This window comes from Martes martes (assembly GCF_963455335.1).
Source record: "Martes martes genome assembly, chromosome: 6".
Classification (NCBI taxonomy): domain Eukaryota; kingdom Metazoa; phylum Chordata; class Mammalia; order Carnivora; family Mustelidae; genus Martes; species Martes martes.
In genome coordinates this window covers 16,808,494-16,952,672 of record NC_137893.1, presented here as the reverse complement: position 1 = coordinate 16,952,672, position 144,179 = coordinate 16,808,494, and the positions used below count along the sequence as shown (strand labels likewise).

The following is a 144,179-nucleotide window of genomic DNA, read 5'->3' as shown; positions in this document are numbered from 1 at the left end:
CACATCCTTACTTAAAATCCCTCAGTGGTGGATTATCTCTTCACAAAAAGACCAAAATCTTTTACCACACTCTAGGCTCGCTCTCTTTCTCCTCGCTGGCCATGGTTACGGCTTCCACATTCACATTTAGGCCAAGCTCCTTCCTGTCTTTCCTCCTTCACAGGCAGATTGCTTTGCCTGGTATTCTCTCCGTCTCCATCCTTCCTGCCCCTGTCACCCTTTTTACCTGGCTACTTATCCTTTTCATCTCAACTCAAAAGTCACTTCCTCCAGGAGCCCTTCTTTGAGCCTCTACATCAGATTTGGCCCCTTCTCTCCCAACTGCCCTTGTACACTCTCATGCACTCTGCATCCCCATTTGTAGCACTTACTGCACTTACTGCAATTGTAGTTAATTATTCATTTAACACCTGTTTTCCCTTGCTAGATTGTAAACTCAATAATGACATCAAATATGTCTGAATTGCTATACTTCAAGTACCTAGCATAGCATTTGGCACACTGTAGATTTTCAATATATAATTCTTGAATGAATGAATAAATAAACGATTGGCCAACAAATGATCAACTCAAAGCTTGAATGGCTGATTGGTCTGATTCCTTTTTGCACACTTCCCCACCCCCCAAGGTTTAGGGCAGGCAGCAGGAGACAGATGCAGGTAATGAGTTCCATAGGGCACAACATAGGGGGGGTGAGGGAGGACGGGTAGGGGAGAGGAGGTTGATAAGCTCTTTTCTTAGAGTCAGTTATGGTTCAGGAGGTTCAGAGATCAAATAGCAAAACCACATTCTGCACAAGAGTGAGGGGTTTGGAGCCAGTGGTGCGCAAGCCCTGTAATGGATGCTGAGGAGCAGAATAAAGCAGAGAGCCAAAGATGCTGAAATGGACGGTGAGTCAGAACAGGCTAAACGAAGACCCTCTCTGTAGTTCCAGGTATAAGATGGATGCCAAAGCCCAGGGAGACTTCCGTGATTTCCACTCACATTTTCATGAGTGAAATGTTCATTTAAAGGTGCCAGTCTAGGTTGCAAAGGTAATATTTACCCAACTTTTCAAATATACTTCCATATTTCCTTACCTGAAATCTCTACACTCCCATGAATTTGATTTTAGAAAGGAGATAGTTAGGGTGCATATTAAGTACTACCCCCAGTGAGTTCTAAAACAACACTTTTTTTTTTTTTAAGATTTTATTTATTTATTTGACAGAGAGAGAAACAGTGAGAGCAGGAACACAAGCAGGGGGAGTGGGAGAGGGAATGCAGGCTTCCTACTGGGCAGGAAGCCCAGTGGGGCTTGATCCCAGGACCCTGGGACTATGACCTGAGGCGAAGGCAGACGCCTAACAACTTAGCCACCCAGGCACCCCTAAAACAACACTTTTAAGGAAACACATTAATAGTTATACAGAGAAATGTACGAATATGAACAGTAAGTAGGATAAAGAAACACTGCCAAGAGCTTCAGATCTATTCAGGTCAGGTTTTGCTGTCAGATGAGATACAGAAATACTTTTCAGAGATTTTGGGGGTCTGGAAATTCTAGATGGGTGATTGTGGACTTGGTACAAAGCGTTGTGTGCTTCTGACACCCTCTTAATTCCTGTTTGACCGATTCTCAGCAGCAGGGGAGAAGTTGTCCTGGCCTGCTGACTCAGATTCCTCAATTCCTTTTTTTTTTTTTTTTTAATATTTTTCAGTAATCGCCATACCCCAGTATAAGGCTCAAACTCACAGACTCCAGAGATGAAGAGTTGCATGCTCTACTGACTGAACCAGCCAGGGGTTCCTCTATTCTACACGGAAATCCCCCACGTCTTCCTATCCTTCCTTTGCCTGGAAGGAAACTTGACCATCATTTGCCTTTTCCTTAGGCTATTAAGAGATGGATATCAGGGGCGCCTGGGTGTCTCAGTGGGTTAAGCCTCTGTCTTCAGCTCAGGTCATGATCTCAGGGTCTTGGGATCGAGCCCCGCATCAGGTTCTCTGCTCAGCGGGGAGCCTGTCCCCCCCCCCACCCCCTCCTGCCTCTCTGCCTACTTGTGATTTCTCTCTCTGTCAAATAAAAACCTTAAAAAAAAAAAAGAGAGAGAGAGAGATGGTTGTCAGTCTACAATCCTTATTAAGTATCTGCTGTGTTCAGCGTTCAGTTGGGAAATAGAAACAAGCAGAAGATGGGTTGCTAGGTTTATCTTCTTCAGGTAATCCTTCTCTGTTTTAGATGTTTCACCTGAACTCTGTATCTTGTTTCTAACATTACATGCCTGCTCAGCATTCAAAAACAAACTGGTTCTCCTCCTTCAACCTAAAATCAAACAAAAATCAGTATCTATTTATCTTATAATCTTTATCACCATCCATTAAATGTCCCAAGCTAGAATCAAGTTTTCATTTCCTTTATGTCTCACACACAAAATGCATGGAATGCTGTTGAATCTCCCACATGGGTGCCCTTCTCTCTCCCATCCTATGAGGATGTCGTCATCTCAGCTGGTTCAGTCTGGTCTTCTCCCATCTCCTTATTTTATGCTCTTTCTTATCCATTAATTTCTTTCTTGCTGACCTTAGTCATTTTTCAATAACAGCGTACTTTTTAGCATACCATTTGCTGTAAAAATTTTCTGTATTTTAAAAATCTCCATGTTATGAAAATAAAGGCTGAGGAACTTTATATACACACTGAATTATTAAAGGGTAAAGGCATTAATGCATGAACCTATTCTCAACTAGTTCAGAAAAAAATAGTGTGTACATATGAGTATGTATATGTGTATATATATGTCTATGTGTGTGTAAATACACATGCACATCCATATCCATATGTCTGTTTGCATATGTCTATTTAAAAAATATATATGCTATATATAGAGAGAGAACATTAAGCAAATGTGCCAAAATAGTAACAATGCATAAATCTGGATAAAGAATATATAGGAGTTCTTTGTACTATTCTTGCAACATTTATGTAAGTTTGAAATTGTTTCAAAATAAAAGCTTTTAAAAATTCAGTCTTTATTTTTATTTGTTTTAAAGATTTTATTTATTTATTTATTTGAGAGAGAGAGTACACACACAAGCAGTGGAGAGGGGCAGAGGGAAAAGGAGAAGCAGGCCCCCCGCTGAGCAGGGAGCCCCACACTGGGCTCATTTCCAGGACCCTGAGATCATGACCTGAGCCGAAGCAGACACTTAACCAACTGAGCCAGCCAGGTGCACCCCCCCAATTCAATTTTTAAATATTAACTTGCATTATTATTATCCAAACAACAAACTTTATTATAACACACACACACACACACAGGTACACTCACATAATAATTTCATCAGCTTCCCACTGCCCATATAAAGAAATTTTAAGCTCCTCAGCATCAGATGCAGGGACCTTCTATAATCTAGTCCCAATTTAGTTTTTCTGCCTTATTCCTTCCTTTCCCTGAAATGATCACCATTTGTTCCTTCTCCTGAGTTTTGTTTCTGCTGTCCTCTCTACGCTGTGTACCCTTCCTACTCCTCTGCCGGTCACCTCCTATGATTGCTTTGAGACCAAGCTCGAGAGTCACTTCCTCTGCAATAGCCTCCTCTACAAAGCTGGGCGGAGTTAACACTTCCCTCCTGGTATGGACTAAATATCTGTGTTCCATAAAATTCATATATTAAATCCCTAGCTCCCAATGTAATACTATTTGGAGATGGGGCCTTTGGGAGGTAAGTAGAGTAAGATGAGTTCATAAGGGTGGGACCCTCATGATGTGATTAGTGCCCTTATAAGAAGAGACACCAGACAGCTTGCTCTCTCTGCCATGTGAGGACATAACAAGAAGGTAACCATTGGCAAGACAGGAATCCAATCTACCAACACCTTTATCTTGGACTTCACAGCCTCCAGAACTGTGAGATTGTATATTTCTGTCTCTTAAGCCATGCAGACCATGGGATTTTGTCATGGCAGCGTGAACAGACTAACGCATGTCCTCTGTGTATCCGTAGCACTTTGCACAGAGGCAAAACATAGCAGTTAGGACTCCCGTATATTGGATTGCTGGTGGGTCTCTCTCACCCACAGGGAAGTGAACCCTGAGGGCAGCATCTGTGTGCTTATCTTCCTGTCTTTATCACAATGCCTGAGACCCACTGGATTCCAGTCTTGTTGAGTGAGTGAAACAGAATCTGAACCTGACCACTTAAGTCATTCGGGGACCTTACTGTTTCGGTGTGGATTCGTTGCTACTTTACTTGAATTTGTGATAAGCTAATTTTAGTATTTAACAGAAAGAGCCACAGTTGCTAATCTAGCAGAGGCATTGCGAATAGCCCTGCCTGCCTGTTCCTGTATTATCAGTGATGGATTTCAGTGGCCTCAAAAGAGTATCTTACTGAAGAATGTTGAAAGCATTTAATTGAAAACTGTTGGAAAAAATAAACTTTCCTTCATATACTAGATGAACATGAACTAGATGATAACGCATACTTACACTAATGGAGAATTTTTTAAATGAAATATTGTTTTTTTTTAAAAGATTTTAATTTTTTTTTATGAGAGAGAGAGTTGGGGAAGGAGCAGAGGGAGAGGGATAAGCAGACTCTGTGCTGAGTGCAGAGCCCAACTTGGGGCTCTATCCCAGAACCCTGAGATCATGACCTGAGCTGAAACCAAGAGTTGGACACTTAACTGAGTGAGCCAGCCAGGCACTCCGAAGTATTGTTATTAATAAATCATGAATAATTCTTTTTCTTTAGGTAGTACAAACCTAAACAGCAGTAGTAATCTTGTCCTCCATTTGTTACCTTTCCTCCAGTTTATCTTTTATTAATAATATTTTTTCTTTGGGTGTCTGACTGGCTCAATCAGTAGAGCATGTAACTCTTGATGTCAGGGTTGTGAGTTCAAGCTCCATGTTGGGTATGGAGCCTCCTTTAAAAAATACTTTTTTTTTCTGTACAGGCCCCTTGTTTCGTTTTGTTCTGAGCTTGGATTAAATCTTTTTTAACATGGGGCTCAAACTTATGACCCTGAGATCAAGAGTCACATGCTGTACCACTGAGCCAGCCAGATGCCCGATGGCTTAAATCTTCTAAATGATTTATAAATCTTGTAAATATGTAAAGTAACAGAGAATTTGATATGTCCTTCCTTGCCCTCATATATTTTGAAAGGAGCTTTTTAGACAGAAAATATTTATGAATATAAATAAAAACATATGGAATGTTGAACATAAAGACTAAATGTCAAAATGTTATGATGATGGCATGGTATAATGGATGGAATAAGAGCTTTTTAATCAGAAAAATCAGAGTCTGCATTTTTGTTTTGTGACTTAACTAAGTATATTTTTGAAGCAATTCACAGAAACTCATTCAGCCTCAAGTATATCTTCTATAAACTGGTGATAATAATACATATCTTGCTATGAGGTTGTGTTGAAATTGAAAAAAATGTATGTAAATTAAGAGTTCTAGTACTTTGCACATAGTAGATAATAAATAGTAGCTCTTATGATTAATACTTTTTGTATCAGGAGAACAAAATAAGAAACTGATAAGTAATTCAACTCTTTATTATTGCTTTTACTAAAATGTTTAATTTTCTTTAGAACATCCATTAGTAATTTGAGCATAATCATATTATTTCATTTTGTTTTTATTAAGACTAAGGAAAGTTAGAATCATCTATTGTATCATATGACTATATATAAGTACTCAATAAATATTTACTTTATTCCTACCTCCACAACCTCCACACATAACTCTTTTTTAAGGAATGACCTAAAAAATAACTTTTTCTATTAGTCATTATCTCTGTCATTTGGAGTACACATACACACACACACTAAAATAAGGGCTAGTCACCTATTGAGCATATCTGTCATCTTATATGAATCCTACTATTGCCATTCTGTGTGGCTTCAGATAACAGATAAAAATGAACACGTTTTGTGGGGTTATGGACATTGGGGAGGGTATGTGATATGGTGAGTGCTGTGAAGTGTGTAAACCTGGCAATTCACAAATCTGTACCCCTGGGGCTAATAATACATTATATGTTTATGAAAAATTAAAAAATTTAAAAAATAAATAAAAAATTAAAAAACACATTCCATTTGCTGATCTTAACTCAAATATGAAAATAGTTCAATAATCATGCCTATAAGGGACATTCTAAATTTTCTCAACTATTAGATTTTTATTTTTAGTCTTTTAAAGATTTTATTTATTTATTTATTTGTCAGAGAAGAGAGAGAGGGGGGAGAGAGAGCACACACAAGCAGGCAGAGTGGCAGGCAGAGGTGGAGAGAGAAGCAGGCTCCCTGCCGAGCAAGGAGCCCGATGTGGGTCCCCATCCCAGGAGCCTGGGATCATGACCTGAGCCAGAGGCAGCAGCTTAACCGACTGAGCCACCCAGGCGTCCCTCAACTATTAGATTTTTAATTAAATATCTTAGTTATTGCTTTCTTATAAAGTACAGATTTTAACTCTTTTAGCTTTTAGGGTCAAGAACATGACTGTCCTCTGTCATTTACTATGTTTATTATCTTGACTGTAATAAGAGATTTAGAACTCACTATCCCAATAATCTTGCTAACTCATATCGTAAATCAGGGAGAACATTCAGAGAGAAATTAATTATACAGAAACTTAAACCCTCCTTTGCACAGAACAATTTTCTCTGCTGTTTACATCCGTTTTCACTGCACTTATCTTTGCTTTCAGGCTTTCAACCACTGCCTTAATGATTTCCTTTTCCATTTTTTTCTGTCAATTTAATCTCTTCTACTAAACCAAGGTTTACTGTTTTATCTTTCTCTTTTCTGGTCCATATACTTTCACAATACAGATAAAAGAAGTTTTTGCTGTGTTATCACAAGGCAAGATTCTAAGAGAGCAAATTACATTTTTCAAGTAGGTTCTAGTATGGATTGCAACATATTTAAAATGATTACTCTTCCTTCCTTTACTCAACCTCAAATTTAATTTTTTAATTGAATGTGAATTCAGTTTTTTCCTTTTCTTTTTTCTTTCTTTCTTTTTTTTAAGCCACAAGGGTCATGGGAACAAGTTTGAGCTTAGTCACTCATATGGGTTTTAATCTTCATAGTTATCTTGTAACCCAAATATTAGTCATTCTAAGAAAGGGTTAGAATTGTTTGGATATTTCATAGGACTTTGGCTCAGATAAGTTATTCCAATAATACATTTTCCCCAAAGAATGGCTTTAATTAGGGTCACCTGAGTGGCTCAGCTCTTGATTTTGGCTGAGATCCTGATCTCTGGATCGTGAGATTGAGCCTTGCATTAGAGCCCTGCATCAGTGCTGCATCAGCGCTGCATCAGCCCTTCATCGGGCTCCATGCTTAGCATGGAGTCTGCTTGAAATACTCTCTCTCACCCTCCCTTTGCACCTCCTCTCACTTGCTCTCTCTAAAATAAATAAATAGGGGCACCTAGGTGGCTCAGTTAGGCATCTGCCTTTGGTGCGGGTCATGATCCCAGGGTCCTGGAACTGAACCCCACATCAGGCTCCCTGCTGAGCAGGGAGCCTGCTTCTCACTCTGCCTCTTCCTCTGCTCTTGCTCTCTTTCTCTCCAAATAAATAAATAAAATCTTTTAAACGTTTTTTTTTAATAAAATAAAAATCTTTAAAAAAAAAAGAATGGCTTTAATTATTGTTTTCCTGACTTACGTCCTATAAGTTATCTAAGTTCTATCAGACTCCAGAAATGCTTTAAAATAATGCTTAGGGCTAACATATTTGGGGAAGTTATCATATTTTCTTTCATTATAAGATAAATTTTCATTATTTCTTTATTTGGAATTTTTTAGGCACTTTATTCTTCTTAAGATTTTATTTATTTGTCAGAGAGAGAGAGAGCACACAAGCAGGGAGAGCAGCAGGCAGAGGGCAAAGAGGATGTGGGACTTGATGCCAGGACTCTGGGGTTATTACCCAAGCTGAAGGCAGATGCCTAGCCAACTGAGCCACCCAGGCATCCAATAAAATAAATTTTTAATAATTATTATCATAACATATAAGAATGAGTTTTATAGTTTCATTTTACCTTTTTCCTTAGCCATTGTTTACCTATTCACAATGTATATGGAGACCAGTAGGTATCTCTTATATGACTGTTACACCATAAAGATGCTTAAGGAGTTGGTTGGAGTTACAGACAAGATGTGTTCCTTTAGACGTCTCTCTTATCCATGTCTTCAGGGGTGCCAAGTAAAAGTTGCATGTAGCAATATTTGCTTCCGATGTGTGGCACCAGCAAGAGCCACATTCAGGAACAAGAATCTATATCAAAAGGTAGGCTCCAGGCCTATTGTTTTAGCAACTATCTTCAAGCCCCAGACTGAAATTCACCTAGGAGTGAGTTGAGATGGGTGAAGTACCTGATATGCTTCCTTTCTTAGTTACTTGGGCAGATTCTTCTACCTTTCTGGATTATCAGTTTCCTCATTGGTGAAACAAGGGAATGGCAGATAATACTTTTAAATATAATGTGCCAGGTTCTGTTCTAAGCACCTTACTTATAATGTACCATCACAAGAACCCTGTGAGGGTAAAAGATCCAACACACAATCGCTCTCAGTCCTCCCACCCTGCTTTTCCCCCTGTTGTATTATAGTCTTCATATATATAGAAATATTCAGTATCATTGATTAATTATTAATAACTAATTATATAATATATTGATATATTAATAATATAATATTAGTATAATATGTTGTTTTATCAACATATTATCAACATATTATGTCTTTGTTCTGGAAGGTAAATGTCCCCAGTGCAGGAATTTCCACTTGCTTTATTCACTGATATGCCTCTAGAACAGGGCCTGGCACTCAACAAATAGACATAAAATGTCGAATAAATAAGGTACAGAGAGATTAAGTAATTTACTGATTCTCGTGAATCAAGTAAAGGGGCAGTCTTAGGAATTGATCCAGGCAGCCATGCTCCAAAGCACTGTGTTATACTGCATAAAATTAGGCAACTGAGAGTTTCCAAAGCTATGGGTCATAATGCAGGTTTCACATCAGAATTATATCTGGTGCTTTAAAAAAAATACCACTATCCCCTATTAAATACTTTGATTTCCCCTTAATGGTTCTGAAGTCACTACATTTTGTCCCAAAATTTCCAAATGAGCTAAATTATCTAAAATGGAGATTCAATGCTTAAAGTTTCTCTCAAAAAATTCCTTAATTTTATAAATCTTGGAGATTTACTGTGAAAGGAGTCCAAACTGAGGCTGAAAAACAGAAGGACACATGGAAGGCAATAGAACCAAAGCCTGCTTCTGAGTTAGGTTCATGAAGTGGCTCATGGTTGGGTTCATGGATCTTTCTATAAAGACTTTCTGACTAGGGACAACTGGGTGGCTCAGTGCATTAAGTGTCTGCCTTCAGCTCAGGTCATGATCCTAAAGCCATGTCTGCTGTTGGCCTTCCCAACTAATTCCACCATCATTTCGATGTGACTTTATTTATGTCTTACTTAATCATCTTGCCAGTGGTAAATGGGCAGATTTTCCTTAGTTTTTGGCCTGATTCCAAGATACAACAGTAGGCACAATCAGGGAAATAAAGATATTTTGCCTATTTTCCCTAGACTGCTTCAATAGCTCAGAATAAGTAACGTACTAGGAGTTGGTGGTTTGGATTTGTGGCAAGAAAGTGAGTTTGGGAGTCAAACTCAGGTTGTAATCCTAACACGCCCCTCATAGCTATCTGACTTGATTCTGTGAGTCTCCAAATTTCATCAGCAGGGGCTCCTGGGTGGCTCAGTCGGTTAAGCATCTATCTTTGGCTCAGGTCATGATCCCGGGGTTCCTGCATCAGGCTCTCTGCTTATCGGGGAGTCTGCTTCTCCCTCTCACTTTTACTCTTCATTCTATCTCTTTCTCTCAAATTAAAAAATAAATAAAAATTAAAAAAAGATTTCACCAGCCAAAATCATGTCAGACATGGAAGAACAGGGTGGTTGCAGGGTCTGTAGCTTTGGAACTTTCATGAGATTGTGAGGATTGAGGATTGCATGCAGTGACATAAATGTATGTAAAGCACAAAAAGAATCTGGCTTTGTTGGACACCTGCCAATTTGTAGCTCAATCATCCTGAGCTCAAGGAAATAATAAATTGATAATTCAACTATGTACATAACGTAGAGGTTCCCTATTAGCGGGTAGTGGATAATAGGGACCAGTGCCATCCTTCTGAGGGGGCATGCAGTCCTGGTCTGCCTCACCTAAACTGTGGGTAGTGAAGGCTCAGGCAAATGTGTGTGCTCTCCTACTTGTATGCTTTTAAATTTTCTCAGAATTCATACTCATCATATTTTCACCATGAAGCAATAATAATGAATGCCCATGACCTCTTTGCATGTCAGTTGGAGACCAAGTAGGGACACATATCACCTACTCCAGTGTTGTGTGGTTTTGGAAGCTGCAGGGTTTAACTGGCCCACCTAGGTTGGGAAACAGCCCTCTTTGGGGGGCCAGTCACCTGACAGTCTGGGGCCATGTGTTGCTAGCTCAGGATCATGTCTGGTGGCATCAGAGGAGTCCTTCAGACACCAAAGCTCCCAAACTCACTAGTCACTGGAAAGAGGTGAATTTTCTGCAAAAAGAAAACCCAGAAGACTGGACACTAGTTGCCTGACTTTTGCTAAGTCCCAAGGCCTCACTCTTAGACATTATTTTACCAGGTCTGGAGTAAGGCCAGGCATGTTTTTGAAAATGTCGCTCACGAGTTGTGATGTGTATCCCTAGATAAGGACTGATGAAATAAACCCTCTCCAAAGTTCCAGTAGCTTTTTAGTTCAAGAGGCAGGCTGAATTGTCAACATATGCGTTTTCTCTCTTCTTTTATTGGGTAAATTGTATACAATAATTTGTATATTTCATCTTGCCTTTATCCCCAGAGGTCTGGTACCTTTTGTCCGTTTCATAGAACCTAGTACCCTGTGTAGCTACAGGGGTAGGTAGATGGTCTCCTGCAAAGTTAGGATGTTTACGCAACTTTTGTTTGTCACATTGTAATGTTCTGATGTATGTTGTGTAATTTTCTTTTGCTTTCTGCGTAAAGACCACTATTCTCTGGTTTATAATTCGGCCTTTCTACATGAATAGCCCATTTTAATTTACTGACTAATTTTGCAGCATGCATCCAGATATTTTCCTGACCCATCACTATAGTAACCGGGAAAGAGGCCTCCTCCTGGAGATGAAGGCTGAAGCCGGAGGAATATGGGGGGAAAAAGGAAAATCTGAGGTAAGGGCTCCCTTCAGCTTTTTCTTTGAAAGAAAGACCTTTATGTTTGAAATATCGTAGGGACAGCTTGTGCCAAGAGTGATGAAATCTTTTGGCAGTTACTGTGATCTTCATGCCAGGTCACCTATTTAGATCTTGCTGATAATACGTAAATGATGCCAACATAACCCCGTCTGACCACCGTTCCTCTTCATTGCCATGTACTTTCATCCAGGGCTGTGGCACTCGCTGTCTTCTAGCTGATGCGGAGGGGGCCAAATCCTGACTCATGACAGTCATACTGCATGTCTCTTTTGCTTGGCCAAGAAAACTGTTACATTCTCTTTTCATTTGTCAAATGTAAAGATATTGGGTCCTCCCTAAAACTTACTGCTGAGCCACAGAGCATGAATTAGGATGAACACTTCATGGAAAGGAAAGTAAAATATATCGAAATCTAGATGATGAACATAATGTATAAGAGCAAAATGAAGCAGAAAAATCTCTAAAGAGATGAGAAAGTAAATATAATTTCTTAAATTCATTCCATTGGAATAGTCTACAAAGAGGGAAAGCCCAAATTATTACTGTAAGTAAACTTTGCAAAATGATTACAGTCAAGTAGTTAGGTTTTCATGACATTTCACATTTACTAAACTGCAGCCTTGAGATTGATGTTGGCATTCATTTGCATGATCTTCAAATATGCAGGCCTTCTGCATAGGCCTCATAACTCCCAGAAAAATGGATAGATTTCCCCAAAAGGGAAATTAGTGGATTCTAAAGGGGTTTACAGTGTGGATTGTAAGGAAAGGAAAGAACAGGGAAGTCTCTTTAGCCCATACAGGGCTATCCTTCTCCAGAACAGACTCCATTTTTCTCAGTACTTAGCTACCCAGCACATCACAAAGGGTAATCTGTTGGCCCTTGGGTACAAAAAGGGGTGAGTCAGAGACTTTATAGGATTATTTCCTAGTAGAAAATTTTAATAAATGTTTCATGGATTTCTCCCTCTCTTGCATCATAAAGTGAACAAATACATAAGGGATGAGGAGGGTTGGGTTAAGGGACAAGGTTGAAATGAGCTTTTGAGCTTTTAGATGTGACCTAAGGAGGTCATAACCGACTCTGAACTGCATCTTATCATCCTGGGATTCCAGAAAAGGTAGAGTTAAGGAGGATGGATTTTCTTGTCAAGATCTCAGGCAAATGATTTGCTAGAACCAAAGCTGGCATCCAAGGGATAGAAATCATTGGGACTGTAGGGTATTTAAAGTTCAAAACTTTAAAGCATTGTAGTAATAGTCAACTCCAAAATGTTCCCTGGAAATACTCTTTTTGTTATCAGTGGGCCCAGTATTGCTGTATGTTTCCTCTTCATTGGCTGTTTTACATATCTTTTAGAAAATGACTTATTGTATATTTTATCTGCCTAATTTTGAAAGCAGTCGAAGCTATTATGTGTGTTACTACAGAAATTATGTTCTTACCCAAGTAAACTTACAGATGCAACTGCTAAACGTCAGGCTCTTAATTGGCATTTTCGCTGCTTTTAATACAAGTTCAGCTCAGCTCCTCTGCACAGTGCCCAGAGCAGGACATCAAAGCCAGAAGTACACAAAGTCATCAGAGTTCAGATTTTTTCCTGCTTCCCTGTGGAGGGGCCAAGAATACAAACATCCTCAATTGCTACAGCAGGAGGGAACATTAGTCCATCAACAGAACCAAACAGGAAACACCAAGTGGGTATTTCTTCTTTTTATTTTGCGCCTGTTAGGAAGGATGAAGTTTATGTCTTCCAACCATATTTGTCAAAAAAGCACAGAAAACATATAAGATGTCGTCATTTTAGTTAGTTTAAACTCTGATTTCAAGAAGATGTAATGCTGGTATTTTACTTACTACCATTTATGCAATACTACATTCTTAGGATGTTGGAATTTTACCATATCTGGGGTCATTTTTTTCTTTTTTAAACTGTGAACCAGAAACTTAACATTTGCTGCAACCTATTGAGATTCACATTATGATTCACTTAGACCTTAATTAAATTTCTCAGATACTTTCTTTCCAGAACCAGGAGGATGCACGTTTATTGAACAGAATAACTCTGCCTCCCTTCAGTTTGTGATAAGGTGCTAAATGTGTCAGATAAGGCCAGGAAATACCTCAAATGGTACTTCAGAGGTTTGTTTGCCTTACCAAAATTTTTAACTTTGGTATCTCAGTTGGTTATCCACTCCATTACTTGAGAGCAAGTTCTGTTACTTCACTGCCGGTGACAGCAGATAAGCAAAAATAGAGCATGTTGTCATGATTTGAACACGCCTAGTGAAGGAGCAAAAGAGAATGTAATTTGTATTTTAAAATGAATATTTCCAGAAATAAATCAACAAACCACTTCATTATTCTCATAATACTCAGAATCTCTTGATTCCAGAAGACTTTTTGGCCTGCTGGTTAAAGGGAAATGGGTGTTTCTTTTTAGCTGTCCTCATTACTTTTCTCATCCAGCCAGTGGTGTACCAAGGATGGGATGGTGGGAGTGGTCTACCCCTAGTATAGGCAGCAAGGGAGTGCTTTCTGTATAGAAAATGTAAAAGGAATAAAATAAAATAATAGTAAAAGTCAGTCTGCTTTTTTTTTAAAGATTTTATTTATTTATTTGACAGAGATTTTATTTATTTATTTGACACAGAGTTCACAAGTAGGCAGAGAGGCAGGCAGAGGGTGGAGGGGGAAGCAGGCTCCCTGCTGAGCAGAGAGCCCAATGTGGGGCTCCATCCCAGGACCCTGGGATCGTGACCCCAGCAGAAGGGAGAGGCTTACCCCACTGAGCCACCCAGGACCCTGGGATCATGACCTGAGCTGAAGGCAGAGGCTTAACCCGCTGAACCACCCAGGCGCCCCAGTCTGCTTTTTATTATCACTGTGCACCGACAGTTCTAAGCAATGCCAATGACTCTACTGCTCTCTGAACAAAAAAACAATCTTTTGTCGGGCTAAGTTCTGAACAACCGCAGCAGTTACTGAAATGGGATAATATGCATGTAAGCTGAAAATCACCATGTTTTCCTATCACTTACGCTTTAATAAACATTATACTCCCCATGGAAGTGATTCCGACTGCCCTACAGGTGGACTCAGCTACACATATTTATTTCAAGAATAAGCAACCGACTTCTGTTTTTTCGTTTTCATAATCACTCTGGTATAATTATTTATTTTCAATCTGGGTTTAAACACAGGATTACGTAGTACCTCAGGGGCTAAAGATATGAACTGAGCCTGAAGCAAGCTCAAATAATTTGCAACCATTATCAGCTTTGGAGAATTTTACCAAATAAAATAGAAATTTACGAGGAATTTTCTGGTGAAGGTATTCAACTGCAGAAATATCTGAAACCTGCTACAATGAATCCCAGAGAACAAAGAAATGGACAGTATTGCAATTTCTCGAATTTGCTATGAAATGGGATTTTTATGAATCTCTGATAAATATCCTTATTTTAAAGCTTTCTATTTGTATATCTGTTTCTTAATGTGAGAGAAACATTTGAAGTTAAAAGTGTTCTTTAGTCAACTATGAGTGAGGACAGATTGACAAGTCTGATATATACCATATATTGATTCTGTTGACCATGAATGTATGAATATCAGTTTGACAAAGCCATTGACAGATTTGTAGAAGCGAAGTTTCAAAGCCAGAAACTACAGTGGAATTATTCATCACCGTGGCAGACCAATATGTAGGCATAAATACTTTTCTCCTTTAAAAAAAAAAAATTAATGTACTCTAAAAAGAATTAGAACTTTATTTCTTGTATTTTATTATTTTTTTAAAGATTTTCTTTATTTGAGAATGAGAGAGAGAGCATGAGCAGGGGAGGGACAGAGGGAGAAGCAGGCTCCCTGCTGAGCAAGGAACCTGACTTGGAACTCTATCCCAAGACCCTAGGATCATGACCTGAGTCAAACAGATGCTTAACCAACTGAGCCACCCAGGTGCCCCACATTTTACTAATATTTTACTAACACTATTTGCACTATATGCAATATTTATTAAAGGAAAATTGTCACTGTCTGAATTGCTTTTCTGGACAAAATAATTCTTATTTGTTGCACGTCATGACTGTTGCTGAAAATACTTTTGTCTGCAAGAGAAAGAGGTTCAAATGGTCCCTTTCAGGTGTCAAGTCACTAGGTATGCCCCTGTATCCATCTTTTCAGTTTAACTCAAAACAAATAAAACACATTCTGTCTTTTTAGTTCAACTGCATTTTTAAAAAGTATGCCAAATAGCAACTCATTTTAATAAGGCAGGTTCTTAATAATCAAGAAGTAGAAGAACTATCCTTAAATACAGCTCTCATCTACCATAGACCTAGTGATTATAATTATTAATTTTTAATTAATAATTATTGTTAATTACATATTATATATGCTATATATTACCAAAGTATATGCCAATAATAAATATATGCTTTATGTCTTAACTGGTTTGAATAAGCTTAGTAGGATAAAAAAAAAAAAATACAGCCTGATGAAATTTAGACATGAACAAAGACATTATGAAGATCTCATAATAGCTAAAAAGATGAATCTCTAATTTTAAACCTTCCACTATATGTGATAGTTTCACTATTTAACTCTAGAAAATGTTTAAGGAATAAATATCTTTATTGACTTCAAAAAACAGAAAAAGAGGGAAGGCTCTCCAACTTAATTTACGAGGCCAGCATTACTTTGATATCAAAATAAGAATAGGAAATTATGAGGAAAAAATTAAGGGGCAACCTCAATCATGAACACAAATAACAAAATTCTTAATTTCAGCTGACTAAAGAATATGTACAAATGATAATAAGTCACACATAAGTTGAGTTTGTTGTAATGGTGAAATATTAATATTAGAAAACCAAATCAGAATTTACCACATAAACAGAATAAAGAGAAGAAGTTTTGTCAGAATCTTTCTGGAAAAGCGGTTGATTCCAGTCAGCATTTATTCATGATTAAAATACATCTTTTGGCAAACTAAGAACAGAAAATAATTTCCGTCATAGAGGATATCTATAAAATACCCATGGCAGTTACCATATACTTACTGAAAGCTTTCCTTCTGAGATTAGGAATAAGACACATATGAGAATTATCACCATTTCTGGTCAGCCTTATACTGGAGGTCCTAGTCAATGTGGTAAGGAAGAAAAAGAATTTTAAAAAACCACATAAAACTGATATTATTTAATGTGGCTCGTCTATGTAGAAAATCCCAAAGATCCTACAGATAGATATTACAATTAGATGAGTTGAGGGGCACCTGGGTGGCTCAGTCGATTAAGAATTGGATGAGTTTGGGCACCTGGGTGGCTCAGTTGGTTGAACGGCTGCCTTCGGCTCAGGTCATGATCCTGGACTCCTGGGATTGTGTCCTGTATCGGGTTCCCTGCTCGGCAGGGAGTCGTCTTCTCCCTCTGACACTCCCCCTTCTCATGCTGTCTGTCTCTCTCTCTCTTTCTCTCAAATAAATAAATAAAAGTCTTTTAAAAAAAAGAATTGGATGAGTTTAACAACTATGTGTTTTTTAAATTGCATTTCTATCATATTCTATGATAGGTAACAACAGAAAATAAAACTGAAAAAAAATTTACATAGTTTAAAATAAAAAATATTTAAAACCAAGCAATCAAAATCTAAAAATTATAAAAACATAAAAACATTTCTGAGAGACGTTAAGAAACCTAAATTAATGCAGTCCAATACCACATTCCTAGACATTGGAAGACTTAGCATTTAAAAATGTTCATTTTTTTGAAAACGAGCTTTAGATTCAATAAAATTACAGTCAAAATTCTACCAGGTTTGTATGTGTGCTTAAATGTGTGTGTATATTTGTAAGTATATGTGTATGAGAGAGAAAGGACCTTGAAAGAAGCCTGACATGAACAAACAGAAACTATGAAATATATATAATACACAAACACACATAATATTTTCAAATTCATTTCTTTGCTATGTTGCTCTCCATCCCAGCTGGTTGATTTTAGTTTGTTTTACTTTAGTGAACACCGGTGTACAAATCTGTTTACACATTTGTCTCTCATTATTAGATTCCAATGTTTTTGAGGGCAAGATCTTATATTTGTGTCTATATTATTCCCAGTGTATCACACACGTCCGTTGAGTGAATGAATGAGCCTTTCTACTCAACACCTTGACTCAGTGGCTAAGTTCCCATTTTAACCTTTCTAAAGAAAGCTCGAAATCACTCTGATACCTGCAGCAGAATTACAGCCAAATCGCGTTCTTTTTTTTTTTTTTTTTTTTAAGATTTTATCTGTTTAGTTGAGAGAGAGAGAGAGAGAGCACAAGCCAGGAGAGGTGGGCAGCAGAGAGAGAGGAAGAAGCAGACTTCCCACTGAGCAGGGAGCCCAATGTTAGGCTCCATCCCTGGACCCTGAAATCATGACCTGAGCTGAAGGCAGACGCTTGACCAACTGAGTCACCAAGGTGCCCTGCCAAATCACATTCTGAAAAATAAAGGATTCTACTTTATTTTTCCATTTGAAGTAATTCACAATTTCACTTCATGTGGCTCTCTTAATGTGCACACTGCCCAAGTTTCACAAACTATATCCAGAGAACAAGGCTCTCTTTGCTGATGGTATTGTTTTCTTATTGTTTTCTCGGTGTACACTTAATCATAAACATCTCTCTCAGAATTATGTTCAGGATATGAACATCCCTGCTGTGTATTTGTATTTAGAAACCAACTTCTTTGGAGTCCAAGGGTAATTTATTTTTTTTTAAGATTTTATTTATGTATTTGACAGACAGAGATCACAAGTAGGCAGAGAGGCAGGCAGAGAGAGAGAGGAGGAAGCAGGCTCCCCACTGAGCAGAGAGTCTGATGCGGGGTTCGATCCCAGGACCCCGGGATCAGGACCCGACCCGAAGGCAGAGGCTTTAACCCACTGAGCCATCCAGGTGCCCCATCCAAGGGTAATTTTATTTAATAATAAATCTGTTTTATAGAAGGAAAGTCTAAAAGTACATATCTTGCAATAATTAAGAGAAAATGCACCCTGTTGAAAGGATCATGATGACCTAGACAGAATCTAAAAAGTTGTATGAAAGAATGATATACAAGTCTGCAACATGCTAAATAATGTTTTGGAGTTAATTTTAGCTACAGACTTGCTCATCTGAATATTAGTTATAATTTCTAAAACCCCTTTTAAAAAATACACATTATTTTAAAACTAATACAGAATGTCACCTACCTGAATGACATGTGGTCTGTTGTATTTGTTTCCATGTTTTGAAGAAAAACAAGAACATTAAATTACATTAATACAATTATATTGTGCCCAAAATATCTGACTATAGGTGTTAGGCTAAGTTCATAGTCTCTGTTGCAAATATTAATGACTGATACATATGTATTAATATTTATAACTACAAGGAGAATAGCTAATAATAGTGATATACTGATAATGCCCATGTTTACATTTTATCTTTTTAAAAACAATACCCTTGTAAGTTATAAATACTATCATTACCCCTGTTTTACAGATAAGAAAACTGAGACCCAGGGAATACATATTTGCTCAATGTGACACAGCTGGTAAGTAGTAGAGCTAGTGCATAAATCCAAATGATCTGGCTTCAGAACCCTTACTCCTCACTGCCATGCCATGGTACCTTGTACATATGAGGAAAACACATTAAAAAAAAAGTTGCTTTGTGCAAGATTTCCTTTAGCTTAATTCTGCAATGGTATTCATCATCAATTCACCATCATTCATCGTTCATCATTAGAAAATCTCTAACTGCAGAATTACTCTGCCTTAGTATTGAAAAGCATTAGTATGGCTGATGATTACAGAGGGTCCTGAGGTAAAATAAAGACCAGAGATTTAGAAAAATTATGTTCTGATGAAGTGTGAGATTTCAGATATATGTAGATTAAAATGGTTTGACATACTTCTTAATGACTATTAGCAAAAATGACCTGTGTTATTTGGTTTTTAGAAATGACTTTGAGAACACTGAGTAGAAATTAGGTCTGCTCTGGTTTATATGGACTTTTTACTCCCGCATTCAATAACTAACTTTTGACAGTTTTGTAGGACATTATGAAATTTGGTATAACTATGAAGTTTACACCTTCAGAAACTCCAGCAGAAATTTTGCAATTACCTTGACTCTGTCAGGTAAGAGAAACAACAAAAACCACAAAGAATAAACTTCATCAGTTCTTTCCCATAACAAGAGCTTTGTTATTCTTCACAATTCCATTTGGTATCCTGATTAACCTTACTTTTTTGGATCTACTTATCTTTTCTTTAAAGATAGATAGATTTATTTATTTATTTATTTATTTATTTATTTGACAGACAGATCACAAGTAGGCAGAGAGAAAGGCAGAGAGAGAGGGGGAAGCTCCCCGCTGAGCAGAGAGCCCGATGCGGGGCTCCATCCCAGGATCCTGAGACCATGACCTGAACGGAAGGCTGAGGCTTAACCCACTGAAACCACCTTGGCTCTCCTTATCTTTAATTAATATGTGAAATTTCATAGAGAAATGTTTTAAATTTGGATCATATGAATTTAGAAGTCATTATAATTCATAGACTGAACCAAAGATTACCTTTGGCATAAGTTCAGAGAGAGTGGAAAGCTTAGCTAAACAATTCAACCCACACCCAAGCAGCATCTGCAGAGTTTTTGTTACCTAATTTGCAAAATCTGTGTTGCTTATTCCACACACAAAGCTGTAGAATGATAGAAAGCTTTTTCCATTTTCCAGCAAAATACTGCACAGGCCGCAACATGTTTATGAAAACAAAGCAGCTTCATGCCAGTTCAAGATTCTCCAGCTTCCCATTTTCAAGGGTCTCTGGACTTCTGAGGGCTTGCCCAGACATCCTTGCTCAGGTCCATCTGGAACTACAAGTTCATCTGTGGTTCCAAATAACAAAACAGTATTTCAGAAATGTTTGCTACAATCTTTGTTTTATTTTTCTCATGTACCCTGTGCTAGATTCTCTATTCATCTGTATCCATTTACTAGTAACATGTTTTTTTTCAGTAGATAAAGTAGTTCGTCTTCTTGTCTTTAACTGGCTGAAAAAGTCCAGGGTGGGATCTCCTCCACCCCAGTCCTGTCCATCTGCTTACCATATTCCGTGGCCACGTGTCCTGAATTTTTCATCTCCCATAGCTGATGTGGCCACTCTACACTTCCAAGAACTTGCATAATGTTAAATCCTAGAACATTTACAAGTTGTCAGGGAACATGTACCCGCCCACAAGTAATTATCTCCCCCCCCCCCATTTTTTTCCCTTTTCTTTCTTCTTTTTGAAACTTATTTCAGTTGAAAGTCTCCAAATTTTTTTCATGACTGGCATTTTAGGTTGGCAAAGGGAAGTGCTAAATGCAGTTTAAAAAGCAATGTTCTGCTAACAAACCCAGATTTTATTTTTTGAGGCATGGGAAACTATAATTTTGTTATTGTTTTAACAGGGACACTAATGATCAGAGCTAAGCTTTAAGAATATTAATCTGAATACTGTGCTTTGGATGGATTAAAGAGAGAAGAGGACAAGGTCATGAAAACAAGTTATTGCTGTAAGATCTCTCTGGGCGAGAAAGTAATGAAATCCTGGACTAGGAAAGTAGTAGTGGAAATGAATAGTAAGAAGAAAATTGTCAGTAGAATTGGCAGGACTCAGCAACCAAATAAAGTTGGAGTAGAAGGAAAGTCAAAGGCAACTGAGGTTTCAGGTTGCCTATTTCCCTGTTTCCTACTCTTAGTGCTAATGCTATTACAGAAATATGGAAAAGAAGAATTACTCTTCTGCAGTTAGTGGACTAGTGAAATATCCAAGAGGAGGTATTTAACCAGACAACCTAGTTATAAGACTTGAATGTCTTTTTACTGATAGTCTATGAAAATGGATGGAATTTTTATGTGAGAGTATGTGATATAGAAAAATAAGAGTTGCATGGGACTTTAAAACAAACTCACCGGAGGGGGGAAAATACTCACTGGGAAAAAAGGGATTGAGAAAGGAAAGTATACAAGGAAGGACCAGCCAGGGAAGTGTGAGGGGACACATGAGAGTACACAATCACAGAAAGCCAGGAAAGAGAGTTTCATGCACGTTTATCTATGTGGGATTCATTGAATCTCTTGGATAAGCCGATTAATGTTTTTAATCAAATTGGGCATGTTTTCAGTCACTATTTTTTCATATATTTTTTCTGCCTCCTCATTCTTTTTTTGGGTAACTCCCATTAAATTGATATTGGTACATTCGATGTTGTTTTACTGGTCTCTTTTCTTCAGCTTGAATCATTTCTATTGATTTGTCAAGTTCACTGATTTTTAATTCTGTCATTTTGAACCTGATTTTGAGCCCTTCTAGTGAATTTTTCATTTCAAATCCAGAATATGTATTTGTTTCCTTTTTCTAATTTCTACCACCTTACTGAGAATTTCTGTTTCTGGTTTTTTTTTTTTTAAGATTTTATTTATTTATTTGACAGACAGAGATCACAAGTAGGGAGAGAGGCAGGCAGAGAGAAAGGAGGAAGCAGGCTCCCTGCTAAGGGGAGAGCCTGATGTGGGGCTCGATCCCAGGACCCTGGGATCATGACCTGAGCCGAAGGCAAAGGCTTTAACCCACTGAGCCACCCAGGTGCCCCGAGAATTTCTGTTTCTTGATTCATTGCTATAATACTTTCCTTTAATTCTTAAAACATGGTTTACTTTTGGGACACCTGGGTGGCTCAGTGGATTGAGCATCTGCCTTCTGCTTGGGCTGTGATCCTGGGGTCCTGGGATGGAGTCCTGCATCAGGTTCCTTGCTCAGCAGGGAGCCTGCTTCTCCCTCTGCCTGGTGCTCCCCCTGCTTGTGCTCAATCTCTCTCTCTCTCTGACAAATAAATAAATAAAATATTTAAAAAAGAAAACGTGGTTTACTTTAGTTCTTTGAACTAAATAGCCAATTTTTAAAATAAGTGGTTTGTATTTTTTTGTCTACAAAATCCAACTTTTGGGTTTTAGGGACAACCAGAGACTTTTTTTAAAAAATCAGAGACTATTTATATTGACAGCTTTATTTTCTGAATATGGGTCACACATTCTTGTTTCTTTGCCTACCTGATAATTATTAAGTTGAAAACTGATTAGACATACTAAATAACATATTGTAATGAGTCTAGATTTATTTATTCATTCATTCATTCATTCAATCATTTATTTTTACTTTTGAAGGTTATTGTTGCTGTTGATTCTTGTTTGCTACTTTGGTAACTGCCTGAACTATAATTGTGAAATTTTTCTCCCCTGCCACTTGCATATGCAGATGTCTCCAGATATACATGTAGATCTATATGTATCTATATATTATATATGTCATATATATGTTTATCTCTAGTTTTTAACTAAGCAGACTTTTATTTATATACATATATACATGTATATCTGTATATATATACACGTACATGTATATCTATTATATCTACACACAACACACACACACACACACACACAGACACACACACACACACACAGGGTTATTTTTATTTTGTTTCCCTGTGTCTGCATGACTTAGTGATTTGACAGGTTGTGCTCAACACGTTGAGCCAGTAAAGTCTCTGTCCTCTGCCGGTGAATCTCTGTGTGAACAGGGGAGCTCATTGAAAGTTCAGGCTATTTTTAAGTGTGCTTCATCGTCACCTTTATTTATTTATTTATTTATTTATTTATTTATTATTTATTTTTTCATCTTCACCTTTTACTTTCCAGTGGGCCTTTTCTATTTCCTCTATGCATGCACATAGCTCCAGGGTTGGCCTGGAATGGGTAACTAGCTTTGACTCCCTGTCATCTCCACATATGCACAGATAAGAATATGCCTCAACCATGACCACAGCCTCGGACTGGTAGAGCTGTTGGCTTTCTCTGTTCACCCACCGAAGAACTCATACTTCAACTAAAAATGTTGGGAGTGGTTATCTCCCCCCACTCTAAACTGAGTGAGCTCACACTTACCATGCAGAGAAGCTGCCAGTTTTTCTAGCCTACCCTACCTCTACCAAATCTCTGTCCTTACTAAAGAGGCAACAGGGAGTGGAGAGCAGCTGCAGGCCAGAATGCCACAGTCTCTTTATTCTTACTCAAAATTCAACAGTTTTTCAAGCCTAAACACTTCTCAGATTGTTGTATGACTTTGGTCGATTTTTAGAGTGTTAAAATGATTGGTTTTGTCAATTTTATCTAACTTTATACATTTTAGAAAGAGGTTTTATACTTTACTTTCAAATTTTATACTTTTTCCCCTCTATTTCAGAGTGATTTGTTTGTCATAAAGGAATAGGATAATAAGAAAATTGAAAGTGATCAGGCCATTTCAAACACCTTAATAAAAACTGTTCAGGGGGTACGGTTGAGGAATGATATAGAAGGTCAATGTACTATCATTCTACATTATTCTACTTACTTCCTCACAAAATAGAAATCTTTGACCAACTCCTGTGGCAATAAACTTTATTTAAAGTCACATACTCACATTAGAACTCATTCTTCAGGAACGTCTGGGAGGCTCAGTTGTTTGGGCATCTGCCTTTGACTTGGGTTGTGGTTTCAGGGTCCTGGGATCAAGCCCTGAGTTGGGCTCCCTGCTCAGTGGGGAGGCTGCTTCTCCCTCTCCCTCTGCCCCTCTGCCTGCTTGTGTTCTCTCTCTCTTTCTCTCTCTCAAATAAATAAAATCCTTAAAAAAAAAAAAAAGCCAAACCTCATTCTTCAGAGAAAGATACTTACATCTCTCCTTTTCATATCAAAAAAATTATGCCAGTGGGATGCCTGGGTGGCTCAGTGGGCTAAAGCCTCTGCCTTCAGCTCGGGTCATGATCTCTTAGGGTCCTGGGATCGAGCCCCGCATTGGGCTCTCTGCTCAGCCGGAAGCCTGTTTCTCCCTCACTCTCTGCCTGCCTCTCTGCCTACTTGTGATCTCTGTCTGTCAAATAAATAAATAAATAAAATCTTTAAAACAAAAAAATTATGCCAGAGAACCTGGATAAGCCAATCTGAAAATCACATGTTGAACTTCCGTTTAAATTTTCTCAGGGACAAACCCCTGACACCATTGTTTATTCTTTGAGAGTGCAAAAAATCCAGTGAGATATTGTGTTCTACTCAGTTGGTCATTATGATATTTAAAACTATTCCTTAAAGAAAAAAAATATATTTTTCTCTAAATATCAGGCAGGTCCTCACTGCTTTGCTGGTTTTCTCAAAGAGGAGTTATGTGCTGAAGATGTATTTTCACTAAACCTGTACGTTGCATGTATACCTATAATTGGCTTCGAAGGTTGGAAAAAAGCTAGAGGAATTTTGGGGTGTTTTTTATGCAGTTTTTTATGCATGATGAAGATAGATTTTCATTGTGTTTGGAATGGCTGTTCTTAAAGGCAAAAGACTTAACATCCGGGATTCCTGGGTGGCTCAGTCAGTTAAGCATCTGCCTTCAGCTCAGGTCATGATCCCAGGGTCCTGAGATCGAGTTCTGCATTGGGCTTTTTGCTCAGCGGGGAGCCTGCTTATCCCTCTGCCTGCTGCTCCCCTACTTGTACTCTATCTGTCTCTCTGACAAATAAATAAATAAAATCTTTTAAAAATATATTTAAAAAAAAAAGACTTAACATCCATAGGGTTAGTATTCGGTGGAGCAGAGGTCCGTAGCTCTTGAACTGGTTAGTAAACACCAAAGAATTGAGAAATAGAAAGCAGGAACTTTGGGATGCTTTGAGGAGCACACGTCAAACCACCACAGCCTCAGATGTTGTGCTAAAGAAGTAAGAGGGCCAAGAAGAAAACATTAGTCAGGTCTGGAACTCCACTCATTCCAATAATATGCCTGGCAAAGAAATTAGTACCTGTTTTGCAACATAGCCTTAGGGCAAGTCTGGGCAAGCTTTGGGTGGGCAAAAAATTGGCTTCCCAAAACTGACCTGGTTTGCCAAGCCAACCCACATGCATGCCTCACACATGGAATCTTCCTTTTCCCCTCCTTTCTTTCCTTTTTTCCTTCCCACTTCCTTCCTCGCTATCCTGCCTCTCTTCCTCTTCCCTCCAACCTCCTCCTTCTACTTCTCCCCTCTACCCCTGTCCTATCGGTCTACCCTTCTTTTTCTTTCTTTTTCAGAATGATTTGTGGAAATGTGGAATGTGTTTGTCAGACAACTGCATCAGGAACAGTTAAGTGGAAGCCAGAAGCATGAGTCTTGTGGTCATCGTAAGTTCTCGGGCTTCCCTACCTCCTCATTTGTTTATGTTAGCTAAGTACTAAAATCAGGGTCTTTACTAATTTATAGTTCAAATACACATATGAGTAAATGTGTTTGTGTGTATGTGTGTAGGTGGAAATATATATGTATGTGAGTCTGAGTTTGTATAAACACTGATGGATATTTTTCCAAATGAACTGATGATGACCTCTAATTTGTGGTTTGACAGAAGGAACTTTATGTCCTACTTTTTTCCTCTGGAGAAATTAAAAGATTACTAAGGGTGGTGGTGGGGCAACACTGTGCATATTTGTGTGTGAGTATGTGAGTGTTAGGTAATATTGGGTGGAAAATTTAGGGATATTTTCCTTTGTAGTATTCCAAATAAATCTGTTTATATCGTGGATGGTTACTGGGAATAAATATCTTTCTTCATGAAGGACTTCTTAATTTCCAGAAAATCTTATAATTGTTTATCATTAAGGTCTTTAAATAGACTTTGTTCCATTAGCAGTAATAGCTTCCTTTGAGCATTTACTCTGTCTGGCATTACCCAACACTTTACATTCTGATGTTTAATTCTATAGGTGGGCATTAATATCCCCAGGAAAGATGAGATTTGGGGAGGCTAAGCAATTCGCCTAATACAGTAGAGCAAATATGTGTACAGCTATTACGTGACTATAGATCTATCTGTAGCCAAAGGACACCTGCCATTGTGACATAAAAGGACTTAGATAGATATGGGCTTATTTTAGAATTTCCTTCTACTAATTTGGGCTTAGTTTAAAGTTTTCTTGCTTATTTAAGATCTTTCTTTTTTCTTAATGCAGGTTAAAACTACTTTTGCAGTATCTTGCAGGTTTTGATATGTTGTATTTTCATTTTTGTTTGTTTCAAGACTTTTTTTTTCTCTTTTGATACCTTCTTTGTCCCATTGGTTGTTCAGGAGTATGTTATTGAATTTCCATAAATTTTTGAATTTTCCAACTTTTCTCCTGTTTTTCATTTCAAAACCATTGTGGTTGGAAGATACTTGGCATGATTTCAGATTTCTGAAATTTACTAAGACTTTTTGTGACCTTTCATATAATCTATCCTGGAGAAACTCATGTGTGCACTTCAGAAGAATGTGTGTTCTGATGCTATTGGATAGAACGTTCTGTATATGTCTATTAGGTCCATTTGCTCAGAAATATGGTTCTGGTCTAATGTTTCCTTGTTGACTTTCCATCTCTAATTTATTGTTGAAAGTGGGGTATTGAAGTCCCCTACTATTATTGAATTATTGTATACTTCTCCTTTCAGATATGTTGGTATTTGCTTAATATATTTAAGTGCTTCAATGTTGGGTGCATATATATTTATGATTGTTGTATCTACTTGATGAATTAACCCCTTTTTCATTATATAATGATCTTCTTTGTCTCTTGTTACTGTTTTTGGCTTAAAGTCTTTTCTGTCTTGCATAAGTATAGCTGAGCTACCCCTGCTTTGTTTTTGTTTCCATTTGCATGAAATATCTCTATCCCTTCACTTTGAACCAACATATTCTTAAAGCTGAAGTAAATCTGTTGTAGGCAGCAAATAATTGGATCTTGTTTTGTTTTGTTTTACCCGCCCAGACTCTGTATGTCTTTTTAAATTTTTTAATGTTTTATCTATTTATTTTATTTATTTTCTTTTTTTAAAGTAAGCTCCATCGCCAGCATGGAGACCAATGCAGGGCTGGAGCTCACGACCCTGAGATCAAGACCGGAGCTGAGACAAGAGTTGGACATTTAACTGAGAGCCATCCAGGCACCCCTGGACAGTTTTATTATAATTGTCTTGGGGAAGATTATTTTGGATTTAAGTTTTTGGGGTGACCTATTAGCTTCATGAACTTGGATGTGCGAATCTTTCCCCAGGTTTGGGATGTTCCTGGCCATTATGTCTTTAAATAAGCTTTCTACTCCTTGCTTCCTCTCTTCTTCTGGGACTCCAGTGACCCAAACATCGTTTTTGGAATTGTGCTCTATAAGGCCCATAGGTATTCTTCATTCCTTTTTTTCTTTTTTCTTTTTATTCTCTGATTAAATCATTTGACCTGTTTTCTAGATCATTTTTTAAAAGATTTTATTTATTTATTTGACAGAGATCACAAGTAGGCAGAGAGGCAGGCAGAGAGAGAGGAAGGGAAACAAGCTCTCTGCTGAGCAGAGAGCCCGATGCGGGGCTCGATCCCAGGACCGTGGGATCATGACCTGAGCCGAAGGCAGAGGCTTTAACCCACTGAGCCACCCAGGCACCCCTGTTTTCTAGATCATTGATTCTTCCCGGTTAACTCCACTATTGAAGCTCTCTATTTAGTTCTTTAGCTCAGTCATATATTCTTCAACTCCAAAGTTTGGGTTTTTTATTTTTTATTTATTTCTTTGACAGACAGAGATCACAAGCAGGCAGAGAGGCAGGCAGAGAGAGAGGAAAAAGCAGGCTCTCCATGGAGCAGAGAGCCCGATGCGGGGCTCGATCCCAGGACCCTGGGATCATGACCTGAGCCAAAGGCAGAGGCTTTAACCCACTGAACCACCCAGGTGCCCCCAAAGTTTGGGTTTTTTAAAAAAAATATCACCTGGGTGGCTCAGTTGTTGGGTGTCTGCCTTCAGCTTGGGTCATGGTCCCAGCATCCTGGGATCGAGCCCCGTGTCGTCGGGCTCCCTGCTTGGCAGGGAGCCTTCCTGCTTCTCCCTCTCCTACTCCCCATTTGTGTTCTCTCTCTTGCTGTCTCTGTCAATAAATAAATAAAATCTTTTTAAAAAAATGATGTTTTCTATATCTTTTTTTGAACTCATTTGTTCTTGTATTGTTTCCTGATATTGTTACATTTTCTATTGGTGTTCTCTTGTAGCTCTCTGAGCATCCTTAGGACAATGATTTTAAATTCTTTGTTGGGAAATTCTTTAGGACCAGTTACCAAGGGTTTTACTGTATTCCTTTGGTAGAGTCACATTTCTCTAATTCTTTGTGATCTCTGTGGCCTTGTGTAGGTATCTGTGTATTTGGAAAAAAAATCACCTCTTCCAGATTTTATGGACTGACTTGATTAAGGAAAGACTTTCACCTATGGGTGGGGCACACTAGAGCATACTGTGCCCCTAGGTCTGGTGGCACTGGGCACCGACTTTGAAGGCATGTGGCAGCACCAGGTTGGGGATGAAAAGGACCTAATATCTTTTTTTGCTCAGGCTACTGGGGTGAATAGCATTGACAACTGTGTGGTACTTGGTGCACACAGTGGGGGTCCATAGTAGCTGCAAGGGCTGTTGAGGTTCTCGGTGGTCTTCAGGTCCAGTGGCTAGGGAGCAGGGCAGGCAACAGTGGTGGTTGGAGCTGGTGATGTGCACATGCTCTTCTACTGGGGCCAGCTGCAGGTGCCTGTGTAATGGCAGGAGTTTGTTGTACTACACATAGTTGTGGGGGGTGGTGAGGGGAGATAGGTAACATTGGTTGGGACATCTGCAGGGGCCCTGGGTGTTGGCATGTTCTTCCATGGCTGCACAGTTGCCCCAAGGCTTGTGCCTGCAGGGGCATACTGGTGTATAGTTGTAGGGACTGACGGCAAGTGGTGCAGGCTAGGACAAAAGGCAGGGCCTGATCTGGGCCCACAAGCAGGTGGGAAGACCCTGCCCCTGTGGCTCCACAGTCTCTCCCTGGGTATGCACATGGCAGCTGAGTTTAAGGACAGTTGGCAGGCCATTGGGTGCACGTGTACAGAGTGGCTGAGTGTGCACACAGCAGTGGGGGTCAACTGTGGGTGTTTGTGCTGGTGTCTTGCACTCTTGTAGCTGCAGAGGCCTGGGCTGATTGCTGGTGTAGTTCCAGTCTCTGATGGGGGGCTGAAGTGGGGGGGTGGGGCGGTGGGTAGCAGACGGACTCAGGTGGCATCTCCAAATGAGAACACCTGCGGGATGAAATCTGGTGAAATCCGCAGGGTTTCTGTTGCATCTGTGCTGACCATTAGTTTCTTCAGTAGCAAACTGCTGGATTAGTCTGCAAATCAGGCCCCTGTGAACTGTGATTGCTCCTGCTGCATGACTACTATTGGTAGCGCCTGCATTCCTAGCAGTCTCTGTCTGTCTCTGCTGTGCTGGTCTGCAGAGGGTGAAACCAAAGGAGGACCTATGAGTGGAGCCCCCAAAGGCTGGGTAAGCTGATTGCTCACCCCACTATGCTTTTTGTGACAAAGGGAACTTTTTCTACCTGGGAAGTGCCCTCTTAGCTAGCACAGTGCTGGCTGGAGGTGGGATGATGCAGGAAAATGAAGCTGTCTTCATTCCCTTCTTGTGAGATTTCAGGTATTTTGTTCCACTGTGTAGTTAAAGTTTCTTAAGTGGATGCCAGAGCTGTCCTAGAGCTCCTTGTGTTTGCGACTAGCTGTCTGATTGTTGATCTGTGTTGTAGGGGGCAGGAGGCCGCGTTCTCTTATGTCACCATTTTGGGCTCATCTGTTGTTTTGTGGCTGATACTTTTCAGCCTTCTACTCCAGTGAAGCCACAAATACCCTCATCTACATTTAAGACTCCTTTCTTTTCCCTTTGGGAGAACATTGGCTAGAGCTCAGTCAACCTAATTTCAACATATCTGTTTTTTTAAAATTCCCTAGTAGCCTCCTTTGTCCATGCTTAAATGATTATGGAAGTCTAGAAGGGAGACTTCTAATACATTAACCCATTTTTGTCATGTCAGTGAAATGAAAGTATTATGGGAGTCTTCACTTTGAAAAGTTTTCTCAACTGCTCTGTTACCACTCAACTAAGGACGTCTGAAGGTGAGAATCCTTCCTAGACTGAGGGCAGCTAGAGTACACAGAAATGTTAAACAGGTCAGAAATAGATGCAGCTCCTTCAAGCCACCAGCTGAATGTGTCCTGGCAGAGTGGAATCTGGTCTTCTTTGTTTTGGAACATTGGCTCATTGTTCTTTAATACCTTTTAACCTGGAAAAGTTAAATAGTCTTCAATAACTGAAAGCACCCTATGCTATCAGGATTAGTGTTGAAATCTTCCAGCCCACTGAGTAGACAGCAGCTAGTCCTTTGATAACTATCTGCAGAGTCTCTGGCGGGGAGACTAACCGCATGACCACTGCTTCCTTTATTTCACCCAGCTCTGAGCAGCATGAAGGCTTAATTCGGTCAGTAAAGAGATTTTCAAACACGTGCCTGCAGTTTGGTCTGAACTAGCTGCACATCAGATTTATCTGGTGAGATTTTTCTAAGATATGACCCATCCCTGAGGAATGGGGAGAGTTCAGAAATATAAATAATATAAATATAAATATAAATATAAATATAAATATAAATACAAATACAAATACAAATATAGTTCCTCCAGTAATTTTGGTGAATAGCCAGACTTTGGAACCATGGCCCAGAGCATCAAAGAGAAATGTAGCTCCTTCTCTTAACTTACGAACTTTGCACTACTGTCTGGAGCAATGTTGTCCAGTTTGGTAGGTGGTAGCCACTAGTCGTGTATGGCCACTGAGCATTTCAAGTGTGAGTAGCTACTTGAGATTTCAAAGACATGTTAACATACAATATTTGAAACATATTGGGTCATGCAGAAATTTTATAAAACCTGATTTCACCTGTTTCCTTGTACATATTTATTTATTGTATATAGACAACATCATGAAAGTGTTGTTTTTTTTTTTTTTTTTAAGATTTTATTTTAAGTAATCTCCACCCAGGGTGGGGCTCAAACTTACAACCCTGAGATCAAGAGTCACATGCTCAGGGCGCCTGGATGGTTCAGTTGTTAGGCGTCTGCCTTCAGCTCGGGTCATGATCCCAGGGTCCGGGCTGTGTCTCTGTTAAACAAATAAATAAATTCTTAAAAAAAAAAAAAAAAGTCAGTTGCTCTACTGACTGAGCCAGCCAGGTGCCCCCCTTTTACATATTTTAATGTAGCTACCAAACATTTAAAATTACGTAGCTTGCATTGTATTTCTGCTGGACAGTTCTGATCTGGAAGGTATTTGTCCCATGAGTCAGGGAACTTTTGAGTCATAAAATTCTAAAGTTCAAAGAATATTGTAGATGATACAACCCTTTCATTTCATAAATGAGGATACTGGCACCCAGGTGGGTGAAGTGACTTATTTAGGTCACCAGAATTGATGGCAGAGCCAGGATGTCCCTGAATCACATATACTTGGATCCCCATCCTGTGCTAGTGTCTCTCACCCATGCTGCCTGTGTTTAGCTGCAGTAGCTCTACTGAGTGTTTCAGAGGTCCTGCAAGTCTGGGGCATACCAAGTTTCACCACCTACAGCCCCTACTTCAGTTTCTGCTCACAGGCTCCTGTCTGCATAGCCGGTGCTTCCAAAATTCATTACTAAAAAGCCATCTTTGAGCCTAAGCTGCTGTCTCCCCTTTTCACCATCTCACATTAATTACTAGCTTTGACTCTGTAAAGAGCTGTGGTTTTTGTGAGGTCTTGGTATTTTTCCAAAGCATGGCTCAAAAAACTAACAAACAAACAAAAACTGTCTAGCTAATTAAGAAGTGTGAACCTTAGAAATTCCTTAATCATGTTCCCCCCACCCCAAATGTCTACACATCCTGATTTTCTCTGGCATCTACCAAACAGTGTTCTTTCTCTTCCCTTTTCAAGTACTAGCTCACTCTTCAGAAGGATCAAGTGCTGATGGGTAGAGAGCCACTCCCTGGTTCCTGCCCTTTAACCATAAAAACAAGTTTTTTTTTGTTTTTTTGTTTTTTTGTTTTTTTACATGGCATCAGCAGAGACTTGTTTAGATAAAACTTTTTTAAACCAAAACCAAAAATATTTTCCTTCTCTCTTATCCTTTAATAAACTATTTGAGAATTTTAAAGATTTTACTTATTTATTTATTTAGTGTGTGTGATCAGGGGGAGGGGCAGAGGGAGAGGAAGCAAGAGAGAATCCCAAGCAGACTCAGCACTGAGCTTGAGCCAATGCAAAGCTCAGTCTCAGGACCTTGAGATCATGGCCTGAGCGGAAATCAAGAGTTGGACCCTCAACAGCCTGAGCCACCCAGGTGCCCCAAACCATTTGAGAATTAAAAAAAAAATAATGTTATTGGTAGCATCCAAAATATTTCTAGAATCCTCTCCCCACCTCCATAGGAATATTTGCTGCTCTAAATGGTGCATTCCAGGAACCTACTTCCCTGGATGATTCCAAGTCTGTTGAGATCCATGTATGTGCATGTCCAAAATGTATGAAAATCCATTTATGTGTGTCAAAGTCAGTGAAGACACAGAGAAATACCTGACTAATGTCTTTGCATTTTCATGTATACCCTTCTGGATTCCTTAGATTTACTCTGTCTTTTTAAATGAAAGACAGACGGGGCACCTGGGTGGCTCAGTGGGTTAAGCCTCTGCCTTCAGCTCAGGTCATGATCTCCGGTTCCTGGGATCGAGCCCTGCATCAGGCTCTCTGCTCAGCGGGGAACCTGCTTCCCCCTCTCTCTCTCTGCCTGCCTCTCTGCCTACTTGTCATCTCTGTCAAATAAATAAATAAAATCTTTAAATGAAAGACAGACTAAAATGGAAAATGTAATATCAGTTTCTGAAAGTGTCTTATATGTATCTCTTTCTCTATCTTTCTCATCTACTGATTATCTCTTGTCTGTCAGCTATATACCCATATTAGTTTTTAGCTTTAAAAAAGTTTGAAGAACATCTGCCTCAGGGTAACAGTCAGAAACCGATTATTAGACTTCGTAACTATTCTTATGATTTCTTGGTAGACTGAATAGGGAATACTTCCTCTAAGTTTGCAGATGTGACAGCATCCTTCTTTCACAACTTCTTCCCACAACTCCCATGTTAGTTTTTTGCCTTTTAAAACTGTGGGGAGAGACATAAAAAATGGGGAGGGGGCTGATACTAAGTCTTATGGATATCTTGATAGATTATCAGAGGCCTTGGCTTGGATGGCTCCAAGTTCTCTGGACCAGACCTGGCTGACATTCCTCCTCACTGAAGCCATTCAGCAGAAGAGGCAGACGGAATGCCTGCTCCTCAAAGGGCTTGCCTTGATGGGCCCAGACTATCAGTGGTGCATGAAATGAAAGAGGGTGTAGAAAAGTTTGGGCACCATGTTCCGACATGGTCTTTCACGTGTCATGCCTCAAGCATGTACTTGAAGGTCCGTAGCCACTGAGACTTGTTTGTACTTCTGAGCAGTAGGGCTACCAAACCAGTAATGGAAATTTAAAGTGAAAACTTTATAATGGTATATAAAAGCAGAATGTAATTCTGCTTCAGTCACCCATTTAAGTCTTCAGTCTGAAGTGGACGCTTCACTCAGGATATAGAATGTGGCACTTTTTAAATTGTTGATCCAGAATAATTGAGCCACCATTTGCTATCTCAATGTCAAAGCAACAGAAGTCACATACAAAGATTGAGGCCAAAAATATTTTACATTTTCTGATTTATCCTTCATTACACCAATTCTGCTTATCGGGGAAAGAAAGACATGGACATATTCTGCTTCAGTTTCTGGTAAAGCTGGCAAATAGGACTTGCTTATGTATTTCTGAACTGAGAAAATACAGATAGTTCTAGTTCCAACTGACAATGCTTCTTGCGACAAAAAGAAAATTTTATGTTTAGAATGGTGTTTCAGCAACTTCCTAACTGAAAGTGAATAGTATGTTTTGTCCAGCTTCTTAGTAGTAAAATATTATTTTAAAATAACCACTGTTATCATTATTAATGAATTACAGTAGTCCTTGTCAACCATAATGATCAAATTTAAATTAAATATATCTTTCTTCCTATTTATAATTTTAGGTCCGCTATTGTAGTCATATGTTTTGTTTCCTATATGTAGTCAATACTGTTTTCATATTGGAAGAGTTCAGAAGCTTTTTAGCTTTCAAAGAATGACATCTGATTGGTGAGGGGCATGCAAATTCAGTACTATTCTTTCACTCTCAAAATAGAAACTGTAATACAGATCTTTCATTTCAATACAGTATATATAACAGGTGATGTGGTTAAGTGGCAACAGCTGGGAGTTTTGCAGTATTATTACAAATCAGAATTCTATAATATTTCTTTTCCCTTCAAGCATTTGTTAATCTTCACTCATCTGTGTTTCTAAGTGTTGGTATGGCTTGCTTTCCTCATAAAATGATATCATTGACTTGTGAAGCAAAATATTTTAGATTAATTGCTAGACCATGGTCATTCTTAGTGGATCCAATAAAAGTAAAATTCATATGGCAACATCATTTTCAAACAATTCCCCACCAAATTATGTTTTACTTATAAACTTGCTTACAGAGAAAGAATAGTATCCTATATCGGCATATGGAAAAGAAGTCACATCTTTTTTTTTTTAAAAGTTTTTTTTTTTGTCAGAGAGAGAGAAAGAGAGAGAGAGCATGGGCAGGGGGGAGGGGCAAAAGGAAGGCAGAAGCAGGCTCCCTACTGAGCAAGGAGCCTCATGCAGGCCTCCATCTCAGGACCCTGTGGTATTGACCTGAGCAGAAGGCAGACGCTTAACCAACTGAGCTACCCAGACATCCTGAAAGTCACACCTTGACATGTACTCTAGCATTTCATTTATAATTTCCCTGGTAAGGTTTATTTATTGAAAGATGCAAAAAATCTTTGAAAGCTAGTTTTCAAAGGACTTGTAAATGAAGGTGACACAATTAGCCCCCTTCCAACAGAGTATGGTTTTGTTTTTTTTTAAGATTTTATTTATTTGTCAGAGAGAGAGTCAAACAGGGGGGCAGTGGGCAGAGCAGGCAGAAGGAGAAATAGGCTCCCCACTGAGCAGGGAGCCCTATGTGGGACCCCATCCTAGGACCCTGAGATCACAACCTGAGCCAAAGGCACTTAACCAATGGAGCCACCCAGGCATCCCAGAGTATGGATTTTTTTTTTTTTTAAGATTTTATTTATTTATTTGACAGACAGAGATCACAAGTAGGCAGAGAAGCAGGCAGAGAGAGGGGAGGAAGCAGGATCCCCGCCGAGCAGAGATCCCAATTCGGGGTTCGATCCCAGGACCCTGGGATCATGACCGGAGCCGAAGGCAGAGGCTTTAACCTACTGAGCCACCCAGGCACCCCCAGAGTATGGATTTTTGAGTAGATGTACCAATCCGATGTTAATTCTCTTGTTGCTTTGTGACCACTAGTATGGATATTTAGCATGTTCATATGTTTGAAAATGGTGCCACCTTGGCCTCATTAGAACAAAATTCTAATTAAGCCATCTGCTCAAATACTATTCTTAATAACTCTCCTATTAAACCCCAGGACTATTAAGGTGATTGTTAGTTTTGATTTGTGAGTTACTTGTTCCTGTCTGATGAGTTCAAAGTTTTAAATTGGTGCGTTTTTAACTGTTTCATATGCCTGGGAGAGAAAAGAAAAAATATCAAAATGTTGTGTTTTCTACTCTTATGTGCTAACTTTTGTGCTGACAGTATTACAATTAAATTCACTGTTCAGACCTCTGGTAATTTAAGATGTTTTAAAATTTCATTTTTATATAACATATATTTGGGCAAAGTGACATCTACAGTTTTTATCCTAGAATGATTTATATCCTAGTATTGAAGGAGATTTTGAAATTACATAACTCAGAATGTAAGTTTTAATACTAAGAAATATTCATAGTTCTTTTATTTATATGGTTGAATGACCTTATTGAGATTTACAAAATAACCATATAATGTTTGTCTCTTAGAATTACCCCTGGACTCTAAATTTGTTAGTCTCTTTTCTTTTTATTAAAGATTTTATTTATTTATTTGAGACACAGAGAGCACAAGCAAGGCGAGGTGCAGAAAGAAAGGGACAAGCAGACTCCACACTGAGCACAGAGATTTTATGTGGGGGTTGATCTCCAGACCCAGAGATTATGACCTCAACTGACTAAGCCACCCAGGCGCCCCTGTAAGATTCTTTTAAAATATCTCATAAGCGTCTGGCTACTATCCAAACCCTCATTTAGTCTTATACAGTGGAAAGACACTGATCATCAAATAAATCTTTAATTTTTATGAAGGAAAAAGAACCATGTATCTAGCAAATGTACTTTCAAAATAGCAATTCTTAAAATAAAATGCTATTTAATACACTACATCACCTGATTAATGAAAAGGGATTAACAAATGTGTTTGTATCTGCAACTATAAAATAGAGCTATCCTATTACTTTCCTTTTGATGTACAGTATCTAGATTATATTATATTGCATGTATATGTCATTATATTAAAATCCATACTGTTTTAGGACTGAAAGACCCCTAGTGATCTTCTACACCAGTGCTTCTCAGATTGGATTTACCTGCAGTGCTTTAAAACTTGCTTAGCATAAGCGTCCTGTAACAAGTGGAAATCTCTGAAATTGGACCCCAGGCATCAAAGGTTTAAAAATTCCCCAGGTGATTCAATGGGAGGCCTCACGTAATAGTAAGTGGCCTGGGCCAGTGATCCTCAAATCTGTGCATAAGAACCACCTATAGAATTTGTTACAACGTGGATTCTTGGTCCTTACTCCCAGAGTATCTAATTCAATACATCTGGACTTGGGTCTGAAGCGCTTCAAAATCCCAGGCGGTGTGGACTGAACTGAACCCCACCCCCATTCATATGTTAAAGATAGGGCTTTTAGGAGGTAAAGCTACTTGAAGTCATATAAGTGGTGTCATCCTGTAGGATTGGTGGCCTTATGAGAAGAAGAAAAGAGAAAGATCCTTCTCTTTCTACACATGTATGCCCCAGGAGAGGCCATGTGAGGACACAGTGAGAAAACAGGAAGAGAGCCCCCCTCTTCCCCCCAAATCGAATTGATCTTGGACTTTCTAGCCTCCACTACTGTGAGAAATAAATTTCTGTTGTGTAAGACACCCAGTGTATGGTATTTTGTTGTGGCAGCCCAAGCTGACTAACAGGCCAAGCGGTGCTGATGCTGGTGGTCCATAGACCGCATTCTGAGTACACTAGCTGAAGCCACATTCCCCAGGAATTCTGTTTCAATTTGTCTGAGGGTAACTGCAGGGCATCATTATTTTTTAATGTTTCCCGGGTGATGTTGATGTATAACCAGGACTGAGAACCTCTGATCAAGGCCAATTGCTTCAACTTAAAGCTAATGATACTGAGACTCAAGGAGGTTAAGTGGTTTGCCCTAGTTATCATGTGTGCTATTGCTAAATTTTCCGGATTTATAGAGGGAGAAAAAATTTCTCCTGAGGCCACACACAAGTATGTGAAAGATTTAGCCCTAGACCCCAACATTCTCCATTTCTAGGACTGACCCATTCATTTCTCCCCAAACAACATTAATTTATTTAATTCAGGTAGATTCATTTTAAGTGGCTTTTTCATTGTAGTACAATCCAAGAATGTTGTATTCTGTGTTCTAGGTCTGCTCCAAAATTGTTGCTATTTGTTATGACATGCTTAATGACTGATCATAAAGTGAGATTATACACACACACACACAATTCATATGTATATATGTACCTCCATGTGGCTGATCTTCACACTGTAACAGTAAGTGCCCACTATGAATAAAAACACTGCCATCTAGCATTATCCTTTTTTTTTCATTTAAAGATTTTTATTTATTTATTTGAGAGAGAGCATGAGCAGAGAGGAGGGGCTGAGGCAGAGAGAGAGGAAGAAGCAGACTCCCAGCTGAGCAGGGAACCTGCCATGGGACATGATCCCAGGACCCTGGGATCATAACCTGAGCTAACGGCAGAGCTTAACTGTCTGAGCCACCCAGGTGCCCTAGCATTGTCCTTCTTGCAAGTAGCAGGAAGTGTACAAAGTTGAGTCATGCAATAAAAATGTGAAAATTTGTTAAAACTTTTGAATGCCTTAAAAATCTCAGGCATAATGAAGATAAATGACTCAAGGAAGGTAAAAGCTTGTTGAGAATTTTACCTCAAGGACAGGAGCTTGGTTAGGTGATAACTGTTAAATATGTAGTGAGGAGCATACTTGGCCCACATGTCAGTGGAAAATTATATGTAGCATACACTATCAAGTTTAACAATGCTAAATGCAGGGTGCTATCAATTTACTTTTTTTTTGTTTTGTTTTTTAATATTTTGTTTATTTATTTGACAGACAGAGATCACAGGTAGGCAGAGAGGCAGGCAGAGAGAGAGAGGAGGAAGCAGGCTCCCCGCTAAGCAGAGAGTCAGATGCGGGGCTCCATCCCAGGACCCTGGGATCATGACCCGAGCTGAAGGCAGAAGCTTAAACCCACTGAGCCACCCAGGCACCCCTCAATTTACATTTTGAATAGGAATTTGATTTTCTCCAAAGATAAAGCTTACTTCTCCTTATGCATTAATATTTTGTTAATGGGAAGAATGCAGATTTACATTTTTAAATAAATTGCTACAGTTCATGTAAAATATGAGAACCTCAAAAGAAGAAGTTAGACTTTTTTGGCCAATGATACAGTATAGAGAAGTGGAAAGAAGAACATTCAGCTAGGACCCAGTCTTCCCATCTCTACCAGTAATTAGCAACAGGAACTGGCAATCACCACCTATGCCAACCTCAGTTTCTTAGGAAAATGAATTATTTTCATATGATTATTCCAAGGTTTCTTCTTTCTTCTTTTTTGCATAGATGAGAAGTGCTTCTAAGAAATGCTGTTTTTCTGTTAGACTGTAGTTGGGTTTTTTATTTTGCTGTTTTAGGGTTTTTTGTGGGTTTTTTTTGCCTTTTTAGCATTTTTTAAAACACCAATGTTTTCCATTTGGCCATGAAGAGCAAAAATGGCCACCCCAGAATGGAATTATTTATAAAAATCATAAGAACTAGAATGCAGAAGAAGCCATCTGTATTCTTTGGAGTTAGTTTAGAAAAATGTATGGAAAAATGTCATTGGTTTACATACTTAGGTTTAATATCCACAAACTGGCAATTATTCCTGTCATCCAAAAGGTCATCTAAAAGATTTTATCAAAATGCAAAACAGCCAAGATTTTCTTTGCTTAATACAGTTGATCTTGTTGGTAGAAGAAAAAGTCCTGAGTAGCCTAGCTGTTAAATGTTTCATTGGAACTTAGTATTTATAATACTTGGGCAGCAGAAATTTAAAGTGAAACATTCACTACTGAAACAACTTCACTAGTTCAGCTAATACTAAAATCAAGTATTACTTCTTCAAACTGCATATCCAACAGTAATACTTAGAAATAAATATATTAGTGAACTGGTAAATGAAAAGCAATCTTCACAATATTTTATGTAAATGAAAGTAAATGTAAAGCAATCTTCGCAATATTGTATGTAATTATTAAACCATTATCGATTATATGGTAACTTAACATATTATCTAAATCTAATGCTTCATTTGGTTCAAGTGCCCATTTAGTAACACTTCTACAAAATGGTGGTTCCCAAACTTTCTATATGTTGGAATCACAGGGCTTTAAACACCCCAGTCAGTATGCTTTGATTGGCACAGGTCACCAGAAGCTGGCCACCAGAAGCTCTAAAAGCTCCCTAGATTGTTCTAATGCTATGGAACATTGGTTCTGACTTTGGCTGCACACTGGAACCATCTGGTATATTTAACAACATATGGGATGCCAAGGCTTCATTCTAGAAAGAATTAAATCAGAATTTCTGAGAGTGAGCCTAAGCATTGCTGTGTTTTTAGGTATTCCCTCCTCCCCAGGTGATGCTAATGTGGCATTAGAATTACTACTACAGAATATTGCCAAAGCAACTCCTTATCCTCCTAAATACATTAGCATAAAGTCCCATAAGGCTTAGCTTCCAAACTAATGCAAACCTGGCCTAATCTCAACTACTTTTAGCTGCACTGTGAGTGAGTGGGGTGCATGAAGACAGAAGTTGGGCTATTTCTTGGAATAACACACTGAAATAGCACATGGACATTGGGCAACCAGATTCCTGGGCCATGAACCTGTCCTCAGAATCTCCTTAAAGCAATTCTTCCTTAATTGCACTTTCTGGAAGAAGCCAGAATTTGGTAAAAAGAGGAGGATTAAGTACTATGGAAGCGCCTGTTATAAGGAATCACTAAATTAAATCATGCCTCAATGAACATCCATTCTAAACTCCTCAGTGATGTTGACAGTTCTTTACAGTACTTAAAAGCCACATTTAAGAAAAATATTATTATTACTATTAAATATGCTTACTACTTTCGGTTCTTTTCATGACTGAAAAGAACAAACAACATCAGTCATTCATGTTGCAAATATCAATAATCATTTGTTTAATTTCAGAGAATAGTGCTGTCCCTTGGTAGGTGTATGGGACACCTTGGGTGTTTTATTTTATTTTATTTTATTTTTTGTTTTTGTTTCATTTTCTCAAGAAAGGAAGGCAGGGGAAAGGGGCAGAGGAAGAAGGAGAGAGAATCTTAAGTAGGTTCCACGCCCAGTGTGGAGCCTGACACAGAGTTCAAAGTCATGACCCTCACGACCTGAGATCATGACTTGAGCCAAATCAAGAGTCAGATGCTTAACACACTGAGTCACCCAGGTGCCCCCACCTTGGGTAGTTTTAAAATAAATCAGTAAGTGATATAAAAATGATCTATTCAAAAGTCAATTGAGAATGGAGAATAACTTTGACCTGAGGACACTCAAACTGAAAGTGGGTGTTTTAGGTATGAAGTTAGTATAGACCAAGTGATTTAGTAGAAAGAACCTGGATTTGATATCAGAAAACGTAATCCTATGTGCTCTGAGCCACTTATATCTTGGGAAACTCACTTCAACTCTGAGCCTGTTTCCAGTCAAATGAGCCTAGTAATGCTGACATCAGTAACCTGGCATACATGATCTGTTCGGAGATTTTAAGGCCAGGACATATGTACCGTACCTGAATAAGAATTATATATAAAAGCCTTAAATTGTGACTGAGGATGGAGAGGGTACAATTCAATTATGATTAATAATACCAGTAAATTTTTTCTTTTGTTTTAATGATGAAAACTAAGTTCAGAAAGCTTGAGTCATCTGAAGATGAAGCAGTGGCAACAGAACAGTCTGGGCAATGGAGAGGGGCTGGTCGGCACTGGGCAAGTCAGAGAGGCTGTGGGTATGAGTCAGGGGGGTTGGAGAAGCCTGGGGTGGATGTCTGAGCAGGGCTGAATGCTCAGAAATGGAAGGGAAACTGACAACTATTACTGAGTAAGTACAACTCAAGGGCCCTTGGGCTTGAGCAAACCAAAATGATCATACCTCTTCAGTGACTCAAAGATGAAACTTTTAGGTGTAGGGTAAAGCAGTTTTAGAAATAGACTATTTGGCTTAGGGAGAGAAAGAAAAAAAAAAGCATTTCAAGGATGAAGGAAGTTGTATGGTCATGGACCAGCTGGCTGGTTAGTAAAACCTAAAGGGCAAATTTGAGTTTATTGAATTAAACAAGAGAACCGAAATTATGTGCTTTTAACAGCCCTATAAAATTGGGGTCCATTAGGCTAGAGCCAAGAATAAACCATAAGGACAACTATATATATATATATAGAGAGAGAGAGAGAGAGACAGAGAGAGTTTGTTTTCTTTGTATATACATATATTTTTTTTGTTTTGTTCAGACCAAAAGAGCATAGAAGGGATGCTCCTATTTGAGATAAATAGACGACAAAGAGAACTCATTCCTTTCTTCTTCCTTATCATGAAAAAATAACCCTTCAACTGAAAAGAGTAAAATGAACTCTGTGGGAACTAATTACAAACTTAGGTGAAGAATTTGCTCAAAGATAACCTAGCTCTCTAAAGCTTAACTTCTCTTGTCTACAAAAATTATATCTCAGCAAGGAGAGTTTGCAAATAAGGACTTTCATCTCGAATCAGCACAGAGAGATATGAACACTAAAAGATCAGAGATGGACAGGTAGAGTTCCAATTTTCAAAAAAGCAGCGCTTAGATTCCTGAAATTAAGACAAAGGGCTTTTTACACATCCTGAGAAAAATCAATAAACCTATCCTTACAGTAATATCTAGGCATTTAGAAAAGTCAGAAATCCAGAAGTTAACAAGAATTCACTAAGTAGTCATTTCCTTTTTTTGAAAATGTTGCTATGCCAGTAGAGCAAGGACATCTCATAGACAACACATTTGTCTGTATCTGGGAGGAAGACGTTGCTTTTTCCTAATCCCTTGGCCTGGGTATGGGTGGGTAACTTTTTCTAATTTCTACAAAGATGTCAAGCACACATGCACTTTAGCTGCTGCTCTGGAACAAGAAAAGAAAATATGACTAAGTAACACGTGAGTCCTTCGTTGATGAGAATATTCATCAACAGCGTGCTAATTCAGTGTTAGTTGGCAGTGGGAAGTGCCTCAGAACGAGGACTTGAATGATGGCATGGCATACAGATCAAATTTGCAGAAGACATATAATTGGGAGGTAGACTTACTCAATTAATTACATCCGTGATATTCAGCGTGTCAACGAGCTAAAAGAAGAGGCGTGACAGCACGATCCAACTTAATAGAATCATGTTAAGGGATGAACACCAACTAGAACGCGTGTGGGTTGGAAAGGTGTGTTTCCGAGTAGTCATGAAAAAGCCTTGACTACTTCAGAGTTTTAGGAGTAATCCAGGAGTCATTAGGACTGCTGCCCTAATAGCTCACAGGATTTACTTGAGGGAATACAGTAATTAGAACAAAGCCATTCAACACCTTTTTACTCTGTTATTTAGATGAAACCTTGAGTTTATTATTGGGGTCAGATTTTAAGAGGGACAATGGCAAAGGAAACTGCCTTCTAAGAGCTTTTCAGAAAGGAAAAGCTTTTCAGGAAAGCTGATGGATTTGGTTCCAGACAAACTCTTCCAGACAAACTGGAGAACTTTTCTGTGCAGGGTGCCAGATGCTTCCTGGAAGACACCAGGGGTCAGAGTTGCCAATCTTTGAGGCCTTTTGTAGAGGGGGCTTTTGCAAGGGGAAGATGTTATCCAAAAGCAGATTCTAGATCAATTGAAAGCAAAACTGTGGGTGAAGGGAAACAAATGACAATGGGTACTGTCACCTTTGAAGAGTTCTAGATCCTGGTTGCCCATTATAATACCTGGGAAGAGATTTTAAAGGCTGCTGCTTAGATTCTAGCCCTAGAGATTCTGATTTATTGGTCTGGTGTGGGGCCCTCATTGAAAAGATTTTATCAAAGTCCCTCTGCTGATTTACTGTTCTAGGTTGGAAAATCGCTGACCTAGATGACTACTTGTTGAGAAGTTAAGTAAATCAAACCAAATGCTTTTTCTAAGGTGTCTTCCAAATTCAAGAAGATCAATGGAAATGAACACTTCTGGATTACTTTCTTTCTACAGCCAGGCACTTTCACAACTAATCCTCTCTAATTGAATTAATACATGTAAATCCCTTAGCACAGTGTCCGGCATATAGTAACTCTCAAATATTAGCTATTTTTATTGTACAACCATTCAGCGGAGGTACTGTATCTCTACATTACTGATAAGGAAACTGAGACACTGCAGTTAGTTTTCCAAGGCCTCTAGTAATAAATCGCAAATAAGGATTTAAACCAGATTAAAGCCAGTTCTAAATTAGAGAGCCCTTTCTCCTCTGCTCCACAGGTCACCTTTAAAACTTCGGGAAATTTATGCAAATCAGTGGTTTACCTGAGTGAACATTTAAAAAAATTTAATGAAACCACTTCCTGTTGAACTGTTTGTAAGGAATCTCTCTTCAAATGCATTTTTTTTTTTTTTTTGGAAAGGAGAAGCATAAAAGTAGACATCCACATTTTTTTCCTAATGTGGCCTAATGTGGAAGTTCTTGAGAACCTCTGATGACAGGGCAAATGGATGGAGGTGGCCTTTTAGAACCCAACAAAACACTTTGAAGCAAAACGAGGAAAAACTGCTATCTGGTAAAACATCTCCGATTCCAATGAATGGGTAAACATCTGTCACTTTTGTACCTCTAGCTCTGGCAGGTTTGATTACAGGCTAACACGGAGAGAGGCAAAAAGTCAGGCCTCAGGTGATGGCCTGGTCATATAGGACACCTTCCTGGAGTCAGGATGGACCAGACAGCGTGCAGTGGCTGCTTTAAGAAAAGGGAGGAAACTTCTCCGAAGAGGTCGTGACTACTAAGGTTGCAAATCCTCCACCTGAAAAACTTTGAGGGATCAGAGGTTTCTCTCCTCTCCCTCCTCCTTCCTCACCCTCCTCCCTACACGGGCCTAGAAGGTAAGGTAAAAGAAATTTCCTCTTGAAAGCCGAGAACATCAAATGCTCTGTCCCAGATCCCTTTACCTTTGATGATTTAAAATGCGTTGAGTTTGCAGGGTTCAGTGCTTTAGGATTTAGTGATCTCCTCAGTGCAGTTAAGGGGAGAACTGCTTCTAAGTAGGTGATTTCCTCCCTTCTCTCTGCGAGTAAAATCGAACGCAGGAAAAAAGGAGGAGTAACGATTGTGGAGAAGGGGAGGGGAGTGGGCAAGAGACCCGGGAGCAAGGTTTCCTCGATTTCCTTCCCCAGGCTGTGCGGAAGCATCAGCTCCTCCCCCCGGGCCTCCAAAAGTATCTTTCGGAGTCGAACCCGAAGCGTGCGGGTCACTTGGAAACCAAAGCGGCTCGTAGCCAAAGAGGCCTGGCAAGGCAGGGGTGCGTGGAGGAGAAGGGTGCGCGGGGCCCCAGCGGAGGGGAAGGCCGAACCCAGCGCGGAGCCGGGAGTCCCCCGAGAGGAGGCGGGGAGAAGGCGGGGCGGGCCGGAGGCCGGGGTCCGGCGTGGATGGGGGGCTCCCCGTTTCCCCCTCCCCATTCTCGCCTCCCCGGGCTCTGGTGACGTTGCGGTTTCCTCCTCCCTCCACCGAGCCTCAGCGCCGGCCGCGTCCCGCCCTCCTCCCCCTTCGCCCACACCCCACACCCCACACCCACCGGGCCGCCCGCCCAGCTCGCAGTAGCGCCGCCCGAGGCTGCAGCGGCGCATCCCGTGGCGCGGCGCCCACCGGCACCCTAGGCGCGGCGGGCGCGCTCCTCAGCAGCTCTGAGGGCGCCGCGGGCCCGGGCGCCCTGGAGTAAGGGGGCCGGGAGGGGGCTCCGGAGCCTGGGCCAAAGCTGGGGAGACGACGCCCGAGAGGACGAAGCCGCGGCGAGGAGCGGTAAGCGGAGGGGCGCGCGCGGCGGGCGCCGTTCTGGGCCCCGCGCGGCGCAACTTTCTTCCGGGGTCTCGGGCGGGTCCCTGGGCGCCAGCGGCAGAAGGAGAGCCACGTCCCCTGCAGGGCGCGGAGCGTTGCGGGCTGCTCGCCCGGGCCCGGCGCGGCTGGGGTGCTGGAGGGCGCGCGAGGCGTGGAGCCCGAGCCCTGGGCTTGCTGGGTCAGGGCAGCTCCCAGCCCCTTCCCACCCCTGGAGCGCCCGGCGCGGAGTCGGCGCCCCGTGAGGTCCCGGACACCGCTTTCGGTGCCGAGCTTCCCCGGCCCGCCCGCGGAGCTCCAGCTCCCCTCTGACGGGTCGGCCGGCACAGCCTCGCGCCCTTCTTCCCCTGCGTGCCCCGCTGGTTGGGGAGGGGGTGGTGATGGTCGTGCGCGCGGACCCCTCCGTGCGCGGGCAGCCCTTCCGTGCGGCTGCGGAAGCGGGGGAAGCCGGTCCCGAGCCTCCCCCGATGCCGGATTCCAGCGCCGCTTGGCCCCGCCGACACTCGGAGAGACTGTGGGTAAAGCTCTCTCGCGGGCAGCTCCTGGTGGTGGTGGTGGGACGCTTGACTCACAGGCTGGGAAGCTCTGTAAGCGATGCCACATGGGCTCGAGATCTGTTGCGGCTGCAATCTGAGCTAAGTTTGTGACCCGGGAACTTTCTCGTTTTCATCGCTCATTTGAGGCGGCAGCCTCCGCTCAGGCTGGCTGCCACTGAAGCTTGAAACCAAATCCGCTGCTTAAACGCAGGAGCCTCGTTTACCTGGAATTCCTTCGGTCGGGAAACGACACTTTGAGTTTCTAGGGATCTTCGTGTAGTAAAGTTCTTTAAATTTTCTTTCGTTCGACCTGGTTAATGAGACATTAAATTTGAGAATCGACGTTCTCACCTAGAAATCTTTTCAAAACAGGGTTTTCAGTATTTTTGACAATTTAATCTTTGAGGAATTCCCTTTTCTTCAGCTTTTAAAAAATTTTCTCAAGAAATGATAACTTCTGAAATGATGTATGTGCCATATTTGGTAGCATATTCAGACAGTACTACCAAAATGGGATCACGAAAATGTAATGACCTTGGAAGAATAGAGTATGGGATGATCTAAATATTTGTCATGTGTTAACTTTTTTCGTTTAAGGTCACCATATGGGCCCAAGTCCTTTTCTGAAGTGTGTAGGTTAGATGTATTTCAGTAGAAATGAGAAAGGGTGAAATTTAATGCCTCCATCATCTACTGACCCCGCTGTGTGGGTACAGCAAAAAATGCAAGACAGTGCTGGTAACTGAGGAAACATACAGAGGTATGTAAGAAACTGCCCTTAGTTCTCCTGGCTTTGTCAACGTAGGATGGGAGAAAACATAAAGCAGCAGCACCTGAGAGTCTGAGCCTGGGAAGGGTCATTTTCCATTGACTGGTATATCATGTCAGTGTCAGTTTCATCAATTTTTGGTTAATAAAGATAGTGGCCTGCGAAGTACATTTTTACATTCAGGTTAATAACGACTTATAGTACAGTAATCTCTGAGGTTAGGGGCCTCGTGTGAGAAGACACCGGTAGGAAATCAGCTAGGCTGGCCACATGAGGTCAGGACCCTTATAGTGACTAACATTTGTGTGGGTGTCAACTTTAGTATTTATAAAATTAGTTCACAAATTAGCTAATGCATGTTTTCAGTCAGATCTGTGGTCTGGCTAGTCCAGTTAATCTTGCACTGCTGCCCGGAGGGGACATGGTGGTCATCCATAAAGTTCTTAACTTCACAGATGTCCTACCTTCCCCAGTGCTTCTTTTTAAAGATTATTTAATCCCTGAAAAAGTGTTTTATGATTATAGGTGAAAGTGCATTCTGCAATTATGTAATAAAGTACTTATACATATTTTCATGTTCTTCGTGGTAGATTATTTTGATTTTTATTTGTACTGCTTCAGATTCACACTGTGTTGTGTGAAAGAAATTACATTATTCCCATTCAGTATTATGATTGCAGCAAATGGTTGGAAAGGAATAAGGATAAAATATTTAAACTTGGGTTTTAATATATCATATTAATATATTAATATATCATAAATACATAATTTAATATACATATATGTTATACAGTATATATACATTATATATACACACACATATATATATACTTACTAAAGTATAGTAAGTATTCTTATCGTTTTTCAGCCCCCCGCCCCTTCAAAAAAGAGAAGCAGTGTTATTGTGCTGGATTGTGTTTGTGACAGGCCTTGGAGTGAGGAGCCCGTGGTAGAGGGAACTTCAACATCATAGTGGATATTGGTATTTCATTTACCGAGAGGGGCTGGACCTTTACTATTCTGAAGGAGTGGGCGAGGGACTCGATAAGGTTCAATGGGCAGCAGCCTTCTCAAAGAATGTGTCCAAGCAGAGGACGGGACAGTTCTTGTTATTGATGCCTGAGGGGTTCTTCATCTTGGAATTACACCATCTTCCTCTAACTGACGGTCACCCAGTTAGCCAGCAGATGTTTGGATGACACAATGAAATTCTCTAAACGTAGAATCAGTGCCCAACATGGGAGTTAGGCAAGTGTGTAAGCCCAGAGTACCAAAAAGAGAAAATGTTTTCCCATGCAATTCATTGGGTGAGTTAGTGGCAGAATAGGAACTAGATATTAAAATCCCAGATTCCTGAGGCACTGATCCATGCGTCCATTTGTTGACCGTGATAATTAGGGATGGATGAATTTCAAAGTGTTGCCAACACTAATGCCCAATTCTAATAGGAAATTCCCTTTTAAAAATTAAACTCTGGGGGCGTCTGGGTGGCTCAGTATATAATGTATATATACTGTATAACATATATGTATATTAAATTATGTATTTATGATATATTAATATATTAATATGATATATTAAAACCCAAGTTTAAATATTTTATCCTTATTCCTTTCCAACCATTTATTTATTTGTCAAACAAATAAATAAAACCTTAAAAAAATAATAAAATACTTCTGTTAGTGAATAAACTTAGTCCCATGTTCTGATCTGTCTACACTTAGTGTTTCACAACTTCTAGTCACACACAGAAAAGTGGTTTGGTTAGCTCTTGGTGGAGAAGTGTCACAGAAAAGATTCAAACTAGTAGAAAGTGTTATGGGTGGGGTAAAGAAGTGCCATTAGGTTTAATAAACTCTTGCTCACAAATCCATATGTTTGGACAATTGAAGGAAAGGAAAGTCCCTGATAGACCATATGGCTACATGAACACTTGCAATACTCGCCTAGTACTGTGAAGTTTTTTTTCATATCTAGTATTTTCATATTTTAGCCTATGGAAATGGAGAGTGATACAGAGAAGGTGTCTTATCCTCATTTTAGGGGAGTGGAAGTGCAAATACTGTGGCGGTAAGAGACTTATCTGTCATTTTACAAATAATTAGTGGCCTACCTTAAATATGAGGTGAACCTGTATTGTACTTTTATTTCTACTTTTCTCCTTCATGACTTCAAGTTCATGTGATTAAAGACTCATATTTCATCTTCCTACAGATGTTGTGTATTATCCCTTTTACTACTCACTACTGACCAGGGACTGTCAGCTCCATCCAATGCTTATGTGCTTCCCAGACTGTTGTAAACTGGCTGTTTACAGACCCTCTTCCCACAGCTCCCTCTTCTTCCACTCTAGGCCTTGTAAGGATTCCATCGTGGGGCCTCTTCTAATTCCCAAATTCCTGCAGAGTCCTAGGCTCATGGCTCACTTCTCATTAGCTGCCTTAAGGTCTTGGGGTGCTTTCAGTTGTGTGGCTTGCTTCTGCCTCTCCAGGCAAGCTCCAGCCTGTTGAGGGTGTGGAATCCAGATCCTCTTTCAGATGCCCAGAAGAGTATAAACCTGCAGGAGGCAGAGTGAGCCTTTGCAGAGCCTGTTGGAGATCACAAAGAAGAAAAGGGAATGATTTTCATTTGGCAAGAGAAGAAAAGACTGTTGAGGCCATCTGTTTATTTCTTGAATGGGGTAGTTTGTTCAGTCCTTAATTCAGGAGAACACTATGAATTTTTAATGTGTATTGAGATTACCACTGGATTTCCTTCTAGTTGTTTCAACTCCTTTGGGATATTCCGTAAGCATGAACTTGGTGAGTGTTGTCGTCGAATGTTAGTAAACATTCCTGAAAGAACCGAATTTGCCTCTTCAGTAATATTTAGGAGCTGTAAACATACTGATAATAAGTGTGGTTTGTTTTGACATTTTATATTTGGGAATGGTTATGGTCGTTAGATAAGTATGGTCCTGATTTTAAAAATATAACAGAAGACATATATGCCATTAACTCTCCGTGGCTTGTATATGGCTTGTGTACGCATCGTTGGTTATCTGTGCCCATCTGCTTTGTCCTAGACAGGGTCAGAGAGAGTTTGCGACTGAGCGTATATTTCTGCATGCCGAAAAATTTTTTTGGTATTCTTTTTTTTTTTTTTTAAAGATTTTATTTATTTATTTGACAGACAGAGATCACAAGAGGCAGGCAGAGAGGCAGGCAGAGAGAGAAGGGGAAGCAGGCTCCCTGCAGAGCAGAGAGCCGGATGTGGGGCTCGATCCCAGGACCCTGGGATCATGACCTGAGCTGAAGGCAGAGGCTTTAACCCACTGAGCCACCCAGGTGCCCCAATTTTTTGGTATTCTTTATGGAATTAATATTGCCTCTCTTCTCCCCAGTTAATATGAAAAAAAAAAGGATAATCATAGTAAAATTCCATGTGTGTGTTTAAATTAGCATACATTGCTCTTTTAGTAGAAATCAAATAGGTCCACAATCAGTTAAAGAGCTGTCATTGAAATCTTTCTGTTTGAAATATTCATGGCATACACAGATGCCTTAGAGTTGTAAATTTGTATTGTTGATTAAATCAAGGCTTCTGCATTTTTCTCGTGTGTAACAAACTTAGCTACTAAGCCATACGCTCTTGATGCGTGCAGATGTTATACCACACCAAAGTTGAATCAGCATTTCATAACTCTTAAGAGGAATTTGTAAAGGAAATGGGCTTACCAAACTTGTGGGTCTATAATATTTTTATTGATGAAGTACACAGGCCATATACTGGCTTTACTGTTGGAGTCTCATGGCTAGTGCAGGAAAATGGGGTTATTTGTTCGCAATTCATGAAGTGGGAGGTAACAAGCTTAGGCTGGTTATGTACGTCTCAGTGTATAATGTAGGAAGTATTCTGCACGTGTCCTGACGCTAGCAGGAATTACTGATTTCCAGATGTCACAGACGACAGATTGACGCTTCCATTTAGAAGACTCTATCTTAGAGTGAAGCAGGGAAAGGGTTATTGCATTGCTAAGGTTAGTTTGCATCCAGAAAGTTGCGTCAGTGACAAGAAACTCAAGAATTGCATGATAAAAATCACCAAGTAGTTTAAAAGTGTTCCCATGCCAAGGTGCACTCAACAGCCTGACAGGCCCGGTAGAGGAGCAGGGAGGATGGCCTGGCCGCCGACAGCCCTGCTTACCCTCTCTACAGCGCTGCCTGTCATTCTTCTTGAAGCAGCCCGGTTTTAGTGGTTTGAGCCTACTGAGGTTAGACTGGAAATCATGGATTTCTAGAATTCCACAAATTCTGGTGAAGAACTCTTCTTGGGGCCTTGGCCGTTTACTGATAGCATTCTAGGAAGTACAAATGGGGCCAGACTCCCCAACCTTGTGGATAATCAGGCTTCAGCCAGCTGCATTTTGGAATCACCTGCAGAGTTTACACTTCTCCCCTGGGGGGAATGGGCCTGGCAGGAAGGAAAAAGTAGCCTGAAAGGGAGTGTTGAGCAGCTGTTTTCCATCGTCCCTGAAGAAAAAGTAGAGGAAATCGACTTAGAGCAAGCATCAAGAGGGATTTATGCTAAATACAGGGAAGTTTTTCTGAATGTTTTAACCTTTAGAATGGCTTTCTGAAGGAGGCGTTGGAGTTTAAGTGAGGCTGTCCTGGAGGGATGTTAGCATCTATCTTCTCGGGTTCTGATTTTATGACGTTGGCTCATCTGGATATGAAAATCTTAGGAAGTAAAAAGGATTTAATTATATGAATATAGAAGAAATGGTCAGTTTTAGTGTTTGAAACTCAAGTTACCTTTATGGTTTTTATTTATCATTTTTGTTATTAGAACAAAGTATTTGCTCACAGGCTAAATACTGATTATGTGTAAAAGTCCTTTAATCTTTCATTCAGGTACACATAATACCTGAAAATTCCTCTTCTCTATACTTAATATTTTCTCCCCCAAGGTTGCTTTTCTCCACATTTCTTTTTTATTCTAGAAAACCTTAAAAAAAGGTTTTGGCACCAGACTATAGTATTCCATTTGGGCTTTTCAGTAATATCTTTTATGTTTTTCTGTTCTGTCTTTTATAGCATAACTAGAGCGGCAGTAGTGGCCACAGGAACATATGGGGCATTCATCAGTCATGTGGTCAAAATACAGAGGTTGCCTATGTCAGAAAGAGTCTGGAAACTTGTCTCATTTACCAAACTTCTTATAGCAGTATTTATGGTTAAAAGTTAATAATGGTATTTATGAAAATGGAAAGTGAACTTTGTTTCATTTTTGTTTAAGAAAACAGAATTCCCAAGAGAATTGAGGGTTTCAGGTCGGTGGTTCTGGTTTTTTCTCTATATTAAAATTAGGCAGTACTTGAGGTGTAATTCTCTTAAAAGCAGGTTCATTTTGATACAACACAAAGTGTTGGAAAAACCACTCTCAGCCAGTGTCAGTGCGCAAGTAGTAGAACCCAGCAAAGTCATTGTCTTAGGCGATTGGCATTAGGTGTTTCAACTTAGTTTTACAGTGCATGGTTTTAAAGCAGTTTTGAAATGTTTTCTCAATTAACCTTTCTCAAAGGAAACCCTGATTCTTGGAGGCACTGAAAAACCTGCAGACTTATCTTAGGTAAGAGTGTCTTTTGCTGGCCCCTTTGGTGGTAAGCTTAATTTCTTCTTTACCTCCTTTATCTTTACCTTAAATCTTCCGTGAGTTAGAGGCTATATCAGTTCTACTTAGAACCCAGTAGAAGTAGAGAGCAAAATAAGAATCTGTTAGGGTACCTGGCCAGCTAGTTGGAAGAACCAGTGACTCTTGATCTCAGAGTCTTGAGTTCAAGCCCCACAGTGGGTATAGAGATCACTTAACTAAATGAACATTTAAAAAAATTTTTTTTAAAGATTTGTTTGACAGAGACCACAGGTAGGCTGAGAGGCAGGCAGGGGGTGGAGGGGAAGCAGACTTCCTGCTGAGCAGAGAGCCCAATGTGGGACTCAATCCCAGGACCCTGAGATCATGACCTGAGCTGAAGGCAGAGGCTTAACCCACTGAGCCACCCAGGCGCCCCGAACATTTAAAAATTGTAAGCTCTGCCGTTTCTTCTAAGGAAACAAACATTGTTCAGATTAGATTCACCACAAGTTAACCGTGTGCTATGTTATGGTTCTAAAGTTCTCACCATTAAAATGTTTAGACTTCCTGGGACTTGCATAGAATTATTCCGTCTTAAATTCAAATTAACAAATAATATTTTGAGTATCTGCTGCAAGAACTTGGGAATTTTACAAATTCAATTTCTTTTCTAATTGTTGAATTTCATCTTGCAAGTTTCAGGTTAAGTTGGACCACATTCAATATCACTTCTTGGGGAAGAAATGTGTGTTGTATTTATATTACTAAATTGCCATAAAATGATAAATCCTATGCCTAAAGAAGGTGAATTGAGCTAGCAGTGTTTGGGCAGTTTCATAACAGATCCTTCTTTGTGTGCTTACACCTTTTTTTCTTGTTGGTGAAGCCACTGAAGTTTGGTTCAGTGATTGCAAGTTTTAGAAAAGATAAATCTGTGTTACTTGGGAATGAATGCTTTGGTATATAACTTTTTCCAATGTACTTTTGAACCTGGAGAGTTAGATGAAAGAACATTATACTTCAGTGATAGAAATACTGAAAGGATTTAGTCATTCAGCAAGTATTTGCCAGGTACTTCTGTGTTTGAAGGGACGTCTGTGTGGAGGTTGAAGAGGGAAAGCATACAAAATAAATATGACATGGTTTCCAGCCTTGGGGAACTATAAAATCTGGTGGGAGAAGGATAACCGAGTATGAAACTTCATGAGAACAACGAAGTGAGGGCCAGACTCGAATGCGTGCAGTAGAATTGCAGGAGAGAGGAGATCCGTAGGATTCCCCAGGCAGAGAACACCCAGCTAGGAGGGGAGAATGAACTGGGCCTCAGAGGACTTTATGCCAGAAATGGGAAGGAAGAAAAGCCATCGTAAGCAGGGCAGCTGAGCCAAGGCACAGGAAGCAGAAAAGGAGTGGCTGCTAGGTTGAGGAGAACTTGGGAAAACCGTGGGAATTCACTTCTCTCCTATAACATTCTCTCTCCTTTCTTCCCTTCATTCTGGATCTGTTCCTTCACTGTTTTCCCCTGAGTATTTCTGGAAGGTCTGACTGCATGTAATCAGCGGTGTATGCCACTATAGGAAACAGACCAAGACCCCCACCTCGCAGACCCCTTCTAGCCCAGTGGGTAAGATTCACCTCCAATCCAGAGAGCACTGAAACCGTAAATATGAGAGAGGAAGATAACATACACCTTCAAAAAACTCGGTATGCATATAACTAGTACTAAATGCATACATTACTAAACGCAAGTAAAGCTATAAACATTTTTATGGACCCCTTTTTAGGCCCAGTTCAGGCACCAGCTCCCCAGTCCATCTTTCTCCACCCCAGCTAGTTTGTCATTCTCATGCAAACATCCTTCGTTTTATTTTAGTGGTTTGGGTGAAAATTTCATTGCTTTTGCCATCTTATAAGATGGTGTAAGCACCTTCTTGGCTGGCACTGTTCCTGAATTCTCAAGGTCTATTGAATGGTCATATATGAGGCCCCAGGGGAGACCACTTACGGATGAGTTGCAGGGAAGGCGTGGTAGAGAATGTTGCATTCTTGGAGAAAGACGAGAGGTCGGGCATGGAGCATCCTGGAGGGCAAACCCCGGGAAAGAGAGTAACAATGGGAATAAAAATGTGAGTTGTGCTCAAGGAAGAGCAGGTAAGGGCAAAGGTAAGGGCAAAGGTAGGACTCGTGTAGGGAGGGGACGAGTGATAAAATGGCAGGCCGGTGTTAGACTATGGGAGCTCTTGGATGAGAAATTTATTTATTGTGAGATATAGAGGCTCTTGGATAGGAAAGTGATATTATAATAGTGATTGTTTAGCTTGTGAGGAATTTGGTGGTTTACAAAGATAGTTGTGCCATGGGTAGTGTGGTCAGACTGCGTGGGTTTCTCTCTCTTGGCTCTTCACTGTCTGTGACCTTGGGTAACTTAGTCAATCCACCTATGCCTCAGTTTCTTCATCTGTTAAAAGGGGATGATATTAGTATCTACATTATGGGCCTGGCGAAGACTAAATGAGTTAATCCACGTGAAGTCCTTAACACAGTTCCTGGCACTTGGTAAGCGCTATATGTATTTATCGTTTATAGCAATAAGAATTACGATCTCTGCTTTAGAAATGAGAAAATTTAGAGCTAGGACTGTATTTGCTAGAGCCGCTGTAGCAAAGTGCCTCTAACTGTGTGGCTTAAACAATTCTAGAGGTTAGAAGTCCACAATTCTAGAGGCTAGAAGTCCAGGGTCAAGGCATGCATGGGAATGGTTCCTTCTAAGGCCACGAAGGAGAGTCTGTTCCATGCCTCTCTGCTAGCTTCCGGCAGTGTCTGCCAATCTTTGGCATTCCTAGGCTTGGCAATACTCCACCCTGATCTCTACCTTCATCATCCCTTGGCATTCTCCCTGTGTGTCTCTTTGTCTCCGAATGTCCTCTTTTTAGAAACATACCATATTCGATTAGGGACCCATCCTACTCCAATATGAGCTTTTCTTTATTAATTATATGTGCAACAACCCTGCTTCTAAGTAAGGTCACATTCTGAGATGTGGGTGATTCGGACTTCTACATGATGAACTTTTACGAGACACAATTCAACCCATAACAGACTCCAAGTCAGATCTATTGAGTCTACCACACTATGACCACGGTGTGCCAGAAGGATTGTGGAAAATGGGAGGAATCTGTAGGTCTGTATGAGAAACAGTTAATGAGCTCCCCTTGGTTCTTCTCTCTCCTGTTTGCCTGGACCCGCACCATTCCCTGAACGACTGCAATGATGGACATGTCCCAGAGAGCCCTGGGATATCGGTGTATCCCTGTCTCCTGAAGGGATCTTTTGTATTTCTTTCTTCTTTCCAGCGTAGCAGTCTTTTGCTTCTTTCCATTTGGGGATTGGAGATAAAGGTATTCAGAGAAGTTTAGGGATATTATACTTGCACTGGATAATTTCAGTCTTCTCTATAAATTTGGATGATAGATCACTGTCCATGGTATAGGTGATAAAAGAATAATTCAGTACTTTCGGGAAGAGGTAGAAATCCAAAGTATCGACAGTAAGGGTTTTACTGAAGAGTCGATTGGAGATGAGTAGGCAGGTCAATATGCTGAGGTCAGATAGAAGTTGAGGCCTCTCGGGTTTATTGTTGGAATTGAGGTGGAATGGGCAAGTATGATTGAGGTTTCTAAGTCACTGAGGACATTAGAAACATCCCCAAGCAATAGAAATTGCCTGTGATGGTTAAAAAGAGTACATCCACAAGTGGGGATTTCAAGTGGCAAATGTACCAGGAGAGTTACTGAGAGAACCAAGGGGTGGCCCCAGGAATCAAAAAGTCTTGCTCTACCTCCCTTGTGGGTTGGGAAGAATGAGGTGGTGACCTCCCAGAGAACACAGCAGAGCATAGGGTGTCACTGAAAGAATCAAAGTTTCTTTATAAAATCTTTAATTTGGAAGGAGCCTAAGTGACACCTGGTCCCCTGCCTCATTTAACTCAGGAATTGCCTGACAGGTGGTCCTCTTACCTTATCATTTAGGACGATACATGAGAAGAAAGTTAGAAAATAAGCTTAGCACAAAAGGAGTTTTCTCCAGCATCCAGATCCACGAAGAGAATGCCATCAGGTTTGACCAAAAGAAATAGCTAGGTGGAATCTGGTTGTGAGCAGAGGTTGGGTGAAACGGGTAGGTGGAGATGAGGAGTGCATGCCTCGAGTAGGAGATGCGGAGAACAGGCTAACATTCCCAGAGTAGGATGCTAAAGACAGTGCAACACAGAGACAGTTGATTCACCAAGACATCTAGTGAAGCATGCATGACCTGGGACATACAGACACAAACAGTAAATATCTGGCCATGTTTGAGGCTCTGACTTGGGGTATTTTTGTCAGGACACTTTTTTTTGGGCCTGTGGATCTGTAGCCAGGAGTTACTCTTTTGTTCTGCACGGTGATCATAGTTTCCAGCAGTCTAGTAAAGCTTTTCCTTAGATTGTTTCCTGGCTAGTAACACTTTATAGATCTATAAAAACTCACCATAATAAGATATTTAGCACAAAATAATAGGAGTAGAATAGGTGTATGAAAAATAATTCATTAGAGAGCATTCAGATTCTTTTGAATTCCTAGCTAAAAGAAATGTTATCAGTCCAGGAATTTTTTTTTTTAATTTACAAATAGCACTAATAAAGCCCTTATATGAAACCATTAAATTATTATCTTTGGGAATACAGTTAAAAGTGAGGACGTGAATCACTCTAAATTTCAAAACAGAACAACTTTAATAAATGTCTTAGCACCAGACAACCAACCATTGAGCAGAAGGAGAGGCCTGGCTGGTCTGGGCAGGAGTAGATGGGAAAAGTGGCGGAATGTCTAATCCAGTGTGAAACGGGCTGAAAGTTTTGTGGTGGCCTTTAGAGAAAGATCTTGAGAAAAACCCATGAAAACCATTTATGGACCGTGGGAAACAAAATGGGATACTCAGGACATGGAGTGTGATCTGAGGTGAGCCAGGCACATTAACAAGGGTGTGGCAAGACTTGGGGGGCACAGCAAGCCCCCTGTAGCCTGAAAAAGACATGGTGAGAGCTTTGTGCCTGAGGGAGGGTTGGGAGGGCAGTGGGGATGGTGGCAGCTGTCAATAAAGTGTAACCTTGAAAGGATCAAACATCGTAGTCCATTTTACCTCCAAATGGTTTGTCTTGGTACACAGAGATTTTTATTGCTTCTTTTTATGTAATTATAGTAATATAGTTATATAATTATGTGTGTAGTTATCTCTGAGTTTTTAAAGGTTAACATCTTGACACATTAGTGAATCCATTCAGTAAATAAACTCTGCATGTTTATTAAGTGTTGGGCACTCTTCTAAGTGTTGGGGATACAGCAGAAAGCAAAGGGCCCTCATGGAGCTTGCTTTCTAGAAGGGGCAGCCAGGCAGACAAAAGAAATAATAAATTATGTAGTAGATTAGAAGGTTATAAGTATTATGAAGAAAAGTAAAATCTGGAAGGGAGTTAGGGAATGGTGATGATTGATTTAAATAACATGGTCACAGCCAGCCTCGCTGGGGAAGTCACGTTTGAACAAAAACTTAAAGGAAGCAAGAGAGCAAGCCACATAGGTGTCTGGGGGTTCGCATGCTCAGCAGAAAGAACACAGGCACTGAGGAGGGGTGCAGAGGAGGGAGCGCGCCCCATGAATACAAGGAGAGCAGGGAGTCCACATGGCTAGAATGGGGAAAGAGAGAGTTGGAGGTCAAGAAAGCAGAGAGGCAACACGGGCAGGCCATGTAGTACCTTAAGAGTAATTGTAAGCTCTTTGGTTCTTGCTCTGAATGATGGGAAGCTACTGAAGGATATTTTATTTTATTTTATTTTAGTTATTTATTTTTAAAGATTTTATTTATTTGACAGAGAGAGAGAGAGCAGGCAAGCATAAGCAGGGGGAGCGGGAGAGGGAGAAGTAGGACTCAATCCCAGGACCTTGGGATCATGACCTGAGCTAAAAGCAGCTGCTTAACCAGCTGAGCCACCCAGGCACCCGACTGAAGGATTTTAAATAGAACAGTGACATAACCTGAATTGTAATTGAACAAGGTTGGCTCCGGCTCCTGTATTGAGAATGGCCATTGGGAGGGAAGGGTGAAGGCAGGCGGACGAGTTTGGAACCTTTTGCAGTAATTCCGGCAAGACATGGCATGGCTTAGGCGTTATGGCAGTGGTGAAAGCGTCTGGATTCTGGATGTATTTTGAGGGTGGAGTCAACAGAATTGGCTGATGGTTTAGACATGGAGACAGAGTGGGTAAGGGAAGGAGGGGGAGTTTGGGCCTCAATTGCTGGCAGGGTTGATTGCCAGTAACTGAGATGGGCAAGCCCTGAGAAGACAGTGCCTGTGTCTTTCGGTTAATTACATGTATGTATCATTGTTTTACAAACCAAAGCTGTGGTATTCTGAGTTTTGATTATGATTCATAAGAGGACGTTTGGAAAGTCCTTGGGATTTTGGTGCCAAAGAACTATGATCTGTGAGACAAAAATGAGAATTGAAAAAAGTGCATATAAAAATGTTTGAGAATGTTAAAGGCAGCAAAAAAGTTAAATGTTGTCATTGGTGAGTATTTGAAGACTGGAAAAATGGAAGAATGCTTGAATATAAATAAGGAATGAAAAAGAGCTTCATTATAGAGAGAAAAGCATCACTTTCCAAAATATACTCCATATACATACTCATGAATGTATATATACACTCATCCAATACATGAAATTTTTATTTTGATTGAATAAGCTGGAATTGTAGGTTTAATGCCAGCAAATTTCTTTCCCATGAAATTCTTTTAAGCCTTTTGCCTAACATCTGTGTGTTTCATTTTTTTGGATAATACCTACAACTTTGAGACCTTCTCTAAGTCTCGTACTGTATATTTTGCTCTGTCCTTTGCTTCAACAGCAGGATCCTTGGACAGAATCGTTTTTCTGGGGATAAATCCTAGAAAAATAGCAAAAGTTGAGCACAAAAAAAAGATTTGGTGAATAGTATCCCAGTACTTTCTAATGGGGCCAATGGTATGGCAAGACTCGCACTTCTAATAAGAATTTAGATGACTGGACTAAAAAGAAGACTGGGGAGGGGGTTCCCCAAGACCACTGCCAGACCCAGTGATCCACTGGAAGCTGCTCACAAAAAGGTGTTTTAATCATGAATAAATATGGTTTGACACAGCCAAGGATACAGATTAAAATCAGCAAAGGGAGGCACCTGGGTGGCTCAATGGGTTAAGCCTCTGCCTTCGGCTCAGGTCATGATCTCAGGGTCCTGGGATCGAGTTCCATATCGGGCTCTCTGGTCAGTAGGGAACCTGCTTCCCTCTCTCTCTGCCTGCCTCTCTGCCTACTTGTGATCTCTTTCTGTCAAATAAGTAAATAAAAAATCTTAAAAAAAAAATCAGCAAAGGGAAAAGGTACGTGGGGCATAGTTCAGGAGAAACCAGGCACAGGCTTCCGGGTCTCCTCTCTTTGTGGAGTGACACTCGTGGTCACAGTATGCGACAACATGTGCCAAGTGTTGCCAGCCAGGGGAGCTCACCCCAGCCTTGGTGTCCAGGGCTTTTACTGGGCTCCTTTTGTGTAGACATGGGGCACCCATATGACTGACTTCAGCTATTCCGAGTCTAGCCCCTCAGAGCAAAGATAGGAGTTTGTCATCAATCACACTGTTAGTATAAACCATCTGGTCATGCTGGTACTACCCGGCCTGAGGCCGCAGGTACACAAACAAACTTGAATCTGGTAGAATAGAACAGGCCTTTTTTAGAAATTTTGCAGGGTTTGAGTGGTGGGCCTACCATTTTCTGCATAGGGTGGTTAGCATGGTAGGGCCTTGAGGATGGTATTAATGTTTCCTCGAGTCATTATCAGAGGCTAACCCTATAGGACCAGATCCTGGAGGAGAATGATATCAGGATGTACCCCAAATATATATAGATTTAGCTAAATTCATAAATGAGTGACACTGAGTAGATTACAAATGAGAGGTTAAGTGTTTTACAGTACGTAGCCTGAGAATCTGTAATGTCATGGCTCATTCCATGGAGGTTTGCAGATACTGGGCTAGAGGAGCAGGGAACCTGACTTACAAGGACACGTGGTGTTGACTGAAATCAGGAAAGAGGTGGAAAGGAAGAAAGGGAGCCTTCAAGTTGACCCTGCAGCAGAGGAATTGGCTCATTCTAGTCTGGAGGCGGAGAAGTCCTATGATCTGCGCTCTGCAGGCTGGAGGCCAAGAAAGGTGTCGGTGTAAGACCAATCCAAGGGCAGAAGAAGACTGATGGCCCAGCTCTGGCGGACAGGCAGGCAGAGAGTGTGGAAAGAGTGAGTGCGCATGAATAAGAATGAATTCCCCCTCTATCTTTTGTTCTATTCAGACCCTCAGTGGGTTGAATAAGGCTCACCCACATCAAAGAGAACAATCCCCTTTACTTTTATTTGGTCTGCTGATTCAAATGCTAGCCTCTTATGGAAATCACTTCCTGGAGACACACCTAGAAGTAAAGTTTAGCAGATATCTGGGTGCCCATAGCCTGTCAAGTTGACATATAAAATTAGCTATCACAACTGGTAAGAAAGAAAAATTAAAGGGGGGAGAGTTGGTTATAGAATTACAGGTAGTTTTATCTACAAATTCCAGGAGTTACATTACCAACTGAAAGTAAATGTGTGTTGCCTTTTAGGGGAAGTAGAAAAAGTACTTCAATCAAACATCAGATTTTTTGAAGTTACATTTAGGTTCAAAGTGTTTTTTTTTCATATTTTAAATTTTGTCAAGACTGGTGCTTCTGTATGTGGGAATGATTTTCTTTTTTTCTTTTTACTCTTTTAAAGATTTTAAAGATTTTATTTATTTATTTGACAGAGACACAGCGAGAGAGGGAACACAAGCAGGGGGAGTGGGAGAGGGAGAAGCAGGCTTCCCGCTGAGCAGGGAGCCTGATGCGGGACTTGATTCCAGGGCTCTGGGATCATGACTCAGGCCGAAGGCAGATGCCTAACCACTGACCACCCAGGCTGTAGGATGTTTTTCTGACTATAAACACATACGTGTCATTATGGTATATCAGAAAACTTTATCTCTCTATATAAATATTGGTTGATGAAGAAATAACATTAGATTGAAGACTTCTTTTCTTTTTCAGACGTGTTGAGTTACTTGGAATACGTAGCCTGAAAGTTATAAATGTGCTGTTGAGAAGGAAGAAGGAGAAACCTCTTGGCTGCAGATACTTTATATTTGTGAAAATTATTTGATATTTTTAGGCTCCCAATGACTCTGCAAGGTTCTGAACACACAATGCATTGTACCTATTTTAAAAATAACATTCTGCGTGTGGTAGTTTAGTGAGCGCTTCCGCCTGGTGTCATGGCACACTTCCTCTCCATTGGACTGACCTTGGTTTCGCTGAGAAGAGGATGACTGCTAGTACTTACTGAACACCTTCTAAGTCCTAGACACCCTTTTAATGTTTTAGGTGTATCAGCAAATTGAAGAGCACAGAAACCCTATAAGGAAGTTATTATTTTATCCAGTCTACTTAGGGGAAAACAGGCACCTAGCTAAGGCTGTGGTGGCACTGGGATTCAGACCTTGGAAGTCTGGCTCCAGCCTGTGGCCACAGCCACTAATCATGTTCTGAGGTGAACAATGATGACTAGCATTTTCGGGGAAGTCTTAACCAGAAGGTGTAAGTGCTGTATAAGTGTTATCTCATTTAATCTCCCAACCGTTATATGAGATGAATACTATTTTCATCTTCATTGGAAATGAGGGACTGAGTTTCGATAGTTGGCTTGTCTAAAGTCACAGAGAGGTAAACAAAAGCCACTCTGATCCCCTTGTGAGCTCTCTTAGCCACGTCACCAGTCTGCCCTTGTCGATCTATGGCAGAAAGAAAAATTGTGTTTTAGTTTTCATGATTATTTATGGTTTTGTTTTACTGTTGTTTGAAATTATATGAAGTTATATTTAGCCACTAGCTTCATTATCTTCTTTTCTATACTTTGTATTTTTAGCCAGTAATGCCAGAAAAGTGTTTTCATGGTTAAAACTACTGCTGAGAAAGCCATAGCAGATTTTGTAGAACCTTCCAGAGAATTTGTGGTTACTTACTGTTTAGAAGAATTGTGAGGAAAAAAAAATTGTTAATTTTCTTTTGGGGCCAACTATAGTCAGTTAAATAAATTACATTAGACTAAGGGAGAATTCCTAATCATTTTTATTGTCAGAGTAATACAAGTTCTGCAGTTTAAAATGAACCAACTCAGGGGCTTGTGAATGGCTCAGTGGATTGAGTGGCTGACCCTTGATTTTGGCTCAGGTTGTGATCTTAGGGTCATGGGATTGACCGGTGTGGGGTTCTGCTCCTGATGGGGAGTCTGCTTGGGATTCTCTCCCTCTGCTCCTCTCCCTGCTCATGTTCCCATGAACATGCACCCTCTCTCAAATAAATAAATCCTTAAAAAAAAAAAAAACCCTCAGAAACATCATTTTCTTAGATTTTTATAATTGTTAAGAGCAGAGCATAATTTTTCTTGTTTACTTTTTATCACTATGCCTAGCAGGGTTCCTGGATTTAATAGCTGCTCAATATGTAGCTGAATTAATTAATTAATATTTACAAGAAATTCTTACCCCTGACATGGATGGGAAATTGATCTTCCAGTTCTGAAAAACAATGCATTGGAAAACTTAATGTGCATAAATTACTACTTTTTTAGGGACACCTGAGTGGCTCACTTGGTTAAGCATCTACCTTCAGCTCAAGTCATGATCCTAGGACCCTGGGATGGAGTCCCATATCAGGCTCCTTGCTCAACAGGAATCCTGCTTCTCCCTCTGCCTGCAGCTCCCCATGCTTGTGCGCTCTCTCTCTCTCTCTCTGACAAATAAATTTTAAAAATCTTTTAAAAAATTACTACTTTTTAAAAGCTTTGGAATACCAAAAAGAAATACACTTAATTATATTCAACATTATATTATCTGAAAATAGTATCAGAATAAAAAATTTCTTAACCATTTTATTTATTTATTATTTTAAAATATTTTATTTATTTGACAGAGAGCATAAGCCAGGGAGAGGAGCAAAGGGAGAGGGAGAAGCAGGCTCTCTGCTGAGCAGGGAGCCAGATGCAGGGTGTGGGACTCAATCCCAAGACTCCAGGATCATGACCTGAGCTGAAGGCAGATGCTTAACGAACTGAGCCACCCAGGCACCCCCAAGAATTTTTTTTTTAAAGATTTTACTTATTTACCTGAGAGAGAACAAGGGAGAGAGAGAGAGAACACAGAGGGAGAGGGAGAAGCAGAGTCCCTGCTGAGCAGGGAGCCCAATGTGGGGCTTGATTGCAAGACCCTGAGATCATGACCTGAGCCAAAGGCAGACACTTAACTGACTGAGCCACCCAGGTGCCCCCAGAATTAAAAAATTTGAAAATACTTGAGCATATTGTATTCTAACACCATCATTAAGAAGATCAATTAAAATTGTAATAAAGAGGGGAGCCTGGGTGGCTCAGTGGATTAAGCCTCTGCCTTCAGCTCAGGTCATGATCCCAGGGTCCTGGGATCGAGCCCGGTGTTGGGCTCTCTGCTCAGCAGGGAGCCTGCTTCCCCCTCTCTCTCTGCCTGCCTCTCTGTCTCTCTCTCTGTCAAATAAATAAATAAAATCTTTAAAAAAAAAATTGTAATAAAGAGGTACCAATTAGAAGGTGTTCAATTGTTAGACTGCTAGGTAAACTAGTATTTACTTAGAGCTTAGAAAGTGTAACCAACCATTTCATTTTTCTCATTTAGACTTTTTATAGGTAAAATTAGCTGCTTCATTGATCTCCTCAGTGACTTTGTAGCTTCTCCTCCTCACCTTTACCCTGCTTTCTCTTTGCCTCCATGAAAGTACAGATTTTACTTCCTTCCTATTTTCTATAAGACAGCCACACTCTCAAAAAGTGGATCTTATTTTTTAGGTAATACCTTCATTTATTTTTTAGGTAATACCTTCATTTATTTTTTTTTTTAAAGTAACGTTTATACCCAACATGGGGCTTGAACTCATGATCTCAAGATCAAGAGTCGCATGCTCTACTGACTAAGTGAGACAGGCTCCCCCAAAGCCGAATCTTAATGGTTCTTAGTTTTGTAGTAATGCACACCAGGCAGAGCTCTACCACGAAATGATGCCTTCAGTTTGATAGCCACTACATTACTTATTCAAGTAGTCCTCTGGTGAATGGGAGATGGAGCCTTCATTTTAAGATCTTTTTTTTTAATTTATTTATTTGTCAGAGAGAGAGAGACAGAGAGAGAGAGTGAGCACTGGCAGACGGAGGTAGAGGGAGAAGCAGGCTCCCTGCCGAGCAAGGAGCCCGATGTGGGACTCCATCCCAGGACGCTGGGATCATGACCTGAGCCGAAGGCAGCTGCTTAATCAACTGAGCCACCCAGGCGTCCCTGGAGCCTTCATTTTAAACATAATTTAGGTTAACCATTCTTCTCATAGAAGGAAGTTATATAGTGTTCATTGTTGGTCTAGAAAGAAGTGAGCTTCAGATTACACTGTCAGAAAATGTGTTATTTTCACAAAAAACTTTCCCAGGAACAATATAGAAATGGTCTTGGACTGCACAGAGCTGCACTTAACTTACAAACCTAACTTAAAGTTTCTCCAGTGTTGAGTGTGAAGGTGGTGAGTACCATTATTATACACAGTGTGGTTTTGCTGTGTGGGTTCAAAGTTGTAATTACTCCCTCAGTAGTGTGTGTAAATTCTTGGGGGTTCCATATGCTATAATTTCATATTGTGGATTTTGTTTTGGAAATGACTTTTTGGGGAGATATATTTCATTTCACCCTAAATAAGGAAAATAATAAACCCTCAGTAAAAGGAACTTTTCATTTTGATTAAGAGCCCATGGTTTTTAAAGTATTCTTTTTTGGCTGAGTCTACAGGCTCTGCACATCAGGGAATATAATTTTAGCAAATGATTGTGTAGTACCAAAACCATATGTTTTCTTAGGATTTGATGTATGTAAGAATAATGTTAGATTTATTTCACTACAGAAATTTACCAAAGACATAAAAGGTTTTATTTTGATATTGAGGTAAAATTATTTTCCAAAAAAAGGATCCTAATTATACATTTAATAAAATTGAAATAGAAAAGTAAGGAGAACTTAAAATATGTACCTTCCCTTCATTAAGATATGTGGAAACAGTGAAGTAGTATGTGTGAGACCATAGCAAGATGGTTCTCAAGTACTTGGAAATAGATTTCTCTGAGAGTTCAATCCTAAAATAGATTAGAGAAGGAAATGTGCAGCTCTGTTAAGGTCTATGTTAGTCCTCTCAGGGCGTCAGAGTTTGCCTGAAACCTGACTGGAGGCCTAAAGATGAGGGAACTTGGTTTTCAGTGGAGTTGTAATTGCTAACTTCTATAGCACCTATACATTTTCCAGGGAGGAGGATCCAAGGTCAGGGGCATTCTGTTGTCTGGTTTGCAGGACTGTTTTAGCCCCTCATGGATACGGGCACATCCAGTTCTAGTGTGGGAAGTCTTTAGCTGTCCTAATCAGGTAGCTGGCTATTGGGCCTCTCCATTGGCTTGGGCAAACAGGAACATGTACTCTTGAGCTAAAATCAGTGGGGGTGGTGGCAGGAGCTGTGGGGTATGTACATTTTGCTCTTTCCTAAATATCATTACAATTCAATTTAAAAATTTTTGTTTTTAATGATATCCCAAGGGCATCTGTGACAGATGCTGACAGCGCAGCCTCCTTTCAAGCAAGTCATGGCGGTGCTCTTGACTGGTTGAGTTGCCCCAAGCCCAGGGCCCCTCACCTGGCAATTATCAAATAATTTCACTACCTGTGTGGTTTTCTGATGAAGCCAGAAAATATTTCCCAATCTGCTTGATAGTTGTATTTCTCATCAATGAAGGCACTGACATTGTGGTTCTATGTATGTTCGGGGAGGAGGGTTTTAGTTTTATTAATATCGGATAGCATGTCCAGGATGATCTGCTGAGATACTGATGACATGGCCTGAGTCAACTGTTTACCTTATCAGCTCAGGCGGGGCCAGCAGATGTCTCCCAAGTACTCATGTAGTGTTTCAGTCATATAAATTTATCGCTAGGAAACACTCTCCTGCCAGAGATTTTATTTTCCAGCCCCTGTTGTATCACTGGGCCTTTTGAAAGAACACAGCAAGAAGCAGTCACCTTTTATACCCCAAGAATTACGGGCCTTGGGAGGCAATCAAATTCAGATACCATTTATTTAATCATTATTCTTTTCTTTGAGGGCAAAACTCCTGGCAAATACTTGAAAAATCTCAAGGGTTTTATGCTTTCTTTTCTAGTGAGTGTTGAGCTTACTAATGAATGATGTTTTAAAAAGTCAGGAGCATCGTGTTTGAGTTTCAGATGAGTTTCTAAAAAGTGGCATTGACCTTGCCCAGTACTTAATATCTGTGATTTTCCTTCTTTTCCTTGTAATATTCAGTTTCGTTCAAAAAAATATTTTATGGATAGGTTAATATAATCTTGCATGTCTGAATCTTCTTCCCTTTTATTAAAAATATTTATAGAGCTCTTCACGTCAGGGTCTATGCTAAGTGCATCACATAATATTTAATCACCCTGTGAAGTTGGGATTGGTTTATGGATGAGAGAATGGAGACTTTGAAAGCAGGAGTCAGTTGATCAAACCTAGCAGACAGCAAAGCAGGGATTTATTCTTCTGTCCGTGCCCAGTGTTAATCATAATGCTGTGCTCCTGGGACTTGACACATGCTGTAACTGAATTTTTAATCTATCTTAATTTGGAACATGTTTTATTTTCTACAGGGTAAGGTCACTCTTCAATCCTTATGCTTTCTGTATTTTCTAAAGCCAGGGAAATTGAAAGAACTTTTGTGCTACCATGTGTTTCATTTATAAACAGTCCCAGACCATTTGGAAACCTACTTCATTTTGAAACTTGATGTTTCTAATAGTTTTCAGTTCTTTTCCTTCTGAACGTATTCTTTCTGTGCTTTCTTTCTGTAAGGATGGCAAAAATGGGAACTTTAATGTCACTGAGTGTTAGTAAAAATTTGGTTAAAGAAAAGAATGTTGGCTTAGGATTTAAGAGACGGGTTCTAGTTCTGCCTCTAAGATACTGTTAGAGTATCAGGAGACACTAACTCTTAGTACTGTTTGTCACATCAAGTTATCGTAAAGTAAAAGATCAAATATGTGAAAAGCATTTCACCAAAATTTCTGTGTGTCAGCAATCATAATAGCTACAGTGGATTGTTGGAACTAGGATTAAAGCAAAATAACTTTAGCCTTATTGTTGCTTTGTGAGGACCTACTTAAAATAATTAGAATTCAGGCATCTTGTTAAATACTTTTTGTAATATTTGGCTTGGTGTAAGCATACTGTCCAACTTGGACTGCTGCAGAGATGGGCTGGGCATTCAGGCAGGGGGTTGATCAAATTGCTATCTCAATTATCTGGTAGTGAGTAATTCGTAAATGACTATATTGTACTCATTGATTAGGTGAAAATTAGGAATGTTTTGCTTTCAGAGCTGTGTAGAGTGAGACAGAAGAATGAGAAGAAAACCAGATAACAAAAATTATTGTGTTATAGTGGAAGAGAAGAGAAAAGGCTTTTAGGGGAAATGAGGCTCCATATGAATCATTCAGAAACATCCTGAGAACTGAATTATGGGTAAACTGAACTATTAATGACAGGTACCACATGGGCAGTTGCCCATGATGTTGCCATGTTGAAAATGCCATGCTCTTGAGCTGGACTGAGTGCACCCTAAAGATTTAAGGGAGCCAGCATTGCTCCGCTGTGTCTGCAACACATGAACTAGGGGGAGAGTGGCTTGAGAGATCACCCACAGACATCTGAAAGTACAGACTTGTTCCGTGTGTGTGTGTGTGTGTGTGTGTGTGTGTTTGTGTGTGTGGTGGGGCAGTGGGAGAGTCAGAGTTGGCCCTTCTGATAAACTCAGTGGCCATGGTTTCACTTAGCATTTCAGCATCTCCCAAACTTTAGTCATTCAGCTACTGCTTTCAACAATTTTTGCCCTATCCATTTTTTTTAACTTTTAAATGTAAATGTGTTTTAAACAGAAACTATATATTTTAGATTTCTGTTGAAATCTCCAGTTAGATGTACCAGTGATGGTTTTCCCATTGAAATAAGTTGGCGTAAAACCTGTCCGTCTGTGGCCCACCTAAAATGATCGTGAGAATCTCTCCTTTCATGTAATTTCAGCTCTTCTCTCTACAGAGTGGTACGCAGAATGCTGAGCGTAGAAGGGGAAATCCAAAGACTGGAAATGTGGGGTCTTTTCAGGGTGATTTACTAGACAGATTTAAGACGGTAGATGTCTCCCTTTAGGTTATCAGTTTAAAATAAGTTTGAGTTAAACGTGAAGTTTAATTTCTTTCTTTTCTTTTCTTTCTTTGAAATTTGCTTTTAGGCTGCAGAAGTTTCTCAGCCTTGTGAGTATTTACCTCTATGAATTTACTAGCAGAAATTTTTTCTGAAAAATTCCAAACTTGCTTTGGCTTCAAATAAGGGGGAATAAGTTTTCTCCTTGCTCATTTTAGTGAAGATATCTACTCTGCCAGCGCCCAAGTCCAAGGGTTAATTCAGTTCACCCAGCATCTATGAGGTGCCTTTTCCTTGTGAAGCACAGTGCTAAGTCCTGTGATGCAAAGAGGAAGCTACGGCCTCACCTTCTGTGAGGCACAGCATATAAAAAGCCCAAACAGGAGCGCCTGGGTGGCTCAGTGGGTTAAGCCTCTGCCTTCGTCTCAGGTCATGACCTCAGGGTCCTGGGATCGAGCCCCGCATCGGGCTCTCTGCTCAGCAGGGATCCTGCTTCCCCCTCTCTCTCTGCCTGCCTCTCTCTGCCTACTTGTGATCTCTGTCTGTCAAATAAATATATAATCTTTAAAAAAAAAAAAAAAAGCCCAAACAGTTCCATGTGATCAGGTATGTGCTAGATCCAAAGAAATGAACTCTTTGGATAGATCAACAAAGGCCTTAATCTCAGAAGAGAGTGGAGGCAGGGTGAGTTGAGGGCAGTATAAAAGGAAGGCAACACACTCTGTGACGTGATGAACACTACAGCCCTTTCCTCTCAGGCTATCTGTGTGCCTGATTGTTCTGTGGAATATCCATGGGTTCTGCATTGGCCCACGTGGTATCCCAACAAGAATTGAGGTTTTGAGTGTGCAGTAGCTCACTGCCTTGCTGCCCTGACACCCTCACGTGAATCTGAAGCAATAAGGAGGGAAGTTGCACTAACAGTTGGCATATGGAGGGAGCGTGATTCCCAAACCAACATGGTAATGAGATTCTGGGCCTCAGGAGCAACTTTTCTTGTTTAAATATACTCAGGCGTGACCTACGCGACGGGAAGCAATGTGGCTCACCTCCCCACAACCACCTAGAGTGTGAGCTACACATTCAAAAACCGGTAGTAGAGATCTTCCCTACTCTTCATGTAGGGGTCAGTTAAAGGAGAAACTTCCAATTCATCCTCACTTTGGGCGCCTAAAAAACCTCCACAATGTTAATTGTATTGATAACTGTATCCAGTTTTAGGCTTTGGGGCATTTAATATAGGCAGGCTTTTTTTTTTTTTAAATTGTTCATATGAGTGTTCAATGAAAAGAGCAAAAAGTAAACCTCGGGGTGGAGGGTGGGGGTCTTGGGGACCCAGCATTACTTTCGACCCAGCCATGTCTCTGTGTTGCCAGAGACCACACCCACCTCAGACATAACCACAGAGGACTATTTCTTTTGGCCGTGTCTCTGACCTTGAAGGGTCTAGCCAGCCGCCTAGAAGCTTTGGGTGCTAGACATAATACGAGTACAGTCCAAGAATTATTTCTATTTTATATATTTTATTTAGCATGGCTATCCCAATTTTTTTATTAATATGTTTGACTCTTGAAATACATCTAAAATGCTTTGCAAAATTGCTGCCCTTAAATTTCATATATATATATATAATATTCATATATATTCATTTTATAATATATAATAGTCTAAAACACATTCAGAAATACAAAGAATACTAGAATTAATGGCAACATCCGTAAGTAATGCCATATTGCCTTTCTCTTGGAGATACAGCAAGTTGAGAATAGGGACTGATCTCCAGTGTATGTTAAATCTTTGGTTTTCTTCCTTGTGAATGTGACAAGGCAGCTTTTCCTTAGAAAAATAGTTTGTGTTCAGCTGGGGAGGCTGATTTTTCTCCATCAGTTTCTCTCTTTAATAATTGAAAACCACTGTTCATTATTTACATAAAACTGTCTTTTTCTGGTCTGCTTCCTATAACCTTTCCCCTCTGAAGAATTTTAAGAATTCCCTTACTTTCCTCTGGGGGATTTTATGCCTGCTTTATCCCAGATGTGGGACATAGACTAGGCTGAGGTTTTTTTGTTTTTTTGTTTTTTTTTCTTTCTTTCTTCTTTTTCTTCTTCTTCTTCTTTTTTTTTTTAAAATATCCTTGTATTTGAAAGATGTTCTTTCAACCTGTGCCACTGGAAAAAGGATTTTTAAGAAAGTTAAGCAGTTAAGAAAATACGAGCTTGGTTTCAACGTCTGACTTACCGAGTCACACCAAAATCCCATATGCAAAATGAAAAAGTAGACAGCGGTTTCACATAATAAGGGGAGAATGCACGCGTGTTATTTCAGCCTTTTGATTCTGGGATTTTATTTTCTGAATGAAGCCCTGTCCGTTTCTAGTCCCGGCAGCCCCTTGTCTGGCCTTTCCATACACGCCTGCTGATGTCAGCCCAGGGAATGCATGGGTTTGGCTGTCTGTTACCCTGCTTTTGTCTTTTCTGTCCCCACCTTCTGCTGACACAAAGAGGATATAGACTTACTCATAATATTTTGTCTGCTTGCACTCTTACAGTTGTATTCATCCTAATCCCTGCTTCAGAGTGTAGAATGTTAGGAAGCCTGAAGAAGCCAGAGTGATGGAGCCTATAATTAAGACAGGATTTTCTCTTTTTTTCCTGATGTCCATTCAGATTCCCAGACAAGATTTCGCCACCAGCTTTTGGTTATTGTGGTTTTCATGTTAATGTCTAAAAAAATACCATAAGATTTAAACTTTTTTGAGTTACAAAATATGAGAAAAATGCCAAGGAGGGTTTGTCTTCCCTGTGTGAGCAAATATTATGTGGTTTCCCCAAGTCCAAAGTTCTGTTTTCCTCAATGAATACATGTCTAAAGTATCATGTTTACTTGATTAATTAATCAATAAAATCACTAGATTTTTTATTTGAGTGTAGTTTTATTGCTTTTTTTTTTTTAAAGATTTTATTTTTTAGAGAGAGAGAGAACATGAGTGAAGGGTGGGGGAGAGGCAGAGGGAGAGGGAGAGGGAAAAGCAGGCTGCCCACTGAGTGGGGAACCCCATGTGGGGCTCAGTCCCAGGACCCTGGGACCATGACCTGAGCTGAAGGCAAACACGTAACCAACTGAGCTCCCAGGCACCCCTGTTTGAGTATAGGTGACACACAATGTTATATTAGTTTCAGGTGCACAACTTAAGACATTTGGCAAGTTTGTACATTATGCTGTGTTCACTCTAGGTATAGCTACTGTCTGTCACTGTACAATGCTATTATAATATCATTGACCGTATTCCTTATGGTGTATCTTTTATTCCTGTGACTAAATTATTAGGTTTTAGTAAGTCTCTTCCTAGTTCAGATTTTTGTTGTATTTTTTAAAAAATCTAAATTCATAAGCTTTAATTTTTAATATTTAGACCTTCTCCCAGTAAGCAAGGTTGTCTTTCCTACTTTGTCCTGTTCCCCTGGTTGACGTCCCCTTTTCTTTTTCCTCCTTCCTGTAGGATCTTTCGAAGATGGTTTGGCTGCCTGGGAGATTTGGAGATCTGATGCCACGATGAGGACTCACACACGGGGGGCTCCCAGTGTGTTTTTCATATATTTGTTTTGCTTTGTGTCAGCTTACATCACCGACGAGAACCCAGAAGTCATGATTCCCTTCACCAATGCCAACTACGACAGCCACCCCATGCTGTACTTCTCCAGGGCGGAGGTGGCAGAGCTCCAGCTTCGGGCGGCCAGCTCCCACGAGCACATTGCCGCCCGGCTCACCGAGGCTGTGCACACCATGCTGTCCAGCCCCTTGGAATATCTTCCTCCCTGGGACCCCAAGGACTATAGCGCTCGCTGGAATGAAATTTACGGCAACAATCTGGGCGCCTTGGCAATGTTTTGCGTTCTGTATCCTGAGAACATCGAAGCCCGAGACATGGCCAAAGACTACATGGAGAGGATGGCAGCTCAGCCTAGTTGGTAGATTTTTGTCTTTTTCTTCTTACTGTATTAACTCTGCAGTTTAAAGGACGAATTTATACACAATGAAATCTTAGAGGCCAGATTTTCACATACGTGTGTGAGTGAAGGGGTGGGGTTCCTTGTTATTTGTGGTGTTAGTGGCTTATGAATGGTCCATAGTTTCAAAAGACCCAGTCATGTCCGTGTTTAAAGTTAGCAGGAAAATATTTAGATACAACCCAGCCAAAGAAAACATAATTTGCTGCGTTGAGTAAATACCATTATCTCGATTGTTGAGAATTCTTTCTTCCATGTTTAACAAGCATGTGTTACGGTCCTCTGGTGTTAGGCTCTTATTGCCCCCCAAGTGGTTAAAACCCTCTGCCAGCAAGAGATTTTTAGCTAATTAAGATTTATTTAAATTTTATGACAATTAGGAGCTAAAAAGGATTGTGATAGGATTAATTGGCAATTTATAAACAAGATCTTATCCAGTAACTACCAAACTGCCCAAACCTGTAGGAAAACCTGTTGTATAATTATGTGAGGGATTCTAACTACATAGTAATTTATCTTCAGATGTTCTGAGATTTGGAAAGAAACTTGCTGTCCCTTTTTGATTAGCTTAAATGTATTTTATTTGTCTATAAATGAATATGTCTACCTAATTCCAAAAAGATACGGGGTGGTGGGCTGATTAGGGATTCTGTGGGTATTCTTAACCAAATTGTGTTTTAATATATATTTATGATACAATTGCACCAAAAAAATTACAAACTGTATGAAATATCGTTTTAAAATTACAGAAGCAGCTTCTTTATAGGACTATAGGGAGCTCATTTTTAAATGCTTAGAAAAATCAGTGAGTGCATTTAATGCTGTCATGCGTTACATCTCACATATGGTGGGAGTGAAGAATGGTCATTTGGGATCGTTCTGAATTCTGTCAACGTGATAACAAAATTTAATCTTTCCTCAATTTCTGCCGAAATGATAAAAAATGCTATTTGCTTATAGAGTTTGAAGGATTTTCTGAAATTTCTTAGTGAAGAAGATTATGGAAGAGTTGCCATTAAATCCGTAGCAGAGCTAAATTTTTTTTTTTAAGATTTTATTAATTTATTTAACAGAGACACAGCGAGAAAGGGAACACAAGGAGGGGGAGTGGGAGAGGGGGAAGCAGGCTTCCTGCTGAGGTGGGAGCCTGATATGGGACTTGATCCCAGGACTCTGGGATCATGACCTGAGCTGAAGGCAGATGCTTAATGACTGAGCCACCCAGGTGCCCCCGCAGAGCTGAATTTTTAAGACTTACTGTGGGGTGCCTGGGTGGTTCAGATGGTTAAACGTCTGCCTTGGGCTGAGGTCATGATCTCCAGGTCCTGGCAGTACCGGCTCAGCAGGGAGTCTGCTTCTCCCTCTCCCTCTGCTTCTCCCCTTGCTTGTGTGCTCACTCTGTCTCTCTCTTAAATGAATAAATAAAATCTTAAAAAAAATTTTGCTGTTACATATGTATAATCATTTTGAAGTTTATAATATTTTAAGTTGAAAAGAACATTTTTATTTGGTTTGTTTCAAAACTGAGCCATGTATGCAATAGTTTCTGATTTTGATTCTAATTAATTGATTTTACTCTATTCTTGACATCAAGAAAGAAAATAAAAGATGTATGAGAATTTATTTGATATTTGAATTATAAGATTATATTTTCAAATGTTATAATTACTTGACATTGGTTGTAATTGGTTAAAAATGTCAACCATTACATACTTTAGGGAAAAAAACCTTCATTGCCTATAGAGCTACTTTTCTTTTAAAGTCCCTTTTTAGATAGACAAGTTAAATAAGATACTGATAAAAATGTTCCAGAGAAGAGTTACAGTAAAAAGCCATCTATTTCACTTCATAGCAGAGTAGATTACTGGGAAGTACCATTGTTTCATGGCAATTTTTTAAAAACACAAATACAGTAACATTAAGAGAATTATACAAAACCAGTGCAAATGTTATAATATAAAGCATTCAGGAGTATAAATACCAACTTGGATGAATGCTATCATTAGGGAGGATTAGACTCCTAGGATAAAAGAAGGGAAAATTAAATAACTTCAAACAAGACTGGTCATTTCCATATTGTTTCTACAAATTGAGATTTATTAGTTATTGGAGGTATATATAAATTTGCCAGAAGACTAGTACTTTATTCATGACAGTATTGATAAAAATAGGTATAACTCTATGTTGTTATCTGGTCACTAAGAAGCTAGCCTGTGACTTAATAGAGCTGAACAGCTGACCTCTTTCTCCTAAAGCTGAATGTCAGAAATGGAAAATTTACCTTTACATCTGGTTTCTAGTGCCAGAAGTGATCTTAGCAGAAAAACTGGAGCTACTGGAACATTTTGTCTTGGCAAGTACTGTTACTAGGTTCTACTTTTAGATGATTTTATGGAAATTTTAACTCTTTTTTTTTTTTTTTAAGATTTTATTTATTTGAGAGAGCACGAGTGATGGGGAGGGGCAGATGGAGAGGGAGAAGCAGGCTCCCACTGAGCAGGGAGCCTGACACGGGACTCATTCCAGGACCCTGGGATCGTAACTGGAGACAAAGGCAGATGCTTAACCCACTGAGTCACCCAGGTGCCCTGGAAATGTTAACTTTTTAGGAGCTACCACACCCTACCCCTAGATTCTTGTGTTTTCATTTAGATTTATAGTTGAAGTAATCACTTTTTGTCAACTTAAAATGTTTTTTCTAATTCAGCTGTCTGTTTAAATCAACTAATTCATATATTCCCACAATGCACAGAGAAGTATATTGTGGATGTTGTCACTGTCTTAGGATATAGTTCACCTGTACTAATTTCAGTGGGGAAAAAAAAAAAAGAACTAGCTCTTATTTACCAAAGATTTAATATCATAAATTTGTTTAGAAAGCTTCCTGCAATGGCTTTATCAAACTGAATACATTTGCCATTTTCCTTGAAGGGCATTTCTATTCCTTTTAAAACCAATGACTAAATTGTGTTCACTCACTTATTCAATCAACTAACTTTTATTGAGTCATGATTTTATTAGTGTGTCATGAACTAGACTGGGTACCAGGGATTCAAAGATGCAGTAATAGCCAAGAAATTGTATACGTCACCCCTAGAGTGAGGAGTACAAGCCTTGGGTATTTGAAACCTAAACCAGGGCTGTGTGCTCTTCTCGGAAATGAGTGTAAGGATCACTTAATGAGCGGTGTCATCGGTTTCATTCATGACTTAATAAGCGAAGGTCTGTATTATGCGCACTCTGGTGCGGTAGAAAAGTGCTAATTCCAGAGTCTTTTTTTTTCCTCTTTAATTTTATTTACTTATTTGACAGAGGGAGAGAGATCACAAGTAGGCAGAGCAGCAGGCAGAGAGAGGAGGGGAAGCAGGCTCCCTGCTGAGCAGAAAGCCCGATGTGGGGCTCGATCCCAGGACCCTGAGATCATGACCTGAGCTGAAGGCAGAGGCTTAACCCACTGAGCCACCCAAGCGCCCCTAACTCCAGAGTCTTATTACAGCCTGGATTGGACTCCCAGCTCTCCACTCCTCAGCTGTGGTACTTAAGACAAAGGTTCTTCATTGGGCTGTGCCTTTAGCATCTCGATCCGTAAAGTGGCCGCAGCAGCAGTATCTCCCTCACAGCCTTGTTAGGAGGATTAAACAAGGTAATGGAAAGTACTTGGTGCAGTCCCGGTCACCTAGTAAGCCTTCAGTCAATAAGAATAGTGACATTAACGATAAGTAGCATTGCTGTTATTTACTCAGTACTTAGACCCTGTTTGGCTTATCATTTAGTATATGTAGGCTCAAAGGAAATAGTATTGGGGATTTATTTGGAGATTATATTCATCTTTGTTCCAGTGCCTCTCTAAACTAGAACATCTGTTTAACTCACAAAATTTTTCTTTTGGCTTTGTTCCATGAAAATGCTCAGAGATGCTCCCGAGGGCCCTTTTTAAATGCATATAAGAATCTGATGGGAAGGCTTAGTGGAATGTGACAGTGATGTGTCTTTTGTCTGGTATTAAAAAGAAGTACATCTGAGATATGCGTGCATACGAATTTGTTAATATGGTTCATTTCATTTGAGTATTTTGCAAGTAAAGAGCTAAAAGGTAACATCTATATATTCACTTATTTAAGGCTCTTGGGCCATTGTGAAAGAAAAGTTAAAGAAAAATGTTGTCTGATACACTGATCCTGCTTTTTATGTCCATTTTATGTGACACGTACCGCCAAGTAGAAAGGGAATCTGGAAGGCTGGTCGTGAGGATGGTAGTGATTGAAAACAGCAGCATGCGAAACTTCTTTCTTCTCTTCGAGTTACACTCACGTGTATCTCCCCGCCGCCCGGTGATCTGGCACCACGGAAAGATGGGTCTTGTCTGTGTGCGGGGTCTGCCTTTGCAGAGATGCCCCCACCTTTCTCACACACACTGTTGTTCTTCTGACTTCTGCTAAGGCTCATATGTTCTTCGTAACAGGAAAATTAACAATAATTTAAGCCTGTTCTTAGCCTACGTCTAAAAATCAGATTTAAAAAGATGTCATTTTAACTTAGATATAAAGTGGCAAATCATTTTCAGCACCTCCAAAAATGTCTTTAACCTTTGAATGAATAGCCTTTTTTTGGTCTTCTATAGATCTCGTCTTCCAAATGAGAACTAGGATTTGTATTTTATATAAAGGGTTGTATTTTATATAACTGAGTATTTTATTGTATTGGCTCTGCATTTTATATAAAGGCTTGATGAGACCTGAATATCCAGCCACTTGAAGAAAGCTTAATGAGCTGAGACCATAAGTCTAGAGCTGGTAACAATAGAAAATGCATTTTAATTCACTTCAAGTGAATTCACTTCTCATATTCTGTCACCTAGTCACTAGAGCAAGGTCTGCATATGTCAGCTGGCATATGGGGATATTCTCGTGTGTAAATGGTTGCTTTCTGCCTTCAAACCTTACATTAGTTAAAAAAGAACACAGACTCCAAATAAATATTCTCCATTAGCCCCCCCCCCCAAAAGCTTAAACTTTAAGGTAGAAAAATAATAAAAGCAGTTCTTAGTACAGATTTAAAAGAGATATCTAAAAAGTCAATTTTTGGAGTTTTGGGAGTCAGCACATATTACTCGACTTTCTTAAAAATTATACATATATATATTTTATTTACTTATTTCTACTGTAGGTTTCCCCCAGAAGATTAAGGAAACAAAATACAAGATTCAAATTAAAAGTAGCTGACAAAGAAAAGGGAAGAAAAATGTTGGGGACATCAGCTGAATTAGGAATGAGACAGTTGCTAAAATGTTGCATCTCACAGACCATGAGTGGTCCAAAGTGGGCTCTGGGTTTTTTAGCTGTAAAAAGAGTAGGCTCAGGGAGTTTTGAAGTGTAGAGCATCCATGGATCAAAAACAGATGTTATTCTATAGAACTACTACTCAGTATCAGACAGAATTATCTCCTGGGTTTTTTGTGAAGAACCTTCACAGCGGTCTCATAACATCTCTACAATGCATATGTGATGGGTTGCACGAGACTTTTTTTTTTAATTAAGATTTTATTTATCTGAGAGAGCATGCGTGCACAAAAGTGAGGTGGGTGGGGGGATGGTGGGCAGAGCCAGAGGGAGAAGCAGATTCCCCCCTGAGCAGGGAGCCTAATGTGGAGCTCCATTCCAGGACTCTGGAATCATGACCTGAGCGGAAGGCAGATGCTTAACTGACTGAGCCCCCCAGGCGCCCAGTGAGGCTGTTTTGTGCCAGATCAGACTCAAGGCAGGGTTGTGGCTTTAGCTCGCACATGTATCCTCCTCCTCTTAGCACGGTATTACGTAGATTTCTGTCCAGTGAATGAATGAATGAATGAATACTGTAGCATCCCTGGATGAAGCATCTACAAAATGAAGTTCATGGAAATCCAGGTGGGTGTGGAAGGGATGGATCTGTGGTTTAGCCTCAGGCCGCTTTTGTCCCCTTGTCTGTAGCTTATTAATCTTCCAGGAGAATCTTGCGTACTTATCAGGCAGCCTCCCTGTACATCGTGCGTCTCACTCAAGCTCGTGATAGATGCCATTACGGTCCTTAGGAAGTTCTTGCAGTGATCTGTGACTAAAAACGAGCCAAAGCAGCAAAAAACTCACGCAAATGATTATTGGAAAACACTACAGATCCTGAATCGCTTAAGAAAGGCTCAGTTGGGGGCACCTGGGAGGCTCAGTGGGTTAAGCCTCTGCCTTCGGCTCAGGTCATGATCTCAGGGTCCTGGGATCGAGCCCCGGATTGAGCCCCGCATCCTTGTCTCTGCTTGACAGGGAGCCTGCTTCCCCCTCTCTCTCTGCCTGCCTCTCTGCCTACTTGTGTTCTCTCTCTCTCTCTGTCAAATAAATAAATAACATCTTTTAAAAAAAAAAAAAAAAGAGAAGGGCTCAGTTGGGGCTAATTTACATACTAATATGATGAGGTGAATGTATTTAAAAGAAATTTAAGATAGGATTGTAACAAAAAGGCCATGTTCAGCTCTCGTTGATAGAGTCTCCTTATCCTGTGTGCATTTCCAGGCCGCAGGCTTTTGTACAGGCATTGTGAACCCTGTAGATTGGGCATCGAGGAGTGGTCTTTGGAGGCCGAGCAGTGCCGGTGCCTTGAGTCTGCCGTTGTATTAGCCATGCATCTTCGGCAGGTTTTTTAACCCCTGTAAACCGCAGTGTCTTCATTTGTAAAATGTGGACGATCCCTCTGGTGCAGAGAAATAATGCACGTAAAGCCCTTCGCATTATGTACCTGGCACAGAGTTTTACTAAAAACTCTGTCGTTATTACACAGAAATAGGGATGAACTTGGAGCTTGATTCTCAAGCTTCTTGGTACACAGGACCCCGTTTTACCTGCTCTGTCAGTCTGGAGTCGTGTTCTTGAGAAGGATTCACTGTGAATCGCGCTTTCCTCCTTTCTTCATAGTAGTTTTGCTTACTGATGGTCAGCAAATAAATCACAGAGGAAAGAAATTACTTCACCCTTGCATTGGAGCCAGTCAGCTACAGGAAGTCAGCGCTGGTGGGGGAAACAAAGAAAGTTGAACTTTTGGACAGAGAAGTAATTGTACTTTGGTTTGCAGCTGACTGAGTACTGAATCCTAACCCGCGGATTGCAGACTTCTGGAAAGTGACATCTGAGAGTGCATTTGCAAAATAAAGTAAAATAAACTAATAAGGTAAAACGAAGGAGAGAGAAAAAGAAAAGCCTCTGGCATGTGGAAATGAACCAATCCGTTTCATTCCTGGACATTCCAGAATGAAGTGTGTGCCTGTCTTTCTCAGCAGAGCCCTGCTGGGCTCCAAGTACAGTTCCCTACAGCTGTTTCACAGACTTTTTACGTTTCTGAATTGTTCGTTAAGGCTGGGAATCCAAGGAAGGGGGAGGGTGTAGCTGGGTTCCAACATGTGGAGCCCCAGCACCGTGAGTGAAAAGATCAGGTTTTCCTCTCATGACCTTACAGTGGCGAAGACTGGGAGGCTTAGCCCAGAATGCACCTGGAAACCATTGGATTCCAGGAAACACATCCAGTGGACCTGGGGAAACAAATGCTGGGCTCTCAGAATACCAAGCCCCCAATCCCCCCAGCTTTTTCTCATTCCTGTTTATCCTTCCTTTTACCCTTCCCCCACCTCTCTTTTTGCCTCTCTTTTTCTCTCCTTTTCATTCTGTAATCTGAAAGAAGTTGTCCCCTTTTACCCTACTTCAGATCCTTGGAAATAGAAGGCTAAAACTGATGACTATGAGGCTTTTTAGGATGGTTAGGTTTTTTTTCTTTTTAAGAGATTCTACATTTATTTAATTTATTTTTTTAAGTAACCTCTACCCCTGATGTAGGGCTTGAACTTAGAACCCCAAGACTAAGAGTCTCATGCTCTGCCCAACTGAGCTAGCCAGGCACCCCTGATGAATGTTATGGAAATACATGTTAGGAACCTGACCACTGGGAATTCTCTTCTTGAAGGCTATTTAATAGGCAGGTTATTGCCGCATAATAATAAACGAAACTCCTGGGCGAGGATTGCGGTCATGGGACCCATAGCAGGAGGAAGCTTGTGAAAAGTTGCTGACTGAGAGGCAGCATGGGGTGTGCAGATTAGATGAGCATCTCCTTTAGAGTATGGTAGTTCAATACATGGCAAAGTGCTCTCCATTTATTTCAAATGCAAGTGAGGATAAAGTAGTTTTAACAGTGCTTCTTTCTAATAACAAATTTAAGATATTTTATACCAGCTATAATCATACACAAGTGAACAGAAATCCAAGGTTAATTTTCTTTGGGGGATCTGTTTGTTGTTTGACTCTGAGAGTCAGTATTGGTGATGAGTGACCCTCTCTCTCCTACCTCCTGACCTTTTAGTGTCATTTTCCTTTTTAAGTATAACAGGGGCTTTCAGAGCAGCCAGAGAGAGCTGTGCTTAAGGCCAGGGGAATCCTTGTCCCTCTTTTGATAGGGTTCTAAGTCAGAGTCCATCGCCCCATATATACAAAAAGGGCAGCACCAATGTTCCACATAGTCTTAACAATCTGGCACTTAAATGTTTCTAATATGAAAAACTTACTAAGCATGAGGTTTGAATTTTGTGCATTTCTTGCCCCTTATCTTGAGAGAAGATATTAATTGGCAAGTGCTGCCTGTGTATCTGTATTCTATTCCAATGACGCTTCATAGTCATTTTTTTTAAGTTGGCTTTGTCTATTAGGTAAAATAACTGTTCATTTCTTTTTTTTTTTTAAGACTTTATTTGTTCATTTGAGAGAAGAGGGAGCAAGCACAAGCTAGGAAGAAGGGGCAGAGGGAGAAGCAGGCTCCCTGCTGAGCAGAGAGCCCAATGTGGGGCTTGAGCCCAGGACCCTGAGATCAAGACCTGAGCTGAAGGCAGAGGCTTAACCAACTGAGCCACCCAGGGGCCCCATAACTATTCAGTTCTACTGCTACTTAAGATTTAGGGTCCTGATAACATTAGGTTCTTCCTAATGCTGTGCAGATATTTATAACTCCTAGAGTGTAATCATGCCATGAGTACGCCCATGGGGTCTCTTACAAGCTGGGAAGTTCATTTTACATTAGTTATCTTCAAAATGGCTTTTTTTATTTCCTCACCTCCTTCTGCCATATCCATTAAGGGGACTTGTTTCAGCCATGCTCAACAGCCTCTCATCCCTCTGCCCTTTTCCTTTCCAGTGTCGATAAGCAGCATTAGGACAGCAGGAGGCAACATTGTTAGGGGCTGCCAGATCATTGTTTATCCTACATAAGCCGGTGGTTTGTGTGTGGGATGGCTTGGAAGGGTAGGAAGCAGGAGGAGGGGGAACTAGGTAGAAGCTCTTAATATCAGTCTGGGAGGAAGTGAAGACCATAATTAAGACAGTGCTGGTGGAAAGACAAAGGAGTGACTTAGGACCGAGAATCTGCGCGGAGATTGATGGCATTTGAGACACTTTGTCTCACAGTGTGCTGCCTTTTTTTTTTTTTTTTTTTTTTAGATTTATTGATTTATTTATTTGACAGAGAGAGAGAGATCACAAGTAGGCAGAGAGGCAGGCAAAGAGGGAGGGGGAAGCAGGCTCCCCGCTGAGCAGGGAGCCCAATGTGTGGCTCCAGCCCAGGACCCTGAGATCATGACCTGAGCCGAAGGCAGCCGCTTAACCAACTGAGCCACCCAGGAGCCCCGGTGTGCTTCTTTCATCAGAATTCTATAAGTATCCTTTTTGGGCAGGGGGAGTTAAAAATTGTCTCTTTTCCTCTTCATCTTGAGTTTAGGCACCACGTTGGGCATGAAGCCTACTAAAATAAGTAATAAAAATTTTAAAAATTGGGGCACCTGGGTGGCTCAGTGGGTTAGAGCCTCTGCCTTCGGCTTGGGTCATGATCCCAGGGTCCTGGGATTGAGCCCCACATCGGGCTTTCTGCTCAGCAGGGAGCCTGCTTCCCTTCCTCTCTCTCTGCCTGCCTTTCTGCCTACTTGTGATCACTGTCAAATAAATAAAATCTTAAAAAAAAATTTTTAAAAATTGTCTTTATTTCATATCTGCAAAAATCATACTACAAGTCCAGTTCATTTATAACAAGTGTGGTTACCAGTGGGTTAGGGTTTTTTCTTTAATCGAAGTATAATTGACATACAATAATAGTTTCAGGTGTACAACATAGTGATTGAACAAGCATATCAGTTAATAAATGCTCACCATGATGAGTGTAGTTACCATCTGTCACCATACAAAGTTATTATAATATTATTGACTCTATTCCCTGTGCTATACTTTCCATCCCTTTGACTTATTTTTTTCACTTCTAGTTTATACCTCTTAATCCCCTTCATTTATTTTGTCCATTCCTCCACACCCCCAGCTCTGGCACTTACCAGTTCTCTGTATTTATGAGTCTGTTTCTGGTTTTTTTGGTGTGTATATGCTCATTTGTGTTCATTTTCCTTAGATTGCACATATAAGTGAAATCATATGGTACTTGTCTTTTTCTGTCTGACTTATTTCACTTTGCATAATACCCTCTAGGTCCATCTGTGTTGTCAAGAATGGCAAGATTTCGTTCTTTTTGATGGTTGAATAATATTCTACATATATATACCACATTTTGTTTATACATTCATCTGTCAATGGACACTTGCTTATTTCCAGGTCTTGGCTATTACAAATAATTATAAAATAAACATGGGGTACATATGTCTTTTTTTTTTAAGATTTTATTTATTTATTCTACAGAGAGAGGGATCACAAGTAGGCAGAGAAGCAGGCGGGGGGGAGGGGGAAGCAGACTCCCCGCTGAGCAGAGAGCCTGATGTGGGGCTCAATCCCAGGGCCCTGAGATCATTACCTGAGCCGAAGGCAGAGGCTTAACCCACTGAACCACCCAGGAGCCCCAACACTTACTATTTCTTGTCTCTTTGTTACTAGCCATCCTGACTGATGCGAGATAACATACATTCCTAAAAAGACAGGTTCCTGGGCCCTACACAGACTCAGTGAATCACCTTCTTTCGGAGTGGGCCGAGTAACCTGTCCTTTTTAACAAGAATCCCATGTGATTCTGAGACACACTAAAATTTAAAAAGGAAAGGAAAGGGAGGTTTTAAAAAAATGGCACTTGGTTTTTGTCTTGGGTTAACTGGTTGCACGGTGATGCCCAGATGCGGGAAAGAATAGAGGAGAGAGAAGATAGTTAACTTTTTACCTATCTTTTGGTAAAGTGACAGTCTTTCTTCTATCTGCTTTATCTGTCTCGCTTTGTTGATACCAGCCGTGTAGACAGATGAATTTCAAAGCCCTCTGTCCCTCTTGTCATGACAAAGGCTCAGAGAAACCTGTGGTAGGTATCTTGCCGTGTATTTATTATTATACTTACTTGGGTCTCCTGGCCGTATCTGTTCCTCACGGAAGTTCAGTGTCATCCGCTTTCACCTGTTCTGTGGCTTCTGCATTGTTGCTGCTACACTGTTGACCTCAGGCCATTTTTCTCCTTCCTTGCCACTCTGTGCATGCATCTTGCTCTTGTTTGTGTCGTTGTTGAGTGTGGGTGAGCTCTTTAGGAGAAAGTACTTTTAGGTGTCAAAAAAAAGATCAGCCTGTTGTCATCAGCATCATAAAACATGCCCCTATCCCGACCTTACAGATTTTTTTTAATGTCTTATTTTTCCCAGAATTTTGTGATTTCAGTGTTTTAAGCTTTTCACTGACAGGCATTGATGTGCATCTCCCCCGTGGTCCACTTGGACTACACGTGCTGGCATTTTCAACTCTGCCCCCAGTCTTGGGGCAGTAAGTTTACAATATAGCTGTGCAGAGTCAGCTTTCTGTCTGCAGTAATCCCAGCTGTGTCTGTCCCTTTCCTTCCTCCTTTCCCTCCAGCCCGCCTTGGACTTCAGGATCCAGTCTGACATCTCCTTCCGCTATAAGATTTTTCTCTAGCCTATTACCCTTCTCAGTTTCCACAGTTACTATTTCTCATGTGACTTGTCAGTTTGCAGTAGTAACCGGGTTATTTACTACTTGGTTCTCAAATCAGGAGTATATAGCTTCAAGACGAAGCCCCCCAAAAATGTTTATCTGGAAACATCCTGGCCTCTAACTTCTACCTGTACTTTGTCTGGTGTGATTCAGATATGCCAAGAGAACCATGCAAACTTCTTATAGTGTGTCTTGTTTGTACTAGAATTCTTGTTTGTACTAGAATTTTCTTATTTGTACTAGAATTCTCTTGTTTGTACTAGAGTTCTTGGTTTGCCTACCCCACATAAGCTCATTGAGGGCAGCACCATCATCATTTTTCACTTTTGAGTCCTGAAAGCCATATATGGTCACAAAGATCCTAATAAATGAGTGAACGCATGAGTTCATTTTGATTGAAAGTCTGTGATTACCCAGAGCTAAAATCCTGGATCTGTTTATAAGTTTGCATCAGATTTGGTACCTTGTGCAGCGTGGCCGTGCGTATGTGTCTGCTTCACTGTTGCTCCGAAGGCCTGCCTGTAATCACGGAGGTATTGTTCCTTGGCCCTGCTGGAGGCCAGTAAAAGGTATGTCAGGATTTGACATCTCAGGGCATGGTTTGCCGGCAGAGTCAGATTACCTGCTCTCTGAAATGCCTGTGCACCTGGTATTCTGTCTTTCCCAGATCCTCAAATTTTGGCATCCAGCATCCTTTTTTTTTTTTTAAGATTTTTAAAATTTATCTGACAGAGAAAGGTCAGAAGTAGGCAGAGAGGCAGGCAGAGAGAGAGAGAGGGAAACAGGCTCCCCGCTGAACAGAGAGCCCGATGTGGGGCTCGATCCCAGAACCCTGAGATCATGACCTGAGCCAAAGGCAGAGGCTTAACCCACTGAGCCACCCAGGCGCCCTGGCATCCAGCATCTTAATATGCATATCATATTTGTGGCTATTCCCTGTCAGGTGATCTCAAGAGAATTTTGTTCAGTTTTCTGTTTTTTCCCATTAAAGCCACTTGCTTCAATCTTTGAAATGTATGGTAGTGAAGCTGGTTGGGCAGTGGGAGGTGATAGTTTATTGTATTTAGAGCAAGGACGGTGGAGGCAGATTGCCTGTGTTCTCATCCCATTTATGGGTCTGTAACCTGGAGCATGTTAGTTGGCTTCTCTGTGGCTCAGTTTCCTCACATATGAATTGTAATACTGATGTTGTAGTATTTAGAGCATTAAATGAGTTAATGAAAGAGTATCCAGCGTAATGTTATTGTGTTCTTATTACTTTGCTCGTATTTTGTTTTCTTATAAATGGATGCCAACAAAGGTAATTTTCATTTATCAGAAATGGATGTATATATTCATTTTATTGATGTTTATTTTGTACTTATTCTGTTCTAGGCATTGTGGTAGGAATTGGGGATACGTAAATTTGAGGACAAGTTCTACCTCTTGCCTCGTTGTTGACCTGCAGAAGATATCCACTAATAAAGCAGATGAGAAATGCTGTGATTGGGAAAGTACACTGTGTAATGGGTAGTTGGAAGGGTACTTCACCCAACATTAAGGCATTGGGGAAGACTTTCCCACTGTGGCCTGAAGGACGAACAGGAATCAGCCAAGTGAAGGGGAAAGAGAATGCATTCTCTTTCCCCTTCACTTGGCTGAACAGAAGTAACTTATGTTCAAAGACCATGACATAAGAAGGCAGAGGACTTTTCAGGAACTGAAAATTTAATGTAGGGAGGAGACTAGTAATTGTTGAGGCTTTGAGTAGAGAGCCAGGTGCCACAAGGCCTTGTCTACCATGTGAAGGAAGGAGCTTGTACTTCTCCTTACAAGCACCATGAGGCCATTGAAGGGTTTTAATAGGACAGTGACATGGTCCAATTTGTGTGTGTGTGTGTGTGTGTGTGTGTGTGTGTGTTCTAATCTTTTCAGTGCAAAATGAAACAGAATGCCATATGAACAAGTGTGTAGCTTAATAAAGCAACTAAAGGAAACTCCCTGGTCACCACAGCACAGGCCAAGAAATAGCTCTTTCTTGAGCTATTTCAATAGCTATTTGAGCTATTGAAGCCCCTCCATGGGTGCCCATCCCAATCCCAGCTCCATTCTGTCCTCACAGAGCCCACCCTGACCTCAGACCTTCTGCCCTTGTGTTTCTTTATAGTTCATTCAGGTGTGCATCTCTAGGCACAAGTTCAGGCTTGCTTGTTTTGCAAAGTTTAATAACTAAGTCTTTTTTTTTTTTTAAATATGCTATTTCTCCTCCATCTACTTTTGATACAATTTTTTTATGGAAGAACTTGGGACCTTTGGCCTGAGCACCTCCGCGCAGTCTGGAGGCTGCTGACTGTGTGCTCAGGGGGTAGCTGGGGGAGCTCTTCTACCCTTGCTGCTTCCTGCAGACCAAGGAGTTGTAGCCAACTGCTGTGATCACTCTGACAAGCGTGGGCGGTGACCGTCTTCTCGTCAGGAGACATAAAATGGCTTCTGTTTTCTCCATGTGATAGACTTGTGTTTTAGGAAGAGTCTTTGACCACATGTGGAGAGTAGATTGTGGAGGTCAAACCAGAAAGACCAGTTAGGCCTTTTGTGTTTATACAGATGAGAGCCCGGAATAAGGGCTCTGAGAATGGAAAGAAGGGCTGGGTTCCAGAAAGTCGTAAGAATTCATGTGTCTAAGACTTGACAACTGTATTGGAGGACAAAGAGGACAAAGGAATTTCTTCATGGGATGCTGAGAAAATGATGAGAGCTTTTGGTGAGAAGGCAACACGTGGAACTGTTGGGGAATGCTAATAAAGGGTTCGGTTTTGGATATACTAGACACAAAGTGCCTATGAACCCAAGAAGAGATACTGAGTTCACCACTCTCCAGCGTTATTTTTAGCTGCTTCCTGTTTGCCATGAGTGTATTGTGACTTTAAAAAATAAAGTCACCGCAAAAAAGATTTTATCAAGTATAAAATATGCTTTCAAGTACAATATACATAACTTCTGTGAATGATAGAAAAATGTAGAAGGAAAGTTCAAAGAAGGTCAGATTTAATTAAAGTAGGGCTCCCACACCACGGTAAATAAATGAATAGCAAAAAGAGAAGAGTGAAAAGAAAAGGCAAGAGCCTGACAGGGTGTTACGGCCACATGGGTGTTTTCATGTTACTCTGTGAAGCTGAAGCCAAAATGGAAAATTATGCAGGCGGTACTCCAGGAGGAAAGCATCAACTTGAGAGAATCCTCCTGTTTCTTTAAAGTTAGAAAAAGAGAAGAGATTCTTGAGGAAGCGTGGGTAACCATTCGGGCTTGTAACAACGGAGTGAGCAATTTTGAGTTCCCTTTTGTGATTCATGTACAGGAAATTCACTCTTAGAGTAAAAAATCTGGGGGGAAGATAAGAATAAATCCACAGATATTGTGAAAACCTTATATTAACTTTAATATCTTCCTGCCCTAAACTTTTGGCCATAATTTTGAAAAACCAAATGGAATTTGCTGTTTTACCTTCTTTGGAGAACTTGTTGACATAGGACAGATTTGAATATTACTGAATCCAATTTGAATTTTTTCCTCTTGGTTTTTTTTTTTTTTTTTTTTTTTACCACGGCCTGCCATTGGTCAGAAAAGGTGCGAGGATGGGATTGCATTCAGTTTTTGGGGTGGGGTCAACTTTTATTTTCAAAATGACCTAAGTCTAGATTGAAACTTGGGAGTGTTTAATGCACATGGCATGTTGATGATAGCTTATAAGTTTGGCTCATAATTGAAACTTAGTTTATTCATTAATTTTGTTTTCTGGCAACATATTAGATAGTACATCTTGCAAATTTTTTTTACGATTCGCAAAGAAAAATTCTAAACTGACTTTTCCACTTTACTGCCAAATTGCTTTTAAAGAAGTACTCTGAAATTATGTCCCAAGGACATGAAATAAAAAAAAAATTACTGATACAGACCACTGTTCATAGGCATTATTTTATTGTCTCTCTTGAATGTAGTTGGCTTCAAAGCCAAACAGAATCACTTTGGGGAGGATGAGAGATGTTTTTCTGCATAGTAATAAAATTGTTTTTCATTCCTGAATTGACTGCCTGGTTCTGTTGGATGTTTTCTGTCTGCCTTTATCATACAGTACCTTCTGCCCTCTACTTTCAACCAGACTGAGCTGGTGCTCTGGGTTCCTTCCTGGTGATCTCACAGTGGGATTTCCCACAGAACTGGCTCGGCCCTGTGCTGGAAAGTGCTCTGGGTGGCCAGGTCTCAACCAAGCACCACCCGCTGAAGCAGGGCCTGGGCCCAGGTCCTCCCTGTCTGGAGGATGCATCTGGCTGGCCGCTTGTTTGGCGTCCAGGTTACCCTTTTCAAACCTTTTTGAATGTGACCCATAGTAAGAAACAGAGTTTGCATCACAAGCCGGTACACAGGTAACTAACTACGTGTGTGTGTGTGTATAATACATAAATATAATATACAAATATGTGATATATAAGATAAATATGTGAGTGAAAGTTGCATGAATCGGCCTTTGCATATAAGCCATGCTTTTCACCCCACAGTTTTCTATTCTATTCCATTTCATTAGATTCCACTACAAATATACTAGTCATAATCCATTATATTTATTTCACAATCTATTAATGACTTGTGATTTAAAACATTCTAATAAACGCATGATTCCTTTTCAGATGACCCTTTCTTAATATCCCACTTAAATCTTGCCAGTGAAGGGACTGCTCCACTCTTGGAGGTGGCCTCTTTCTTCCAATATTTGAGTGTTCAGAGTACTGGTTCCTAAAATATATTAAGAAGCATCTTTTTTTCATTAGGAAGGAGTGTAAGTCTGTGATTGATGGTGCATTTCAGCTTTTTCAGGGCTGAGTGGAATAAATTCTGCAGCACGTTATTTCCTTTTGGTGCCTGAATAAAATCAGCCGCCACTCATTGACTGTTTCAAAAAGGCAATTTCAATAAAACCCTTAGAAAGCATATTGTAAGGGAACAGTTTCGATAAAGCATTGAAATGTGGGACTCTTAAGTAGATATTAACCCTACTGAGGAGATTATAGGAGAAAGTAAAATATCTTCTCATGTATCCTAGCACCTTAAAGTCTGCCTCACTTTGGTTTTGATATTTTCCTACCATTACAGTGGCACGATTTAGCAATTTGAGTACAGTTTTTGCTTTGTTAAGTGTCCTCCACTTTTTAAACTTTCTATTGCAGGTATTTCTTTTCTCTTTTGCATGTTGTGTGGGTCACGCTATTAGGGGATTACTCTTTAAAATAAATGGGAGTGGGGCGCCTGGGTGGCTCAGTCGGTTAAGCATCTGCCTTCAGCTCAGGTCATGATCCAGGGTCCTGGGATAGAGTCCTGCATCAGACTCTGCTCAGCGGGGAATCTGCTTCTCCCTCTCTCCCTGCCTCTCCCCCTGCTTGTGTTCTCTTCTTCTCTCTCTCAAAGAAGACATAAAATCTTTAAAAAAAAAAAATAAATGGGAATATCCTCATGTTCAGGTAGAGGCAGGAAGATGGCGGGTACAGGATGGCGGTGATGGCTGGTCAGGTTCTTTAATTGCTGGGGCAGCTGTTAACAAAGTATTCATTGCTGGGGCAGCTATAAAAAATACCACAGACGGGGTGTTAACAAACAAATAGAGGCCAGGAGTCTGCAATCAAGTTGTCAGTGGGGTAGATTCCTTCCCGAGGCTCCAAGGGAGGAACTGGCCCATGCCACTCTCCTAGCTTCAGGTGGCTGTAGGCAGCCCTTGGCATTTCCTGGCTTGTAGATCCATCACCCACCTGTCTCTCGCACGTACCCTCCGCCACCCACACCTGTATACTTCTTATCCCTCCATCCTTCCTATAGAGATGTGTTGTAATTTTAGTTAGATAAATGTTAAGTGTTTGCATATTTTAACAAGGCAGAATTTGTTGACACCTCAGCCCTACTGTATACTATGATTTCTTTTCAATTTGTGTACAACTTTTGTTTTCTTTAGGATTAATAACAGCTTTCTTGTTTTTAGTTAGTTTCTATATATTTATCACTACTTATCAACCGGACTCTCACTCAGTTACATAAATCCTCTCTCAATTCACACAAGACATTCTTTTTTTTTTTCTTTAAGATTTTATTTATTTATTTATCAGAGAGAAAGTGAGTGCACAAGCAGGCAGAGTGGTAGGCAGAGGTGGAGAGAGAAGCAGGCTCCCTGCCGATCAAGGAGCCCGATGCAGGACTCGATCCCAGGATCCTGGGATCATGAGCTGAAGGCAGCAGCTTAACCGACTGAGCCACCTAGGCGTCCCACACACAAGACATTCTTAATGACATTTTAGGTTTCCCCCCTATCCAAAAACATCTTTCCTATAAAAACTTACAGAAGCCGAAATGGCATAAAGCAAAGAGCGAGTTACCATTAATTTATATGGAAATATTTTTTAGTGAGCCTGGACCCCAAAAATAACCTGTCCTAGATTGTTCTGATGACTTAGGACACAACTTACTAATAATGCACAAAATAAATCCTGATAAAACTCAGACACAGTTTCGTCAGCCTGATGCTGAGATACTCGTGTAGTTCCCAGGGAAGGCGCCTGGTGGCGCCACTGTCACCGCTTGGTTGTGCACAGCCTCCCCATTGCTTGCTACAAAACAAATGCTTAATGCTTTTTTCACTTTTCTACTTCTGTTGTCAAAGGGAAAAATCCTCTTCAGATTTCTGTCAGCTAGCAAAAAATGCGTACTAATGTACAGCTTTAATAAAAGTAACCTTGTATAATTTAAACTTTGGGAAGGTGGGAGATACCTGTAATTTTAACGGTTCATCTCGTGGGAGAAGTGACTACCAGAACTTTTTGAAATGCCGTGGTCTAGATATACTGTCCAGCTGTTGACTTGTTCTCCTTTTCTGTTTTGTTTTGGATTCCCTGTGCCATGAGAATCATGTTGTCCTCTTCCTAATTTGGTGGGGAAATTCTCCATTGGTTTCCAGAGAAAGTGTCCATGGAAGGTAAATTTCGAAACCTTGGGTGTCTGCATGTGTTTCTTCGGCCCTTGAGCTTGAGTGTAGCTTGGCTGGGTATGGAATTATAATCTGGAAATTGTCTCCCTGTGTTTTGAAGACGTCGTTCCATTGTCTTTTGGCTTCTAGTGTGCTGTTGAGATGTCTGATCCCGCTTCGATTCCTGATACTTTGAATGAAACCCAGTTTTTCTCTCTGAAGCTTTTTTTTGGGTCTTTTCTGTCACCAGTGTGGTGAAATTCTGGGTCTTGGTTTGGGACGAGTCTCTTTTCAGCCATGTCCTATGCATCTGATGGCCTCTCTCCGTCTTGAAACTCCTGCATTGTAGTTTTAGGAGTTTTTCTTGATATATTTGATTTCTTCCCCTTTGTTTTTCTTTGTTTTCATTTTTGCTTCTTTTTTTATTCAGATATTCAACCTCTGGGGCCAATCTTCTAATTTTCTTTTCCATCTTCTATTTCATTGTCTCATATCTCTCTTGATATTTCTTCGATTTTCATTCAGCCCTTCTTTGGAGCTTGTCTTCCTGTTATTTTTCATTTTTAAGAGTTCTTCTTGGGGTGCCTGGGTGGCTCAGTGGGTTGAGCCTCTGCCTTTGGCTCAGGTCATGATCTCAGGGTCCTGGGATTGAGCCCTGCATCAGGCTCTCTGCTCAGCGGGGAGCCTGCTTCCTCCTCTCTCTCTGCCGGCCTCTCTGCCTACCTGTGATCTCTGTCTGTCAAATAAATAAAATCTTAAAGAAAAAAAAAAAGAGTTTTTCTTTGTTTTCAATACTTTTTTCTAACTGCATTATTTTTTTTTCCCAGCTGCACTTACCATTTCGTTAATCTGGGCCTCTTCTTTCCTCTTATGGGATTTCCTTAAATCTCTGGTAGTCATTAACTGCCTGTTCATATATGTAGAATTTTATATTAGTCTCCTCTTGTGGCTGAAACAAAATTACTGCAGACAGTGACTAAAACAATACAGACTTAAACAAGATAAGATGTAAGGTTAGAACTCTAGCATGGGTCTCACTGAGATAAAATTATGGTGTTAGTAGGACTGCATTTCTTTTCCGAGGTCCTGGTAAGAGTTTTATCTAGTTTCTAGAGGCCACATAAATTCCTTTGCTTGACTCCCTTCCTGTACCATCTAAGCCAGTAACATTGAATTTCTCTGATTTTTCCTCTGTAGCAACATCTCTTTATGACCAGGGCCAGGAAAAATTCTTTGCTTATTTATTTAATATTTATTTGAGAGAGAGAGAGAGAGAGAGAGAGAGAGATAGGGGAGCAGCAGAGGGAGAGAAAGAGAATTCTCAGCAGGATGCATGGCCAGTGTGGAGCCCAACACAGGGCTTGATCTCACATCCCTGAGGTTGTGACCTGAGCTGAAATCAAGAGTCAGGTGCTTAACTAGCAGAACCACCCAGGTGCCCCTGGGAAAGATTCTTTGCTTTTAAAAACTTAACGTGTTTGGGGGCGCCTGGGTGGCTCAGTGGGTTAAGCCTCTGCCTTCGGCTCAGGTCATGATCTCAGGGCCCTGAGATCGAGCCCCGCATCAGGCTCTCTGCTTGGCGGGGAGCCTGCTTCCCCCTTTCTCTCTCTGTCTGCCTCTCTGTCTACTGTGATCTCTCTCTGTCAAATAAATAAATAAAATCTTAAAAAAAAAAAAAAAAGAAAAGCTTCTGAGGATGGAGCTGTCCTCCATAGGTCTCGTTCTATAGGAAGGTAGGGCCTCCTGATCTGAGGCCCTTTTTCTAGCTTCTTAAGAATCATTGATTCTTAATCATTGATTTAAAAAAAAAAAGATTTATGTATTTGAGAGAGAGAGAGAAAGAGACAGTGCACATACAAGTGAGAGTGGAAGGAGGGGCAGAAGAAGAGAATCTTCAAGCAGACTCCCTGCTGAGCTGGGAGCCAGATGTGGCTAGATCCCTGAGATGAGCCAAAACCAAGAGCTGATGCTCAACTAATTGACCAGGAGCCCCTTAGATCATTGTTTTTGGATTTTTTTTTTTTTTTACAGATTTTATTTATTTATTTGAGAGAAAAAGAGAGTCCACAAATGTGGGGAGGGGGCAGTGGGAGAGGAGGAAGCAGCCCTGCCAAGCAGGGAGCCCAAGATCCCTGAGATCACAACCTGCGCCAAAGGCAGACACTTAACCGACTGAGCCACCCAGGAGCCACTTTACGTTTTTAAGAGAGAGAGAGAGAATGTGTGTGCACCCACATGCGCACACAAGGGTGGGGGGAAGGTGCAGAGGGAGAGGGAAGGAAAGAATCTTAGGCAGGCTCCATGCCTAGTGCAGAGCCTGACTTAGAGATCATGACCTGAGCCAAAATCAAGAGTTGGACACTTAACTGACTGAGCCACCCAGATGCCCCTCCTTTATCTTTCCTCTAAGGACTACATTAGCTGCATCCCACAAATTCAAACATGTTATATTCTCATTATCATTTGCAGTAATTTGTATTTGTTTGTAATTTGTTCTTTGACCCATGAGTTATTTAGAAGTGAGAGTAGCTTTTATAGATATATTCAACTTTTCTAGGTATCTACCTCTTATTATTATTTTAATGCCTTTGTTGCAGAAGTGTACTTAAAATGATTTCAGTCCTTTGATATTTATTGAGATTTGTTTTATAGCCCAGCAGTAAGTAGGCTTTGGTGAATATTCCATGTGCCCTTAAAATAATGTGTGTGCTCAAAAAACTACTAGAACTGATAAATGACCTCTGTAAACTCACAGGGTACAAAATCCATGTTCAGAAATCTGTTGCATTTCTATGCACTAATAATGAAGCAGCAAAAACAGAAATTAAGAAAACAATTCCATTTATAATTGCACCAAAAATAATAAAATACCTCGGACTAGACTTATCCAGAGAGGTGAAAGACCTGTACTCTGAAAATTACAAAACATTAATGAAAGAAATTGAGGACAACACAAAAAAATGGAAAGATATTCCATGCTCAGGGATTAGAAGAACAAGTATCATTAAAATGTCTATACTCCCCAAAGCGACCTACACATTTAATGTAAGCCCTATCAAAATATCAATAGCATTTTTTACAGAACTAGAACAAATAATCCTAAAATCCATATGGAACCACAAAAGACCCTAGTAGCCAAAGCAATCTTGAGAAGGAAAAGCAGAGCTGGAAGCATCACAATTCAGGACTACCAGTTATACTGCAAAACTGTAGCAATTGGGGCACCTGGCTGGCCTCAGTCACAGGAACATATGACTCTTAATTTTGGGATCCTGAGTTCAGCCCTACATTGCATGTGGAGATTACTTACATAAATAAAACTTAAAAACAACCTAAACAACCTAAAGTAATCAAAACAGTATAGTACTGGGGCAAAAACAGACTCTTAGATCAATGGAACAGAATAGAAAAGCCAGAAATAAACCTGCAATTATATGACCAATTAATCTTCAACAAAGGAGGAATGAATATCCAATGGGAAAAAGACAGTCTGTTCAACAAATGGTGTTGGGAGAGCCACATGTAGAAGAATGAAACTGGACCACTTTCTTTGACCATACACAAAAATAAACTCAAAATTGGTCATGGACCTAAATGTGAGACGTGAAGAACTGATACAACTCAACACCAAAAAGCAATGCAATTGAAAAATGGGCAGAAGACATGAACTTTTCTCCAAGGAAGACATCCAGATAGCCAACAGACACATGAAAAGATGCTCAACATTGCTCTTTCATCAGGGAAATGCAAATCAAAGCAACAGTGAGATATCACTCACACCTGTTGAACTGGCTAAAATAAAAAACACAAGAAACACCAAGTGTTGGAGGGGATGTGGAGGAAAAGGAAACCCTGTGCACTAATGGTGGGATTGCAAACTGGTGCAGCCACTGTGGAAAACAGTGTGGAAGTTCCTCAGAAAGTTAAAAATAGAACTATCCTGTGACCCAGTAATCACACTATTGCCTGTTTACCCCCCAAATTTAAAAACACTATTTCATGCACTGTTATGTTCATTGAAGCATTATTTATAATGGCCAGATTATGGAAGCAGCCTAAGTGTGCATTGACAGATGAGTGGATGGGGAGGATGTGGTACGTATATACAATGGAATATTATTCAGCCATAAAGAAGTGGGGTCTTGCCATTTGCAACAACATGGATGAAGTTAGAGTATAATGCTAAGTGAAATAACTCAGAGAAAGACAAGTACCGTATGATTTCACCCATATGTGGAATTTAAGAAACCAAACAAATAAGCAAAGAGAAAAAAATGAAAGAGAGAAACCAAGAAACAGATTCTTAAGTATAGAGAACAAACTGATGGTTACCAGAGGGACAGTGGGAAGGAAGATATATGAAATAGGTAAAGGGGATTAAGATAACACTTATGATGATCATTGAGGAATGTATTCAGTTAATGCATTGCTATGTTGTACACCTGAAACTAATATATTAAACACTGCATATTAACTATGGTGGAATTAAAAAATTCAGTTTTTTAATTCATCCCACATTTGTGGGATGTAATGTTTTATAAAGATCAATTAAGTTCAGTTGGTTGATAGTACTCTTCAGATCTTTTATATACTTACTAATTTTTTTCTTTTTCTGACAATCTATAGGAGAAGAGTATTAACATCTCCAACCATAATTGCAGATCAGTTTTTTTTTCTTTCTTTAGTTCTTTTTTAAAAGATGTTATTTATTTGAGAGAGAGAGAAAGAGCGAAAGCATGAGTGCATGAGCAGGGGAGAGGGGCAGAGGGAAAGGGAGAAGACGACTCCCCACTAAGCAGAGAGCCCGACATGGGACATGATCCCAAGACTCCGGGATCATGACCCATGCCAAAGGCACATGTAACTGACAGAGCCACCCAGGCGCTCACTTTCTTTAGTTTTGCCAATTTTTGCTTTATATATTTCTGAAGACCAATTAAGAGGGTGTACAAACATTTAGGATTGTTATATTTTCATGATGAATCAACACATTTTTATTATAAGACTTACCTTTTAATTTCTGGTAATATTCCTGTCTTAGAGCCTACATTGATATTAATATAACCATTCCCACATTTTTTTTCATGTTTATCTTTTCTCATCTTTTACTTAAAACTTATTTTTTGTGTACATTTCCATTTTGTTTTTTTACATACAGCCTGGCAATCTCTTTACATGGTGGGTTTGTCTCTTTACCTTTTTTTTTTTTTAATTTTTTATTTCTTTTCAGCGTAACAGTATTCATTGTTTTGTCACCACACCCAGTGCTCCGTGCAATCTGTGCCCTCCCTAATACCCACCACCTGGTTCCCCCAACCTCCTATCCCCCGCCCCTTCAAAACCCTCAGGTTGTTTTTCAGAGTCCAGAGTCTCATGGTTCACCTCCCCTTCCAATTTCCCTCAACTCCCTTCTCCTCTCCATCTACCCTTGTCCTCCATGTTACTTGTTATGCTCCACAAATAAGTGAAACTATATGATACTTGATTCTCTCTGCTTGACTTATTTCACTCAGCATAATCTCTTCCAGTCCCGTCCATGTTGCTACAAAAGTTGGGTATTCGTCCTTTCTGATGGAGGCATAATACTCCATAGTGTATATGGACCACATCTTCCTTATCCATTCATCTGTTGAAGGGCATCTTGGTTCTTTCCACGGTTTGGCGACCGTGGCCATTGCTGCTATAAACATTGGGGTACAGATGGCCCTTCTTTTCACTACATCTATATCTTTGGGGTAAATACCCAGTAGTGCAATTGCAGGGTCATAGGGAAGCTCTATTTTTAATTTCTTGAGGAATCTCCACACTGTTCTCCAAAGTGGCTGCACCAACTTGCATTCCCACCAACAGTGTTAGAGGGTTCCCCTTACTCCACATCCTCTCCAACACGCGTTGTTTCCTGTCTTGCTAATTTTGGCCATTCTAACTGGTGTAAGGTGGTATCTCAATGTGGTTTTAATTTGAATCTCCCTGATGGCTAATGATGATGAACATTTTTTCATGTGTCTGATAGCCATTTGTATGTCTTCATTGGAGAAGTGTCTGTTATTGTAACTAGTGATGATTGGGTTCAACTGTATTAACTTGGTATTTGTTTTCTATTTATCTCTTCTGTTTTTGTTCCTCTATTTTTCCCCTCCTGCCCTCATTTATATTAATCAGGTATTTTTTAGTATTTCTTTCTAGTGTTTCTGTTAGCTTATAGCTATACTTTGAGTTACCCTAGTAACTGTTATGAATTTCATTATTTATAAGATATAAATTATACCTCTTTAGAAAAGATGTAGAAACCTTACAGCAGTGTAATTCTATTTCCTTTCCCCCCTTTATGCTCCTACATGATATTTCTACATTTGTTATAAACCTCACCATACATTGTTACTTGTATTTTCTTATGCTCCTACATGATATTTCTACATTTGTTATAAACCTCACCATACATTGTTACTTGTATTTTCTTTAAAGAGACACTCATCTTTCTTAAAAAGTTTAGAATGAGTGAGTATTCATACACCCATACAAATATAAAAGAGGCAAATGTCTTTTTATATTTGCCCACATGATTTTCCTTTTTGGTGTTCTGGATTCCTCTGCATAGAGTCCAGGTTTCATTTGTTACCATTATCAGCCTGAAGGAGATCTTTCAGCATTTCATGTAACACAGGTTTGCTGGTAACGAAGTTTCTCAGCTTTCAGTTTGTCTTAAAATTAAAGCTTTAATTCATGCTCATTTTTTTCACCTTTATTTAGGTATAATTGACAAGTAAAGTTGTAATGTATTTAAGGTGTACAACATGATGATTTGACATACATATACACTGTGGAAGCATACCCATCACCAATTGATTAACATACCCGTCACCTCACATATTTACCTTTTTTTTAAATGAGAACACTTGAGTTCTACTCTCTTAGCAAATTTCAATTATACAACATGGTAGTATCAACCATGGTCACTATGTTACACTTTAGCTCATCAGACTTTATTCATTTTTTTTTTAAAGATTTACTTAGTTATTTATTTATTTGACAGAGAGAGAAAGAGATCACAAGTAGGCAGAGAGGCAGGCAGAGAGAGAGGGGGAAGCAGGCTCCCCACTGAGCAGAGAGCCCGATGTGGGGCTCGATCCCAGGACCCTGGGATCATGACCTGAGCTGAAGGCAGAGGCTTCAACCCACTGAGCCACCCAGGCACCCCCAGACCTTATTCATCTTAAAGCTGAAAGTTTGTACCTGTTTCTCAGCCTCTCCCTGTTTTGCCTATTCCCCACACCCTGGCAACAGTCTCTGTTTCTATGAATTTGACTTTCTAAAAAAGATTTTACATATACTGTACAGTATTTGTCTTTTGCTGTGTGAATTATTTCACTTAGCTTAATATCTTCCAGGTTCATCCATCTTGTCACAAATGATAAGATTTCCCTTTTTTTTTATGGCTGAATAATATTCTTCTGTGTGAGTGTGTGTGACATTTTCTTTATCCATTCATTTGTTGACAGACATGGGTTGTTTCCACACTTGGGTATTTTGAATAATGCTACAGGGAACATGGGAGTACAGATATCTCTTCAAGATACTGATTTAGTTTCCTTTGTATATATATACCCAGAAGTGAGATTGGTAGATCATAGGGCATTTTTGTTTTCAGTTTTTTGAGGGTACTCCATTCCATTTTCCATAGTGTCTGTTTATGTTTCTACCAACAGTATATGAGAGCTCTCTTTTTTCTACATCTTCACCAGTATTTTTCTCTTGTCTTTTTGATAATACCCATTCTAATAGGTATGACGTGATCATCTCATTGTGGTTTTGATTTGTATTTCCCTGGTGATGAATGATTTGAGTACCTTTTCATTTTCTTGTTTGTATATATTATTTGGAAAAATGTATATATTGTTTTGGAAAAATGTTTGGTTCCTCTGTCCATATTTTAATTGGGATTTTTTTTTTTTTGCTATTGTGTTATGTAAGTTCGTTGTTTATTTTGGATATTAACCCATTATCAGATATGTGTTTTGTAAATATTTTCTTGAATTCCCTAGGTTGCCTTTTCATTTTGCTGATGCTTTCCTTTGCTATGCATTTTTTTCCCCCTGAAGCATTTTAGTTTTTATGTTGTCCTACTTGCCTGTGCTTTTGGGGTCAAATCCAAAATATCCTTCCCAAGACCAGAATCAAGGCGTTTTTTTGCTCTGTTTTTTCTTCTAGAAGTTTTATGGTTTTAGCTCTTATTGTCAACTTTGGTCCATTTTTATTTGCTTTTTGTATATAGTATAAGATAGAGGTCCAGTTTCATTCTTTCTCATGAGGCTATCCACGTTTCTCAGCACCATTTATTGGAGACACTATCCTTCTACCATTGTATATTCTTGGCTCTTCTGTCAGAAATTGATTTGCCATATATGCACGAATTTATTTCTGGGCTCTCTGTTCTTCATTGATCTATGTGTCTGTTCTTGTGCCAGTGCTATACAGTTTGATTACTGTGGCTTTGTAGTATTGTTTGATATCAAGAAGTGTGATGCCTCCAGCTTTGTTCTTCTTTCTCAAGATTGCCTTGGCTTTTCAGAGTCTTTTGTAATTTCATATGAATTTTAATATTTTTTTCTAGTTCTGTGAAAAATGCCTTTGGAATTTTGATAGGAATTGCATTGAACCTATGGGTGGCTTTGGGTAGTATGGGCAGTGAGGACACCAGCAAAGAGCCCAACCTATCCACCCAGATGTTACCTATGAGGAAGTACTCTGGGCAGACTTCGAGACTCTCTGCTTCCCCCACTTCCCAGTCAACCAGTGACTCACTTCTGCCTGCTGTGAGCCAATGACTGGCCTCTCTCCACTAGCCCCTGCCCAGGCGCACTGGTGTTAGCTACCTCATGGGAACTGGCTAGCTACCCTGAGTCTCAGCCCCTTCCTCAAAATATTTTTGAAGTGGTTGAATTGCAGAGATGGGAATCTGGAGGGCTGGAGGGGTTGTGGGAATGGGGAGAAAGTGAGGAAGTTTCATTGGCTAGTAACATATCTCCACAGAGAAACCACTGACGGCCACTCAGGCTTATAAAGCAGGGTTTGGTTTCTAACTTCAAAGAAAAAAAAGTTCTTTCAATTCATGAGCATAGGATAGCTCCCCATTTATTTGAATGGTCTTCAGTTTCTTTCATCAATGTTTTGTAATTTTTAGTGTCAAGATCACTTACTCCCTTGATTAAATTTATTCATAAGTATTTTATGCTATTATAAATGGAATTTTTTTCTTAATTTCTCTTTCTGATAGCTCATTGTTAGTATATAGAAACACAATTAATTTTTATACATAGACTTTGTATCCTGCAGCTTTACTAAATTCATTTATTAGTTCTAACAGTTTTTTGGTTTTTGTTTTGTTTTGTTAGTGGAGTCTTTAGGGTATTCTATTTATAATATCATGGTTTTTTAAAAAAGATTTTATTTATTTATTTGACAGAGAAGGAGATCACAAGTAGGCAGAGAGGCAGGCAGAGAGTGGGGAAGCAGGCACCCCACTGAGCAGAGAACCCAACAAGGGGCAGATCCCAGGACCTGGAGACCATGACCTGAGCGGAAGGCAGAGGCTTTAACCGACGGAGTCACCCAGGCACCCCTCATGTTATCTTTAAATAGAGGCAGTTTTAATTCCTCCTTTCTGATTTGGATACTTTCTTTTTTCTTTTTTGCTTTATTGCTCTGGCTAGTACTTCTAATACCATGCTGAATAAAAATGGTGATAGTCAGCATCCTCCTTTTGTACCTGATCTTAGAGGAAAAACTTCTTGCTGCTAAGTATGATGTTAGCTGTGGGTTGTCATATATGGCTCTTACTTGTTGAGGTATGTTCCTTTTATACCCACTTTGCTGAGTTTTTATGATGAAAGGATATTTAACCTTCTCAAATGCTTTTTCTGCATCTGTTGAGGTGATCATATGATTTTTATCCTTCATTTTATTAATGTGAGTATATCACATTTATTGGTTTATCTTTTCAAAAGACCAGCTCTTAGTTTCATTGATCTTTTCTATTGTCTTTTTAGTCAGTTCTATTTATTCCTGCCTAATTTTCATTATTTCCTCTCTTCTGCTAACTTTGGGCTTAATTTTTTCTTCTTTTTCTAGTTCCTTGAGATACAAATTTAGCTTGTTTACTTGGGACCTTTCTTTTTTCTTAGTGTAGGCTTTTATCATTATGAAATTCCCTCTTAGAACAATTTTTGTTGCATCTAATTTGTTTTGGTATGCTGTGTTTCCATTTTCATTAGTCTCAAGATTTTTTTGATTTCCCTTTTGTTTTCATCTTTGACCCACTGGTTACTTAGGAGCATGTTGTTTAATGTTCACATATTTGTGAATTTTCATATAATTGATTACTAGCTTCATACCATTGTGGTTAGAAAATATGCTTACTACAATTTTAATTTTTTTTAATTTATTGATTTGTGGGGCGCCTGGGTGGTTCACTTGGTTAGGCAACTGTCTTCGGCTCGGGTCATGATCCCAGGGTCCTGGGATTGAGCCGCATATCAGGCTCCTTGCTCGGCGGGGAGCCTGCTTCTCCCTTTTCCTCTGCCTCCTACTCTGCCAGCTTGTGCTTTCTCTCTTTCTGTCAAATAACTAAATAAAATTTAAAAAAGAATTTAAAAAAATGCATTGAGTTGTTTTGTACCTAACATATGATCTATGCTTGAGAATGTTCCACATGGGCTTGAGAAGAGTGTGTATTCTACTTTTGGATGAGATGTTTTCTATATGAATATGTGGTCTATTTGTATATATGTCTTTATGTATATCTTTATAGTCTAATTGTTGTTTTGCTTTTATTTTTGGTTTTGGCTTTTTGGTCTATTATGTAGTGTAAGTACAATTTTCCTTATTGATTTTTTTGTCTGGATGGTCTATTCATTGTTGTAAGTGGGGTATTGAAATTCGCTACTATTATTGTATTGCTCTATTTCTTCCTTCAGAACTGTTTATATTTGCTTTATATATTTAGGTGTTCTATGTTGGGTGCATAAATATTTACAAATATTATCATTATGTAATAACCTTCTTTGTCTCTTATTACCATTTGGCCTAAAGTTTATTTTGTGTGATCTAAGTGTAGCTACTCCTGCTCTCTTTTGCTTTTCATTTGCATGGAATGTCTTTTCCTATAACTTCACTTTCAGTCTATATGTCCTTAAAGCTGAAATGAGTCTCTTGTAGGCAGCATATGGATGGGTCTTTTCTTTTTTAATCCATTTAGCTTCTCTGTGTTTTTTGGTTGGAGAATTTAATCCATTTATAATTTAAAGAATTTATTGATAGGTATGGATTTAGTAATTGTTTCCTGGCTGTTTTTTAGTTCTTTTGTTACTTTCTTTCTCTCTTACTTTCTGATTCAGTGATTTTCTGGTGATTCCTTTCTCCTTCGGTTATCTGCTATAGGTTTTCTGCTTTGTAGTCAATGTAAGGCTTACATCTTATAGTTTTAACCGACTGTTTTAAGTTGATGACTTTACCTGCAACACATGTAAAAACTCTACACTTTTATACTCCTCTCCAACACATTTTATGTTTTCAGTGTCAGAATTTACATTTTTTAATATTGTGTATCCATTAACAAATTATTGTAGTTATTTTTAATAGTCTTCTTTTAAAATTTATACTGAGGTTATAAGTGATTTGCTTATTATGATTACAATATTAAAGTATTCTGAATTTAAGTATATATTTATTTTTAGCTGTGAATTTTATACATGTTACTACTTATTATCCTTTCATTTCAGCTTGAAGAAGTTCCTTTAACACTTCCTGTAAGGCTGGTTAATGGTGACAAACTCCAGCTTTTGTTTGTCTGGAAAACTTTATTGCTCCCTCATTTCTGAAGGACAACTTTGCTGGCTAGCATATTGTTGATTGGAAGTTTTTTTATTACAACACTTTGAATATATCATCTTGCTCCCTTCTGGCCTGAGAGGTTTCTGTGGAGAAATCTGCTTATAGTCTTATGAGGGTTCCTTTGTATGTTAACAAGTTGCTTTTGTTTTGCTACTTTTGATATTCTTTATCTTTAGTTTTGGACAATGTAAATGTATCTTGTGAGTCTCTTTAGATTCATCTTTTTGTAACTCTTTGTGATACCTCAATCTGGATGTCTGTTTATTTTTCTCCACTTTAGTCATTATTTCTTTGAATAAACTTCTGGCCATTTCTCCCTCTTTTCTATCCAAGACAGATATAATGTTTATATAGGTACTCTTGATAGTGTCCTATAAGTCCCTTAAGCTATCTTTACTATTTTTTAATCCTTTTTTCTTTTTGTTCCTCTGAGGATGAATTCCACTGCCCTGGTCATTCTTTCTGCTTGATCTTGTTTGCTGATGGATCGCTCTTTAATTTTCCAGTTGTATTTTTTTTTTTTTTTAAGATTTAATTTATTTATTTGACAGACAGAGATCACAAGTAGGCAGAGAGGCAGGTGGGATGGGGGGGAGTAGGCTCCCCACCCAGCAGGGAGCCTGATGTGGGGCTCAATCCCAGGACCCTGGGATCATGACCTGAGCCCAAGGCAGAGGCTTTAACCCACCGAGCCACCCAGGTGCCCTCCAGTTGTATTGTTATATTCTTCAGCTCTGTGATTTTCATTTGGTACTTTTTAATATTTTCTCCCTTTTTGTTGAAATGCTTGCTTCTCCCATACATTGCTCTTCTGACTCTGGCAAGCATTTTTATGATGGTTATTTTAAACTATCAGGTAATCATTCATTTTCATTTCATTAAGATTGCTTTCTAGAGATTTATCTTGTTCTTTTTTGGGAGCATTTGCCCTATTTGTTTATTTTGAACATTTTAGTATTTATTTCTGACATATTTAATTTTAAATATTTGAAACATTTACATAGTTCACAGTGTGCCATGTCAGAATCATATTACAGATATTACACATAATTCCATGATAAACAACCTTATGCATATGTGCTTTCATATTCATAGAAGTGTATCTTTGAGGTGAATTTCTGTTAAGTGATATAACCAGGGCAAAAGATAAAATGTTTACATAATTGTGTTAAATTATTGCCAAACTCTACCCTATAGGAATTGTATGATTTGAACCCCTAACAGCATTTTAAGAGGGTCCCTGTTTTCTCTACAGCTTTACTGGAGTGTTTGTCATATTTTGGTGTTTTTACTAATCTGGATGTTAACCTTGTTGTTGATTTAATTTACATTTCTTTTACAATAAGTGGAGATGAGAATTTGGGAGAGGAGATATTTACCTTTCTTTTTTGTCAACTGTCTTCTTTGTCTTTTGTTCATTTTTCTAATGAGATTTTGATCTTAAACTTTAAGAGCTTTTTGTATGTTTGGGTAAGTGTAACTATATTCAAGATATATGATGCAAATATTTTTTTACCAGTTTGTTCTTTGTGTTTGATTTTGCTTGTGGTGTTTTTTTTTTTCTCCTATGCAAAAGTTGTTTTTAAACTTTTATATGTCACTTTATTTTTCTATTATTTTCTCTTTTTAAATAATAGCTGGAAAGGCTTTCCCTTCTCCAGGTCACAAAGGAAGTCAAGTTTTCTTCTAATAGTAGTATGAGTTCATATTTTACATTGAGATGCCTAAATTATTTAGAGTTTATTTTGTTGTACTCTGAGAGTTTTAGATTCAACTTTATCTTTTTTCAAATGCCTATCCAGTTGTTCCAATATAACTTCTTTGAAGTTACTTCTTTCTCCTATTTTTGATGTTACAGAATTTCTATGTTTTGCACCTTTTTCTGTTTGGCTTCATTAGTGTGTCTGTCTCTTTATATGTCCGTCCACTCAGTTTTTATTGGTGATGTTTTATAGTTCATTTTCTTCTCTCACAGAGTTAATCACCCTCCATCATTATTCTTTTTAATTGACTTCCCTGGCTATTCTTCCATGGTTAATTTTTTTCTTATAATCAAATTGACTATTTCCAGGCATTGTTTCTTCTTCTTTTTTTCCCCCCAGGCATTGTTTCTTACATTGTCACTGGATAGTTGCATAGTCATTGAGTAAAGCAATGACAGCAATAAGGTGACCCACTAAACTCTTTGAAACATATTTTACAGTGTATACATACAAATGTAAAGTATGTTAAACTTATAAAATACCAAGGTACTTTTTTAAATGGGCAAAAAAAAAAATCATTTGATTAAGCTTTGTGAATAATATAGGCAAATCTGTGTTATTCTCTCCTTTTCTTTGTAGATTTCAGGATTTCTCTGTTATAATGAGCTCTTTGATAATTTTTCATTAGAATTTGATAGGTAAGGACTAACCCCAGTCCTTTGAGCTCTGCCACTCCAGTGACACAGAGGTCTTGTTATCAAATTTGAATCATCTTGCCTATCATGTTTCTCCCTCTTACCTTTTCAGGCTGGACACTAGCCCAGGTTGGACACTAGCCCACTGGTCAGTTAAAAGGGATTACAATTATAAATGCTGTTTGATTCTATTTAAATATATTGTGCTTGGATGGCATACTTGGATATTTGGTTAAGACTTTGTGTCAGTTAATTAAACATTAGAATAATGACAGCAGTGCCTTTCCCATTTAACAACACTACTTTACATTTTATTCACATTAGCTTGGTATATTTTGACATTCAAATTAATTCATTTTCTCTACACATTATTTAGAGTACTTTTTTAAGTAAAAAAGAATATTCTCTTTAGTTTCTGCCTTTGCATAATTGATTCCTCAGTATTCTGCTTGAGTGGAGCCAACCTGACCTAAATTTTTGCATTTTAGAATTTAATACTTGGGATATTGAATTCTAAACTTTCAAATGAAATTAGTATAGAGTTCTGTTATACTGAATCTAGTAATTTAGTGAATATAGAAATATGGATAGTGAGAGAAAGTGTTTTTACATTTTAGGGCTGATAAGTTATTTTTCCTGAAGATTTTTTTTCTTTTAAAGATTTATTTTGGAGAGAGAACAAGCCAGAGTATGGGAACTAGGGGGAGAGGGGGCAAAGGTCTTAAGCAGACTCTGAGTGCAGAGCCTGACATGGGGCTCGATCTCATGACCCTGAGATCACGACCTGAGCCAAAACCAAGAGTCAGATGCTCAACCAACTGTGCCAGTCAAGTGCCCCGATTTCTTAATACAGTCAATTTCCAGTCTATCATACTGTTATCCTTCCAGCACTACTTTTCAAGTAGGGAATAAAGTAGATGTTGGGGAAAAAAAAAAGGTCATTGTCCATTTCTGTTTATTGTAGCCCTGTCCAGTTTAAGGAGCTGATGGTTCTGACTGTCCAGGGTCAGGCCCCCTAGCCCCTGTACCAGCTATACTTGGAGCAGTGCATTAGGAGCCCCAGGTTGAGCAGACATCTGTGGGGAGAGGAAGAGTTATTCAGGCATTCCATATGATTGGTATCTCATGTTCTTTGAGTGGGTCTTGAGCAACCATATGAACATGGAGTCATGGTATCTCTTCTAATATCTCCCTCTTTTCTCACATTTCTTGCCTTGTATCTCCCTTGGTATCATGGACATGGCAGAGCTTGGAACCCTGGATTGTATTTCTGCCTGGCTTTTGGTAGGTCTCCTAACTCTAGCACTTTCTTCTGGCTGGGTTCCTATTGTAAACTTGGTGACTTTCTTTGAAAGCACTGTGCTTTCCCTCACCAGGAAAAAGTAAAAAACAATTCTAGATTCAGATAGCCTTGGGTTCCATTCTTGGCCTCACCATTTAACTTAACTTTCTGATCTTAAACATGGAATTTTCCTATCTAAATGCCAGTTTTACAATTTGTAAAATGGGCATGTAATAACCTAGTATGAGTTTTGAAGATCAGATGAAATAAAGTATATAAAGGGCTTGGCACATACTATGTGTTTACTTAATATGAAGTACAACTTCTCTCTTTCCTCCTAGCTATAAATAGTGAATTTTGCTTGATGATGCAAATGCCACCCTTAGCCACCTGATCAAACACTTGGAATATGGACACCAAGCCAGGCCAGAATTCAGCTGAATCTACCCCTTGGATACCTGGCCACCCACTCAGAGGTCCCCGCATCCGGTCTCTCTAAATTCCAGGCTCACTTGGCTCTTCTTGGCAGATCACCGTGAAGGCCCCAGTGTGCTTCACAGGCGAGGCCCCACAGCTTAGAAATCCGCTTCCTTTGGCTAAGGTTTACGGAAATAACTTAGAAAATTTACCGTATTACTGACATTTAACATTCATGGTTAGTTTTCACGTTTAACTTAAAGAGGGAAAAAAGATGAATCACAACCCCCATTAGTCATGTTTTTAGAAACAGTGGTAACACAGGGCTCTCCTAACTCATGGAAGTTGTTTGCAAACACACAAAGACATTTGGTGGAAAATGGAATGACTTTCTATCAGATTACTGTCTTCCGGACGCTTTTAGAATGAATAGACTAATTTACATTTTAAGATAGAAGTGACCTTATTTTGGCATATTTGGGTGGTGTGACCAAGTGCACCCCATAAGCAGAGGTGTGGTGTATTTACCTAGACACAGCTGCAGTGAAGCTGACAAGAGGGGGTTGCTACTGCTCTAGCCTTCTTTCATTTTCTCTTACATTTATATTGATGTAAATATCTATTGTAAAAAAATAAATAAATCAGGTTTTTTTTACACCTCAGATACACACAAATTTTATTTGTATATTACATCTCATTAAAGCTGAAAAAGGGGGAATATGAAAGCATACAACCAAAAAACAGAAAGAAATAACTCATTGCCGAATTCAGAATTGCATAGATTTTCTTGTATGTTGTCTTCTAAAAGTTTCATAGTTTTGAGTTTTACATTAAAGTCTGATCCATTTTGAATCAATTTTTTTAAAGGTGGGGGGGGGAAGAAGTGAGATTTTAATTGAAGGACAAATCCTTAAAAAAAAGAAAAAGAAAAGAAAAGAAAGGACAGATTGTCTTTTGTAGCTCTGGGGCTTCTTCATATTAGGCTGGGGCCAGAGCAACTGATCCCAAGCTCCTGAATTTCCCAGGCATGAGGACGAGCTGCTCAGGCAGCCAACTCAGCTCCGTTACTTGTTCCATGATGTGGACTGAAGTTCAGTGTAGCTAGGTTGGCTTCTTTGCAATTACTTCATTGGTGTCATAGGTTAAGTCATAATCTAGCACTTCAGATTAAACCAGATTTTTTTTTTAAGATTTTATTTATTTATTTGACAGAGAGAGAGGTCATAAGCAGGCAGAGAGGCAGGCAGAGAGAGAGAGGGGGAAGCAGGCTTCCTGCCGAGCAGAGAGCCTGATGCAGGGCTCGATCCCAGGACCGGAGATCATGACCTGAGCCGAAGGCAGAGGCTTGACCAACATTGAGCCACCTAGGCATCCTAAACCAGATTTTTTAACATGAATCTTCCACTTTATGAACCCACTGAGGAAATATGTTATGGCTTATAAAACTATGTTGTCTCAAAATGAGAAAAAGGATTGTTTTGAGTTCTGCTTTTTTATAAAGGTTAAACAAACAATAGAGCTTCATTTAAGCATATAAGTACATAACTTTGCCTAGACCATGGATCACATTATGATCTTTACATATAGTCACATATAGAGAAGCCTGATGTAAAACTGTTAGGCTGTAAAACGTGCTAGGAAATCGGACTAATAACCATAATAACATTTTAAAGGGCGTTACGAGTTGCTCCATTGTTTCTCGTGTTTATTTTTTATATACTATTGATTCATTTAAATGAATCAGTGATTTCTTGACCCCTCTTAGATTTTAAATACCAAGCTTCTGTTACTCCATGTATTTAACAGTATTTGTGTAAATGAAATAAATGTATAAAAAGTTAAACAAGATTATATAAAGAGTTCTGTGAACCTTGTAATCCTTAATGTTAATCTTTTCACAGACGGTTAGTTTCTAAATTATTATCTATTAAAAGTATATGAAAAAAATTTAAGTATACTCATTTAATCATTCTTCAATGTCTACAAATAAAAATAGATGCCAACATTATTTTTTTTTAAAGATTTTATTTATTTATTTGACAGACAGAGATCACAAGTAGGCCGAGAGGCAGGCGGGTGGGGTGGGGGGAGAGCAGGCTCCCCGCTGAGCAGAGAGCCCGATGTGGGGCTCAATCCCAGGACCCTGAGATCATGACCTGAGCCGAAGGCAGAGGCTTTAACACACTGAGCCACCCAGGTGCCCCAGAAGCCAACATTATTATCTGACTTCTTTTTATTAGCTTTTTTAATCAAGTAAGCTGTCCACCTTTAAGTAATAGAGACTGGGATTGCCTGTTATACTCCATACCTAATAGATAGTTCAAAAGGCATTTATCGTAAGGGAGGCAGTCTGTTCATATAAAACTGGTATAAAAGTTTGAATAAATGAAGCTATTACATTTTGGAAGGATTTTTATGCCTCTTTTCTTACTTTGACAGTCAGCATGAGTCATGGAAACAGTACATCTTGATCAGCTCTGTGCCCTTCCCTACCATACCCCTGAACTTGGACAATTCATCATTCATTTTCATGTTCACATCGTTCTGTGTCACATAAATTTGCCTAACTCATCTTTAAAAGTATTCTAGGAACAATTTTTGAACTTTTTGGAGTCAGAATTCTTTTACATTCTTAAAAATTAATGAAGACGTCAGAGGGCTTTGGACTGGACCGATATTTAAATATCAATATTCACCATATTAAAAATTAAAGCCAGAAATATTTAAAATAAGTATGCATTCATTGGAAAAGTCCATTTCTTTTTTTTTTTTTTCTTTAGGGTGAAAAGTCCATTTCATAGTAACATTAAATAACATTTTTAGGAAGAAATAACTGTATTTTTTAAAACAAAGTACTTAGTGTGAAGGAGGTCATTGTTTTACATTTTACCTGTCTGCTGTATTCAGCCTGTTGCAGTGTGGTGTTTTGGTTGACTTATATGAAGAAAATACAGCTGCTTCACATCAATATGTGATTGTAAAGGACGGCTATTTTAAGGATCTTTTCAGATAATTATGGATACTCTCTTTTTAAGATTTTATGTATTTATTTGAGAGAGAGAATGAGTGGAGGGGAGGGGCAGAGGGAGAAGCAGACTGCCCACTGAGCAGGGAGTCAGACCTGGGGCTCGATCCCAGGACCCCGAGATCATGACCTGACCTGAGCCGAAGGCAGATACCCAACCGACTGAACCACCCAGGGGCCCTTGGATGCTCTTTGATACTATACCAGAACTTCACAAGTGGTAGTTTCATAAAAGTTAATTTTAAATGGACTCTGGGTCAGAGAAGTTACTTTCAGTGTGGAATCTGAAACCATATTATCTTTTAGTTGGTAGAAAAATCCATTGGTATATTTTGCACTTAGAGTAGATTTTTTATGTATGGTTTGATAATATCATGCCTTTTTTATTTTGAATGTTTGTTTGCTGAGTTATTCCAGTCTTCTAAGTGTTGACATATTTAGTAATACAATATAAAAATAAATCACATTTGTTATCACTGACCTCATCAGAAAAATTTGTAAGTATTGGTAAACTCTTAAGAATATGGCAGCAGATACAAGTTTTCTAAAATTTTTATTTTCTCTTGAAAAAGCTCAAATTTTGTCAAAGGCAGCAAAGGCTTTCAGTTTTCTTTAAATTCACAGGCTTCCTTGTACATTTTCAAGGAAACTTCCAATTAAATACCTAAGTCTAAGTAACTAGAATTTGTCAGTTCCTCATTCTCGCACATAAAAATGATGTTTCATGAAGAAAAGGAGCTAGCTCAGCTCTCAGTGCACAATTTCTTTTCATCGTGACAGTTCCTACACTTTGACATTGCTGCATTTTTTTTTATAATACTTCCCATTTCATCACACAGAATATGGAAGAGAGATCTACTCCAAAGGGTTGAGATTTTGTAAAATTCTCATTTTACCACTTTTCCAAGGATATCCTTAAGTGAAACTGGCTTTTTTTTTTTTTTTTTTTGGTAACTTAGAGTGCATGACTGCCTGTAGAATCACACAAGGATGGCTAGAGTTTGGTGCCCCTGCCTGGATTCTTGCTAAAGGTGCCAGCATTTTTAACGTATTAGTGCTTTGGCATCATCAATGGAAATGTCAACATATAACATCTTTATATTAGGAAAATAATTTTTATTTGAGGATTCCTTCAAAGAGTTTCAGAGATCCTGGGGGTTTCTGAATGGCTCGTAGGAAGAGAAGGTATAGATTATAAAAAGAGGACTACAGTAAAAATTTTCCTAACCTTCCTCTTAACTGACTTGCCGGTGAAATTCATCTCCCTTGCTTGTGTAATCTAGGAGCAGCTCTTACAGAATGCTCAATGTTGAGGCCGGTTGGCTGCCCTCTGCTATGTCCATTCATCTCTGTTCCTGCCAGTAGGATAATGTGCTTTGCAAGTATCAGTTGTATTTGTTCTCAAACACATTTATGCCTAGTTTATTAATACTTGTAATTATACAATTTTAATAATATGTAAATAGAATGAGTGTGAGTTCAAAAAGAAAAAATATATGATTCTAAAACTAACTTAAATGCTTTAGAATGACTTACTGTAAAAGATAGCTATCATATTTTCATGTGGGTAGCGTTTGTAAAAGTTTAGGAAAAAACATAAAAATCTGGAAGGATTTTACATTCCTTCACAAATATCTTTAATTCTTTTTTTAAAAAAAGATTTTATTTATTTGACAGACAGAGATCACAAGTAGGCGGGGGCGGGGTGGGGGGAGCAGGCTCCCTGCTGAGCAGAGAGCCCGATGCGGGGCTTGATCCCAGGACCCTGAGATCATGACCTGAGCCGAAGACAGAGGCTTTAACCCACTGAGCCACCCAGGCGCCCCTCACAAATATCTTTAATTCTTATCTGAGGCTTAAAATTGTGAGGATGTGTTATGTGTGTCCTTTGCAGGAAAGAACAATGAACTGATCTGTAGACCTATTTTTTTTTTTTTAAAGATTTTATTTATTTATTTGATAGACAGAGATCACAAGTAGGCAGAGAGGCAGGCAGAGAGAGAGGATGAAGCAGGCTCCCCACTGAGCAGAGAGCCCGATGTGGGGCTCGATCCCAGAACCCTGGGATCATGACCTGAGTCGAAGGCAGAGGCTTTAACTCACTGAGCCACCCAGGCACCCCTGTAGACCTATTTTTAAAGAAAGGCTTGTACCTCACCTTCAAAAGCTTGGTGAATGTGTATACATATAGGTATTTTAAGCTGAAATAAAATTCATAAACTAATACCTGTATCCCCCCCTTTTTAATAGCCCACTCAACCAGCTTTCCCATTTATTAACCAGTAGTCACGATCACATTGAATCAGATAGTTTCTTTGCTGCCATCTATGAGCTAGAAGCAAATTTCCTTTGGTTTCCATGACCGTAGAATATGCTCTTTCCCATCATTACACAAGGTGACAGCTAGGACAGCTTGTATTGGTAAAGGACTTAGATAACCTTTTAGAACTGTAAGTATTACAGGTCTGGTTTTGTAATGATAGAGCGATGAGCCTGATGGTATAAGCTTTTTTAAAAATTGGTGTATGAGCATTTTATTGGATTGGAAACTGCCTGTAATAAACAAGTATATGGGGGAGCTTGGAGATTTTCACAGAAATTGCATAGTAATCCTTCCTGCAGGATGAGAATGATAATACATATTTTTTGATCTATAAAAATAAGTTCACTGGTTAAAAAAAACCCAGTAAGTTCATGGGGTAATCAGATGTGTCAGAGTTGGGCAGATGGTAGCGGTTCCTTGATGTCAGCTCTGCCATTGTTAGGTGGACATGCCGTCATTTATAGATGCATCGTGACGTGGCACAAAGACCGAGGCTGGGAAGCAAATGACTCAGATTCTCTGCTTGGCTCACCAGCCACCAGGAGTCACTGAAGACTGTGTTCTAACTCCCTGACAGTGAGCTTGCCGGAGAAGTTGTTTTTTTTTCCCTAGAAGTGGAGAATGAGTTCACACTCTCCGTAGTCTCTTTCCATCCAGTCCATACTAGCAAGCTAACCGGCAAGGTCACTTTGTCTGTGACCAAACAGTTAAAAAACTCATCAACCTTAGTTATTTGAGCACCACGCTGTATCACCACAGCTAACCAAACACAGGAATTATTATTAAGAATCAAGAGATTCCTCCAAATTCCTGATTCTGTGATGATCATATATTCACTGTTAATAGTGTAGCCTAGTTTTATAGGCCTGTTCCTTCTTTTTTTTTTTTTTCTTTCCAAAAATGTTTACTGGGCATCTACTATGTGTCAGACACTGTTGTAGGATTTAGGGATCCAATTGTGAATAAAATAGAGGAAAAAATAAGACCCTGCACATGTAGAACTTAAAATCTAATAGAGGATGCATATACATATACACACACAAATACTTGAGGACAAAAAAGTGAGAAAGGGAAATGAGATACTGTCAGTTGGAGAGTAATGTTGAAATTCTGCAGGGTGACCACAGAAGACACCACTAAAATCACATCTTCCATACAAAAGTCCTAAAAGAGGAATATAGTCTAGAGGAGGTGGTCTCTCAGAACATTTTTAAGTATTCTTGTCCTGGGATCTACGGGCTTTGTATGAGAGAAACACAGCATCCTAACTTTCATGAATTTTAGCATTTCTCATGAAATTTAAGTTTCATGAAATTTAGCATTTCTTCCAGATCATGAACATAGGTAACCCCTAGAGAGATACTGGGAGAATGTGTAACTTTGTCATAGGTAGGTACAGGTATTTGCATATCCCATTATACTTATCACAGATAGTATTATTTATGTTCATCACAACACAAATTACAGTTGTACTAGCTCTGCTATTAAATCTTGTTTTTTTAGTGCTGTAATAAAGGACAGAGATAACAATTTTTTAAAAAAATCTGTATTGAGGGGCACCTGGGTGGCTCAGTGGGTTAAGCCTCTGCCTTTGGCTCAGGTCATGATCTTGGGATCCTGGTATCGAGCCCTGCATCAGGCTGTCTGCTCGGTGGGGAGCCTGCTTCTCCCCCTCTCTCTCTCTCTCTGCCTGTCTCTCTGCCTACTTGTGATCTCTGTCTGCCAAATAAATAAAAATTTAAAAAATCTTTTGGGGGCGCCTGGGTGGCTCAGTGGGTTAAGTCCTCTGCTTGTGTCATGGTCCCGGGGTCCTGGGATCGAGCCCCGCGTCGGGCTCTCTGCTTAGTAGGGAGCCTGCTTCCTCCTCTCTCTCTCTGCCTGCCTTTCCACCTACTTGAGATCTCTGTCTGTCAAATAAATTTAAAAAAAAATTTAAATAAATAAAAATCTTTTTAAAAATCTGTAAAGATAGCTGCATGTCAAAAGTAACAGATTTCCTTATATCACTTCGTATTCTAGCTTATGCATTTTAAAGCATGGAGAAAGAGGCTGAGGCTTCACGAGATTGCCCAGAGGTCAAGAGGCAAGCTTTCAATTAATCCCTAGTTGAGTTTTCTTATACCTCCCATCTGTACAGCACAATCTTCATGGGTGTTCCTGCCCTCGAGATTACTCAAATACGTCTTGAGCACATGGGGAGGGCTTTTTAGATAGTTCCATAGAATTGAGATTGTGAAAGATCCCATCTAAGCTTCCTATATAATGCAGGCCACACACTGTTAAACCACTTACAGAATAATGTCGCCAGCCAAGCAGAACCTTGGCTTCCTAGAAAAATGGTGTCCTACTTCACAGGTCAGCTTTTACACTTCTCTGAGAGATACTCAAAGGACCTTAAAGGCTGTGTAGTTCATCTTATGAGAAAGAACAAGATGCAGAAATCGGAGTTAGAATCAGCTCATTTCACTCACACCAGATGTTTAGCCACCCTCCTCATCATGGCCTTGACCAAGTGGGTCTGTCCAGATTGAGAGGTCATAAACTCGAGGCCAGGATACCTGCACCGTGACCAGCCTGTGGGAAATAAGATGGGATATATGCGTCCCACTGGTTTGCGAAAGCAGCCGTAAGAACAGAACCGAGACCCTATTACTATGTGTAAAGAGGAGGGTGAGTACTAGTTGGGTGGATAGCCCCAAGAATTGCGCCCTGCCACTAAAGCACACGTTTTGTGCTTTAGATCTATTTGAACCTAGTCGTCTACCTCTCATCAAGAGTAAAAAATCAAAAGGAAAAATTCTCAGCGTCTCTTGAGGTTGCCAGAAACCCGAGAAAAGCATTCGCTATGTAATTTTCCCATGGGACAAATTTTATGTTTGTGTCTAATGTGGTAGGCAGCTAATTCTGAGGCACTCAACCCTTTGGATTGTATCTTCGATTGTGCCCTTTCCTTCTGAGAAACGGACACTCGAAAAGTGCGACGAATGCTCTGAAAGTGTTGCGCTCATTCACTGGGTTGATTTTTCTCTGCAGGCTGGTCAAAGACGCTCCTTGGGATGAAGTCCCACTTGCTCACTCCCTGGTTGGTTTTGCCACTGCCTACGACTTCTTGTACAACTACTTGAGCAAGACACAACAGGAGAAGTTTCTTGAAGTGATTGCCAACGTCTCGGGATATATGTATGAAACGTCATACCGGAGAGGATGGGGATTTCAGTACCTGCACAATCATCAGCCCACCAACTGCATGGCCTTGCTCACGGGAAGCCTGGTCCTGATGAATCAAGGTGCGTGTGGACCCAGCCAAGGGAATGGCCAAGCCAGCGCTGGTCCTAGTTGCCTTGTGCGTAGAGCGTTTTTATACCTGGCCTTAGTACGTGTTCATACTTGGATCCTAACTGAGCTCATGAGTTGAAGTAACACCGGGGCATCTCTTAGACAATTGAGAGGCATCTCTTCCTCATTTCTGCTACTTATTTCAGCCTGCAGGTTTTTTAAGTAAGGCTTTTGATTACCCCAATCAATGTGACAGTGAACATAGCCATCCTGGGTAAATGGAGTTTTTGAAAGCTTACTGAGTAGTTTATTATTTGAAATGAATCTTCTTTGCACACAGATGTCTGTCATTACAACACTATTTTTTTTTTTCTCTAAGGACCTAAAACAACCAATCTGGATCATTTAGGTCAAATTTGGAAGTGATTTTTGTGGATCACGTAACTATTTTGCTTTAATGTATTACATAATTGCTGATACTACATTGTCTCTGTTCTTGTAATTCTGACTTAATTACAACACCTTTACAAGTCTGCCCATGATTAAATTAGACTGTATTTAAGAAAAGCAGCCCTAAGATCACAGTGAATTATTAGGATATTAAATGTATACTTGGGGCTGGAAAATCGGACAGAACTCTATTTCCCCACAAGAATTAGTATGCATTTTGTAGATTATCCAGCATCAGATTTCCTCAAATCTAGCTTTTTCTCTTGTCTTATCAACCAGCCATCACTTTTTAAAAAAAATTTTTTTTAAAGATTTTATTTATTTGTCAGAGAGAGAGCGAGAGAGCACAGGCAGACAGAGTAGCAGGCAGAGGCAGAGGGAGAAGCAGGCTCCCCGCCAAGCAAAGAGCCCAGTGCGGGACTCAATCCCAGGACGCTGGGATCATGACCCGAGCCGAAGGCAGCGTCTCAACAAACTGAGCCACCCAGGCGTCCCTAAAAAACTATTTTTATTAACATATAATGTATTATTTGTCCCAGGGGTATAGGCCTATGAATCATCAACCAGCCATCACTTTTAGTTAGTCTCAGAGGAAAAGAAACTAATATTAACTGAGCATATGGCGTGTGTTATTCCTTGCCCCTATTTTATTTGTCACGTCAGCCATATAAGGTATCAGATTTGGACCCAGTTTTGCCCAAACTCAAAGTGCCCTCCCCTTCCACTCTATTTTGTTGCCTCTCTTAGAACAGAGATTCAATTTATAGTGATTTAAGGCAAGTTTTAAGAGGGCCAAGTTTCATCTTGGCTCCCTTTGCCCCTATTCTCACAAGAACAAACAAGATTTAAAAGATCAAAATGCAAGATAAAAAATAAAAGATCAAAATACAAAATATCAAATCAATAAACAAATATCAAAGTATTTATTGATTGATAAATAAATCCCAAGGCCTGTGAAAGGACACCCTCATGAAATGGTGGAAAGAACCCAGGACAAGCTAGCTCTCGGCCGGGGCCTTGGGCGTCAGCCTCGTAGTCTTATTTCTTTATATAAATGTTGAGTTCTTTAGTAGCAGGAAAAGAGCTTATTTCTTCATTCTTTGTGGTAGATAAGATTGCTCGAGATACTATGCAGGCATCAAAAATACCAGTTCAGGTTGGATCAAAAGGTGTAGTTCTCCTCTCGCAGGAGTTTGCGAGTACGTTTATGTCCTGACTAAGATTATGGGTTGCTCAGCGCAATAGCGTTTCCAGAACCCTCACGCAGGCAGTGTACACATTTATAAGGTGAATGGACGGAAGAAGAGGTGAAATCCCCAGCCGGGCCCATCTCAGTTAATAACCAGGCTCGCCGTCTGGGCTCTGTTGGCAAACACACTGCCATTGGGAGTTTCCTCACAGGCTGTTTCGACAATCCCACCTTCTCCGGATTGGCCTCACAGATGCTGGCGTAGCTTAAGTGTACCAGTAGCTCCCACGGGACTCCCATAAAATCTCACAAGGGGGAGAATTAGAATGTTCTCTCCGCTCTACTAACTCTCTCTCAGGCTCAAGGCACAGGGACCAAAGGATCACACATGAGCCGTTTGCAAATCAGTGGGAAGGAAACCAGTTATGAAACGTTTACATGAACACGCAGTAGTTACAGCAGCACCAGAGAACGAAAGAAGCAGTGTCATGAAACTCTGGTTAAATCCCGATCGAGGGTATTAAGTTTGAATTCAGGAGAGCCGTGTTTTTTATGTGAGTTTGAGAAGGTTCACAGAACTTTGAAATATAGATAAGTCTGGATAAGTGAAAATAATGAAGAACATTCCAGACAAGGGGTATGGATGGTGGGCAGGCCCAGGGCAGAGCATCAGTAACAACATCAACTCCTGAAACCAAGACTGCACTGAATTTTAACTAAAACTGAAATGCAATAAAAGTATCAGTGCCTTGTACTGACAGATTTGAAGTTTACAAAGGTAGATGTTGCCTCATCTCTCCCAAACAGGATTGTTTTGGGGGTGGGGGGAAAGAAGGAAAAACCAGTCATGTGATATCAGTGAGCAGTAAGTAGCAGGCCTGATTTTTTTTTTTTTTAAGATTTTATTTATTTATTTGACAGAGATCACACGTAGGCAGAGAGGCAGGCAGAGAGAGAGAGGAGGAAGCAGGCTCCCCGCTGAGCAGAGAGCCCAACTTGGGGCTTGATCTCAGGACCCTGAGACCATGACCTGAGCTGAAGGCAGAGGCTTAACCCACTGAGCCACCCAGGTGCCCCAGCAGGCCTGATTTTAAGTATCACATTGTGGAGTCTGGTTAGAGACGAGAATACAAAGAAGAAAAAGAGGAAGGTGACTAGAACTCTAAACCCTAATGATTACAGAATGGAAACTAAAAACTCTCCAGAAGACTGGCCTGGCATGTGTATGGCTGCACAGGAGGGGTCGGGGTACGATTCACAGTCACCTCTCCAGGTGGAGCCCGAACAGTGCTTCCCTCAGGAGATGGGAGCCAGGTCTTCTAGAACCTGGCACCTGGGATTTAGGCTGGGATCTGGTGGTCCCAGGGGTCCTGGAAGCCCTCACACCCAGCACACACATGGTAGGCCGTGGTAGTGTTCAGCACTGGTGATCACACACGTCTGTGCGAGCAAAGCAACAAGACTCTATCCACACTGGGAGGCGATGAACTTACTTTCATCCTCACTGGTTGTATGTTTTTAAACAAAATAAACAAACAAAACAAAGATGAAATCTAAACACCTAGGTTCAGATCAAAGTTCTGTTCATTTTTAGTCATGTGTCAGAAGTCTTGAACAAGTCAAGCTTTCTGTAATTTTGGAGCAATAATGCCTAATTGAATTGGTAAAAGGATTAAGTAAGATTGTGTTCAGTGCTGTGGAAATTGCAGGTGTTTTAGAAATGCGAGTTGTGACTGTTACTTGATGGTAGTTGCAAGAATTTATAGGAAGCTAGCATTTCTGAGTCAAAAGTATTTCATAAAAATTTTAAGGTCTTTAATTTTCAGTCGCAGAAGTAGAACAATGTGACGGGTTCAAGTGCTTGAACAAAATTTTAGCTCCTTTTTGGTAGACTCAGGACTCCTAGTTGATATTTTTTACCATCAGTGTCACTCCAGTGGTGTCTCTGACCCACTGTGCTGCCTTTTGAAATCCTGCGGAATCTAAAGGCACATAAAGGGTGAGAGATCTTCTTCTAATGACAGAACAGACCGAAGACTGTCTGCTTAGCCTTTATAGTATTTGCAGCTTATTAAAAATCCTCTGAACTAATGGTGCAAGTTTTATGAAATGATAAGCTTCAAAAATATTTTCAAGTAGTAGCTTTTAGAAAAATTGAATAAAAGTCTTAATACACAGATCTTTTCTTGTAGACACAAAGTTACATGCAGTTTGTAATCTTAGATGTGATGGGGTTTTCAAATTTATTAAAGATTGGAAACTGAAGCTCATTTCAAGGTTTATCTTCATTTAATAAATGACTTGTATTAGAGAACTTTTTAACTTAAATCATGGACCTGACACAACCCTGAATTAGCAGATTGTTATTTATATTGTTGATCAGTGAGAGTTTTACAAAATGCTCTTTGTACTGTAGTCAGATAACTCAGAGGATTTTTTTTTGCTCATAATTTTGTTTATGCTTCCTTAAAGCCAGAGTCAGTGTTTCCATGTGTTTCCATTCTGCAGGGTATCTTCAAGAAGCCTACTTATGGACCAAACAAGTTCTGACCATCATGGAGAAGTCTCTGGTCTTGCTCCGAGAGGTGACAGATGGTTCCCTCTACGAAGGCGTTGCCTACGGCAGCTACACCACTAGATCACTCTTCCAGTATATGTTTCTCGTTCAGAGGCACTTTGACATCAACCACTTTGGCCACCCGTGGCTTAAACAACACTTTGCATTTATGTACAGAACCATCCTACCAGGTATAGTGAGGAATCAGAATTGGGAAGGCAATTAACTATGATAGTATTTTCTGATTATGAAAATGGGTCAGACCAGGAAAAGAAATGTGGGGTTCGAGTCATGTCGAGATGAAATGGTTTTTTTATAAAAAAAATCAAAGAAGAATGCAAGAGTTGTATCTAACCAGAACATTTGGGAAGTTACTGTGAGGATTTGTGATTTATGTACTGTAAAGCTCGGAGCATAATGGATCAAATATAATTCGTAGCCCCCACAGTACTTTTATTTTTGTAGATGTAAAACTTGGGTACATATACTAATTCCTTTTCATGAATCTTTTTTTTTAATTTTCAAAATATTATTGTGTTTATTTTTTGCATATTTGAAATAGCTCACAAAACAAATAACTTTGTATTTTTCTGATTCATCTGCAAAAATAACATTTCTTTTTCTTGAATCTTAATGAGATGTAAACATTTATGGTAACATGTTCATTTTCCTTTACAAGCAATCCCAAATTGATCCTCTTGTTTTTTAGGTTTTAGTTTTTATTTCCAAACTACATAGATATTCAAAATGAAAGTCTATGCCTACATATTTGTTGGAGCTTCAATATTTTCTTTAAATAGTTTACTGAAATGCATAATATAAAATATAAAAAATCAAAAAATGAGTTGCTACAAAACTTCTAATTCCTTGTTGCCATGTAGCTCAGTCTTCTAAGAGAACTAGCTCTAAAGAAAGATGTATATGATTTAAGAACACTTTGATTTCTAGGGCAGCCTTAAAACTCTCCTTGTTTCTAAACAGGACTAAGATGTTAGAAAAAGTTTAGGAGGTAGATTTTCATCAGATGGGAATTCTTTTTAGCACCCAAAAAACAAATAATCCAGTTGAGAAATGGGGGAGAAGAAGTGAATAGGCATTTTCCCAAAGGAGACATCCAGATGGCTAATGGACACATGAAAACATCACTTGTCATCGGGGAAAAACAAAAGTCTGAGATATCACCTCATACCTGTCAGAATGGCTAAGATAAACAACACAAGAAACAATAGGTGTTGGCAAGAATGTGGAAAAAAGGGAACCCTCTCACACTGTTGGTGGGAATGCAAACTGGTACAGCCACTCCAGGAGACAGAATGAAAGTTCCTCAAAAAGTTAAAAATAGAGCTACCCTACCACCCAGCAACTGCACTACTATGTATTTACCCAAAGGACACAAAAATGCAGATTCTAAGGGGTGCATGCATCCGGATGTTTATAGCAGCACCATCAACAGTAGCCCAACTATGGAAGGAGGCCAAATGGCCATTGACTGATGAATGAATAAAGAAGATGTGGCATATATCAAAAAGAATGAAATCTTGCCATTTGCAATGACATGGATGGAGCTAGAGCGTATTATGCTAAGTTAAATAAGTCAGAGAAAGCCAAATATCATATATTTCATTCATATGTGGAATTTAAGAAACAAAACAGATGAACATATGGGTAGGAGGGAGGGGAGAAAAAAGAGAGGGAAACAAGCCATAAAAGACTCTTAAAGACAGAGAACAAACTGAGGGTTGAGGGAGGAATGTAGGTGGGGGCTGGGCTGGATAGGTGATGAGTATTAAGGAGGCACTTGCTGTGATGAGTGCTGGGTGTTGTATGTAAGTGATGAACCACTGAATTCTGTTCCTGAAATCAGTATTGCACTGTAGGTTAACTAACTAGAATTTAAATAAAAATTTGAAAAGGAAAAAGAAGAAAAGGATGGGGAATCTCCCCCCACCCCCAGTGAAATGTAATTATTAGATGGTGATTCTAGACCTACACTAGAGAATCCAGTCTTTAAATCTTTTCACTCTGGTTGTGTACCTGTGCTCTGAATAGAATCTCCATTATTTGATTAGGTATCCAAAAAATACTGCAGAGCAAAAGAATGATAAGCTTCTTAAAGTTTAGTTGAGAATTAACTTTCAGAACCCCATTGTTTTATTGCTTATTCTTAGATATGCAGGAGAGGCCTATTTTGTAGCTTATCTTGATAAAGGCCATTGAAGGCCAGGGACCTTGAAGAGGTCTCAGTGCTTTGTCATTTGATCTGAGGTCTAACAGCCAGCCACATCAGGGCTGTGAGCTGTCTGTGACTGCCTTCGGAACTGGAAAGGACAGGAGGAACACCTCTGTGAGGAGGATTCATGTATTTCTGTCAATTAATCCAACAAAACATTACTGAACATCTGTGTGCCAGGCACTGTTCCAGATAGAGGATTCAAAGAGAAATAAAACATATCTGCTTTCAGGGAATTCACAGATTACTAGAAGATTCAGGAACTCGCATTTTATCATAAGATTTACTTGGAATAGCATTTACTAAACTGGCAGAGGAAAAACATTAGCTGTAAATTATGTAAATATGGTCATGGTATCATTTTAGAAGGGATTGTGTGTTAAAAGTCAGTCTATTCTTAACAACCTTTCTCTCTCTCTCTCTTTTTTTTTTTCCTCAGTGGCTATTCTAGTAATGATTATTCCTGTCTGGCTCAGAGCTGTCTCCTATTCTTTTTCATGAAAAACTGGAGTGTATCCAGTCTTACCTGCTTTTTGTTTTGCTGACCTATTCCCATATGATCTTTGCATTTTCTTTCTTTAACTTGCAGCAGTATATATTAGCAGGATCTTCTATGGGAATTAAGTTTTCTTCCTATATGGGGGCACCTGGGTGGCTCAGTCAGTTAAGTGTCTGCCTTCGGCTCTGGTCATGATCCCAGGGTCCTGGGATTGAGCCCTACATGGAGTTCCCTGCCCAGCATGGAGCCTGCTTCTCCCTCCCCTGTTCCCCCTGCTTCTGCGGTGTCTGTCTCTCTTTCTCTCCGTCAAATAAATAAAATATTTAAGAAAAAGTTTCTTCCTATAGAAATGCAGTGTCTCCCTTAAGCCTTCTAATTTCCACTTTATTGGATGCCACATTGAAGCACCTTATGTCATCATCTTGGTGTAGAATATGGGATAGTTGGTAAGACAGCTAGAGCTCAGTCCAGGTTCAGGAACTCACCGTGTTCCAGAGGAGAACCTCTGTGTCTCTGCAGATATGATGTCACGTAGCATGGATACTGGAAAATGAGGAAGGTGGGCAGAAGCATTAAGAATTGTGGCACTTCCATTTCCAGTGATAAGTGGCCACATAGCAAATACAAACTTGCACACAAGATTTGTGAAGGAGGTCAGGTCAGAGGTCTCATTAACTGGTTTGGGTCTCATTAACTGGGTCTCCTTAACGTGGATATCATGCTTTGGGGTTCTTTTTAATTCAAGGTACACAATCGATTCTAATTTGCAACAAGGATTGGAAATCATTGTTTAGGTCTCCAGTGGAGTGTGCAGTTTTAAATATATCTTCATTCTGTCAAACTTCTCTCCCCAGGGTTTCAAAGAACTGTGGCTATTGCAGACTCCAATTACAACTGGTTTTATGGTCCAGAAAGCCAATTAGTGTTCCTGGATAAATTTGTCATGCGTAACGGCAGTGGCAACTGGCTTGCTGACCAGATCAGGAGGAACCGTGTGACGGAAGGTCCAGGGACACCATCCAAAGGGCAGCGCTGGTGTACTCTTCACACGGAATTTCTCTGGTAGGACATGTTGGGCTGCCTTTAAAAATAAATTATACCCAGGGCGAACGTGTGCTAGATGTCTGCATTTAAAAAGAAAAACTACGTAAAGCACTTTGTAACCCCTTCTCCATAGGCCACCAGCTCAGCTTCGGTTCCTGTTGAAGCTTTGGAGGCTCTGCTAGAAACATATCCTTACATGTAGGATCTCATTACTGTTGGCAGTTTTTGGTTTTCTTGTGTTAGAGATGTCCTGGACTCCCAGTGTTTCATAGATGGTCATGTTTTGATTTATATCATTTTTGAAATCCTATAAAGAGAAAAACCACAAAATGTAGACTAGGTTACCCTGGCAATCACAGCAAAGAGATAAATAAAGGTAGGAAAATGTTTTGTTTTAGTAAATGGAGCATTATAATCTTCTAATAGCAAAGTTGTTACTAAATTTCCAAAACCGTTTAAAAGTGTTTGACAGTATTTGACAGTTTCACTTTGATAATAAAAGAACCATGTAATTTTTCCTGCCTTAATCTTTTAAGCCCAGAAAGAGAAGCCAGGATCTCCTTTTTAAAGTACTGCCAAGTATATTGTTGGCATCCAATAAATTAAAAATTACAGGGAACTGGTTAATCATTAATCCTTGATGTCTTTTCAAGCTATTGAAATGTGTATTCAATTCCAAAATATGCTTCTGTGTTTTGATTTGCTTCTCTTCCTTATTCTTTTTTAGTTTAAACAATTAAGAAGAAAAAAATATTAATAGAGTTATAACCGGTTACAATTTAACCAACACTTTTTAAAACTATTGTCACAGATGAAGTAAATATATTAATATGCAACCATTTCTGACTCCTTTTAGGGGTGTGAAGTAATTATTTATTAGTAATTTCACTTATCCTAAATAAACAACCAGGAGAGTTCTATAAAGCTGATGTAGGAGTCAGATTAATGCTAAGTCTAACTTGGTTCAAAATCTGCCATTTATAGGAATTCAAATCAGAGAGCTATGGCCAATTAATTCATCTTGTGTCTGGAATTGTTAAATCATAATAATTAAACCAACATTATTAACTAGACCTAAGTAAAGATACAATCTCTGATGGCCTGAGACTCTAGAACAGCAGACGAAACAGCCCAAATCAAACACCAGTAAGTTAAACATAGGTGATCAATTCATTTTAGAGAAAAGTATCTAAGAGCTAATAGTATAGGCCTGTCTTTCTTCCCTTGAGCAGGAAATCATCTAAACCCATCAGAAATGTTAATCTCAATCATCATGTTTATGATTCCTTCAGGGGCCCTCTCTGACTCACAATGCTGTGTTCTTAGTCACTGTGAAAGTTTAATGTTAATTCTTATATTAATCTGATAATAAATATTCGTCATAAATAAAAATGAGAGGCCATTTTTTGGGTCCAAAATCCATGATCTCATCTACAGATTCAAACAGAACCCATGTTTTTGGTAAGCAGGGGTTGCCGCAATTATAAATCTCCCAGTATGAATAGTTTCTTGAATTTCATCCACTTACCTTCTTAGATGCGGTATAGGCATTATATTTTATCTAATACATAAAGTTGAACTCTGTTAACATCTATTTTTTAGAGGGTGAAAATTACTCTAACAAACTTTCAGTAATACTGGTTGTCACAGAACAGTACTTCCTTACAACTGTGGCTTGTTAGAGTCTTGATCCTAACACTGGGTTCTCCAGGATAGGAGTCCCTGGGCTAGAAATTTGGAAGTGTGATTCTGTGAGCCCCGGCCGTTTGGAGGGCAGCTCTGAAATCATTCGGTGAAGAAGGTCCCGGTAGCCACAAGCAGGCTCAGACCCAAGGTTCACAGCTGTGAAGATAGACTCGTCTCCCTTCACTAACACTAAGGGTGTTCCCCTAGGCAAGCTCATCCATGGGTGTTTCCAGAAATGTCCTTCCTCCGGAAGACACTGCCAGCACTCTGGGTAGCATCTGTGCTGTGTCCTCCAGCGACACTACAAAGTGGCACCCCAGTTCTGATGGGTTATTTTAACTTCCACCAGAAAAACCATCTAATTTTGAACAATTCATCCCTTCAGGTATGACGCCAGCTTGAAATCTGTGCCTCCCCCGGATTTTGGCACCCCCACGTTGCATTATTTTGAAGACTGGGGTGTTGTGACCTACGGAAGTGCGCTACCTGCAGAAATCAATAGATCTTTTCTTTCCTTCAAGTCGGGAAAACTCGGGGGCCGTGCAATATATGACATCGTCCACAGAAACAAGTACAAAGACTGGATCAAAGGATGGCGAAACTTTAACGCAGGGCACGAGCATCCCGATCAAAACTCATTTACTTTTGCCCCCAACGGCGTACCTTTCATTACGGAGGCTCTCTATGGGCCAAAGTACACCTTCTTCAACAACGTGTTGATGTTTTCGCCCGCGGCGGCCAAGAGCTGCTTCTCTCCCTGGGAGGGGCAGGTCACGGAAGACTGCTCCTCGAAATGGTCTAAATACAAGCACGACCCGGCTGCCAGCTGTCAGGGGAGGGTGGTGGCCGCGGCGGAGAAAAGCGGGGTGGTGTTCATCCGAGGGGAGGGAGTGGGCGCCTACAGCCCCCAGCTGGACCTCAAGAGCGTCCAGAGGAACCTGATCCTCCTGCATCCGCAGCTGCTGCTGCTGGTGGACCAGATCCACCTAGGAGAGCGGAGCCCGCTGGAGACCGCAGCGAGCTTCTTCCACAACGTGGACGTTCCTTTCGAGGAGACGGTGGTGGACGGGGTCCACGGGGCCTTCATCCGGCAGCGGGACGGGCTCTACAAAATGTACTGGATGGACGACACCGGCTACAGCGAGAAGGCCACCTTCGCTTCGGTGACGTACCCCCGCGGCTACCCCTACAACGGGACCAACTACGTGAACGTCACCGCGCGCCTGCGGAGCCCCATCACCCGGACGGCTTACCTGTTCATCGGGCCGTCGGTGGACGTGCAGAGCTTCAGCATCCACGGGGACGCGCAGCAGCTGGACGTGTTCGTCGCCACCAGCCGGCACGCCTACGCCGCCTACCTCTGGACCGGGGAGAGCACGGGCCAGTCCGCCTTCGCGCAGGTCATCGCCGACCGGCGGGAGATCCTGTTCGACCGGAGCTGCGCGGTCCGGAGCGCGCCGGTGCCCGAGCTGCGGGACCACGCCGCCCTGGTGGAGCGGAACCTGCAGCGCTTCAAGCCGGTGTTCCGGCTGCTGGAGAAGCAGATCCTGTCCCGCGTCCGCAACACCGCCGGCTTCCGCAAGACCGCCGAGCGCCTGCTGAGGTTCTCCGACAAGAGGCAGACGGAGGAGGCCATCGACAGGATTTTTGCCATCTCGCAGCAGCAGCAGCAGCAGCAGCAGCAGCAGCAGCAGCAGCAGCAGCAGCAGAGCAAGTCCAAGAAGAACCGGAGGGGAAGCAAACGCTATAAATTTGTGGACGCCGTCCCGGATATTTTTGCACAGATCGAAGTCAACGAGAAGAAGATCCGCCAGAAAGCTCAGATTTTGGCGCAGAAAGAACTGCCCATCGACGAGGATGAAGAGATGAAAGACCTTTTAGATTTTGCAGATGTGACGTATGAGAAACACAAAAGCGGTGGCTCCCTGAAGGGCCGCTTTGGACAGGCCCGGATGATGACGACGACGCACAGCAGGGCCCCGTCGCTGTCGTCGTCCTATACCAGACTCTTCCTGATCCTGAACATTGCTATTTTCTTTGTCATGTTGGCAATGCAACTGACTTATTTCCAGAGGGCCCAGAGCCTGCATGGCCAAAGATGTCTTTACGCAGTCCTCCTAATAGACAGCTGTATTTTATTGTGGCTGTACTCGTCTTGTTCCCAGTCCCAGTGTTAGCAGTAAAGCCAGCCATTGTTTGACCGTTTTGTGGTCCCAGGAGTCTATGCAAAAAACAAAACTTGCCACAGTTTGTTACTGGACTTTTTTTATCTCAGATTCCTTTTAACAAATTAAGGGGGAACGTATTTTCACACAAGAAGGAAGGGATAAGGAGAAATCAGAATTGGAAAGGCAAAGGTTTATCAGAGGAGTAAGAGCGGCTTGGTTGTCCCATGGTGTTTCTGGAAGTATTTGCCTGGGCTAATTCAGCAGTCCCTGTGATATTATCCTGAGGAGAAACAAGAAATCTGGTTTTAAGAAAAAGATTTCGATAGATTTGGGTTTTATTAATATTAATTTAATGTTATTAGCAACTTCCAGATACTATTTTATGGAAAAGACTGAAACACACAATTCTGATAAGTTCAGGAAAAAAGATTTTTAATGGGGTAGTTATGTCAAAAAATAAATATTAAGTCCTGGCGTGGGGGTGTGAACTTCCTTGGAGAGTAGTTCATTAATTAAATGAAAGCAGGATCTCCATATCGGATTCCTATTCAGACAACACGATAAAATGATGGCAGACAATCATTAAAAATTTAAAATATGTTTTCAGTAGAAAAACGCATATCAGTGATGAATATTTCCTTGGTGATGTTGGTCTCTGCACACACATAATGCATCCACTGGTTGTTCAATAAATAAGACAATTCTGGGTAACTTAATTTTCTCTTTTCCTTATAGGGGAAACTGTTGTAAGACCTAATGGCTCAACTTCAAAATAAAATATTTTATATCCCAAACGTTGATTTCAATACCAAAGAAGATGGGGAAGCTAAAATTTGGATATGATTCTTATGTTTTTTAATAGAAAACTTTAAGTTTATTTTGCTAAATAAACATCATAATTATGATTTATCTATGGTGTCTTCCTTCTTTGTTCCATTACATTAAACACGTATGCAACAACTTTGAAATCTTTGAAGAGAAGTCTTTATTTGGACATGTGTTAATTAAATTTATTAACTAGTGTTTGAATCAAAAGAAATAATTTCTCTGCTTATTTACCTTTTTGTGGCCTAGACACATTTTAAGCATTGTAAACAAAAGCCAACTTCTGATATTTAAGTAATTAAAAACATAAAATTGCCATAGTTATGGTCATTCAAATTCTCCTGTGGTAGCAGGAGCAGAGAGTGCTGGAAACATGTCCCACAGGTTAGATTTCAGCCTAAGAAAATGATCTACTTACAGGGAAATTGAGAGTAATTATCTTACATTCTACATAGACGGGTCTCGCAGATTTCTTCCTTGAAAACAGAAAATACACATGGCTCAAAGTTTACAGTAAGGACACATTCACTGATTTGAAAGTCTAAAGTCATAATGGCAAACATTTATTTTTCCTTATCCTTTTTCCTCATGGAGATACTAGTATGCAACGGAAAACAGGGATATGGAGAAACCCTCAGGAACACCTTTTTGCAGTGCTAATTCTGAACCTTCTTACATAAAGAAAACACAAGATTTGACTTCACTTCATTACACTTGGCATCTAGAAGATGACTTCTGAGGAAGTAGTTTTTCTTCTTTCATGGAGGAAATCTCTAGGGAGGATGTCGTTACACAGTGTTTAAAAGAATAATGTTTTCAAAAGAATAATGCTTCCGTTTGTCCTGCATGGATGCTGTTACTTGGATTTAAACTTGCTTTATGTGACAGATTCTCCGTTTACTTAACCTCATTCAACATTCCTCTCTCCTCTTTCTCATTCCAAAGGGTGAATTGTCTGAAATGATCAAAAGCAAATTTCGAAAAAAAAGGAAAATTGCTCTTTGAGGCTACCAAGCGAACCTGATCTCAGATTCAAAAACTCAAGGCATACTTTCTAATATGGATGAAAGGCACAAGTGAGCGCCAAATCCAGCTTTCCTTTTGTTTTGGTTAGGTCGGGGCTGACAGTAAATTAGTCATCACACCATGTTCCAGTCTAACACCTTAGTTCATTCTTTAAGTGATTTTTAAAAATAGGGTAATCGTGCATCTCTGAAACGAAATTGATTAAATAAGTTTTTCTTCCTAATTGGACCTCATATTTCACTTACAAAGAAATTTCCACAGGCAGGGACTTAAGTGGTTAAGTGAAAAAGAAAAAAAAAAGCTAAAAAGAATCACGGTTCTTTATAATGAGACATGTTTTATATCAGGGATAGTGCATATTTGAATAAAACTAGAGAACTCTTTGTATCTTCCAGAAAACCCAGCAATGTTCAATCTCCCTTGTAAACTGAGTAATCAATTATGGAACCTGTTTCAGCGCTGCTCACTACGAAAGGAGTGTTTCAAGTTCACTGAATAATATGTAAGCTGTTGTCTGGGGGATTGGCAGGAATCTTAGTCCTAGCCTTAAAGAAAATTTGGGTATTAAGGAGGGCACGTATTGCGTGGAGCACTGGGTGTTATACGTAACAATGAATCTTGGAATATTATAAAAAACTAATGATGTATGGTGACTAATAAAACAATAAAAAAATTGAAAGTTAAAGGAAAAAAAAGAAAATTTGGGAATTATTAGCATACAGAGCTTGTCTGTGCAGTGGAAGGGGCATATTCCCTGGCTGGTAACTGTTTAGCTTATAACCAACCATGATGATGGATGATCGATGGATTTATCACCTGCTGCGAACATTCTTTTGAGATCAACATTCTTATGACCATTGATAAACTCAGGTGGGAGACCTTATTCTGGGACTGTTTTAATAATTAAAATTTGTTGTATCACCTCGGATATTAATTCTTCCACAAATACTTTAGTCAGGATTTTAAAGAAGTAGCAAATATTCTAAGTTTAATAGTTTTTTTTAAAAGATTTTATTCATTTTATTTACAGATAGAGATCACAAGTAGGCAGAGAGGCAGGCAGAGAGAGAGAGGAGGAAGCAGGCTCCCCGCTGAGCAGAGAGCCCGATATGGGGCTCGATCCCAGGACCCTGAGATCATGACCTGAGCTGAAGGCAGAGGCTTTAACCCACTGAGCCACCCAGGCACCCCCTAAGTTTAATAGTTTTAATAGAATGTTATGCCTACTGAATGTTTTTTAAAAGAAAAACTTACATTATGATTTATTCTGTTTTTTAAAAAAATAATTGATGGTTCACAAACCACCCACAAAGGAGTTCGAGATTTCTCCACAAATTTTTCAGACAAAGCAAGTTGTGAAATGTTGTATTTGTAAGTTAAAAAGTAAATTTGTGTTTTTCTTTAGAAATATAAAACAAGATTAAAATGGATACGATCATGGGTAGAAGGGCCATATAACTTATCATCTAAACTAGGCAATTTTAAGAGTTGAAGGAGGAACAAACAACAGATATAAACCAAGACTGTTCTGGAAACACTAGGACATATGGTCATCTATGCCATAGATTTCTTTTTTAAGATTTTATTTATTTGAGAGAGAGAGAGAAAGAGAGAGCATGAGCATGGGGAGGGGTAGAGGGACAGGAAGAAGCAGACTCCCTGCTAAACAGGGCGCCCACTTGTGGGGCCAGATCCCAAGACTCTGGGATCATGACCTGAGCCAAAGGCAGATGCTCAACCGACCGAGCCAGCCAGGTGCCCTATGCCATAGATTATTAATCCAGGAAATAAAAGGGGTTAGGGTGGTACTTGTGAAGGTCTAACTTGAACTTTAGTGCTAAAAAAGGAACTTGAGATGATCTGGTTGAGTGTCCAAAATTTGCAAGGGGGGAAACAGTCTCCAGGAAGGGAGGACTTTGCTCTCTCCCACTTCCTGTCCGTGCTTATCCCTGCGCTTGTTTCATTTCTGTTGGCAAAGCCCGTCTGCTAGATTCTCCGGTCTTTATGTCCATATTGAGAAGAGGTCAGTTTCTGCAGCTTATTTAGCTCACTGGCAAAGATAACATACTTTTCAAGCAATGTTTCAGCTAGATATCTGCTTTATGTTAAAACGCCAATCAGCTACTGACATTTCTCAGGAAATGACTGAGAAATCATGCAGTCCGTTACATAGTCTAAATATTTAATTTTTAGACATTCTATTTTAATAGGTTCAAGCTCTGTTAAACAAGACATCATGTGAAGCATAGAGGCCCAAGTTGCATTAGGACTTTCTTGTTCTTCTTGGCTATATACTTTCCCTCTCTTTGTTTTAGGGGTTTCTTTTGTGGTTTTAGATTTTTTTTTCCTAAGTTATAAACATACATGATTGAAAAAATCTAAAAGGCTTGTATTTTTAAAGATTTTATTTATTAATTTGACAGACAGATCACAAGTAGGCAGAGAGGCAGGCAGAGAGAGAAGGGAGGAAGCAGGCTCGCTGCTGAGCAGAGAGCCCGATGCGGGGCTCGATCCTAGGATGCTGGGATCATGACCTGAGCCAAAGGCCGTGGCTTTAACCCACTGAGCCACCCAGGCGCCCCTAAAAGGCTTGTATTTTTAAACATTTCCTGCCACTCCGTTCCTCACTCTACACTCGTGCTTTCTGAAAGTAACCAATTTCTGATTGCCTTAGCTGTTGTGTCCATGATGTCCTTGTTTACGGTAAAGTCTAAATCTTCCTACCAGGGAAGAAGAGGATTTAGCTCTCTTGTCCATCTCCCCTCTCTTCACACCTGTTTCATTTACCCCTAACTTTCCAGCACAGCAACCATAGTTTCGGTTACATCAGTATTCCGTATTTACGTGCTATTATGCTCAACAGGACTCGCTGGTTAGCCACATAGAATACCGTCTTACTTCCTTTCGTGTAGAAATTTGGTTTCCCCAAAGTTAAAGACTATTTCTTTTTTTTTTTTTTTTCCATTTGCTTAGTTGCCAAGCCATTTCATTTTATCCTCAAACTTTTCCAATATGCATGGGAATCTCTTCACTCTGTTCAATCACTTCTATGTAATTAGGTGGTTCTTGTTCTTGGGATCAGCCCTCCTCCTAGGTTGGTTGTCCTCAGATCTCCTTTCTCCATCATTCTGAGGCTTCTCAATGCCTTTTTCTGGCCAAATCTTCTGTTTCCTGAACCCCGTGCTTCCTTTTTCTTGATTATTATCTCATCTTAGTAGAACATATCTTCCCTGCGATTTCCGAAGAAGAACGCATGAGCAGTAAATGTCTTGCCCCTTTGCATAGCTGAAGAAACTGTTTGTTCTCTCCTTCGCTTGATCTAACCAACAAGTGCAGGTTGGAAATCACGTTTCCTCAGGGTGTGAAGGCATGGCTCCATGGCCTCCTAAATATTACTGAGTCTGCCCCTGCACAGAGCAATGGTAACCAGAGAAAGTCTTCATTGTCTTCCCTGGTGACCTCAGTGGAGGGAGGCTGCCGAGGGAGGTACTTAAAAGGCCTGACTGCTCGTGCTCTCAAAGTCATGGAGGAAGGGAGCTAGAGGTCTCCCTTATCCTCTGATTAAGTACAGCACGTCCACTGTCAGCTGTGCTATGTCTTTAATCCAGAATCCCTCTTCTCGGTCTCTCTAGGGAGTCAAAACCTCATCTTCGGCTGGAGTCCGAGTGCGCTCTGCCTGCCTCGGTCCCACTTTCCACTTCCAGCTGTGCTCCCCGTCAGAGGGACCTGCTGCCAATTCCTCAGCCTGGTTGCAGCTCCGCAGAGCAAACCGGCTTGTTGCTGTTGAGGACAACCCTTTTCTCTTGCTGTCTTGGATTTCGGCCTCCTCTTCAGTTACATTACCATTCATCCAACTTTTTTCAGTAGGCGTTCGGTGTGTTTCAGGGATAGGAAGCCAGTGTGGCTGGAGCGGAGCGGGAGAGGGGAGGGTGGTGGGAAGCGAGATCTGATCGTGCATGTCCTCATAGGTTGTAACAAAGGCTTGAATTTTGAGGTGAGAAGTCAGCCGGAAGACTGGAGTTACGGATAACTGAGATGTGGCCAGCTTTAGGTGGAATAACTAGGGGGAGGTGAGTCCCGGAGCTCGGATATTTTGCCTGAACACCCGATTGGTCCTAGAATCCAGGAATGGGCTCTGGCTGAAGATAAGAGTTGTGGGTGGCTTCCTAAAGGTTAAATGGAAAATCATTACTGTGTAAGCGGAGAAAGGCATTCTGGGTAAATGGAACAGGAGAACGAAAGGCAAGTCTGAAAAAACAGGTCTTGCTCAAGAATTTACCCAGATTGGTGTGGCTGGCCCAGAGAGCACAAAATGGGGAGTGGTTGAAGATGAGACTAGAATGGAAAGCCAGGAGGCTGTTAAAGGGGACCTTGTATGGCATGTTGAGGAACTGGGACTTTATTCTGCAGTGAGGGCTCCTCAGGCTTTTCCATGCTTTAGTGTAACGGAGGGAGACAAAGAATGCCCATCGCTGAGCCAACATGGCAGTGATTTTCACCAGGTGGGATATGTGGATGTGGTGGCTGAAAGGACTTGAAAAGGGAAGGTGTCATGTCTTACATGTGTGTGGGGGGGGGGGGCGGGGGTTGGGGTTTGAAAAATCCTTGAGGTGGCGCTGATATGCTCCCATTTCCCATACATTCAGTCTAGTGGGAAGTTTCCCCTCTGATGGGAGATCACTGCAGGCTGTGCACAGCCACTCAAGGATTTTCTTTTTAAATAATCCGATTTGCATTTTAAAGATTTTATTTATTTTTATTTATTTGACAGATAGAGATCACAAGCAGGCAGAGAGGCAGGCAGAGAGAGAGGAGGAAACAGGCTGCTTGCGGAGCAGAGAGCCCGATGCGGGGCTCGATCCCAGGACCCTGAGATCATGACCCTAGCTGAAGGTGGAGGCTTTAACCCACTGAGGGACCCAGGCACCCCAGGATTTGCATTTTAAAAAGACAAAGAGGATGGACCCAAGGGGGAAGAGATAGGAAGCTATTTCCATAGTCTGTCTCCTTCCACAGGTAGGAGATAATCAGCTCCCAAACTCCAAGTCTAGAGAGGCATCATACGATCCATAGAAGGATCCTATGATTTTAAAGGCGGGTCCCAACGGAAATGTTAATGATTTGGGATGGGACTTTGAGGCTTTGGTTTTTATGGGGATTTTCTTAAGGTATTAAGGAGGGCACGGATTGCATGGAGCACCGGGTGTGGTGCATAAACAATGAATCTGGGAACACTGAAAAAAAGAAAATTAAGATGTTAAAAAAAAGGTAAGAGCTTCTAAAAACATTTCAGTTAGCTCGCACTTTCCAAATTAAACAATGAGAGGTGATTTTAGTATGTATTTAGGAATTATTTTCTGAACAAAAAATATTCCCAGTGGTTTAGGCACCTTCCTTATCTTTCAAAGAAAGTGTAGGAACAGGAACTAACTTTCTCTGTGGAGGGAACATCTTGTCAGTCGTCCCTACTTTTCACTTTTCAGCACGTGTTGTTTCCCACTGTTTAATTTTGTCCAGGATAAGAGACAGCCAGTAAAATAAATGTATTGCCTTCCTATACAGACAATCTTGACCTCTTAGCTCCTTAGCTCCTTCACCCCCGCTCTCAAAGGAATTTCTTTTAATGACAGAAGGATGGATCCGTGCCATTTATTAGAGTTCTGGAGAGAATCCTTGGAGCACTGTATAGATTCAAAGCTCTGTTCCTGATACAAAAAAGACTGAAGAAAGGACAACGTGATTATTTTGAAAGAGGAATTCGTAGAACTTTTCATCAAAGTTGAAATATAAATTGCAATAACAACTCAAAACATTACTGTTATTGAATACTGCCCTTGGGTAGCTCACACTTAGAAGACACAAAGAGAACATAAAAATCACTACTCTGACCTCCCCACTAGGCTACCCTCCTTAAGGGCCGGGGTTGGGTCTCCTGCTCGTTGTATGTGCATGATCCTTGCACAGTGCCTGGCACATACACGGTACTCAAAAAACACTTGAGGAGGGGCGCCAGGGTGGCTCAGTCAGTTAAGCGGCTGCCTTTGGCTCAGGTCATGATCCCAGGGTCGTGGTATCGAGCCCCACATCAGGCTCCTTGCTGCACGGAGAGCCTGCTTCTCCCTTTGCCTGCTGCTCCCCCAGCTTCTGCTCTCTCCTTCTCTCTATTGGACAAATAAATAAACAAAATCTTATTTAAAACAAAACAAAACGAAACACAAAACACTTGAGGGACTGCCTAAATGCATGAACGGAGCCCAGACCACAGCGCTCTCAGAAGACCTTAAGGCACAGAGCTGCAGCCAGCACAACAACCAGCTAACGTCAGGAACCTCCCACATAGCCGTGAACTTTGGCCCGGAGAGATGCTCGAGGGAGATCCCAGAGCTATTCCAACATTGCCACCTCCGGGCTGCATGGCGGTTGGAAAATTCAACCTCCAGGACAGGGCGCGTGAGAGAGACAGATGCTAACGTGGCCCACAGGCAGCTGCTGTATGGCTATTACACACGTGGTGGTCTCGGGGGGCTAGAAAGCCCAGATGCCACAGCGCGACTTAAAATAACACACCATTTGTGTGGGATGTTGTAAACCACCAGTCATCAGCAGACGGTTGCTAAGCTCCGGGAACTGGCCGTGAGGATGCCTTTGGAGATCGGGGCATTGTGCAATTCCAGCAAGCCGGGCGCCGCCCGTACAGCGGACGTCCTAACCAGCAGGGGACAGTGCGGCGCGGGTGTGGGGACGCTGGACAGTCTGCGGGCTTTGCAGCCACACCTCCGCCCGCACCCAGTCGAGCTGCGTGTACAGCTGCCTTCCCCAGAAAAACTGGCAAGAGGAGTCGCTCCTAGAAGTTATACACATTTTCTCTACTTCTAAAGAGCGTTTCTGTGTTGCTCCAGGGATGTTTTACAAGTCTTATAGGTCATGAGAGGACCTCTGTGAATTCACTGCTTAGGCGAGGTCATTTTTGATTTAAAAAAAATAATTTGGATGCCAGGGGAAGAAATAGGGAATGAAAGAGTATTTAATAATTCTGCAAACTGAGTTGTGTTTTTAACATGGGGTATAAGGAGCCCACGTATGAGGCTTATTTCATAAAATGTGCAATAATTCATGAAAACATGGCCTTGTCTGTGCTTATGCCATGATGTTGCTAAAGCATACTGGCTAGCGACGGTAATTACAGCCTTCTTACTGAGAACCCTAGAGCAAGAATTTTGCACACATTTGCACACCAATTCAGTAAGGATGTAAGGAAGATATAAGCTACAGCCCTGTCTTATAAACTAGGAAGCTAGGCTCAGAGAGATTAACAAATGGGACTAGAGATGGCCAGCAATTATTATGGGCTGTGTGACGAAGCTCAAAATACAATGTTTTAATACTGCTTTTCATTTGAAATGTTCAAAATGCCACATTAGAATAATTTAAACTATTCAGTGGTGAGCATAGTCATGCTGAAACTATTAAAATCTTCCTGCAATTTTTACCTTTAAACTTGTGGCACTGAACAGAGCAAGCAAAAATTTTTTTTTGTCAAAGTAGACTTTTAAAAATTAGATAGACTAAAACACATCCCTATATTTTATTTTATTCGTTTTTTTGAAACAATGGCTCTATTTTCCTGCGGATGGTTCAAAGAAGTGTGTATATATATATATATATATATATATGAGAGAGAGAGAGAAAATTTTGGGTTTAAAGGAAACCTAAGTGTCACTAGAAGCCGGATTGAAGGACTCACATTTTTAGAAAGGAAATACAAGCAGATTTCTCCAGAGAGCAGTTTTTAAAGAAGTTGGTGGTGGGGGAGTATGTTTTAAAGCTAGCTTGGAGGGCTTATTTCCCAGGCTTAGAGTAATTTAAGGGAGGTGTCACGGTGCTAGGTTTAGGGTGATGGGACAGTGGTCACTGCCCCGGCCCTTGGAACAGATCTTGCTGTCACAAAGTGCAAGGTAAGAGAGAGTAATCTCGGGGCCAACCAACATTTTTGGACTGAGCATTCATCACGTGGGCCCCGAAGGTGTAGGCATAGGCCCTATTGGGGTAGGGGTGCCCCAAACGGTCCGCAGTAGCACAGCCTTAGCAATTTCCCAAAGCATTGACGCTCTTGTGGAGGGAAGCCTGCCTTCTTTGTGTTTCCCTTGGGGTGGAAAAGGTGGATTTTTTCATGAGCTACACTGAGGTCTTCACGTAGCACAGGGGGCTTGCATAAAGCTAAGCCTTCTAGAATTTGCAAACGGCTACCTCCCAGCACCGCTGAGACTCTAGACCTCTACCTGCTTTGGGTACATCAGCTGTTCCAGAACAAATGTGTCAAATCTGGCCACAGTCACTCGGCCTTCCTGATCATGTTCCATGTCCCCAGTATGGGAGACTTTGATTGGGTGCTGGTGGGGGAACAGACCTGCACCTTGTACCCTGTACCCTTCCTCGTCCAACGGTGCTCACCAGGGCTGATGGGATAGTTCGGGCAGCTCGTGAAGTTCAGCCGATAGTTTGTTCTCTGAACATTCGGTCTTCCTGAGGCACAGGACTTCTGGGGCTTCTTCCAAGACCCAGTCTAAACCCTCCTTCTTAATCCAGGCTCGAAGCCCATCCACATTCCAGGAGCAGCTCTGGAGTGTGGCTGATTTACCACCGGGTGAGGTTTTCTGATCTGGGGGTGAGGGGGTCCCCAGACAGAACTAGCGCCTCTCCTGCTGCCTCTTTCATTTTGCTTTGCTCCCTCCTTATCCTTCTTGGCCTCAGGCTCAGTCTTGGGCTCCTTCCCGTCTTCTGCCACAGCTCCCGTTTCCCCATGCTTTTCCCACTGTAACGAATGCCCTTCTGAACATGTGCCACATCACCCACTGAAGCCGTATTTGTACTGTGTTACCTGCTTGGGTCCCACTCTGCCTCCCCTCCTCTAAAAGACATCCCCATATTTTGGAAATTACAAGTACCTGTCATACTTTAAGATCCTGCTGCATGGCTTACAGAGAGCATAAGATACACCATCAGTGCAAAGTCAGACTTTTGCATTGTTTCTGGTCTCATCTTACACCCAAACTGTGAGTCACTTTGATTCATATGAAGTAGAAATGCTTCATAAACATAAAATCAAATTATTTGCTAATTTCTTCATAGTCATCTCTTAGCTTAGTGTCATTATCTGGACTTTGCTCTTATTCATAAATGTTTGTGGTTTTTCAGGTGGTTGAAATGAGTGAAGTCATATAATGCTTTCAATTGGCTGACTATTACTTTACATAAATAAGCCTACTTTATCACCCTCTCCTAAAGAAGACAAAGATTTGTCTGAAATAATTATTACTGGTGTGGAATATAAAAGAGGCTCGAAAATACTTCAGCATCAAAGCATCTCTCAGACAGACAATCACTTGTCACTCACACTGCTTTTTAAACCCCCAGCATTCTATAGAAGGAACAATGTTTTGTTTTGTTTTGTCTTCCAGTTGGGAAGATTTACACAGTGATTTGTTTTTCACTTTTAATTAAACTTTTCACTTTTTGGTTGGACGTTTATATTTTTAGAGATCACACCTGTTTCCTTCTAGAACTAGAATTGTGTATTACAGAACGGTAGAGTTGAAAGGGACCCCGAAGACCGTCTAGTCAAATCCTCTTGTTTCACAGTTGAGGAAACACCATGTTTGGCATTTCTTCACTTTAGTGCAGATGAAGGCATCGCCAAAATCAATGTTACCTGCTTTGACATTTACATTGAAAGCCTGACCAACCCTGGGTTTGGGAATAAACAGGGATGAAAACAAGTTTATGAAGTCATCAATCCAGCTGTTGGACTGTTCTTCCCCCAAATAATGTCAAGTGAGTTGCAGACGTAAGTTCCTGAACTATATTATTTATTTCACAGAATAGAGATGGCTGATAATTTGTTTACTAAACTTTCTTTGGTCTCTGTTAGAGGATCCAGTCAAGGGTTAACACGCCTTAAAGCGCAATAGCCTATTACGGCAGTGAATTAGCGCCCTCTAGCACATTTCTGAGTTACTACTGCCAAAAAATCGTAGAAAATATAACTGAAACTGCGCTGGGTTCTTTACACCGTCTCACGTTTAATTCTCACAAAAGTTGTATGACATCCATTGAGACAGCGGTGTAAGGAGAGAAAGCCAATATGCAACGTGGCGAGGGTGCCTTCAAGAGTGAGAAGAGCTGTGGACGGGGAATGACTGACTTTACTGAGTGACACTCATGACCATGAAGAGGTCCTGGTCCTCTGGGGGCTCCCTGATTACAGTAGGAGAGAAAGAATTCCAGAAAGGAACGTTGCAATAGGCTAAGAACTATTGCAAGTTATTATCTTTTTTAATAGTGTGGGAGCAAGGAAACAGGACCACTAACTCTGCCTGGGGGTTGTGAGGATAGCTTCCGTGAAGAGATGACACTGGATGAAGAATTAAAAGAGGAGAGTAGTTTGACGGGTAAAGAACAGAGAAACGTCGTTCAGAGCAGCCACAGGGGCAAGTGCAAGGGCACCACAACTGGAGAACACTCTGATACGTAAGTATGAGTAATGCAGGGGGTCAGTGCTGTTGGAAACCGGGGTGCATGGGATGGAGGGGACAGAGGTGTCCGGAGCAGGTCTGGGAAAAGCTTCTATGACCACACAGTGAATATGGAACTTGTCTTCTTGACAATGGGAGTATTGGGGGTTTTCAACTGGAAAATAATATAATTGGATTTCTTTTTTTTTCCTCCACCTTAGAAGTTGAGAAATATTATAAGCCACGGTCAGAAAACTACTAAAACAAACATACTGTATAAAGCATAGTTATAAAGTCAACAGTTGTGTACCCCGCACTCTGGTATAGAAATACAACACTGTGAACACTCACTCCTTCTTTCTACCCCAGTTATAATCCCATTCAAGCCCCCAAAGACAATAACCACTGTCTTTGTGACCCTTATCACTACCTGGCTTTTCTTTACTGTTTCATTACTTGTATATACTTCCTCAGAAAATAACATTTCCTTTTAACTGCTTGCGAAGTTTTTATAAATGGAATCACACTTAAAATTTTCCTTGTGTTTGATTTTTACTGCTCCGCATAGTGTAACATTCGTCTTTGTTGGTTGTTGCTGTCACGGCCATTCATTTAAGTGAACTGCTGACCAGCCTTCTCCTGTCTGAATACCTTGTAATTTCTCTTGCATGGTGCTGTCGGAGATTTGTTCTTTGACTTTTTTAAACGAGTTCTTGGCCAACACCAGCACTACTGCCATGAGCTTTTGTACTTTATGTCCTACTCACATGTGCAGAACAGTTTCTCCAGCTGACTTCAATTTCTTTCAGGACGTGAACTCTGCTAGCACTGCGTGGCATCCACCAGTGGGGAGCGAGGAAATAGTGGCCTGGTCCACTTCCAGTGAGGGTGGAGAAGAGGTCCGATTGGAGGGATGGTCCTGAGGCAGCGTGGAGCTGTGTAGGAAATAGAGTGGCATCTATAGGTGACCCTGAGTTTTCCAGATTAAAAGACTGATATCCTTAAGTGACAGAAAAATTCTGGGGGAGGAGTAAGTTTTGGGGGGGGGGAACGAGTTCTATTTGGAGTTTGAGGTGACTTCTGGACATATAAGCAGAAATGTCTGCGAGGCAATCAGAAAGGCCTGTTGAGAACTTGGGAGGGGACGGGCTGGAGGGAAAGGTGTGGAAATGGTAACGTACAATTGGTTGTCAAAGACATGCGGAAAGAGAAAAACAGTCATTGAAGGCACTTTCTGACAGGCACTAGTCTCTTAAGAAACACAAGCATTGGGGAGGATGTGGAGAAAAAGGAACCTCGTGCACTGCTGGTGAGAATGCAAACTGGTGCAGCCACTGTGGAAAACAGTGTGGAAATTCCTCAAAAATTAAAAATAGAGCTTCCCTACCTATGACCCAGCAATTGCACTATTAGGTATGTACCCAAAGGATAAAAAAATGCTGATTTGAAGGGGCACATGCACCCCTGTGTTTATGGTGGCACTATCAACAAAGTATTTACCCAAAGAATATGCAGACACTAATTGGAAAGGATACATGCACCCCTCTGTTTACTGAAGCCTTGTTTATGATAGCCAAACTGTGGAACAACCCAAGTATCCAGTGACGGATGAATGGTTGAAGGAAAGGTGGTACATACACACAAGGGAATATTATTCAGACGTAAAAAGAATGGAAATCTTGCCATTTGCAGTGACGTGGATGGAGTTAGATGGCATAATGCTAAGCAAAATAAGAGAAAGACGAATCCTGTATGATCTCACGCATATGTGAAATTTAAGAAACAAAACAAATGAACAAAGGAAAAAGAGAGAGAGAGAAACCAAGACACAAATCCTTAACTATAGAGAACAAGCCGAGGCTTACCAGAGGCAGGTGGGTGGTGGGATGGGGGATAGATGATGGGGAGTAAGACTGCACCGATGCGTACTGAGCAGTACATAGAATTATTGAATCACTATATCATACGTTTGAAACTAATAGATCAATGTATGTTAACTCTACTGGAATTTTAAAAAACTTAATAAAATTAAAAAAAAAGAATGTTAAATGTATCAACTCATTTAATCTTCACAACAACCCAAGGAGTCACAGAATACCGTTATTTTCATTCTACAGATGAAAGAACTGAGGCACAGAGAGGTCAAAAGCTTGCCCAAGGTCATAGATCTAGCTAGTGGTGGCTCCAGGTGGAGACTATTCAGGTAGCGTATGTGGAGAGGATTGAATTCTCGTGAGTACCCGTATCAGTGGTTGTGAGGAGGAGCCTGGCAAGGACACTTAGCTGAACAGTCACCAAGTTAGGAGGAGAGCCAGGAGCCTGTCATTAATAGCTGAGCTTAAGTTAACTGGATAAGGTTCGTCAGGTGCCTGGCTGGAGGGGGTCAGCGTGTCAGAGTGGAGTCATACTAGCCAAGCTGGAGATTAGGCGTCAACAAAACCTCTTACTGCTTGGCTCATGGCTTCCAAGAAAGGAAGTGAAACCTTCTTAAGGAATCTAATAATTAAATATAGAAAAATAGTTATTTACCTTTGGTTGCTGTCTATGGCTAAAAATGCCTCCCTTGAGAAATTCAGTTAAGCTTGGCGGGGGAAGATGGTGGAGGAATGGGGCTGGTGGTGGGGAAGGCGAGTGCCCTCTCTGTACCAGGCAGCTCTGCTGAGTAAACAAGCTGAGCTGGGCAGGAAGGAGGAAGTTGTGGGAGAGTCTCTCCTGTGCTGGCACCTGCAGCTCACCGCCCCCTGCTGGGGCTCGGTCACTCTGACGCAAGTGAGCGGGAGTGGGTGTCCAGATGGCTCTTCAGCTGCACCTGGAACCTGTCCCATGGCCCCGTCTTCTCCATGGTGTTGTCCTGCTCCTCCCTGGGTCCGCTCCTCCCTTCTGTCTGTCACAAGGTTGGCAATCAGGCAGGATCTCTGTAGAAGAGGTCATGTTCTCAGCGGAGCAAAGACATGATGCTGACTCTGCAGTAGAAGAGAACACCCAAGTCTGATTCTCATTCATTCGTTCATCCGTTCATTGATTGATTCACTCATTGCACCCACAGATATTTATTGAACGCCTATAATGTCCTGGGCACTAGGCTAAGACCTGTGTAACCCAAAAGGGATTAAATCAAGCATGATCCTTGCCTTCATGAAACATATAATCTAGTTGGGGAGATGAAAAAATAGTTAAGTAGCAAATAAAAGACTATGAAGCTGTCATATGTGATAAGAAAACAAACAGGAGACTACAAAAGGTTAAAGGGTGGATGGGGGAATTTAGAAAAACTGATCACACACACATGGCAGACTTCATATGCTCACGCTTGTCCAGTTCTCTTCGCCTTTA

At 40.3% G+C, this 144,179-nt stretch overlaps 1 protein-coding gene and 1 pseudogene across 3 annotated transcripts; one reads left to right on the top strand and one right to left on the bottom strand.

Annotated features, from left to right (window-relative positions):
- Positions 1–45,561: 45,561 nt before the first annotated feature.
- DSE (dermatan sulfate epimerase) lies at positions 45,562–129,392 on the top strand (the record flags this gene model as incomplete). 2 transcript variants are annotated; one of them, XM_080807040.1, is made up of 6 exons in its annotated part: positions 45,562–45,699; positions 72,587–73,055; positions 116,419–116,672; positions 120,809–121,048; positions 124,441–124,648; positions 126,702–129,392. In XM_080807040.1, the coding sequence occupies 5 exons, from the start codon at positions 72,640–72,642 to the stop codon at positions 128,491–128,493; spliced, it is 2,910 nt and encodes a 969-aa protein (XP_080663166.1). In that variant the 3' UTR covers positions 128,494–129,392. The 2 variants fall into 2 exon arrangements, with proteins under 2 accessions (XP_080663166.1, XP_080663167.1); XM_080807041.1 differs by lacking the exons at positions 45,562–45,699; positions 72,587–73,055; positions 120,809–121,048; positions 124,441–124,648 and having other exon boundaries at positions 116,590–116,672; positions 126,702–129,386.
- Positions 129,393–138,209: 8,817 nt separating this feature from the next.
- On the bottom strand, positions 138,210–139,181 carry LOC308344284 (DNA repair nuclease/redox regulator APEX1-like; annotated as a pseudogene). Its single transcript has one exon. The product of its transcript is annotated as a DNA repair nuclease/redox regulator APEX1-like (transcript).
- Between the last annotated feature and the right edge of the window lie 4,998 nt (positions 139,182–144,179).